The 140,764-nt window shown below is 43.6% G+C and overlaps 11 protein-coding genes and 1 pseudogene across 19 annotated transcripts in view; 2 read left to right on the plus strand and 10 right to left on the minus strand.

Annotated features, from left to right (window-relative positions):
* LOC311101807 (forkhead box protein D2-like) overlaps positions 1–519 on the plus strand; it is a gene marked incomplete at both ends in the record, with an annotated part of 963 nt that extends 444 nt beyond the window's left edge. Inside the window, one exon of the mRNA XM_084143006.1 lies at positions 1–519. This exon is cut by the window's left edge and continues 444 nt beyond it. Coding sequence (XP_083999132.1) covers positions 1–519 — 519 coding nt within the window.
* A 29,681-nt stretch (positions 520–30,200) lies between these two features.
* LOC311146451 (GTPase IMAP family member 9-like) lies at positions 30,201–33,313 on the minus strand. 2 transcript variants are annotated; one of them, XR_014614681.1, is made up of 4 exons: positions 32,949–33,313; positions 31,944–32,098; positions 30,863–31,834; positions 30,201–30,675 (listed from the first exon to the last, which is right to left on the minus strand). XR_014614681.1 is itself a non-coding variant. In XM_084182956.1 (3 exons), exons 1-3 carry the CDS (start codon positions 32,971–32,973, stop codon positions 30,950–30,952), a joined length of 1,065 nt encoding a protein of 354 aa, XP_084039082.1. In that variant the 5' UTR covers positions 32,974–33,130; the 3' UTR covers positions 30,201–30,949. The 2 variants fall into 2 exon arrangements, 1 of the variants encoding a protein (XP_084039082.1); XM_084182956.1 differs by having other exon boundaries at positions 30,201–31,834; positions 32,949–33,130.
* Positions 33,314–38,282: 4,969 nt separating this feature from the next.
* On the minus strand, positions 38,283–46,229 carry LOC311150447 (HMG domain-containing protein 4-like). The gene is made up of 13 exons (XM_084187946.1): positions 46,161–46,229; positions 45,356–45,445; positions 45,074–45,210; positions 44,910–44,985; positions 44,194–44,793; positions 43,843–44,046; positions 43,520–43,710; positions 40,678–40,759; positions 40,512–40,576; positions 40,269–40,368; positions 39,921–40,096; positions 39,218–39,340; positions 38,283–39,041 (listed from the first exon to the last, which is right to left on the minus strand). Exons 2-13 carry the CDS (start codon positions 45,390–45,392, stop codon positions 38,997–38,999), a joined length of 1,836 nt encoding a protein of 611 aa, XP_084044072.1. The 5' UTR covers positions 45,393–45,445; positions 46,161–46,229; the 3' UTR covers positions 38,283–38,996.
* Positions 46,230–46,498: 269 nt separating this feature from the next.
* LOC311137739 (ankyrin repeat domain-containing protein 54-like) lies at positions 46,499–50,073 on the minus strand. Its single transcript, XM_084172308.1, has 8 exons — positions 49,448–50,073; positions 49,095–49,142; positions 47,854–47,952; positions 47,644–47,715; positions 47,418–47,465; positions 47,202–47,326; positions 46,999–47,106; positions 46,499–46,838 (listed from the first exon to the last, which is right to left on the minus strand). The coding sequence occupies exons 1-8, from the start codon at positions 49,824–49,826 to the stop codon at positions 46,764–46,766; spliced, it is 954 nt and encodes a 317-aa protein (XP_084028434.1). The 5' UTR covers positions 49,827–50,073; the 3' UTR covers positions 46,499–46,763.
* Positions 50,074–50,437: 364 nt separating this feature from the next.
* On the minus strand, positions 50,438–58,109 carry LOC311142909 (FAD-dependent oxidoreductase domain-containing protein 2-like). The gene is made up of 10 exons (XM_084178648.1): positions 57,997–58,109; positions 57,354–57,571; positions 56,847–57,158; positions 54,928–55,179; positions 54,417–54,752; positions 54,081–54,247; positions 53,732–53,897; positions 53,143–53,369; positions 52,758–52,928; positions 50,438–52,508 (listed from the first exon to the last, which is right to left on the minus strand). Exons 2-10 carry the CDS (start codon positions 57,566–57,568, stop codon positions 52,276–52,278), a joined length of 2,079 nt encoding a protein of 692 aa, XP_084034774.1. The 5' UTR covers positions 57,569–57,571; positions 57,997–58,109; the 3' UTR covers positions 50,438–52,275.
* A 2,349-nt stretch (positions 58,110–60,458) lies between these two features.
* Positions 60,459–63,275, plus strand: LOC311102489 (heme oxygenase-like). The gene is made up of 7 exons (XM_084143847.1): positions 60,459–60,543; positions 60,650–60,701; positions 60,898–61,009; positions 61,178–61,393; positions 61,488–61,760; positions 62,806–62,854; positions 62,940–63,275. The coding sequence occupies exons 2-7, from the start codon at positions 60,652–60,654 to the stop codon at positions 63,053–63,055; spliced, it is 816 nt and encodes a 271-aa protein (XP_083999973.1). The 5' UTR covers positions 60,459–60,543; positions 60,650–60,651; the 3' UTR covers positions 63,056–63,275.
* An 11-nt stretch (positions 63,276–63,286) lies between these two features.
* Positions 63,287–71,237, minus strand: LOC311102496 (DNA replication licensing factor mcm5-like). The gene is made up of 14 exons (XM_084143856.1): positions 70,913–71,237; positions 70,426–70,552; positions 70,115–70,243; positions 69,799–69,971; positions 69,499–69,654; positions 69,193–69,362; positions 68,924–69,095; positions 68,706–68,817; positions 66,851–66,994; positions 66,516–66,758; positions 66,272–66,384; positions 65,987–66,115; positions 65,620–65,890; positions 63,287–63,805 (listed from the first exon to the last, which is right to left on the minus strand). The coding sequence occupies exons 1-14, from the start codon at positions 71,080–71,082 to the stop codon at positions 63,704–63,706; spliced, it is 2,211 nt and encodes a 736-aa protein (XP_083999982.1). The 5' UTR covers positions 71,083–71,237; the 3' UTR covers positions 63,287–63,703.
* Positions 71,238–71,494: 257 nt separating this feature from the next.
* LOC311102506 (2-amino-3-ketobutyrate coenzyme A ligase, mitochondrial-like) lies at positions 71,495–76,208 on the minus strand. Its single transcript, XM_084143867.1, has 9 exons — positions 75,927–76,208; positions 74,851–74,981; positions 74,667–74,768; positions 74,387–74,533; positions 73,877–74,031; positions 73,652–73,734; positions 73,237–73,408; positions 72,530–72,651; positions 71,495–71,993 (listed from the first exon to the last, which is right to left on the minus strand). The coding sequence occupies exons 1-9, from the start codon at positions 76,144–76,146 to the stop codon at positions 71,842–71,844; spliced, it is 1,284 nt and encodes a 427-aa protein (XP_083999993.1). The 5' UTR covers positions 76,147–76,208; the 3' UTR covers positions 71,495–71,841.
* A 1,936-nt stretch (positions 76,209–78,144) lies between these two features.
* LOC311104649 (target of Myb1 membrane trafficking protein-like) lies at positions 78,145–85,402 on the minus strand. Of its 7 annotated transcripts, none has more exons than XM_084146508.1 (17): positions 85,275–85,402; positions 83,793–83,877; positions 83,611–83,689; positions 83,321–83,470; positions 83,062–83,196; positions 82,778–82,909; positions 82,399–82,515; positions 82,123–82,256; positions 82,008–82,035; positions 81,775–81,898; positions 81,624–81,687; positions 81,000–81,069; positions 80,582–80,650; positions 79,584–79,643; positions 79,261–79,300; positions 78,687–79,085; positions 78,145–78,505 (listed from the first exon to the last, which is right to left on the minus strand). In XM_084146508.1, the coding sequence occupies exons 1-16, from the start codon at positions 85,324–85,326 to the stop codon at positions 79,000–79,002; spliced, it is 1,425 nt and encodes a 474-aa protein (XP_084002634.1). In that variant the 5' UTR covers positions 85,327–85,402; the 3' UTR covers positions 78,145–78,505; positions 78,687–78,999. The 7 variants fall into 7 exon arrangements, with proteins under 7 accessions (XP_084002634.1, XP_084002633.1, XP_084002631.1 ...); XM_084146507.1 differs by having other exon boundaries at positions 78,145–78,518; XM_084146505.1 differs by having other exon boundaries at positions 78,669–79,085.
* Positions 85,403–108,574: 23,172 nt separating this feature from the next.
* Positions 108,575–123,184, minus strand: LOC311150090 (bMERB domain-containing protein 1-like; the record flags this gene model as incomplete). Its single annotated transcript, XM_084187362.1, has 6 exons — positions 108,575–108,696; positions 108,874–108,944; positions 109,546–109,660; positions 110,415–110,488; positions 118,032–118,155; positions 123,106–123,184. 6 exons carry the CDS (start codon positions 123,182–123,184, stop codon positions 108,575–108,577), a joined length of 585 nt encoding a protein of 194 aa, XP_084043488.1.
* Positions 123,185–125,253: 2,069 nt separating this feature from the next.
* On the minus strand, positions 125,254–127,044 carry LOC311150081 (major facilitator superfamily domain-containing protein 6-like; annotated as a pseudogene). The gene has a single exon. The product of its transcript is annotated as a major facilitator superfamily domain-containing protein 6-like (transcript).
* A 4,317-nt stretch (positions 127,045–131,361) lies between these two features.
* The window catches only part of LOC311150073 (phosphoinositide 3-kinase regulatory subunit 6-like), a 14,274-nt gene continuing 4,871 nt past the window's right edge, over positions 131,362–140,764 (minus strand). The window contains exons 10-20 of the mRNA XM_084187340.1: positions 135,224–135,310; positions 134,743–135,109; positions 134,290–134,383; positions 134,039–134,158; positions 133,741–133,851; positions 132,998–133,103; positions 132,811–132,884; positions 132,482–132,572; positions 132,332–132,384; positions 131,925–132,025; positions 131,362–131,772 (exon numbers count right to left, since the gene is read on the minus strand). Coding sequence (XP_084043466.1) covers positions 131,616–131,772; positions 131,925–132,025; positions 132,332–132,384; positions 132,482–132,572; positions 132,811–132,884; positions 132,998–133,103; positions 133,741–133,851; positions 134,039–134,158; positions 134,290–134,383; positions 134,743–135,109; positions 135,224–135,310 — 1,361 coding nt within the window. The 3' untranslated portion in view covers positions 131,362–131,615. The remainder of the gene's footprint in view (positions 131,773–131,924; positions 132,026–132,331; positions 132,385–132,481; positions 132,573–132,810; positions 132,885–132,997; positions 133,104–133,740; positions 133,852–134,038; positions 134,159–134,289; positions 134,384–134,742; positions 135,110–135,223; positions 135,311–140,764) is intronic.

Genomic DNA, 140,764 nt, shown 5'->3' on the forward strand with positions numbered 1-140,764 from the left:
AACTACTGGACGCTGGACCCCAATTCTTCGGACATGTTTGAGAATGGGAGCTTTCTGCGTCGAAGGAAGAGGTTCAAACGCCAGCATTTTCGTTTCGGGGTGCTGAAGGAGCAACCCCTAGAGCCCAGTGTCTTTCACAACTTTTATGGTACTTATGGACTTGGCACAGCGGGTCTTCAGCTACCCAGTTTGGAGATATATCCGTTCGGCGTCCATCACCATGCATACTCGTCATGCGCGCCCACCATCCCACCTGTTAGCAGCCTCCTACCGGCTTTGTCGAGCCTGTTTACCCGGAACTCTTTCGCTGCCAAGGCTTTTCTTCAATCACAGCAGCCTGTCACTATCGGGTCCTTCAATCCGAGCCGCTGTGCCACCTTTTCTTCCGCTATGACCCCCAGCGCTCCATACGCGTCCCCTGCGCTGTTCCACTCCGCGGCGTCTCCACATCTCGTCAGTTTACATCAAGAATATCAGAAATTACAGACTCAGCGCAGCACCTCTGACCTGGCTAAATGAGCCGTGCTTGTGAATATTTGAGTTGTGTTTCAGACTTTAAATTGTTGATTTGTATCTCAGGGGATAGAGATTTTTGAAGCTCTTGTGGAAACACAGGTATTTTGCCAATGGTAATTGGATGGACTTTCTTGTTGATCTAGGCCTATTTGAAAAGTTCTTAAGTATGCTGTAGATTTATGCCTTGCATTGATTACATTTTTCATAGCATCTTGCGTTTTTCTTTCTAAAGTATGAAATTACATTTGTCCATTGAAATGCAAATATTTAACAGAAGAGTTTCCTTTTACATTCGGAAATAAATAAAGTGAATTATTTAAAACAACATATTTAACTCAGTCATATTTCTTATAGGCCTTTGTCTCACTGACCTGTCAATGTTGCGCAAATGAAGATCTGTCATTGATGCCTTTAACAACTGATGGAAATATAGCTGCACATTTTTTTTACCTATAGTAGGCCTAAATGCGCAGTGAACTTGATTGCATCTTTCAACAAGAAAACCATTCAATTCAGAATTTTGTTGAGTGTGTAGGTGATGCATGGGTTAAATTATGTTCAGAACTTTTTACAAAATTAGGGTAATTTTTGTTTGGCTGTTTAGCATTTCTCTAATAATAAAATATTATTTGATTCGATGATATGATGTTTAGGCCTATATGTAAAAAATTTAAGCCTATATTAAGTCAAATAAAATTATTAAAATAATTGTCCAATTTTGCCCGTATAGCTTTAAAATTGTCTGTCGAAACAGGGACTCGGGATCAAGTGATGTGCCGAATCAAATGATATAAAGATCACATGAACGAGATGCAATATTGTGTTTACTCTAATCTAGACTAAATCAAATATCCTGGAAAATATGTTAGGCCTACATGTTGATGATTTTCTGATACTGCAATTGAAACTTTTTTTATTTGTCGTTTTTTTATGACTACAATAAAGGCCCTACTGCAATTATTTATTTATTATGAAACTCTCTCAATGTGGTTGTTCTGCAGCATCTCGCTGTCGTTTGCCATTCATCCCCAAAAACTGATATATATACACATTATAAATTAATGCTCTTTCTAAATTTGAAGTCCAGCAGTAATGGTCTGTGCAGCTGCGCAGCTTTCAGATTGTCAGTTGAGTTACACCACATCCATCCATTAGTTCAACATCGTATTATAATTGCCTGATTTTGCGTCATGGGGCCACACACAGCCTGCTCGTTCTCAAACCAAAAATGGAAAAAATCTGTACAACACATTCAAAGACTTCATATTTTCATGTCAGATTATGAGGTCATTCCTAAACCCGCATTTGGTTGTCTCTCTCCAAAGCATTCCTTATAATATTTTTTTATTTAGAAATGTTTTAATATGTTTGTATAGGAAATGTAGCTTGAGCCTATAGCCTACTATTCAAAAAGGTATACCACAATCGAACCGTTGCCAGTTGAGGATTTATTCAAATATGTGTTTAAATAGACATCAACAAGACATGATTTAACTCTGTTTTGCTAGAACCAGATTCATGGAATATAGTTCTATTAGTCAGAAAATAAAAGCAATATTACATTGTAAGAAAATGTAAGCCCTATTGTTTATTGGTTGGGAATTATGGATGTTTTAAAATAATATTTTAAAGTAATTAATAACAAATAGCTTTATAACTTGAATGATATCACAAATCAAGTATATTTGTGATACTGTATGCTATATATTTGTAAACATAAAAGGAACAAAACATAACAGGAATATAAAGGTTTCCTTACCCTCTTAATATCATTTGAAATATCTGGAGCCACATTGGAGATGATTCTGGTACTGTTTGAACCCAAAGTAACAGGCATTTTTCATGGATTATAATGAAGATTGAGTATTTGAGACAGATTATTCATGTAAATGTTGAATTATATAATTAGCCATATTGGTTGTTTTCTTTTAATGTCCTTGTTTAGATTTATTGTGTGTTTTTCTTTTACTTCTATGCCAGACCGTGCTGTGTTACACTGAAAATGACAGGAAGAAAATAATGTAAGGTTTCATGGGAGGAAAGTATTTATTTAATTCTATTCTAAATTCAGATTGATGACTACTCTAAAGCTTTTGGAAAGGGCTGATGGATAGAAGTATAATATCAAATTCAGTCTAATGCCGTTTGGCACCCATTGAAGGAGTGAAATAAATAAAAAGATTGTTACCTGATGGCGAATTGTTAAATTGCTCGACTGAGCGAGAAATACACAATTATTTTCTTTGTGTGTGTATGTGTGTGTGTGTGTATGTGTGTGTGTCCCCCCTCCCCGAATACTGTGTATTTGATCCTTTTTGTGGTCATATATTTTTTGCATGTAAAACACTAGACGTTTATTATTGCTATTGATAATCTTAAATAGTGTGGTGGGAATTGTAGTGAAGTAACCTTAATAGATCCAGCATGAGATTCATATCATCTGACAGTAAATATTTAGTGTTTGAATGATACTTATCTGCTTGAAGGAAATCTGAAAATACCACTAATGTGTAATTTTAGCCCATGTATCGAACAGAGACAGTATGATAACAGTGTCAGAGCCGTAATGCCATCTTTTATTGTGTGGTCAGTCATGATTCATCTCAGAACTCTGGTCAATTAGAAAACAGATCAAGTGTAAACTCTGGGACAGCCAGTGCCTTCATTGATTACACTAGCGTCGTCAGGCCTCGGCACATATAGAAGCTGCAAATGTACGCCTTTGAAACGTCTACATTTTAACCAGGCGTTATGGTTGAGAGTCACCTTCCCTGGTCAGGTATGAGACAGATACACTGTCACCTCTGCCCTTTTGGATCAAAGTCAAGTGCTCCTCATGTGTCAGTCAATGGGTCTGTGTGAAAGCTTTGTAGATAATGCAGAAGTCAAACCTCTTATCAAGAAGAAATAGAGAAAGAAACAAACAAACAATCAGAAAAGCAGAGGAGTGCTTTTGATTGACAGAGAAAGGAGTGACATTTATCTGCGGGGAAAGTCACAGAACCTGACAAAATAAGCAAGACAGAAACTGTGCATGTATGTCCTCTTGTATGTGTGTTCAGCTGTCCTGTATCATACACCGACTTCTCCATCCGTGTTGGAAGAGAAGAAGAAGCCTGCTAATAATCAGTTGTTTGCCTTTATTACCTTTCCTTTCCGTCCTTCAAGATGGTGTCTAACAGGATGGGAGAGAATCTGTTACTACCTACTCTTTTTTATCAGTGGAGACCTGTTGCATTAACCACCTCTCTCCTACATTCTCTCTCTTATAGTCTCACCGTGGGTGTTTTTGTTCTTGTTAAATGGCATGTGAAAGAATGTTCCTTGAGACTGCCAATTCATTTGGAAATTAAATATGACGCTGGGCCTTAAATTGAATACGTCACTACCGAAGACTCCAGTCGATGTCACATTCTGGTTATTCCGAACACTATGAATTTGATGAATGTAGGTTTATGTGACTCCCATCAGTGGTGCGTGCCCTGTTACCGCTCCAGGTTTCTACTCAGTTGCACGTGGATGATCAGTTATGACTTATCATAACTCATATCTTCCCTCTGATGTAGAGGCCATTTCCTGGGAAAAGTCTGTCAATTTAGTCAGAAGTCCATTCATGCCTGACATGGTTGCTATGCCATGCTTTCATTCTAGCATCATTAAGGCCAAGCCAAACAGGCAAGGTAAACTCATTCCTCCAACACCCCTTTCTTCCTTTCCACAGCCACGATCCCAGATCACGGTGCAGAGAGTGGTGCATTGTGGGATAGCCTTAGCCAATTCAGTCATTAGAGGAAAAACAATGTTCCGATGTTATTCCTTCATGTTATTCCTACACGTTATTCCTTCATGTTATTCCTACACGTTATTCCTACATTTGAAATGCATCATTTGGAATGAGTTCCCTTGAATGTTTTTCTTTTCCTGAACTGTTGAGAGTGGTTTGTAAGTTATTTAAACTCTGATTGAAAGAGACCAAAGACAATGCAAGCATTTAAGTGCAGCACAATTTCAAAGGGATTATCTGTTGGCTACAGTGATCAGAATTGAGTGGGTGGTAGTATGTATAGAGGGGGAAGCTAAGTAAGTTGCATTTTGAGTTAGCCTTTGAAAAGCTAGCCCTGTGCTGTGGCTGATCAGAGCGGAGGTTTTCTCCTCTCACTTTAATGGCTGACTTCCACAGGCCCTGCTCGTTGGCGTTTGCTTTTCCTGGCAGGGCTGATCCCCGCTGCCCTGCTTTCGAGAGTTATTCAATTATAAATCTTCCACCCTCTCCCTCTCTCCCCTGCTTCATCGGTCTGTGCTTCACCCTGCCAGGCCCAGTAAAACAGGGTGCTGCGTTGGTGCACCGTTCTCCAGTCTCGTGCCCCCCCCCCCCAACCCTCGGTGCCAGCAGATGACAGTGACATATAGCAGGAAAGCCACCCAGAAGGAGAATGATCTCACACCTCAGCCACGCGCTGAGAGAGAGAGAGGGAGCAAGAAAAAGAGGGAGAGAAGGGTAGAGCGAGGGAGCGAGAAGGCTTTACGGAGATGGAGAGATTACACGACAGCAAAGGACAAGTAGGCAGGGGTTTGATAGGTGCCTGATAAGACAAGGGTGAAGTTCTCAGAGTTGGTGTGGAGACTTAGATTTCCTGGTGTTAATCATAGAACCCTAATGGACTCCGCCTCTATACCCATGAATTGACTAACCACACCCTCCACCCACTTACTCCCTCTATATTCCAGAAGAACTACCCAACTTCTCTCACGAAACACCAAGATCAAAAATACTCTCGCAAACAACATCAAAATATCCGCAGTTGCGCTCTGGGTTTTATTGTTAATCGAATCAGCCTCATTACAACATCTGTGAGACAAAAACACAGGCCCTGTAATGCAGCCATTATGCAGTTCAATGGGTGGCATTTGGTCATGACCCCCCTACTCTTCACAATGCCTCCCTTCAATCTTCCTGGCACCCTGCTGCGTCCCAGCTGGTGACCTCATGTCCTCGCCATTTTCCTGCAGCCTGGCACCCCTTAGGGCTGGTGGGTGAAGAGAGCTCTACCCAGTGTGCCCAATGATTGGGCAACAAGAATCGGGCAGTGCCATGTACTCTACCTTCTTGTCGTCATCAAGTCCAGACCCCCAGGTATGGACCAACAGCTCTAACCCTAGCACAACTGTGGCCAACAAGAAACGCTAGCTAGCGTATCCTCAGAGAGCTCAGATCAAAGGCACTGAGGGGTGATGTCACCCACTGCAGCCCCTCAACCGCTTATTGCACCAAATGAGAGCCATTAGCCATACAAACAAAGACTAAAACCTGCTGTCAGTTAATCAAAAAGAAGCAGGAAGCACAATTAACATCTGGTCCAAGACTTGTCAGAGTGGGGTCAGGCTAGCCGGGCTCTGATTACAGTTGTAGTAGGCCTATGGCTTAACGAGAATAACTCAGTAACCCCAACCTGGCCATAGTCTGCTCTGGCCAACTGATCTCTGAGCAAGACAGAGTGGCCTGCCTGCTCCACAAGACATCACCATGGAGACATGATGGAGTTTGGAAACTCTGAACTTAAAGGGTAACAGTAGGGGATAGGTCCCTCCTATAGCCCCCTTTGGTTTTCTTCCTTCTCTCAATAACATCTGCAGTGGCATATTACAACTTGGAAGTGGATTTTAAAAGGGCATTGAAAATGTTGCCAGAATGGGAAAAACATGGACTGGCTCAATCGAAGCAGATTAGGCGGGCGAGCCAAACCTCACGCTTTGTAAGAAACAAGAAAAAAAAAAAAAACTCTGCTCAGACTCAGAGTTAAGGACCAACCGCATAGTAGGGAAACCAAACCTAGCCCTCTCCCTTTCTACTGAAAAGAATGGCATCAATGAAATAAAGAGAGAACATCCATTGAATTTGCACCTCATATCTCTCACCCTTTGCCACACAATGTCAGCATAGTCACTGCATCCCTGGTATTGGAGCAAAAGCCTTATTTTATCAGTGCTGCAGGTCTGGGTTGGGGAAATTACAAAGCACATTCAAGGGCTTGTAAACATTGGAACAACAACATAAATACAGTAATTCTTACTGTATGTAATGAATGTTGTGTTATACTATGTAGCAGTGATGTGATAGAGCTGATTGCTGTGAAGATCAGAGAGTAGAGAATATGTGTAAAAGCACCGCCCTGCCACCCAATCTGTCGGCCAATGAGCTGTTCATCCCATGTTGCCTCCGTTGGTGGTCCCTGGTGTAAGCTACATTTCCCCCTCACTTCTCTCTCCCCCGTTTAAAAAAAAATAGCAAACACAAAATTGTTCCTAATTCACTGCTGCTAGAGGGGGGTAATTTGTGGCTTTTGGCTGAGTGTCGCAAGCCCCAAATTTGAAAAAGCTGCTCTGGGGAAGTCATTCTATAAGGCAGTAGGAGCTACAGTAGGGAGAATCACTGCAAAACATGATGATCTCCATACTCCAAACCTATTTATGTAGTAATACATTGGGAAACGGAAACCCTTCCTTCTGAGCTTCTGCCAACAATCAGAGCTCTTTTAATTCATGTGCTCACTCCAGGCAACTCTTATTTTTAAATTGCATACACAAATATTGGGTTTGAAATGCAGTATGGAATCACCATTGTATGTCTGTTACTTTAATGTTCATAGCAGACTCGTATTTTTGACAGTAGAGCAGCGGTATAGTTTGTAGAATTTAAAACCAACTGGCAAAACTTTAAAATGTTGGCTAAGATACATTTTATATGTGATCGTTCCAATATCCGGGAGGATCTATCAGATGCCAATTGAAGTCCACCCTCATTGTACTGACGAAAGTGAGAAAACAATTCTTCATCATAAATAGACTATTTAATCATTTCTAGAGGGATACACTGCAAGAGTTCTTATGACTCACTGACAAAATATGACATCAATATAAATATTCAACATGTTGGAAAAGTAAGCAAAGAAGAGAAAACAATTAATAAAACAGAAACCTACAATTGGTTGGGGTGATATCTTCTCTGTGTGTGAGAGAGAATCTGGATCTCTCTGCACACTCTGAGCAAGCAGTGACTCAGCCCAGGGGTTTATGAGTGCTCCTAGTTCAGTCAACACAAGGGCCCTAAGAGGTGCTCATTCATTTTGATTAACAGGGTCCTCCTCTCTCTCATCCTCTCCTCAGGGAAAGGCTGCAGGGATGTTTTTTTTCTTTTTTAATCCGGCATGGTTTTTCACTTCCTCAACAGTACGTCATTACCCAGAGTGTTTAAACACTTAAGTACGGTTTAAAGGAGAGAGAAAGATGAACTCTGCATCACTCAGGGGAGAAGTAAGACCTGCCCTCTGAGCAAAATGAAGTCAATAAATAAAAGTAGCGGTTGTCAGATGTCTGGAACAGCTTGAGAGGATTTGAACAACACCGTGTTGAAATGAGCGCTGCTAAGTTTGGGCCGTCTCTCCCCACTAACAGTTGTTAAGCGCTATTGACAAATGAGGTTCCCTGCAGGCTTTCCCTGAGATGCATGATAAGCTAGAGTTAGAGGAGCATTTGATCCATATAAAACACGGTCTGTTGAATGACACAAAGTCGCAGCAGTGCAGAAAGGGAAGAGAGAGCAACAGTTTAAAACAGATGGGGTAGGTAGAGCATGATTACTCCATTGCAAGAATATAAGAGGATCATAAAATGTGTTCCTGGGTTTAGTTTGATGGGAATAACACTTTGATAATTAAACTGTGCTCAGGATGTTGTTCATCCACAGGTTGCCTGGAACCACAGGCAGAACTCATAAAGCATGGGGCTGCAGCTGCTCTGCTACTATTTTCCCAAGTCAATGTGATTGATCATAGGTCTCAGGGTAGGTCCAGAGGAAGCTGCAGGTGTGGGGAAGGGAAAACACAATCACATCTCAAGTCAAACAAATGGTGTCTCCACTGATGGAGATGGATGGAGGAGCAGCATTCCAGTCGATGCTGGAGATCTCCACTCCTCAGCCCTGGGTGCACTCGGCTGCATGGGCCAAACATCTGGAGAGAGAAGGAGGGAAGGAGGGAGTGAGGGAGGTGAAAGCTGTTAACTGATCCGCTGTGTTTATCTAAAGAGGCACGGGACTCCTGCGGAGGAGGTAGCCCACATGAGTGAGCCTGTGTCAGGGAGGAGAGTTCACGCCCTCCTCCGCTTCCCTGTTCTCTCTCTTTTTCTCTGCATCTTCATCCCCCATTCCCTCCTGGTCAGCTGAATGGAGGGAATGCCAGTCGAAGAGGTGATGCTGGTCTGGTCTCTGGTGCTGACACTGGTGGCAGGCTGCTGGGAAACACAGCATGACCACTTCCTCAGCAAACTGCTCCTCTCTTCTCCGCAGTTCTTCCCTCTTCGTTCCCTCTTTCCCTCCCTCTATCACCCTCCCCTTGTCTCTCTGATGTCCAGGGAGCAGGAGACTAAACCAAGTGCTTCATATTTTATCTTTTTTTGGGCCTTTCCCCTGTCTTTTCCTCAGGAGCCCTATAAAAGGCTGCCCCAGTCTTGTTTTCTCTACAAGTCAAGGGATGAGCTGGGACTCATAAAGTGAGAGCTCAGAGGGCAAGCGGAGGTCTCGGCTCTGTAAAATTGTGCAGTGTAGTGGGGGGGGGGTCTGGCAGAGGGAAAATATAGAGTTATACGTAGGACACCATGGGAGCATTTGATCCCTGTGAACGTGCGCGGTCTGGGGAGGACACGCTCTGTAAATTTCCCTCCCATGTGCTGTGTTCTCAGTAACGGCAGCCCGCGCTCGTAAAAAACGCAACAAAAAAACACAGGGATGACAGGTGCCAAAAGCGGGAACGTGAAAAAAGTTAATGATGAAAAACTATCACTGTGTGTGTTTCTCTCTGTGTGTGTTTTTTGTGCATGTGTGTGTGTGTGTGTGTGTGTGTGTGTGTGTGTGTGTGTGTGTGTGTGTGTGTGTGTGTGCGTGTGTGTGTGTGTGTTTTTACTGCTGATGGCACCGTGGTGGATTTATTTAAACAGATGTGAACCCTCAGTGCCAGGTTGACCTCAGGTCCTACTTGGCTACACTGAGCCTGATCTATCTGCCCTGGAAAAATAACACTACATTTAACAGACTGACCTGTGGAAAAAGAGCTCGCAAATACACTGTAACAAGTCCAGAAATAAAAGACTACACTCGCTCAGTTTCACATTTTGCACATTCTACTTTTGTAATTGAATATTAATATGACCCAACATACAGTATACTGGATTGCAGACAGAAACAATATATGAGTCCGTCCTTGTCCTTGTCCTCTGTACAGGATTTGAGCAGAGTTACAGTAAACCTGGGAGGTATATATCCTTTCAGACTCAAATATATAACACTGGATTTATACTCTCATTGACCGATGATGAAGAACTTTATACCAAATGCACTGCACGTTAACCATACTGAGCATGAGAGTAGGTAGTGCAGGGGCTGCAGACAAGAGCCATAAAGAGAGGAAATTTATGTGGCGGCGCGGCAGAGGGGAGGTCAGAGCAAGAGTGAAGTGTGGAGGGGTCGAAAAGAATGGGGAGACAGCAATGTTTGGAGAGGAGATGGGAGAGAGCAATGCTAATTTATATCCTGCTAATTGGAAACAGCAAAGCTCTCCACCTGAACCGCATTCCGGGGCCCTATGGCCAGCCCAGCACTGGGCCCAGGCGGGCAACGTGGGAGGGTGATGAGGACCAGGAGGATGGAGGGATGGAGGAAGGAGGCTAGGGTTAGTGTCAATGGCGGCTTTGTTATTGGGGAGGATTGCTCCCTCACCCTACAGATGGGACAGGGGTGAGTGTGTGTTGGAAATGTTCAGGGGTCACGTTGTTGTGACAGTCCCACACACTAGGCTGTAGAGGGACCACCCTGCCTCAAATAAGGAAAAATCAACTCAATCTGTTACTTCTTCAATCTGAAACGATCTAACAATCTACACGGCACAGTGAGCGCACTGAACGACCGACATCAGCAGTCTAAAGATTACTAGGCAAATAAACATGACAGCCTTCATAGATAATTACTGTTGTACAGAGACCATGTTGAACCACGTTGAGTCATGGCAACCGTTAATTAATAGAGGTGAATACACAGATGAATTTTTCAAACTATGGCTGTGAGTTACTGAGCTTAGTGTCTGTAATATTTCAATGAATAATGAAGTGTTCAGATGTTGGCTGCGACTCTAGTCTGGCAGTGTGATGGAAATGAAGTAATCTTAGAATGTAGATTGAAAAAACATTGACGTTTCTTGATGTGCTTCATATCTGAACTGCAGTTGTACATGTACTGTTTACAGGGCTCTGTCTGTGTCTAGTGTAGGTCTATGGCCACATTTAGGCCCATTTTCCTAATACCGCTGTATGTGCTATTGATAAAGCAAACCATACAGTCACTGCTAAGTGATGGGCTGTCAGCGTCCACACAAAGACAGGCTTCACTTAATACGCTGGGTATATAAGAGCAAAGAATAGATAAATAGATATGTGCAGAAAAGCCAAATTCCTCCAAAACAAAAACATGACCGGAGTTGAAAGACAAAACGCTAAAGTCAGACATATGGGGAGCATATTGGTTGCAGATTTCTGATCACAGAAATACTACTTTTCCTCCTCCTTCTGGAGGGAACATAATACAACAAAGATTTTAATGTGGTGGAGGCTGTTTTGATTCCCTTTAAAGGCGTGTTGGTTGTCTGCCTCGCTTGAGGATATTTGGGAGAAAATGTTTTTTCTTCTTTTCTTTTTTTTCAGTTCACATGATTGACAACTTGAGTCTGCACACATGAGTGTGAGTCTCTTGTGAGTTATTGTGCGACACACACACAGTTATACTGTAGTGGTCTGTAGACAGACATTTGTCCATTGAATCTGCAATGTGTGGTTTTCTTCTTTCTAACAGCACCCAGCACCCAGCATCCAAGCACATCAAAGTAGCCACAATCTGTCTGTTTCTCTCAAGATTTGTCTCTCACACACTCTGATTTCTCTCTCAAGCCCATGCCTTTAAACAAACCATGCACAAACTGAAACACATTTGTGTAGGAATATGCTATGTGAGGGATTAAACATTTTCTTTAGATCATGTTTAGATTATATTTTCATGTTTTCATGGCAGTCTTGCAAACGTTTTCACTCAGACTGACATTGATTTAAATGTGACCAAAATGAATGTGCCAAAGCATGGACACCAGGGTAAAATTATATTTGACAAAATCAGGAATGACAGATTATTACCATATTGATTATCGCTAATAATGTCTTTAGAATGTTGACTTAAAGTGATGCTACAGAGGTTTTGTATAATTTCAGCCAGTAGATTTGAAAGTAGCGATCACGAGCCAAAACGTGTCCCTGAAAATTGTGCACAATTGTGTACAACCAGGACTCTAAAGTGCAACCATTTTGGTCGCAGATGCTCCTACATATTTTGTTGTGCAACCTGGAATTTTAATTTGGGAGCACCGGTGCGCATAAAAAGAATCACCCAGATAATAATTGTTGTAATGATTACGCTTTGCTCTACCATTTATTTCCGAGTGCCGTAGAGAGCCACGCTCCGGCACTTCTCAGAATGGTGCTTGTTTAATAAAGTTTAGATCAAAGCTGAATAATAATCAGTATCTCGCAAGATCACTTAATGATTCATTAGTATTCTACATATGCCTAACATACCGAAAATAATTGCATAGTACAAAGTTACTGTTAGACCAAAAACACAACTTAATTTATTTTGGGATGATTGTGATGAATAGGGTCACACTTTATTTGGATAGTCCGGATAGTCCATCTGTAGAGCATCTAAATAAAGTGTCACGTTTCTTTTCTCATGCAAGCCATAACTCAACAGTGTGCGCCACTAGGCTAAATATGTGTTTTGATTTAAACAAAATACAGGTAGGCTGTAGCTTGATAACACCATTTGCTCTAAAATTCGCTCAAATAGTAGTTACATCATTCAAGAAAATCTAAATGCATATTCCCATAGAAACTGATTGAGATCAAATGGTTGGCATGCAGCTTGGACGTTTCACCTGTAAAATGTCAAGAAGTATCATTCACTATAGACAGTGATGGCCTAATATGTTTATTATAAACTGCTGAAATGTTGATACAAATACCTGTCATTGAAATTACAAACTCATTTGTGGAATATTAGGTTTCTACATTGTGTAAAAAGCACTAGGCCCAATATAGGCTATATCTCAAATGATGTCCAAATATTTTCTGCTGTTTCTTAATTTTATGTTGTGCTACTAATTTTTTTGAAGTTAGGAGCACCAGTGCTACCAATGAATTGTTTTTATTTAGTGTACAACTTCATCCATTTCGCATGATATGTTCCCACTAAGCATTTACCTACACCTTATTTTTTTTATTTTTTTTTGGTCCGGTCTGGACTGGAATTTATTTGGCCCAAACATAGACGGCTATAATTGGTTCAGATTTGGTCCGGTCTGGACCATCCTTGATAAGTTTCACAAGTTTGGACAGCATAGCACAATACAGTACATTAGAGCACAGCAGAGCACATACAGTACGTTACAGTACAGTACAAAGTACAGTAAATAAAAGTAGAGTATAGTACAGTAGAGTACAATAGAGTACAATACAGTAGAGCACATTAGAGTACAGTAAAGTGTAGTGTACTGTATTGTACCCTACTGTACTTTACTCTAATGTAGGCTACTCTACTCTACTGAATTAAACTGTACTGTACTGTACTGTACTGTGTACTCTACTATACTGTGCTCTGCTGTACTAAACTGTGCCGTACTGTACTGTGATGTTCAAACCTGTGAAACATATCCTAGACGTCTATGATATGTTCAGATTTGGATCTGGTCATCACCGACCAAATGTGTACTTGTTTGGGGGTGGAGCTCATTAGATTAATACTGTTTGTTTTTGCATTTACATTTTGGTCATTCAGCAGACGCTATTATCCTGAGCGACTTACAGTTGAACTAAACATATTGTCACGGTTTCGGCCGAGGCTGCCTCTCTCCCTTGTTCGGGCAGGCTTCGGCGTTCGTTGTCTCCGGAATACTAGCTGCCACCGTTGTATGTTTCATGTTCGTTTGCTTTTGTCTGTTTGTTGTCACACCTGTTCTCGTTTAGCGTAATTAGTGTCCTATAAGTTTCTCGTTGTGTTTGTCTAGTGTTGTGTGTTATTGATTTTGGTCTGTCGTGTGTTGGGCTTATTTTCGCCCTTTCGCTCGGTTGAGCTTTCTTCCACTGCGTTGGAGCGTTACGCACCTGTTAGTGCGCTTTTTGCTTATTCGCCTTTGTGCGTAATTTTGCCTTCGGGCAAGTGTTGTCATTTTTCCTGTTTGGAGATTTACTAAAGTTGTTTGGACTATCCTTCGGTGTTCTGCGTTTGATTCCACCACTACACCCACCTACAGCACGCGTTGACAGAATAACACACCAATATGGAATCAGCAGGAGCCGCAGCAGCCCAGACGACGCTGGAGGACCAGGTCCGGGAACAACGGGACCAGATCCTGCAGATGGGGACCGCACTGCAGGAGGTGATCACCACCATCCGAGGCTGGGGAACGCCTCCACCGCCACCCTCCCTGCCAGCACCATCGGCCAGTCCGCCCATTCCCGCACCGGAACCCCGAGGAGTCCGACTCTCGCTCCCGAGGGCCTACGATGGAACCGCGGCCGGGTGTCAGGGATTCCTTCTCCAGGTGGAGCTGTACCTGGCCACCGTGCACCCGGCGCCCTCGGGACATGAGAGCGTGTCCGCCCTGATCTCCTGCCTTTCCGGGAAGGCATTGGAATGGGCCAACGCGGAGTGGAGGAGGATCGACGCGGACACCATCACGTACGACGAGTTCTCCCGCCGCTTCAGGGCGGTGTTTGACCATCCCCCGGAGGGGAAAGCGGCGGGGGAGCGTCTGGTCTTCCTCCGGCAGGGGAGGAGGAGTGCCCAAGAGTTCGCCCTCGAATTCCGTACTCTAGCGGCAGATGCAGGGTGGAATGATCGGGCTCTCGTCGATCACTACAGATGTAGTCTACGAGAGGACGTCCGTCGGGAGCTGGCTTGTAGGGACACCAGCCTCTCGTTCGACCAGTTGGTCGACATGTCCATCAGGCTGGATAACCTACTAGCTACCCGCGGACGTCCCGAGGGGGGTCCGTCCATTTCACCCTCCAGCGCCTCCGAGCCGTGTCCCATGGAGCTCGGGGGCGCTGGCGCTAGAGAGAGGAGGGGTCGGCTTACTAGGGGGTCCATCCCCTGCACCAACTGTGGTCGGGGAGGACACACCGCGGCTAGGTGCTGGGGATGGCCTCCTAGGGGAGAGGACGACAGGTCCCGCACTGGGGATTCCTTCCAGGTGAGTAGGCGCCCCACTCACCCAGAGCTCTCTGTTGCACATTTCTGTATGCCTGTGAGTTTTCCACAGGTAGCACCTCATTCCCAGCATAAGGCGCTGGTAGATTCAGGCGCGGCTGGGAATTTTATTGATAAGAAGTTTTGTTTAGCTTTAGGGATTCCCCTTTACATTTACATTTTTACATTTTAGTCATTTAGCAGACGCTCTTATCCAGAGCGACTTACAGGAGCAATTAGGGTTAAGTGCCTTGCTCAAGGGCACATTTACGTCATTTAGCAGACGCTCTTATCCAGAGCGACTACAAATTGGTGCATTCACCCTATAGCCAGTGGGATAACCACTTTACAATTATACTTATTATTTTTTTGGGGGGGGGGGGGTAGAAGGATTACTTTATCCTATCCCAGGTGTTCCTTAAAGAGGTGGGGTTTCAAATGTCTCCGGAAGGTGGTGAGTGACTCCGCTGTCCTGGCGTCGTGAGGGAGCTTGTTCCACCATTGGGGTGCCAGAGCAGCGAACAGCTTTGACTGGGCTGAGCGGGAACTATGCTTCCGCAGAGGAAGGGGAGCCAGCAGGCCAGAGGTGGATGAACGCAATGCCCTCGCCTGGGTGTAGGGACTGATCAGAGCCTGAAGGTACGGAGGTGCCGTTCCCCTCACTGCTCCATAGGCAAGCACCATGGTCTTGTAACGGATGCGAGCTTCAACTGGAAGCCAGTGGAGTGTGCGGAGGAGGGGGGTGACGTGAGAGAACTTGGGAAGGTTGAACACCAGACGGGCTGCGGCATTCTGGATGAGTTGTAGGGGTTTAATGGCACAGGCAGGGAGCCCAGCCAACAGCGAGTTGCAGTAATCCAGACGGGAGATGACAAGTGCCTGGATTAGGACCTGTGCCGCTTCCTGTGTAAGGCAGGGTCGTACTCTCCGAATGTTGTAGAGCATGAACCTGCAGGATCGGGTCACCGCCTTGATGTTGGCGGAGAACGACAGGGTGTTGTCCAGGGTCACGCCAAGGCTCTTCGCACTCTGGGAGGAGGACACAACGGAGTTGTCAACCGTGATGGCGAGATCATGGAACGGGCAGTCCTTCCCCGGGAGGAAGAGCAGCTCCGTCTTGCCAGGGTTCAGCTTGAGGTGGTGATCCGTCATCCATACTGATATGTCGGCCAGACATGCAGAGATGCGATTCGCCACCTGGTTATCAGAAGGGGGAAAGGAGAAGATTAGTTGTGTATCGTCAGCGTAGCAATGATAGGAGAGGCCATGTGAGGATATGACAGAGCCAAGTGACTTGGTGTATAGGGAGAAAAGGAGAGGGCCTAGAACTGAGCCCTGGGGGACACCAGTGGTGAGAGCACGTGGTGCGGAGACAGCTTCTCGCCACGCCACTTGGTAGGAGCGACCGGTCAGGTAGGACGCAATCCAGGAGTGAGCCGCGCCGGAGATGCCCAGCTCGGAGAGGGTGGAGAGGAGGATCTGATGGTTCACTGTATCAAAGGCAGCAGACAGGTCTAGAAGGACAAGAGCAGAGGAGAGAGAGTTAGCTTTAGCAGTGCGGAGAGCCTCCGTGACACAGAGAAGAGCAGTCTCAGTTGAATGACCAGTCCTGAAACCTGACTGGTTTGGATCAAGAAGGTCATTCTGAGAGAGATAGCAAGAGAGTTGGCTAAAGACGGCACGCTCAATAGTTTTGGAAAGAAAAGAAAGAAGGGATACTGGTCTGTAGTTGTTGACATCAGTGGGATCGAGTGTTGGTTTTTTGAGAAGGGGTGCAACTCTCGCTCTCTTGAAGACGGAAGGGACATGGCCAGCGGTCAAGGATGAGTTGATCAGCGAGGTGAGGTAGGGGAGAAGGTCACCGGAGATGGTCTGGAGAAGAGAGGAGGGGATGGGGTCAAGCGGGCAGGTTGTTGGGCGGCCTGCAGTCACTAGTCGCAAGATTTTATCTGGAGAGAGAGGGGAGAAAGAAGTCAAAGCATAGGGTAGGGCAGTGTGAGCAGGACCAGCAGTGTCATTAGACTTAACAAACGAGGATCGGATGTCGTCAACCTTCTTTTCAAAGTGGTTGACAAAGTCATCCACAGAGAGGGAGGAGGGGGGGGGGGGGGAGGATTCAGCAGTGAGGAGAATGTGGCAAAGAGCTTCCTAGGGTTAGAGGCAGATGCTTGGAATTTAGAGTGGTAGAAAGTGGCCTTAGCAGCAGAAACAGATGAAGAAAATGTAGAGAGGAGGGAGTGAAAAGATGCCAGGTCGGCAGGGAGTTTAGTTTTCTTCCATTTCCGCTCAGCTGCCCGGAGCTCTGTTCTGTGAGCTCGCAATGAGTCATCAAGCCACAGAGCTGGAGGGGAGGACCGAGCCGGCCGGGAGGATAGGGGACACAGGGAGTCAAAGGATGCAGAAAGGGAGGAGAGGAGGGTTGAGGAGGCAGAATCAGGAGATTGGAGGGAGAAGGATTGAGCAGAGGGAAGAGATGATAGGATGGAAGAGGAGAGAGTAGTGGGAGAGAGAGAGCGAAGGTTGCGGCGGCGCGTTACCATCTGTGTAGGGGCAGAGTGAGTAGTGTTGGAGGAGAGCGAGAGAGAAAAGGATACAAAGTAGTGGTCGGAGACATGGAGGGGAGTTGCAGTGAGATTAGTAGAAGAGCAACATCTAGTAAAGATGAAGTCAAGCGTATTGCCTGCCTTGTGGGGGGGGATGGTGAGAGGATGAGGTCAAAAGAGGAGAGGAGTGGAAAGAAGGAGGCAGAGAGAAATGAGTCAAATGTAGACGTGGGGAGGTTGAAATCCCCCAAGACTGTGAAGGGTGAGCCATCCTCAGGAAAGGAACTTATCAAGGCGTCAAGCTCATTGATGAACTCTCCAAGGGAACCTGGAGGGCGATAGATGACAAGGATATTAAGCTTAAATGGGCTAGTGACTGTGACAGCGTGGAATTCAAATGAGGAGATAGACAGATGGGTTAGGGGAAAAATTGAGAATGACCACTTGGGAGAGATGAGGATTCCTGTGCCACCACCCCTCTGACCAGATGCTCTCGGGGTATGCGAGAACACATGGTCAGACGAGGAGAGAGCAGTAGGAGTAGCAGTGTTTTCAGTGGTAATCCATGTTTCCGTCAGTGCCAGGAAGTCGAGGGACTGGAGGGTGGCATAGGCTGGGATGAAGTCAGCCTTGTTGGCGGCAGAACGGCAGTTCCAGAGGCTGCCTGAGACCTGGAACTCCAGGTGTGTGGTGCGTGCAGGGACCACCAGGTTAGAGAGGCAGCAGCCACGCGGTGTGAGGCGTTTGTGTAGCCTGTGCGGAGAGGAGAGAACAGGGATAGGCAGAGGCATAGTTGACAGGCTGCAGCAGATGGCTACAATAATGCAGAGGAGATCGGGATGAAATGAACTAAACATCAGGGAAAGGAGAGAGCAGGCCTCCCTCACCCAAAAAAATATATATATATAACTCTCCCAACTTCCACCTCAGAAACTATAATTGTTTCACTGAACCACCCGAGTAAAACTCTCCCAACTTCCACTTTAGAAATTAGAATTGTTGTAAACTACAGCAGACTGTTATCAGTAGCTGTAATTAAGTACAGCAGCTACCAACCACCTAACGTTAATGCCTCGGATGAGGTTAGAAAAACAGCTGAATGGTAGCAGCTAGCTGGCTCAATCACAGGTACTCTTAAGCATGAAATAACATTGGAAACAATTAACCATAGTTGCAAAAAGTTACCAGTAGCTACCCGCTAGCTAGCTAGCTTTGTTGGTCCAAGTAGTGGGTAGGCTAGCCTCGTGCTTCGCCGGAGTCCGCCGAATACAGTCCTTACCTACAATAATTACCTACAATAACCTTCAATAACTACCTGAGTAAGCTACCTATAATAGCAAACTACAATACCTACCTACAATCTAAATACATGGTTTAAGCTTAACTCAACACCATATAAGAAGCCAAGCTTACCTTTCATAACGCAGCAACGATTAAACGTTGGGTAGCTAGCACAAAGATATTGTATTTAGCTACCACCCTTCTTCCTGTTGATGTCCCTTTCCCCGTTCATGCCCTAGATAGCCGTCCGTTGGGTGCGGGCTTGATCAGGGAGGTCACTGCGCCACTTAGGATGTGTGCGCAGGGGGGTCATCAGGAGATGATTCAGCTATTTCTGATTGACTCTCCTGCGTATCCGGTGGTGCTGGGCATGCCCTGGTTGAGTACCCATAACCCATCTATTTCGTGGCAGGAGAGGGCTCTGATGGAGTGGTCTGCCCAGTGTGTGGGTAGATGTTTAGGCGTTTCCGTAGGGGCTACCTCGGTGGAGAGTCCAAACCAGGTGCCCGCATTGCACGTTCCCCCTGAGTATGGGGATTTGGCTATTGCGTTTAGTAAGTCGAGGGCGACGCAGTTGCCGCCCCATAGGCAGGGAGATTGTGCGATAGACCTCCAGGCAGGAGCTGCGCTCCCACGGAGCCATGTGTATCCTCTGTCTCAGGAGGAGAAGAAAGCTATGGAGACTTACATAGACGAATCTCTGAGACAAGGATACATACGGCCTTCCACTTCCCCTGCGTCCTCGAGTTTCTTTTTTGTGAAGAAGAAGGATGGTGGTTTACGCCCGTGCATCGATTACCGTGGTCTCAATCAGATCACGGTGAAGTACAGTTATCCACTCCCGCTGATTGCGACCATGACTGAGTCCTTGCATGGGGCGCGTTTCTTCACTAAATTAGATCTCAGGAGCGCGTACAACTTGGTACGCATCAGGGAGGGCGATGAATGGAAGACAGCCTTTAGTACCACCTCGGGCCATTACGAGTATCTTGTCATGCCATACGGGTTGATGAACGCTCCGTCAGTTTTCCAATCATTCGTGGATGAGATCTTCAGGGACATGCAGGGGCAGGGGGTTGTGGTGTACATAGATGACATTCTCGTGTACTCGCCTACCCGTGTCGAGCATGTGGCCCTGGTGCGCAGAGTGCTGCGGAGGCTGGTGGAGCACGACCTGTATGTTAAGGCAGAGAAGTGTCTGTTTTTCCAGGAGTCGGTCTCCTTTTTGGGGTATCAGTTGTCTGCATCAGGGGTGAAGATGGAGGTAGACCGGGTGTCAGCCGTGCGTAATTGGCAAACACCAACCACTGTGAAGGAGGTGCAGCAGTTTTTGGGGTTTGCGAATTACTACCGGAGGTTTATCCGGGGTTTTGGACAGGTGGCAGCTCCCATCACGTCTCTCTTGAAGGGGGGCCCGGTGCGTCTGCAGTGGTCTGCCGAGGCGGACAGGGCATTTGGGAGGCTGAAGGACCTGTTTACCTCGGCTCCAGTGCTGGCGCATCCGGATCCCTCTTTACCATTTCAGGTAGAGGTGGACGCGTCTGAGGCCGGTATTGGAGCCGTGCTTTCACAACGGTCAGGCGCGCCACCTAAACTCCGCCCCTGTGCCTTCTATTCCAAGAAGCTCAGTCCGGCGGAGCGAAACTATGACGTAGGGGACAGGGAGCTGTTAGCCGTGGTACAGGCCCTAAAGGTGTGGAGGCACTGGCTTGAGGGGGCTCAACACCCTTTCCTCATTTTGACGGACCACCGTAACCTGGAGTACATCCGGGCAGCGAGGAGGCTAGACCCTCGGCAGGCTAGATGGAATATGTTCTTGACCCGGTTTACATTTAAGATCACGTACATCCCTGGGTCACAGAACGGTAAGGCAGATGCGCTGTCTCGGTGGTATGACACGGAGGAGAGGTCCGTGGAGCCCACTCCCATACTGCCGGAGTCGTGTCTGGTGGCACCGGTAGTGTGGGAGGTCGATGCTGAGCTCGAGCGGGCGTTACGCACCGACCCTAGTCCACCACAATGCCCGCAGGGTCGGAAGTATGTTCCGCTCGAGGTTCGGGATCGATTGATCTATTGGGCTCACACGTCACCCTCCTCTGGACACCCGGGTATCGGCCGGTCAGTGCACTGTCTTAGTGCCAAGTACTGGTGGCCCACGTTGGCAAGGGATGTGAGGGTTTATGTTTCCTCCTGCTCGGTGTGCGCCCAGTGTAAGGCGCCTAGACATCTGCCTAGGGGTAAGTTACTACCCCTGCCCGTTCCACAACGACCATGGTCCCACCTCTCGGTGGATTTCCTTACTGACCTTCCTCCTTCACAGGGGAATACCACTATACTGGTCGTTGTGGACCGGTTTTCTAAGGCCTGTCGTTTGCTCCCCATGCCGGGCCTTCCCACCGCCCTGCAAACTGCCGAAGCCCTATTCACCCATGTGTTCCGGCACTACGGGGTACCCGAGGATATTGTGTCTGATCGAGGTCCCCAATTTACCTCCAGAGTCTGGAGAGCTTTTATGGAGCGGTTGGGGGTCTCGGTGAGCCTCACCTCGGGTTACCACCCGGAGAGTAATGGGCAGGTGGAACGTGTGAACCAGGATGTGGGTAGGTTTCTTAGAACATACTGCCAGGACCGGCCGGAGGAGTGGGCAAGGTACGTTCCCTGGGCCGAAATGGCCCAGAATTCCCTACGCCATTCCTCCACTAACCTAACCCCTTTCCAATGTGTGTTAGGGTACCAGCCGGTTCTGGCACCTTGGCAGCAGAGCCAGATCGAGGCTCCTGCGGTGGATGAGTGGGCGCGGCGCTCGGAGGAGACATGGAACGCTGCACACGTCCACCTGCAGCGGGCCCTCCGACGTCATAAGGCGAGCGCCGATCTCCACCGCAGTGAGGGACCGGTGTACGCACCTGGTGATCGAGTCTGGCTCTCTACCAGAAACCTGCCCCTCCGCCTGCCCTGTCGGAAACTGGGTCGGCGGTTTGTAGGGCCATTTAAAGTCCTGGGAAGGTTGAACGAGGTGTGTTATAAATTACAACTACCTGTTGAATATAAAAGTATTAACCTCTCGTTCCATGTGTCCCTTCTCAGGCCGGTGGTAGCTGGCCCACTCCAAGAAAGTGAGATCAGGGAGACTCCTCCGCCCCCATTGGACATCGAGGGGGCACCGGCGTACTCCGTGAGGTCCATCTTGGATTCGAGACGTCGGATGGGGGGTCTCCAGTATCTAGTGGAGTGGGAGGGTTACGGTCCGGAGGAGCGGTGCTGGGTGCCGAGGAGAGACATTTTGGACCCGTCTCTCCTGACGGAATTCCATCGTGGGCACCCGACGCACCCTGCTCCGCGTCCTCCGGGTCGTCCCCGAGGCCGGAGTCGGCGCACGTCTGGAGCCGCGCGTCAAGGGGGGGGTACTGTCACGGTTTCGGCCGAGGCTGCCTCTCTCCCTTGTTCGGGCAGGCTTCGGCGTTCGTTGTCTCCGGAATACTAGCTGCCACCGTTGTATGTTTCATGTTCGTTTGCTTTTGTCTGTTTGTTGTCACACCTGTTCTCGTTTAGCGTAATTAGTGTCCTATAAGTTTCTCGTTGTGTTTGTCTAGTGTTGTGTGTTATTGATTTTGGTCTGTCGTGTGTTGGGCTTATTTTCGCCCTTTCGCTCGGTTGAGCTTTCCTCCACTGCGTTGGAGCGTTACGCACCTGTTAGTGCGCTTTTTGCTTATTCGCCTTTGTGCGTAATTTTGCCTTCGGGCAAGTGTTGTCATTTTTCCTGTTTGGAGATTTACTAAAGTTGTTTGGACTATCCTTCGGTGTTCTGCGTTTGATTCCACCACTACACCCACCTACAGCACGCGTTGACACATATCACAGTTATAGCAAGAAAACAATTCTGTAACCGTTGCTGAGAATGTTATTGGAGTTGAAGTGGTCTGTTGGTTTATTTTGTTGGTTGGACTGTCAGTTTTAAAGATTTGGAAAAAGCTAACATATTATAAGTGTATGTGGCAAATGGGAGCAATACTAATTATTCTGTTGCAATCTTCAGCTGGCTACTCTTCCTATATTAAGAGGCTTGAAAAAGTATTATTGTGATATAATGCTTAATTCATTGAGAATGTATGTGCAGTTGAAATTTGACCATTGAATCAATGACAGAAAAATATGTATTTTCAACGTCTGTAAAATATGTATTTTCACCTTTCATTCAACACCTAAAATGCAGTTGATTTCAATGTCTGGAAAATATGCATTTTCAATGTCTGTAAAGTACGTATTTTCGATGTCTTGAAAATATGGATTTTTGACATCCAGAAAATACGTATTTTCACCTTTCATTCAGCACCTAAAATGCACCTGACGTCTGGAAAAGACGTCTAATGTCATTTTGCTTCCTGGGTTATGTCCTGCAAATAAATAAATAAAATATGTTACGAATTTGTAAGTGCTTAAGATCCACTTCAATCTCTTTAAAGAGAAAATTATTCCAAGTGCTGTCAGAAACGCTATTGTGTTTAATTGTATGTTGGCTTATCACTCTCAGCTTGGCTCCCTTGCCCTCTCTGGGGAGGCTGTGACTCTCAGCTTGACTCCCTTGCCCTCTCTGGGGAGGCTGTGACTCTCAGCTTGGCTCCCTTGCCCTCTCTGGGGAGGCTGTGACTCTCAGCTTGGCTCCCTTGCCCTCTCTGGGGAGGCTGTGACTCTCAGCTTGGCTCCCTTGCCCTCTCTGGGGAGGCTGTGACTCTCAGCTTGGCTCCCTTGCCCTCTCTGGGGAGGCTGTGACTCTCAGCTTGGCTCCCTTGCCATCTCTGGGGAGGCTGTGACTCTCAGCTTGGCTCCCTTGCCCTCTCTGGGGAGGCTGTGACTCTCAGCTTGGCTCCCTTGCCCTCTCTGGGGAGGCTGTGACTCTCAGCTTGGCTCCCTTGCCCTCTCTGGGGAGGCTGTGACTCTCAGCTTGGCTCCCTTGCCCTCTCTGAGGAGGCTGTGACTCTCAGCTTGGCTCCCTTGCCCTCTCTGGGGAGGCTGTGACTCTCAGCTTGGCTCCCTTGCCCTCTCTTGGGAGGCTGTGACTCTCGGCTTGGCTCCCTTGCCCTCTCTGGGGAGGCTGTGACTCTCAGCTTGGCTCCCTTGCCCTCTCTGGGGAGGCTGTGACTCTCAGCTTGGCTCCCTTGCCCTCTCTGGGGAGGCTGTGACTCTCAGCTTGGCTCCCTTTCCCTCTCTGGGTAGGCTGTGACTCTCAGCTTGGCTCCCTTGCCCTCTCTGGGGAGGCTGTGACTCTCAGCTTGGCTCCCTTGCCCTCTCTGGGGAGGCTGTGACTCTCAGCTTGGCTCCCATGCCCTCTCTGGGGAGGCTGTGACTCTCAGCTTGGCTCCCTTACCCTCTCTGGGGAGGCTGTGACTCTCAGCTTGACTCCCTTGCCCTCTCTGGGGAGGCAGTGACCGAAGCGCAGCCATTGCAGCTGCATGGATTAAAACCTGTTTTCCCCAAGACCTGTCTGTCTGTCATCTTTTTTTGTTTCCCTGTCTTCTGTAGGATGCATGCTATCAAAGGAACCACAGAACAAATCAGAGGGCCATCCCTGAGTGCTGGCGGCCTGTCTCTCATTTCAAACTCAGATTAAAGGGTGCCCCCCCCCCCGCCCGGCGTCTGCGAGGATCAGGGGCCTCAGTAGCACCCGCCGCTCCGTGTCCCGTGTTTCAACTACGTGGGAGCCGGACCGTGTCACACCCCAAACGGCAACCAACCACAACCGCCGCTATCCGCTGCCTGCTGCGCAGTCACTGGAAAAGCCTGCCTCGCCTGGGCCCCGTCCTCGTTAGCTAGCTCAAGGTTGAGTGTGAGTGTGTTTTGTGTTTGGCCCCTTTGAAATGATACTACAAGATAGGGCCTTTGAACAGGAGTTATTATGTGTTTTGGAGAAAGGCCTGTATTTCTGGGATGGAATTCGGATGTTTCGCAGAGTGCTCGGAGATGACTTGGTTTAGTCATAGCTCACAGTAAATGTCCTCATAAGTCTCTCCTGTTTAGGGACGGTTTGGCCCACTATTCCTGTGAAGTGGTGTGATGGGTCAGTCACTAGTTTATCTGGTGGAGTGTAGGCCTACAGTAGGCCTATGTTTGGTTGTGGCAACACAACCTCCAGAATTTCTCCAGAATAACAATCCCCCATTTCAAACTTCTAAAAAGACAAATACAAATCCCCATGTCGCAACACAACCTCCAGAATTTCTCCAGACTTATGATCTCCCATTTCGAACTTCTAAACAGTCAAATACGAATACTCACGTCAAACTGTAGCGCATGGTTTACTAGATGTTAACAGGCTCTCGCATTGCCCCTGGTGGACGAGTACTTGCCATATTAATACATCGACTTGCCACCAAGTAACTTCACCATTGTAAAAACACATGGACAGCACGTAATCCACTGGAGTTGGGGCTGGGTTGTGGATCTGTGCAAACAGCAGTGCCACAAAGCTCCAGGTTGATTCTGTGTCAATGTGGCGTGGCACCATTCGTTCTACTTGTCTGTCTTCTACTCTCGTCTCTGTAGATCTTTGTTAAGCTCCCTCAGCTTTCAGATGAAATGGTATCATCATGAGCCACATGACTTCCATGTGGACCAGAGTGACATTTGACGTATGCGGTAAGAACGAGTGCATCGCCCCTTTGTGTCTTATTCATGTGGTTGAGGCAGGATTATGACTTGATCCAATGAGTTGAACTGGAGAAGAGAGGCTGGGGTCAGATCTGCCTTGAATAAACCAGTGTTGCAGCAGAAATAATACCATCACCTCCCCCAAGCCCAGTAATACAGTTGGAGGAAAGTGTGTGCTTGTGTTGGCCTGCCGGAGCCCCTGATCAAACCACAGGTTGGTGTCCATTACAGAGAGCAGGGTCTCTGCTGATGGTTCAAACACAGCCCATGGCCCCAGCTTCAAAAGGCTCTGCTCACCGCACCCACTTACAGCCAACGGCGCATGTCAGTTAGTGTGGACCACACTATTCATCAATTATGGCCAGCTCTGGGGCCATCCAGTACCCACAGCCTGTAGTGAGTCATCATTAGTCCTGAGTTAGGCCCCTCCCCTCCTATAAGTTCTCAAGAACTGGCTTTTGTAGGAGGTGTGGTGTAGAACCACAAACCCTTAAGAACTGTCACACAAACAACTACCCAGCCCTCCCAGCCCTTTATCCCAACTTCTCAAACTTTCACCGCAACACAGATAACTCTTTTTAAAACTCTTTACAAAGCTGTTGGGAAATTTGGCCTGGACGTGTGTCTTTTTAAGATGGTTCAGTTCTGCCTCCTCCTCCTCCTCCTCCTCCTCCTCCTCCTCCTTATGTAATTGCCTCTTGTCCATCCACACCCCTCTTCCCTCCCGTGGTACCGCTCTCACACACATAAAACATCTCACACTAGGCCCAAATACTGTACACTCCTCCTGACAGAGATGCAGACCATCTCCTCTCTCTCTCTCTCTCTCTCTCTCTCTCTCTCTCTCTCTCTCTCTCTCTCTCTCTCTCTCTCTCTCTCTCTCTCAATTCAATTCAAGGGGCTTTATTTGCATGGGAAACATCTGTTTACATTGCCAAAGCAAGTGAAATAGATACTAAACAAAAGTGAAATAAACAATAAAAAATTAACAGTAAACATTACACTCGCAAAAGTTCAAAAATAATAAAGACATTTCAAATGACATATTATGTCTATATACAGTGTTGTAACGATGTGCAAATAGTTAAAGTAAATAAATAAACATAAATATGGTTTGTATTTACAATGGTGTTTGTTCTTCACTGGTTGCCCTTTTCTTGTGGCAACAGGTCACAAATCTTGCTGCTGTGATTGCACACTGTGGTATTTCACCCAATATATATGGTAGTTTATCAAAACTGGATTTGTTTTTGAATACTTTGTGGGTCTGTGTAATCTGAGGGAAATATGTGTTTCTAATATGGTCATACATTTGGCAGGAGGTTAAGAAGTGCAGCTCAGTTTCCACCTCATTTTGTGGGCAGTGTGCACATAGCCTGTCTTCTCTTGAGAGCCAGGTCTGCCTACAGCGGCCTTTCTCAATAGCAAGGCTATGCTCACTGAGTCTGTACATAGTCAAAATCTTTCCTTAATTTTGGGTCAGTCACAGTGGTCAGGTATTCTGCCGCTGTGTACTCTGTTTAGGGCCAAATAGCATTCTAGTTTGCTCTGTTTTTTTGTTAATTCTTTCCAATGTGTCAGGTAATTATCTTTTTGTTTTCTCATGATTTGGTTGGGTCTAATTCTGTTACTGTCCTGGGGCTCTGTGGGGTATGTTTGTGTTTGTGAACAGAGCCCCAGGACCAGCTTAGGGGACTCTTCTCCAGGTTCATCTCTCTGTAGGTGATGGCTTTGTTATGGAAGGTTTCTCTCTCTCTCTCTCTCTCTCTCTCTCTCTCTCTCTCTCTCTCTCTCTCTCTCTCTCTCTCTCTCTCTCTCTCTCTTTCTCGACTCAGATACACAGACATTTTTGGGGGGATTACTTTTGAGAGGGAAGAAAGAGCATAAAAACACTAGACCACACAACAACATCAATCTTCCTAATTCTCTCTGTCTTTATTTCTCTTTCGCTACTCTCCACATCTTCTCTCTCAATCTCCATCTCCGTCCCTCTCCGCTAGCTTCCTCTCCACATCTAGCTCGGGTCCAGGGCAGGCCAGCTATGTGTGAGGGGATGAAAGGTGACTCTCATATTGGCTGGCTGCACCAGTCCACTTCCACCCAGTCGTGCTTCTCCCATCCTAAACATCAGTCCAGCTGTTGATGCATGTGAGGCTGGCTGTGTGTGTATGTGTGTATCCGTCCACTGGATCGTGCTAGCTCCCCTAACCTCGGCAGATGTATGTGATTGTAGGCCTACAGTGATGTTGGCTGTGGTCTCTTCCTCTTTGTCCTGACACTTACCTTGATTTGCGTGAAAGCATGCAGTAATTGTACTCCTCTAAGGAAATTAGTGCTGTCCTTGATTTCAGTTGTGCATTATAATAAATGTTGTTTATAGCTACATAATATGTATTGCATGCTTTACCAATCATAGCAATGTCAAATAGTCTGGATAACTGAAATAAACAGATTAATTTTGAAGTTCTATGTTGACTGTCAAAAATGTCAAAAGCCATAATAGTAAATCATGCATCATGTGTTTGGCACGACATATCACCTCATGAAGCAATAAACTGACATTACCATTCAACGTCAACTACTTTAATATTGCCAGCCAGCCATAAACAGCTTCAAACCCCACAATGTGCCGTTACAATGGACACATCTTCCTTGCATTATTATTTGCTAACTTGGCCGAAGCTTTCATCTTGGCTTTATGAGTTGTTGCACTAACCCACACACGGACAGGGCAAATGTTAGCTCCTCACAGTGCTTCGTAAACAATTGCAGACACACACACGCTCACGCTACAGGGAGGAACATGAAAACAGCACTAATAGGAAAAAGATGAGTGGACTCAGAGCCTGTGACGGGGAGAACACTTGGTGAGGAGCGAGGAGAGCAGGCAGGCAGGCCGCTGGACCTAACATTTTAGGCCTTGCTCTGTTGGAAGGGGAACAGCATGGGCTGTGATATAATTATTACAGTACGCCTCGCTATATGCAAAGCAAAAATTCTAGGATGCAAAGTAACAAGCAACCTTGAATTTCCAAGTTGGCATACCACTTGCTACCCACCCAGTAGGCTAGCCATCATCAAAAGGCCTTTCTAATATCTAGACACACCATATCACCACATTATTAGCCCACATGTTTAATAAAAGTTTCTGTCTACCTTTCTCAAAACGTATTTTTGTAAATTCTGGTTGGCACATGTGTAGTATTTGTTATTTCCTCTGTGATTACCTCCAGGGATAAAACAGTCTATTTTTATATGGTCCAGATTAATTTAGCCAACTTCAATTTCCACAATGCCTTTGTAGCCCACTGTATTTTCATTCAGATGTTCTTCTCAACAAACCACAAAGAGACCATGCAGTGTTTGATGTGTATTAGAGGGTATACTGTGGTTGTAATCAGTCCTGACCTGTTGATATTTTGAGCATTTTACGGTGAGTGCTGTGTTGGCTAGTAAAGGGAGACGCCTTGTGTGCGGTGGAGGAAAAAGTGTGTAATCCTGTTTATTTTCCTTTGGTTTGCGTGATGATAACAAAAAAAATGTGTGGTGTCCACGAATCACAGCGAACTGCCCCCACTTCAATGGGGGACCACAAGGTCCTTAGAACAACATTTTTGCTCTGAGGGAGAGCTTCAGAAGTTACAGCCCTTGTGTTAATGATGGGTCACTAGTGTTTCAATGAGCTGTTTGTTCAGATTTTTGGCGTTGGTTATGCATACAGGTACAAATCAACTCTGCATTCTTTGTCGTCCTGACGAGGTTTCACCCTCTGAGGACCAACCCTGGGCCACAACTGTCTACACAGAAGAGATACAGCCTCCCTCTGATTTAGGCCTGACGGCATGGTTGCCTCTACTCACAGTGTCTGCCTATGGAAATCCATCTCACTACTTTACACCCCTCTCTCATCCCTTCTTATTCTTTGTATATCTCCCTCACTCTATCATCACTCACTCTATCCTCTCACTGATGCATATCCAATAAGACAGAACAATATTTGGACAGGTGTTCTTTTTTATATGCATTATCTTCATAAGGTCTAGTGGACGGGTGCACCACGTCATTTCATTGCAGTTTCATAAGAAATTAACTGGCAACATACCCTGGTTCACTGTAGACCGCTATACTGTAGTCTGTACTGTACTGTATGTGTAATCCTTAACAATCAAAAACTGTTTAGCACAAATTTTCCTTTACTTTTAAACGTTATTTTTTCCTGTTTCAGACAACTGTGGAGGCCACATCTGGAAGACAGATGTAATCCCTGAGCATGTTCTCTCGCTCTCTTTCTCTCACTTGCTCACACATATTCACTCTCTCCTCTTTCTCGCTCTCTCCCCACTCTCTCTTTCTCGTTCCTTCCTCCCCCTCTTTTTGGGAAACATGAGAGCTGGACTAATTCTCTCTCTCTCCCTCCCACCCCCGGCGGACCACCCACATTTGGAAACGCCTAGCTGTTCCACAGGCAGAGTCTCCGTCAGCTTAGAGAGAGAGCGAGGGAGAGAAAGTTAGAGAGATGTAAAGATGGGTTTTGACTGATGGTTTTAACAGAGTATCAATTACATCAATGTCAAAACCATAACCTGCCCTTGCATAAGGAGAAAAGAGAGAAAGCTTTTGAGAGCAGTGCGTCAGTGTTTTCCAAAGTCAGAGGCACTTTCACTTAGGACTCCACACTCATCACCACTATCTATTATTAACTCCCTCTACAAGCTCTAGCAATTGTCATCAGCTAACACACACTGCTGCAGATGGTCCGTCTATAGTTGAGGTCTCCGTTGTCTATCATGTATCATGTGAAGATCTTTTTTCTAAGTAACCTATGCTCAACTCCTGATATAGTGCTTGAAATTTTTAGCAAATAAATGACAAAATTCAGTCTGAGGGAAATGTGTAATTGTGTGCTTTAAAAGTATAAACTGTGTGACATATACAGGACACAACAAATTGCCTTAGAAATTGTATTTTATTTACTTTAGTTAGCAGTAAGGTATTTGTTTTCAGTTGAGCTCAAATATTTTATGTTCAACTTCAATGTTTTGGTCAATGTCTCCACCAAGTGGATCATGTATGTAACTTCCCCTCTATTTGAAGTCCTTAGTTGGCCCTACCATACCTTCTATAATACTTGGTTTTGAAAATATGACCAGTCAAAATAGGCATGCCAGCAGTGAAACAACAAATATATTATAACAAGTATTGTGAGGACTTTACGTTGGTCAAATACAAGCCAATCGCACAATAAAACATAAGTGCAGAGAAATGACAAAGGGAAACTTCACAATGTTTCTACTTAATATTCACAATCTCCAGCACCACCCCAACATCAACATATGTGAAAATGGTGCGTTTCTATGTTTTGTAGTAAGAAAGATAAGTTTTTCCAATGACATCAGCGGTGTGCATCGTGTGATTTTGACTAATTATGAGTAGGCATTATCTACTAATTGGTTGATGATGTCATTGGAAAAACGTCTTTCGCTGTCTTTTTTACTACAAAACATAGAAACGCGCCATTTTCACATATGTTGATGTTGGCGTGGTGCTGGAGATGGTGAATATGAAGTTGAACAATTGTGAAATGACCCTTTAAGGTTAATAACTGGAGATATGTATCCCATTGACATTATTTGTTTTTCTCCGTCTTCAGGGTCTTCCTTCTCCCCACTTCAGTGGCTACTGAGCCCACAGTGGCCCCCAGCATCCGCCCAACGGGCCCACCTACAAACAGGCCAACGAAAGCCCCCAGCAGAGACTCCATCCTCAGCATCTTGGGCAGCCTCCTCAGCCACCCTGTCAACCCCTGCCACAGGGACGAGAGAAAGGAAGGAGAGGGGGAGGCAGGAGAAAGAGAGGTGATACCGTCGGTGTCTATGTTCAGGTTGTGCACACTCCGCTCTGCCTCCTCCCTAACTCTTGCCATCTCTTCATCGTCTATCTCTTGCTCTGGAGGTGAGGCTGAGGAGGGCACCTCTTCATCTAGCTCCTCTCCCCCTCCACCTCCCTCTCTTCTCTGGCGCACTATCTCTGCCTGCTTCTCTCTCACCCTGGCCTCAGCCTCCTGGTAGAGGGGGCAGCTGTAGAACTCCACCCCACTCACTTTTACAGTCTGTTCAACCTTCTCCAGCAGCTCTTCCACACTCTTCCTCTCATCCCTCTCTCCTCTACACCTCCTCTCCAGAGAGTGATAGCGGTCTCCACACATCACCACCAGCTCCAGTAGGTCTTTGCGTCTGGTGGCGATGTACTCGTCCAGCTGTTGTCCCAGAACCATCTGGTCTGTGTGGGTGAAGAGGACCAGGGTGTGTCCACTGACTGCAGTGGAGCCAAAGACCTTCTCGAGGGACTCCAGGGCCCGCAGCTCCATGTCAGCCGGCCGGTCCACAGGGACACACAGCAGGAAGGCATGAGGCCCTGGGGCCGACAGGGCCACGCAAGAGGAGACATGGTGCCTCACCTCCTCCGGGGGGCGCTCTGAGCAGAACCAGTCTTGGGCGACTACCACTGTTACCTGCACGCAAAAACAGAGTGTGTGAGGTTAGAACCTCTTGTTGACATTTAAGTAATTTGATCAGTGTGTAGGCTACTGTCCTTTTTAAAGAATTAACAAAGTATCTTACCCATCTCCCTGCAACGGTTCCTCTGTGCTTCTCACATTCCTGAGTGACAGCTGGCTCACTGGCAGTCTGGGTAAGGAAAGCCTGGCGGCCCAGTATGGTGTTTCCAGCTGCACCCTGTCCTGCTCTTGTCCGGCCCAGCAGAACCAGCCTCAGCTCTGCATTGGGACAAGGCGAGGAGATGGAGGGAGTGTTCTTAGAAAGGGAGGATTCAGTAGCCTGCACACATCACAAGCTTCTGTCATCTGATCTCTGCTTTCTTTTTCCGTTTACATTAGTACTGTTCAATAAGCAATGCCATTTGTATCTCTGAAAGTTCTGCCAAAATATATATTGTAACAATGGAGGCATTGTACATATTTTCCTGTGAGACAAAAAAATGAATAATCATAGAATCAACTCAATCACGAAACCCCCTGGGTGCACGTTTTGTTTTTTGCCCTATCATTTAACCTTTAACTAGGCAAGTCAGTTAAGAACAAATTCTTATTTACAATGAAGGCCTACCCCGGACAAACCCTCCCCTAACCCGGACGACGCTGGGCCAATTGTGCGCCTCCCTATGGGACTCCCGATCACGGCCGATTGTGATACAGCCCGGGATCGGAACCCGGGTCTGTAGTGACGCCTCTAGCACTGCGATGCAGTGACTTAAACCGCTGCGCCACTCGGGAGAAATAACCATCACATCATCAAGCTTTGATTATTTGAATAATCTGTGTAGTGTTAGGGCAAAAACCCAAAACGTGCCCCATGACCGAGTTTGGGAAACCCTGAGCTATAAAATGTAGCATACAATGTAAACACGTGTCATCTAATTCCAAAAGACAGACATCCGCTCAAGCGTAATGCGGAGACCTCCCTCACGTTCTAAAAACGGACAGGTCGTAAAGTGCGTTTGTGGAGAGTTAACAGTGCACAAGCGAGTATGAAGCAGTCATAAACAAACGCGAAGTCAAAGCCTACACTTCCTGAAACCTGCGTGAATAACTGGTAGGCTACATGTACCTGTTTGTGGCGGACCTGATGCCATCTCTTGCTTGTGCGATATTGCCAGATATTATTGCCCTATTTAGTATGCACCCTAGTCAACTTCCTCGTTCCTACTTCCTGACTCACTAGAAGAGGGATCGATCTGTGCCGTGTGCTTCTGCAGTCGTCAGGGCGTAGCCGTACAGTCAATGCTCTTCAAGAGTTTTTGTAGGGTATTTTGATGCAGTGACAAAAAAAAAGTCAAGTAGGCTGACTTCTTCAAATGCCAACAACATTAGAATCAATATGGTCAAGGCATACTTGCTCAAACTTCCAAAAATCTAATCTCCCGTGGGCAGGCAGATTCTGTGTGTAGACCGAGAATCTGCCAGAACTGAAGGGATGTGCATTATATTATGTCATGGGATCAGTGGCGGCTCCTGAAAAAATTCTCAGGAGGGGCAATTTTTCTGATGATTTAGGTGACCTACACACATTTAAAAAAAAGATATGTCCAGCAACAACATGAAGACAGGGGCAGCATATAAGTCAATACCAGAAGCATTTATTGACTGATCTCAAAAGTGTTGGCTTACCAGGGTTGGTGGAGCCCTCAGTTTCATCTTTGCCTCGCAAAGCTAACTCAAACACTCCGCAAAACTTCACACACTGGATTAGCCGGCTGAGGATGTGGCGGTTCTTGCTAATGTCGTAGTAAATATATTTGTTATAGTGAATATGGAATATGATATGTTGAGTAAAATGTTGTGCTAAGATCTATTTAGGTCAGGAGCTGGTTATAAGTTCTGTTCCTATCCAATAACAATGGACAAAAGGGTCCTATCTTGTCAGCCTTGTCAGCAGGTGGCCAAGGACAACACCCACGCCATAGGCCTCTCAGTTCTTCCAACTCACGAGTTCTTGCTCTGAGGACACACACACACACAAACACACACACACACACACACACACACATCATCACTGTTAAACACACACACACACACACACACATCATCACTGTTAAACACACACACACACACACACACAAAAATCCCCTCTCTTAGGCTGAACATTTGAAGACAGAGAACCCGACTCAGAGCCAATGCAACAGTGACAGTAGCCTGGAGGTGACCTCGCCCAACTCATCAGGACCAATCAGAAGATCAGAACTACTAGATTGAACCTACTTCATTTATTGCATAAAATGTCTGCACACAATGTTTCGGGGCTCTCTTCAGATAATAATAATAATAATAATAATAATAATATGCCATTTAGCAGACGCTTTTATCCAAAGCGACTTACAGTCATGCGTGCATACATTTTTGTGTATGGGTGGTCCCGGGGATCGAACCCACTACCTTGGCGTTACAAGCACCATGCTCTACCAGCTGAGCTACAGAAAGTGGATACTCATGGATGCGCATTGCAATTGTAAAATGTCAACACAATTGGAGACACCACGTCATTTTTGGAGACATGTTATTGACAGTAAACTATTGTAGATGCGACTGCTAACTAAATAAAACATTTTAGCTGGCTAGCTAATCATCTTAGCTAAATGTGGGGCAAACAATTCAGTTATTTACCGTTAATTTGAGGGATTGGGGTGAAAGAAATCGAGTTACATAGTGATACTTTACGATATACTGTATTGACAATATCGCAATATTTTAGCGCTAGTTGGCTGTACCTGCACCAAAACACCATTATTGTTCCTTCATAGCTTGTTCTCAATCTTTTCACATTGGGAGCCAATTAGTTTTCAGCACTTTTATTTCCATGACTGATCAAAACTCGTTCTCATGGCTTTCTGATCCCTCTGCAACAGACATATGGTGCGCAATAAAATCACAGTATCGAATCGCAATACGTATAGAATCATGAGACTCGCAATGCTGATGCATATATCTTATCGTGAGGTTCCTGGCAATTCCCAGGCCAAGTTCATTTGCCACAACAAATCTCTTCGCTAGCAAACGCGATGTCTTCTCCAAAACGACAATGTGTCTCCAGCAATGTTTACTTTTTTGACGTTCTATGGCATCTCCACTTTCCAAGCATATATGACCACATGTAATATTTTGGTAAGTGATGCAAATAGTGAACTATGTAGGGCCAGGATGTAAAATATATGTAGCTGCAGCAATTTCTCTTATCTGATATGGTAAGTAATGGGGCTTAATGTATAGCTCCCTAAGAGTTTGACGAACGGGTCCGTGAACGCGATTCCAGATATATTTACCTCTGAATAAACTGCCTTTATTACACCATATCCACATCCAGTAAACTTGTGATTATCAACACTAACCTCATCGTTGTGGCGGCGGACAGCTAGCCTGTATCCCTCGTCATCCAGTTGAGTGAGTCGCAATGTCTTTTTTCGTTCGTACCAATTTTTGGAAAATCCTCGGGTGTAGGACTTTCCGCCTTTAGTAGAAACCTGTTGAATTATTAAATTTGGTCTGGGAGGTCCTAATTGTTTCGTTGCCAATTTATCTTAATTTGTTCGCCGACAAAAAGGAACTTCTTTCAAAGACACAATCGAGTTGGACTGAAGCCTAGCCATTTTGATAGTAGTAGTGAATTGATTGAGGCTGCTACCTGGTCTTTTCTTAGTTACGTTCATTCGTGGTTACGTTATGTATGACGAAAGCGCGTAAGTGCAAGCCCACAGACACCCATAGAGAATGTATTGAAAGCTTTGAAATGTGAAAAAAATAGATTTTACATGACAGGCTATGAGAGACTTCTGGGCGATTTTCAACCTGACTGAAATCGCCCAAAAAACGGGCGGGGCCATTTGAAGCACGACTTTAGCCTGATTTGACATTTAGTGGCTGTCAGATCAGACGTGAACACTGATAACTGATGTTGCCGTGATATAATTTTTTATAAATTTATAAAAAAAATATATATATATATATATATTTTTTTTTTTTTAATAATTGATTAGAAAAAAAATCCCTTCCTTTTCCCGTTTGGCAGTGCGTCGCCCATATCGCCCTATTGAACAAGCCGTCCCTGCATGGGATACAACCGGAGGTACGTGATACTGCAGGGATCCGCGAAAATATAAATATTTGTATTGAAATGTTTTTATGAATATTGCTAGCAACAACAGAATATTAGATTAGTTTATGAATCACAATGACAGGGTTGCAGATGTAATTGCAGGGTACAGTGAAATTCTTAAGCTCCAACAGTGCAGTACACTCACTGGAGTGTCTGACATAGGCCTTGAAAAAGCACCTGCAAATAGGCTACCAGTGTGGAAGTGCCGCTGGCTTCTGGTAAGCTTTTTTGATTTGGACATAAATGTTTGACAACACATGGCTAACCTTTGTTTAACCAGTTAAACAGCTGCTCTTAACGAAAACGTGTTTGGAGTTACCTTACCAGCTAATAGGCTATGCTAGAGTTTACACTTCCTCTTCCAGATTACATGGGGATGTCAAAATAATGAAAAACGATTAACCAAATCTATTCATTTTAAAATGTTGATTACTTCTCCTTGCCATCATTCACCTGATGATAAGACAAGACATGATCTTTTTTGGGGTCTAATGTAGGATGGGGTCCCTGGAACGCCGGTTTGCCTGGGAGGGGGTACCTGGGCAAGAACAGGTTGAAGACCCGGTGTAATTTCGATACTGATTATTTGTCGCCACCTTCATATATACATAGTCATTGGTCGCCACAAATGGTTTGTTTACGTTTCTACCGTTGTGGCTAGATGGAGTAGGGCTACAGCTCCATCTAGTGGTCGAGTCGGGGACTACTGTTGTCAACGTAGCGTTGTAACTGAGCCCTTTTCCTAACGACTGATCACACCAACAGAGTTTTAGCGCAATAGGGTACGCAGCATCATCTGGATATGTGTGCAACAAAAGTTCAACGTTCACTTTCTGCAACCGTTTCTGTCAAGCCGTCTACCCCTACAGTTTGACGCATACGTTCGATAAATCCAATGTATGCACCACACAGAATGCACTGCAACTGACTCTTCAACGCAATGCTAAAAGTCAAACGCATCGTTCTATCGGAAATGAATGTACTTATGGTGTACCAAAATGCAATGACACTGTCGGTGTGATCGAGGCGTAACCGTGACCTCACTCTCCTAACCTGCTACATTATTTCACCTAGCCTGCTGCGTTAGTTATCCTAACCTGACACGTTAATTATCCTAACCAGCTATGTTAGTTCACTTAACCTGCTATGTAAACAAACCATCTGTGGCGACAAATCATCAGTATCACCAAACTTTCTCTCAATTTCTAACACATATGAACACAAAGTTAATCACGCAGCTGACTAAATTACGCTAGATTTTACTTCTCGGTTAACAAATGCCACCAAAAACCCAAAGCACGTCATTAGGGAAGGTTTTGCATTCCTCCCTGGGTGGGGCATAGAGGCATGTGGAAGCACGGAAATAGTGTTCTAGTTCTACTGTATTTGTAGAGAATAGCATATCATCCTCAATCTGACAAGGATCCTGAGATAAATGGTGAGACATTGAGAGTTCTTCAAGAGCACCTGCTGCAGTTCATGTACAATTAACTTTACTCACTTAAAAATAGCCATTTCAGTTGTAGGTATTGTTGGGTTCTATTTTTCTCATAATTGGATCTGTATGTGATGAATAGCTTAGAAGGAATGCATTAATGAGGAGCATAGGTTTGAACTGTACTGATATAAATTGTTTCACATAACAAGCTGTGATTCATGTAAGGAACGTTAGGGGGTAGGTCAGATAAGACTTGTATTTCTCACAGATACGAACACTGCCTCTTTGTTGTCTGTGAAACCGTCCTTGAACGTAGTACAGTGTAATGGTGTCTTTTGGGTGCTGACTCCACAGGTTGTTATGATAAACTTGTGCCTGGCAACAGTGTGCAACAAATGGAGCGCCGAGGAGTTGGGACCAACCCCTGCGCCAACGGATTGGCTGAGTAAAGTCTAAACCACACTCAGTCCTTTACTCTGATTGGCCAACAGAAGAGGTGGGAACTCTCTGTCAGAGTATTTGAGAAAGAACCTGTAAACAATGTTTTAGTTCTCTGTCTGCCCTGCGTGGTATTTCAGTGGACCCGTATATACGAACCTTCATACTTATACATACATTTTGCATATAATAAATTAAGCTTGGATTGAAGATCTCTTGATTCTTATTCCAATACCAGATTTGAATTACGCAATTTCTAACAGTATAACTGGCCTTAAAGGGTAAATTAATTTGATACACCAACGGTTTGCTACAATAAATATAACCCTTATTAATTAATTGGTTTGGGTAGGTGTCAGAACAACAGCTGTAGTTGAAATAAGGTGGTGGTACATACCAGTCATGTAAGTCTGCTATGCTTAGTCTGCATGTTGACACTGTCATTTTTATTGTCAACATTTCCATACTGTATACTCAGAGGAATTAATGTATTAATGAAAATGTGGCTTACAGCTTTGTGCTTCAAAAGCTGCAAATACCACAACAGTAGTTTGATTGCAGTTGCCTGAAAATGTTTCTATCGTATACAAATTTCATTCTACAATCAAAATCTAAACCTTAATACACAGTAAAATAGCATATATACAAAAGAGCAAGTCATTATGTAATTAACTGGTAAAACAAACATGAGCAGTTGTCAAATATATTATTTTCATGGTATGTTGATGGAAGAGGAACAATGGTGGATTTGGGCCCCGGCTTGTCCTTTTGAGTAAAAACTAGCCTCTGGAGATACTGTATACACACAGAAAACACACACGCCCGCACACATTCACACACGCACAAGAACATACAGTTAAATCTGAAGACACTAACAGACATGCCAGAGGGAAAGATAAGAGTGGTCATTAAAATAGGCTTCAGTAAAAAAGAAAAAGAAAAGTAACAACAAATTTAAAAATACATTTAAAAAAACATGTTGAAACTATTAATGTCCACGTTTTCCAATGCCTTGCGGCATAAATAATAGTCTGCATCCCAAGCCAGGCTTCTATAATGGGCACTCTCACTCCAAACGTTTTACTTCATGGCGAGGACACTCAGTAGATGGGAAAGGAATGTTTCTGTGGTCTTCACAGCCCAGGCATGATGTAGGCAATGTTGTCCAAGGTGTTGGACTGAAAGAGACATAAAAGAAGGAGAGACATTTTACAGGCTGGCCTTATGCAACACACTTGCTGTCACACAAAGTGCTGTCACTACAGCCACATATTATTACTCTATACAGCCCAAGTGGGAGATTAAACCTTTCAGAACAACATTTCTGATAGATGGCAAGGTGTGAGTGATTTACCAAGACGTTGCGGGGACACCCGTTGAGCTGGGGGATCTGTGCTGTGAGGCAGGTCAGGGGTCCCAGGGCACACAAGATGGAGTCCAGCAGTACAGAGAGACTGCCTGACACCGCCACCATCCCCTGAGTGAGATGAGAGCAGAGGCAGTTAGTCTAGTGGTCACACACACAAATCTTTGTTCAGTCTTTACTCATATGAACGTGATAATGAGACATTTCTGTTGTAGGTGAAGAGAGTAAGGTTGGACACAACAGCTGGTCCCATGTAGCTCAGTTGGTAGAGCATGGCGCTTGCAACACCAGGGTTGTGGGTTCGCTTCCCACGGTGGGCCAGTATGAAAATGTATGCACTCACTAACTGTAAGTCGCTCTGGATAAGAGCGTTTGCTAAATGACAAAAACAAAACAAAAAACCCCCCAGCTAAGTTAAAAGATACAGGGAATAAGTGGTTGGTGTGTGTGTAACCGGTGTAAAATGGCTAGCTAGTTAGCGGTGCGCGCTAGTGGCATTTCAATCGGTGACGTCACTCGCTCTGAGACCTTGAAGTAGTTGTTTCCCTTGCTCTGCAAGGGCCGCGGCTTTTGTGGAGCGACGGGTAACGGTGCTTCGAGGGTGACTGTTGTCGATGTGTGCAGAGAGTCCCTGGTTCGAGCCCAGGTAGGGGCGAGGAGAGGGACGGAAGCAAAACTGTTACATGTGTACCTCTGTCTCCTGTAACCGGTGGCCGATGAGGGACAGGGACTCTCCCAATAGCTGCAGGTGGGCGGCCGCATCAATTGGGTCGACGTCAGGGACCCGTGCTGGTGACAGGGACACACCCACAGACGCCCGGCTGGGGGACACCAGCCCTGCTCCCAGCCCCATGCCCTTCATAGAGCCTGAGACACACACAAATACAACACACGCAGTGACCAACTGACCATGAGTGTCCAGTGGGCTACTGAGAGAGATAAAGCAGCATAGAGAAGGGACAGGACTACTGATTGACTTGTAATCACTGTCAAAGTTGATAGAGCTGCAAGGCCAATGTGGCTGCAGATGGGCTCTTACCTTTGCTTTTGACTCCATCTGTGGAGCTCTTGCGTTTGACTGTAGTGGCCTCAGCTTTGTTCTGCTTGTGCTGCAGGTACTGAGCTTTCTGCTTCCAAACCTGTGTGTATATAGAAGCAATTTAGGCCATTGACCATGACTCATAGCATAGTGCTGGCGCGCCATTCTTAAATTGATTTCAAATGTTTATCAGAATTATCAATCAAATCTCTTCTTAAATTGATAATTTCAAGTGAAACTTACCAGTTTATCTTTTTCTGGGAGCTGTTTCCACACCTCTGCCAACCTTTTGCTCAGCTCCCCAAACACTGCAAAAACATTAAAGTCTTTCTCTAGGTTTTGTATAACATATGTACCACAATTATTAATAGTTCCAATGTAATTATAAAAATGGAATAACTCTCCCCACCTAGTCCCGGCTGCTCTGCATTGATGTTGACCCTGTACTCTTTACAGAACACCTGGTACGCTGTTGTGTTCTTCTTCTTCGGCTGAGAGAGAAAGGACAAGCAGGAGATGAGCAGACTATATGCAGTTGAAGTCGGAAGTTTACATACACTTAGGTTGGAGTCATTAAAACTTGTTTTTCAACCACTCCATACATTTCTTGTTAACAAACTATAGCTTTGGCAAGTCATTTAGGACATCTACTTTGTGCATGTCACAAGTAATTTTTCCAACAATTGTTTACAGATAGATTATTTCACTTATAATTCACTGTATCACAATTCCAGTGGGTCAGAAGTTTACATACACTAAGTTGACTGTGCCTTTAAACAGCGTGGATAATTCCAGAAAATGATCTCACGGCTTTAGAAATGTCTGATAGGCTAATTGACATAATTTGAGTCAATTGGAGGTGTACCTGTGGATGTATTTCAAAGCCTACCTTCAAACTCAGTGCCTCTTTGTTTGACATCATGGGAAAATCAAAAGAAATCAGCCAAGACCTCAGAAAAATAATTGTAGACCTCCACAAGTCTGGTTCATCCTTGGGAGCAATTTCCAAACGCCTGAAGGTACCACGTTCATCTGTACAAACAATAGTACGCAAGTATAAACACCATGGGACCACGCAGCCGTCATACCGCTCAGGAAGGAGACGCGTTCTGTCTCCTAGAGATGAACGTACTTTGGTGCGAAAAGTGCAAATCAATCCCAGAACAACAGCAAAGGACCTTGTGAAGATGCTGGAGGAAACAGGTACAAAAGTATCTATATCCACAGTAAAAAGAGTCCTATATCGACGTAACCTGAAAGGCCGCTCAGCAAGGAAGAAGCAACTACTCCAAAACCGCCATAAAAAGCCAGACTACGGTTTGCAACTGCACATGGGGACAAAGATCGTACTTTTTGGAGAAATGTCCTCTGGTCTGATTAAACAAAAACATAACTTTTTGGCCATAACGACCATCGTTATGTTTGGAGGAAAAAGGGGGTACTTGCAAGCCGAAAAACACCATCCCAACCGTGAAGTACGGGGGTGGCAGCATCATGCTGTGGGGGTGTGTTGCTGCAGTGGGGGTGCTTTGCTGCAGGAGGGACTGGTGCGCTTCACAAAATAGATGGTATCAGGAGGAAGGAAAATTATGTGGATATATTGAAGCAACATCTCAAGACATCAGTCAGGAAGTTAAAGCTTGGTTGCAAATGGGTCTTCCAAATGGACAACGACCCCAAGCATACTTCCAAAGTTGTGGCAAAATGGCTTAAGGACAACAAAGTCAAGGTATTGGAGTGGCCATCACAAAGCCCTGACCCCAATCCTATAGAAAATGTGTGGGCAGAACTGAAAAAGCATGTGCGAGCAACGAGGCCTACAAACCTAACTCAGTTACACCAGCTCTGTCAGGAGGAATGGTCCAAAATTCACCCAACTTATTGTGGGAAGCTTGTGGAAGGCTACCCGAAACGTTTGACCCAAGTTAAACAATTTAAAGGCAATGCTACCAAATACTAATTGAGTGTATGTAAAGTTCTGACCCACTGGGAATGTGATGAAAGAAATAAAAGCTGAAATAAATCATTCTCTCTACACTCCAGCCACATGAGGTCTAGCATTGTCTTGCATTAGGAGGAACCCAGGGCCAACCGCACCAGCATATAGACTCACAAGGGGTCTGAGGATCTCATCTCGGTACCTAATGGCAGTCAGGCTACCTCTGGCGAGCACATGGAGGGCTGTGCAGCCCCCCAAAGAAATGCCACCCCACACCATGACTGACCCACCGCCAAACCGGTCATGCTGGAGGATGTTGCAGGCAGCAGAACGTTCTCCACGGCGTCTCCAGACTGTCACGTCTGTCACATGTGCTCAGTGTGAACCTGCTTTCATCTGTGAAGAGCACAGGGCGCCAGTGGCGAATTTGCCAATCTTGGTGTTCTCTGGCAAATGCCAAACGTCCTGCACGGTGTTGGGCTGTAAGCACAACCCCCACCTGTGGACGTCAGGCCCTCATACCACCCTCATGGAGTCTGTTTCTGACCGTTTGAGCAGACACATGCACATTTGTGGCCTGCTGGAGGTCATTTTGCAGGGCTCTGGCAGTGCTCCTCCTGCTCCTCCTTGCACAAAGGCGGAGGTAGCAGTCCTGCTGCTGGGTTGTTGCCCTCCTACGGCCTCCTCCACGTCTCCTGATGTACTGGCCTGTCTCCTGGTAGCGCCTCCATGCTCTGGACACTACGCTGACAGACACAGCAAACCTTCTTGCCACAGCTCGCATTGATGTGCCATCCTGGATGAGCTGCACTACCTGAGCCACTTGTGTGGGTTGTAGACTCCGTCTCCTGCTACCACTAGAGTGAAAGCACCGCCAGCATTCAAAAGTGACCAAAACATCAGCCAGGAAGCATAGGAACTGAGAAGTGGTCTGTGGTCACCACCTGCAAAACCAGTCCTTTATTGGGGGTGTCTTGCTAATTGCCTATAATTTCCAACTGTTGTCTATTCCATTTGCACAACAGCATGTGAAATTTATTGTCGATCAGTGTTGCTTCCTAAGTGGACAGTTTGATTTCACAGAAGTGTGATTGACTTGGAGTTACATTGTGTTGTTTATGTGTTCCCTTTATTTATTTGAGCAGTGTATATATATATATATATATATATATATAAGCATTTCGCTACACCCGCAATAACATCTGCTAAATATGTGTATGTGACCAATAACATTTGATTTGATATATACACTGTACAAAATGCAGGAAACACTGTCTAAAAGCCTAAACTACCAATCTGTTTTGGTTCTTACCTTCTCTTTCTCCTGCTTTTCCTTTTCCCTCTCCTCCTTCTTTTTCTTCTTCTCCATCATTGCTACTTCATTACTTTGATGATGGTGAGTAAGGATGGGAGTAGGGATGGGGGCCCCCATGGCATACATTCCACCAGCTGCAGTGTGATTGGCTGAGCCATGGGTATGGGTGTGGCTTCTCGATGAGTCTCCTGGAGAAAGCATCCAAGGAGCATGTATTAGAATGCATAATGAAAGTAACTGTTCAAGTAACCAATGTTAAACATCTTTCTGCAATAGGACTAAGGCAGACTAGAGGCAGCGTTCCAAAAGTTTCTCATCACCTCCTGATCCTTTGCTGTGCTTCTTCTCTCTCCCGCCTTTGTCTTTCTCCCTGTCCTTCTCTTTCTCCTTTTTCTTCTTGCTTTTCTTGCTCTTCTTCTTTTTCTTTGACAGATGCTTGTACGAGTCGTCTATCACCAGCTCTCCTGCCTCCAGTTCGCCCCCTGAGGAGGAGCTGTCTCCCCCCATACCCCCGCCGTAGTGCCCTGACACACAAGAGAGAGAGGACATAGGGTTCATGCAGGAATCAATACAAATACAGGAAAAGTGGTTAAGTGCACATGCAAATGTGTGTTTCTAATAATGTCTCATAGCGATAAATCTATGCCTAATGTTGCCAAAGGCACTCTTACCCTCCACCTCCACTTCTTTCCCCACAACAGGCAGTGGATCTCGGCTCTGCTGCATCTTCTTGGGGACTTTAGAGAGCTGCTTCCGGTCTCTGTCCTTCTCCTTTTTTATCCCTCCTTTTGAGGATGAGGAGGAGTGGGGAGGGAAGGGGAAGCCCTCTCCTTCGGCCTTCTCTTTAGGCGAGAGCATGAGCTTCATCCTCAGCCCATCCGGCTCGCGTAGGTTCAGGAGATCTCCTTTAGGGGTACCGGTACCGCCATGGAACAGAGACGACGACTTGGAGGAGGAGGAGGAGTGCTTTTTGGAAGAGGAGGATGAGGACATAGGGCGGGAATGAGAGGAGTGGCTGCCTTTGCTTCCTCCGGTGCTCCCATCACGTTTGCGGTCTTTGGAGGAGTGGGAGGAAGAGAAGGAGGGGTAGGAGGGCTTCTTGTGCAGGTGTGGACTCGGGTCTGAGCCGGTGGCCATAGGGGAGGTGATGGCCTGTAGGAGCCCCATGGCTGTGTCTGTGGGATGGGAGGAAGACGAGGAGGACAGGGAAGGGGAGTGGTCCGACGACTTTCGCTTCTTCTTGTGGGGAGGTGCACCTGAGCCTTGCTGGTCTGGTAAAGAACATAGTGAAGGGAGAGTGAGAACAGTAATGAATCTGTTCAGCGTAAAATTCACACAAATAATTCAATATTTTTTATTGACAGAGCAGAATTCCTTCCTCCCTTACCTCTGTAATAGTAGTCTTCACTGTGCTTTTTCTTCTTCTTGTGGGAGTCCCCTCCCAATAAGAAAAGTTCAGAGTCCTAAACAGAAAAATACAGGATTTGACTAAATTTACAACCAACAGAAACTACATGGCACTACATTTTGAAGCCAGTGTTCTGGTGTTACCTTGGGCCGTTTCTTGGAGGACTTGCGGACCTGCGCAGCAATCTCCTCCTCCTCTCTGAGCAGGTCCTTATATGACCTCCTCTTCTCTCTCTGACTGCGACCAGCCACAAGGCCCACTTCCCCTTCCATCCCTACCTCTGAGAAAGAGAGTTGTAATGCACAATGGGAACTTCAGGCATTGCACGACAATTGGAATGATGATGACTTTTAATAACTAAATTATTGACCAATTTCTTCAAAAGAACATAAGAGGCACAAGAGGAAAGAACTGGCACAAATTACCAACTACTCCTTTCTTCTTGATCTCCTCAAAAGCCATGATCTCTCTTTTCTTCTCAACCCGCTTGCTCGTCTCTCTGTGTCAGGGTGTCACTAACATTAGGAAGATATTAGAACACAGTCATAAGGATATGGAGGAAACATCAGCCACTGACTCAGCCAATATAACACGGACATGTGACTTGGAGCAGTTTCACTGCAAAATACAGGATATTTACATTTCACTGTGACTTAATAGATGTCATAAATAAGAGACTGAGACAACAATAAAGAAGTATTTGTACACCAAATTGATCAAACTGAGTAAGCCCCGTCAAAAAGCAAGAGCTGCCTTGTTACAACTCGCCACCATATATGGGTGATGAGATGGGACATTCAATTGCTGTAATTGCTGTCTCTCAAAGTTTGGATAACCGTCTACACTGATAAATGGCATGTTTGAGCCTATAGTAATAATAGATACATTACAAAACTGAAGTGTGTTTAGGTAATTGAAGGATACATTCCCGCCTACTTTCGAAAAAATACACAAACACACCCCCTTTCATTAGCTGAGAGTCCTTAACTCCCAACATTTGAAACCCCTTCTAACTCGTATTGCTGATTATGTGCTGGGTTATTCGGAAGGTACTGCAATAGCAGTCCGTGGCTTCTGGTGCAGCTAGGCCTATGTCGGTCTAAATCGAGAAAGAAAGTCATTTTCAAGCATCTGGTTCATACATTCTTTTTTAGCATGCTGAGGTGAGAACATGTGCATTTTACTGTCGCAAAGAGAGAAGAAATGTACAATTATATGTAATTTTACTACCTCTCCGGATTCACCAATTTACGCGGTTCCAGTCGCCATCTTTGATACCAGTCAACAACGACGCATGTCGGCAGAGGGAGGGACTTGACTGGGATGTAGCGAATCAGAACAATGAAATTGTGTACGTTATTGTAGTGCACAATGCCAATTGCCTGGAAATATACACTGCTTCTATTGATTTGAAGATATTGTAATGTGACCAATATGTAACAATTATTTTCCATTTACTAATTCTATGAATGGGATAATGACAAAACTGCATTAACTGACAATGCATATTGATGTTACACCAAGTCTACAAAGACACCCTCTTTTTCTTATAAAGCAGAGGCAACAAATATTTTCAAACATATTTTATTCATCCATTAACTCAGATTGTTACAACAATGACCATGATTAATTTTTTACAGTAAACATTAATGTACAACACATGCAAGGCAACATTTAAAAAAGGCAGTGACACAAATATGATGTTGAGAGGGAGACCAACACAACAGTCAAAGGTAATGAGTTCATAAATATATTTTTTATTTACTTTATCACAGTAGTATGCCCATTACCCCCGCGGTAAACAGGAGAATGTATCCACAAAGAGAGCACCCTCTACCTATCCCCCAAATTCTGCTTCTGTAGACTGAGTGACGTGAAGCTGGCCAGCAAGTCAGTTACCTCATCAACCTGAAACAGAAGAGAAGCCATAATTGTCACCTGTGAAGGCTCATTCATGCTTGTACCAAGTAATAAGAATGATACCAATTGGTTGTGTTACCATTTGGTTCAATGCCAAAAAATAGGTGTGTGTGAGAGGGAGAGCGAGTTAAACATAAATGTGTCTTACCTGTTCTTTGGTGCGTGTGTGCTGCAGCTGTGATGAGATATGGTCCAATCTCTCTCTGGCCTCACTCTGTCCCATCACATTCAGGTACTCCCTCAGCATCTGAATGATCTACAGAGCCATGGAGAGAGAGAATTTCAGACTGCACCAAATAAACGTTGGTATACTAATGTTTACATAGTGCTGTTGTAATAACCCCTTATTACCTGTGTGACCTCCCCTCTTAGAGTTTCTATACTCCTTGAGTCTCCTTCCTGCAGGATGTTGAGTTTGGAGCGTGCCAGGTGCAGGGGGGTCCTTCCTGCTCGGTCTAGGGCATCCACACGTGCTCCTGAACAGAAACACAACATTAACAAGTTACCCTCAGCTGGTGTACAGTATGTATGTCCATGTGTGTTCATACATACTGTATGGCTTCTCACCTCCTCTCAGCAATGTGGTGATTACAGGCACGTGGTTGGTACAGGCCGCTGCAGAGACAGGTGCAGAAGTGGAAAGATTGTGGAATATATACATTTTTCAGTCATGGAAAAGTAAAATCAAAATACATTTTTCATCTTTTACTTTTCTGCCATCGGGACCTAAAGTAGCAATGTTGTACACCACTGAACTAAATGCTATACTTTCTGTGCCATGTGTTGTTCTTACCCAGATGGAGAGGGGTGTTCCCAAGGCCATCCCGCTGGTTAGGGTCAGCACCGTAGCTCAGAAGAAGTTGCACTGCAAAGCCAGAAAGAAGGGGACGAGTTAATAATTTGTTCACAGTAATGCTAATGTGATTATTATCAGTTCATAACAATGTCATTACTATGTTGAGTAACAAATCATGAGTCCCTTGCACTTCTCACTTTGACTTACCGATGCTCTCGTTGCCGTTACAGGAGGAGAAGTGGAGGGCTGTTCTTCCTTTGTCATCTGCTGCACAAGGGTCTATGTCTTCTTGAAGAAGCCTGCGCACTGGATAAATAAGAGACAGAAACTTTAAACACCTGAAAGGGATGCCATATACAGTTGAAGTCGGAAGTTTACATACACTTAGGTTGGAGTCATTAAAACTTGTTTTTCAACCACTCCACACATTTCTTGTTAACAAACTATCGTTTTGGCAAGTCGGTTAGGACATCTACTTTGTGCATGACACAAGTAATTTTTCCAACAATTGTTTACAGATAGATTATTTCACTTATAATTCACTGTATCACAATTCCAGTGGGTCAGAAGTTTACATACACTAAGTTGACTGTGCCTTTAAACAGCTTGGAAAATTCCAGAAAATGATGTCATGGCTTTAGAAGCTTCTGATAGGCTAATTGACATAATTTTAGTCAATTGGAGGTATACCTGTGGCTGTATTTCGAGACCTACCTTCAAACTCAGTGCCTCTTTGCTTGACATCATGGGAAAAAATAAATCAGCCAAGCCCTCAGAAAAAAAATTATGTGGATATATTGAAGCAACATCTCAAGACATATGGTCAGGAAGTTAAAGCATGGTCGCAAATGGGTCTTCCAAATGGACAATGACCCCAAGCATACTTCCAAAGTTGTGGCAAAATGACTTAAGGACAATAAAGTCAAGGTATTGGAGTGGCCATCACAAAGCCCTGACCTCAATCCTATAGAACATTTGTGGGCAGAACTGAAAAAGCGTGTGCGAGCAAGGAGGCCTACAAACCTGACTAAGTTACACCAGCTCTGTCAGGAGGAATGGGCCAAAATTCACACAACTTATTGTGGGAAGCTTGTGGAAGGCTACCCGAAACGTTTGAGCCAAGTTAAACGATTTAAATGCAATGCTACCAAATACTAATTGAGTGTATTTAACCTTCTGACCCACTGGGAATGTGATGAAAGAAATAAAAGCTGAAATAAATCATTCTCTCTACTATTATTCTGACATTTCACATTCTTAAAAAAAAGTGGTGATCCTAACTGACCTAAGACAATGAATTTTTACTAGGATTAAATGCCAGGAATTGTGAAAAACTGAGTTTAAATGTATTTGGCTAAGGTGTATGTAAACTTCTGACTTCAACTGTATTACTTAGTCTTGTTGAGACTCACAATAGACATGTTCCAATAGTTATCTTCAGTGCCTACCTGTATCAATGTCGTTGCCATTGGCAGCCTCTCGAAACCTCTTCACCGCTAGAGAGAATGAACAAACATGCCAAAGGTGAGGTAAACAACAGGTATAATGCTAAACTCTAAGCGTTGAGTGTGGAAATGCCTATCACCGTCTGATGTATTAGGCTAGTATAATGCATACTGATGATACTGTTGTCAAAGTTCAGGAGCCATAGGCAAAAGCCTTGCATGACATCCCAGTCCCACCGCAACATTCAGACAGCTTTACACTATTCACACCTCATGATTGGGTTTGGAATTCACAGTCAACTCTCTCCATCAACACAAACACATTTTTCAATTTTGAGTGTGTGGAATTTCTGTACCATAAATATCTTTTCCAATGGGCCCCACATTTCGCCGGGCTCTCACTTGTCGCCTCGCTCTACACCCTGTCACCTTCCCGGGTTTGCTGCACGCGCCACCCGCCCCTGATCCAACTCGACTGGGTTCCCATAGCAAGTGGAGGTACCGAAGTTCTTGCTCAGCGGTCTGTCCTGTACGACTCAATCTCACGGTGTCCTCCCCAAATCCAGTTATCCCAAATCCCTCAGCAACACCTCCATCCATCCTCTCATCATTTCTCTTTAGTTCACCCTCTTTCTCCTCCGTTTCTCTTGGTCCAGTCTCCACCGTGTATTCACCCTCGGAGCTTGAACGTTCATCGTCAGAAGCTGTTGCAACAATTGGACTCCACCCGTCCATGTTCACCGACTCATATGGAAGATGTATTTTGCCGTTCTCTCTTCAAATTGATCCTCGTTCGCAAGCCAGTACTAGGAGCTACGAAAATAGTCATTTATGTTGATGAACTGCCTTAGAACTTTGAATACGTCGTTTAGTTCCTCCGTTGCCATCGCTGGCACCAGGACATCAATACAGAAACTATTCTACACACATTTACCATTGTGGCTCATATGTTCATGCCTTGAATTCAATATGCGCCCCTGTCACAAGAGCCAAAATGTCTCCTGTTTCATATTTTCAATTCTCATGGAGAACAAGCAGTAAAAGGCGCTCCTATTGTACAGAGGAAAGTTGAGAAGGGCTATGACCAATCAGAGACAACGTTGTTCGTTCACTCGAAACAAAGCACCCACCCCCGTGCAAAAGAAGCCAATGAGCAATCGGGACAGGCGGGATGTGTGCCTGCAGTATTGAATATCGCGTTAGTTCTATGTGAGATCCTTGGGACCCTAACGTAACCATTTAGCGTTTCAAGAAATCTTGAAAACAGATACGATTTAGAGTGAAGAAATTCAACAAATATTCTTTGCCCATACGCTATATACTACAAAAACATGTAAACATCAGAGCATTATGTTCTCTCTCTTTAATGTCTTACATCTGTTGCAACAGAAAATTAAGTAAGCAGATAAATATCAGTAGTAGGCCTACACAAACAGTATAAAAAATAAATAATGCATAGATCACCATGTAATGAAAACCCAACATCACCCATACTGTTTGTACACATTCAAATCTAAAGTTCTATCATATAAAACATGCCACAATTTAGTGTAATATATAAATATGCTTTAAGGACTAAAATGGGATAAGTGGTCAACTCTCAGAGGAGTCAGGATAGTTGTTCAACCAAAATATTTGATAAATACAGTACCAGTCAAAAGTTTGGACACATCTACTCATTCCAGGGTTTTTCTTTATTTTTACTATTTTCTACATTGTAGAATAAATGCTTCACAGAGTTCAAGTAACAGACACATCTCAACATCAACTGTTCAGAGGGGGCTATGTGAATCAGGCCTTCATGGTCGAATTGCTGCAAAGAAACCACTACGAAAGGACACCAATAAGAAGAAGAGACTTGCTTGGGCCAACAAACACGAGCAATGGACATTAGACCGGTGGAAATCTGAGATTTTTGGATCCAACCGCCGTGTCTTTTTGAGACGCTGAGTAGGTGAACGGATGATCTCCGCATGTGTGGTTCCCACCATGAAGCATGGAAGAGGTGGTGTGATGGTGTGGGGGTGCTTTGCTGGTGACACTGTCAGTGATTTATTTAGAATTCAAGGCACACATAACCAGCATGGCTACCACAGCATTCTGCAGCGATACGCCATCCCATCTGGTTTGCGCTTAGTGGGACTATCATGTTTTTCAACAGGACAATGACCCAAAACACACCTCCAGGCTGTGTAAGGGCTATTTGACCAAGAAGGAGAGTGATGGAATGCTGCATCAGATGATCTGGCCTCCACAATCACCCGACCTCAACCCAATTGAGATGGTTTGGGATGAGTTGGACCGCAGAGTGAAGGTAAAGCAGGCAACAAGTCATCAATGCAAAGGGTGGCTACTTTGAAGAATACAAAATATAACATATTTTGATTTGTTTAACACTTTTGGTTACTACATGATTCCATGTGTTATTTCATAGTTTTGATGTCTTCACTATTATTCTACAATGTAGAAAATAGTAAAAATAAAGAAAAACCCTTGAATGAGTAGGTGTGTCCAAACTTTTGATTGGTACTGCACACTGAGTGTACAAAACATTAAGAACATCTTTCCATGACAGACTGACTAGGTGAATCCAGGTGAAAGCTATGATCCCTTATTGGTGTCACTTGTTAAACCCACTTTAACTAGTGTAGATGATGAGGAAGAGTCAGGTTAAATAAGGATTTTTAAGCCTTGAGACAATTGAGACATGGTCATGGATTGTGTATGTGTGCCATTCAGAGGGTGAATGGGCAAGATAAAATATTTAAGTGCCTTTGAACGGGGTATGGTAGTAGGTGCCAGGCGCACCGGTTTGTGTCAAGAACTGCAACACTGCTGGGTTTTCCACACTCAACAGTTTCCTGTGTGTATCATGAACAGTCCACCACCCAAAGGACATCCAGCCAACTTGACACAACTGTTGGAAGCATTGTAGTCAACATGGGCCAGCATCCCTGTGGAACGCTTTCGACACCTTGTAGAGTCCATGCCCTGACAAATTGAGGCTGTTCTGAGGGCAAAAGGGGGAGGGGGCAGGGGGGTGCAACTCAATATTAGGAAGGTGTTCTTAATGTTTTGTACACTCAGTGTATATACTGTATATATTAATGGGACATTATAATGAGAGGTAGAGAATGTCTTCAAAACTGTCATAGGCTTAGTTTTGGAATCCTTGGGTAAACAATCAGAAGTCGAGGTTCATTGCAGAGGACACTGAGGCTCCAGCTCGGGTAAGGTAATCAGGGAACGATGGGTCTGTGTCTAGGGATGCAGAGTCCTGTTCTGTAGGCATTAGCCCAGCTTCATGGGCATGCTGCCTTAGCTGACTATTACTAACAACCCCATGCTTCCTCAGGTATCCCTGACGACAAAACAGGGGTGGCTTTCGATTGGTAAGGGAAAAGCGGAAACATGACTCTGTGGGGAAAATAAACAAGGTCAATTTTACACATTGTAAAACAGTAATCAAGTAATAAAATGTCTCAACTGAGTGGGCAGAACCGTAATAAAACAGTAATAACAGTTCATGTATGAAAGTATGTTTCAAGCGAACAAACAAATCGTGTGTGATACAAATAGATGAGTAGGAGGTACTGTATATGGAAATATAAAGGACATATCCTAAGGGCATGTTGTAATGAGGGATCAGGTGATGACATGCTCTACCTGCATAGAAGGCCCTGAGGTCAGTGTGGAGACAATGTTCCAGGAAGTGCCGCAGTGGCTGGCTGTGGGAGATGGGCCCATCCCACTCAGTCAAGAAGTCCTCGATCATGTGATGCACTGCCTTGGGCCGTGGCAGTGGCCAGCCAACAGGACGGTGTCTCATGTCCGTCTCTGTTTAGGGTGGCAGACAAATGTAAGAATAACATGTATTTGATTTTACATACAAATTTAGGTTTGAGTGCTGACGTCATACCACAAAGATGCCTTGTGCTATACACATACATACTCTTCATTTGAATGTCATTACTTAACTTAGTCTTCAACACAAGCATAAGGCCAAACTGTTTTGTCCTCTTCATAAGGTTTATAACATTCTCACACTCACCAGTAGGAAGTGTGTCGTAGTAGTATAGAACAGGGTGGAGGAAGTTGGACCTCCAGGCACGGGTCCACTCTGACTCTGCTCTGCCAGGGCCCAGTGAGTCTGTGCGGTTCATCCCGTACTGCAGGACCAGAACCAGCAGACCATGCTTGGAGAGCTGGTGGCCAGACAGAAATGAGAACTGGGGCAGGGCCTGGAGGGGAAACTCCTCCAGATACTCACAGTAAGAGCTGATGGGAAAGGAAAGGAGTAGATTATTCAAAATTAAATGGTTCGCAAATTGACGAATTTAGGCTGCGTATACATAAGCATCACAATTCTGACCTTTTTTACACTAATTGGTATTTTTACCAATGACATCAGATCTTTTCACATCAGATCTTTTTCAGAGCTGCTCGGATTGGTCAAAATACAGATGAGTGAAAAACATATCAGAATTTGGCTGCCTGTGTAAACGCAGCCTTAATTAACATAAATTGGGATATGTATAGGCAATCAATCAATGTGAGATTCATTGGTAGAGATAGGAAAATTACAATGAAGGACAATAAATCATGAAGACAAATGTGCACAGTGGTTCAGCGCTACTTACCCTCTTAGTAAAATTATGTCTCCAAGTACCCCAAACATTTGGTACGGTCCGGAGGCCTCATTGACCCTCCTCAACAGCCAGGACTGCAGCTGACTGATTGACAGTTTGGTTGCTGGCCAGGAGTTGCTATGGTAACGCAGCTCAAGGACTCTATGTACAGCACGCACTAGGGTGGAACAAAGTTACAACCATAAATAGTCAAATAACAAACATTTTGTCTATATAAACATTATTTTATAGACAAAATTGTCATTTCATAGCTTTTTCCCCCTTTACAGACAGTTACTAACTATACAGAAGTCAGATTTACTCTTGTCTGCGTTGTAATACCAGCAGTTTGAATGGTTACCTGTGTATCGGAAGCCATGAACAAACCCCCCTGCAGAAGAGCGATAGTCTCTTGAGTGGGCAGCCGTCCCCAAAACAAAAAGGCCTGGGGTTCCCCGCCCCTCGTACCAGGCTGTCACCCCTGGCAACCGCCCCCTGGCACCCTCACTGCTTGGTGGGCGGGCAGAGCTGGAGAGATTAACGGTATCATTAGGACAGACTGACATTATCTGACTGAAACATGGCTTTTCCAATGAAAATGATAAAATAGAAGAGCCACCACTTCCATAGAAAACAATAACAGAACTCTTTCTGCACTATGTAAAGACATGCCACTGTAAAATTATAATTGACATACCCATCAAAGATGCTGAAGTTGAACCGGAACCCCAAGCAGCGGATCACACGATCATATGGCTGGCGGAGAGAGAAGTTGTCATTGTGGTACACAGGCAGGTTTGTCGCTGTGACCTTTGAACTGTTCTTCCCATCCGGACTGTCCAGTAGCTCAGCTAGAGTAAGGAACAACTGGCCACGCTTTTCCTTCCCACTGGATCTACACTTCTTCTTTCTGCCTGAGCGCTTATTTTTATCCTCTCCATTTCTGACGATAGCAATGTCCTCAAGGCCTCCCTCCACCAGCCCATCAAGGGACTTTAGCTGGTACGTGTCTAGCAGCTCATTGTTCACAGCTCTGTGGAAGAGAGAAAATAGGTCACTTTGATATGTAAAGATTATGCTACGAGGATAGCAACATACTCCGATCTAAAACACTGCTGCAGGAGTACTAAAATCAGTGAAACAAAAGAAAGAACAATTGGTAGGAGAGGACAATATGGGAGTCAAAACCTAATCATGCCTCTCAGTACCTGAGGTCTCCGACGTAATGTGTCTGCCAGGCTAGGCGGACCGGGCTCGGGCTATAGAGATGGATCCGGCTGGCCCTACCCAGGATGCTCTGAGCTGTTTCAAATGCTGAGTTCCCCTTGCCCAGGATCAGCACGGCCTGGTCCTTATATTCCTCTGGGTCCACAGGGATGGACTCATAGCCCTCCACCAGGTCTGAGCCCTCAAACTGGACCTTCTGAGGATCCCACAGTCCTGTGGACACCAGGAGGACTCTGTGGGTAAGAGAGAAAGAGAGAGAATCATCTCTTGAATGGTATTCATAGCGGAGAATTGTTCCATATTTCCATCCTTTTACATTAGATACAGTGCATTCGGAAAGTATTCAGACCCCTTGACTTTTTCCACATTTTGTTACGTTACATCCTTATTCTAAAATGGATTCAATAAATTAAAATCCTCATCAATATACACACACAATACCCCATAATGACAAAGCAAAGACAGGTTCTGAATTTGTTTGCAAATTTATGAAAAAAATTAAAAACAGAAACACTTATTTATAGAAGTATTCAGACCCTTTGCTATGAGACTCGAAATTGAGCTCAGGTACATCCTATTTCCATTGATCATCCTTGAGATGTTTCTACAACTTTATTGGAGTCCACCTGTGGTAAATTCAATTGATTGGACATGATTTGGAAAGGCACACGGCCGTCTATATAAGGTCCCACAGCTGACAGTGCATGTCAGAGCAAAAACCAAGCCATGAGGTCAAAGGAATTGTCCGTAGAGCTCCAAGACAGGATTGTGTTGAGGCACAGATCTGGGGAAGGGTACCAAAAAATGTCTGCAGCAAAGTTACCCAAGAACACTGTGGCCTCCATCATTCTTAAATGGAAGAAGTTTGGAATCACCAAGACTCTTCCTAGAGCTGGCCGCCCGGCCAAACTGATCAATCGGGAGAGAGGGGCCTTGGTCAGGGAGGTGACCAAGTTCCTCTGTGGAGACGGGAGAACCTTCTAGAAGGACAACCATCTCTGCAGCACTCCACCAATCAGGCCTTTATGGTAGAGTGGCCAGACGGAAGCCACTCCTCAGTAAAAGGCACATGACAGCCCGCTTGGAGTTTGCCATTAGGCACCGAAAGACACTCAGACCATGAGAAACAAGATTCTCTGGTCTGATGAAACCAAGATTTAACTCTTTGGCTTGAATGCTAAGCGTCATGTCTGGAGGAAACCTGGCACCATCCCTAAGGTGAAGCATGGCGGTGGCAGCATCATGCTGTGGGGATGTTATTCAGCGGCAGGGACTGGGAGACTAGTCAGGATCGAGGGAAAGATGAACGGAGCAAAGTACAGAGAGATCCTTGATGAAAACCTGCTCCAGAGCCCTCAGGACCTCAGACTGGGGCGAAGGTTCACCTTCCAACAGGACAATGACCCTAAGCACACAGCCAAGACAACGCAGGAGTGGTTTCGGGACAAGTCTCTGAATGTCCTTGAGTGGCCCAGCCAGAACCCGGACTTGAACCCGATCGAACATCTCTGGAGAGACCTGAAAATAGCTGTGCAGCGACGCTCCCCATCCAACCTGACAGCGCTTGAGAGGATCTGCATAGAAGAATGGGAGAAACTCCCCAAATACAGGTGTGCAAAGCTTGTAGCGTCATACCCAAGAAGACTTGAGGCTGTAATCGCTGCCAAAGGTGCTTCAACAAAGTACTGAGTAAAGGGTCTAAATACTTATGTAAATGTGATATTTCCGTTTAAAAAAAAAATGTTTTTGCTTTGTCATTATGGGGTATTGTGTGTAGATTGTTGAGGAGAAAAACAATTTAATCCACTTTAGAATAAGGCTGTAACATAAAATGTGGAAAAGGTCAAGGTGTCTGAATACTTTCCGAATGCACTGTATTTGTATAGATATAACACAGTACCTGCATGTATAGTCCAGTCCACGCTGGTCAGTCAGTATGTATCCCTTGCCTCTAGGTGATTCAGACTCTGAGGCCCTGATCTTCCCGATGTCCACCCCATACTGGACCTTCAGCCCCAGCTCCTTCACATACATGGAGAGGTAGCGGGGGAATGAGTCTGCATCGGGGTAGAGCTCCCGGCTGACTCGCTGAAGCAGCAGGTCGGGCCTGTCACTCAGGAGGGAGTTCCAATCGTGGCGAAGGTTGAACTCGCGGTTCCGCCTCCCTGTGTAGATCTTGTTGATGCTGATGAGTTTCCTGTGTCGAGGGTATCTTTAAATGGAGAGAAAAAATATCCATGAGATACAACACGTTCATGTACATGGTGTAGGTCAGGACATATTTCTATGAGCAGGGCAATAGAGAAAGTTGCATCATTGTTTCACTGTCACAAAATACTGAGTTGGAAAATGTATTCAGCAAGTGCAACACCCGATATAGCCGACAACCATTACTAGTGGCACTCACATATTGAAGAAGCTCCCTGGCCCCGAGTTCCTCTCCAAGATGATGTAATCTCTCTGACTCTTGGAGAGAAAGTGACCCATCTGAAGGCCTGCGGGCCCGGCTCCAAGCACACAGTAGTCATGGTGACGGGTGCTGTTGTGACTGTGGTAGTCATCAGGAAAACATTGGACCAGGGTGACCAGGAGGGCAAGGAGAAGAAGGATAGGGGAATCCATGACCTATGAATGAGTAAAAGGCAATGAAGGCATTTATTGGTGGGAGAGTGGGTTTAGTGAAGGTCATTGCAATACCCTGGTGACAATAATCAATAGCAAATTTAAGCTTTGGAAGCTGCAGCCTGAAAATATCCACTGACAGCAGCAACCATATTATTGCCAAAGTCATGCAACTCTTTTCAGTGGCTTTACCAACATAAGAAGGTCATTTGAAATGAAATATCAGATAGCATTGTTCAAGTGAGTGGAAGAACAGAGAAAGTACGACAATAGCGGGCCTTCATGAGGTGTATCCCCGTGCTCGCCTTGAAACTCTGTCCCGACATCATAACTCGACATGAGGGGATGCAGCTGCACTAGACCGCTGTTTGAGAAGCACTCCACGAGCCCAAAAGACACAACAGATCAATTAAAGTAGGATGTCTTACCTTTCACTGCAGTGCTTCCCTCTCATCTAAACTCATATGATTTAGCATTTGGTCTGTAAATAAAACTCTCCAACAACCTACATTCTGGGATTTCATAACGGAGCCCTATCCCTTGATACGATACTCCAGCATGCCAAAGTATTCTGACCAATAAGAGCTTGTGTGTAAAATAGAGGGCGTGATAGAAAATTAAAGTGACGGACAAGAACTGCAGTGGTGTAAAGTACTTAAGTAAAAATACTTTAAATTACTACTTATGTAGTTTTTTGGGTTATCTGTACTTTACTTTACTATTTCTATGTTTGACTACTTTTACTTTTACTTCACTACATTCCTAAAGAAAATTATGTTATTTTTACTCCATACATTTCCCCTGACACCCAAAAGTACTCGTTACATTTTGAATGCTTAGCAGGACAGGAAAATATTCTAATTCACACACTTTTCAAGAGAACATACCTGGTCATCCCTACTGCCTCTGATCTGGTGGACTCACTAAACACATGCTTCGTTTGTAAATTATGTCTGAGTGTTGGAGTGTGCCCCTCGCTATCCATACATTTAAAATACAAGAAAATGGTGCCGTCTGGTTGGCTTAATATAAGGCATTTGAAATAATTTATACTTTTACTTTTACTTTTGATACTTAAGTATATTTGAGCAATTACATTTACTTTTGATACTTAAGTATATTTAAAATCAGATACTTTTAGACTTTTACTCAAGTAGGATTTTATTGGGTGACTTTCACTTTTACTTGAGTCATTTTCTATTAAGGTATCTTTATTTTTACTCAAGTATGACAATTGGGTACTTTTTCCACCACTGAAGAACTGTTGATACAAAAGTATCAAGTAGCTAAAGTAACAGTTTGACCTTCTTTATTACATTCTTTATTACAATGTAATAAACTTTGTAATGTTGCAATCTTTGAGATTTTGAGATAATTGTAGTAATTTGATTAATGTTTTGTGAAAGACATACTAATAATTATTAAATGTTAATTAAGTGAAACATAACATGCATATTATTATAATGTCATAAACATAATTAACTATTCATAATATTCTCATGCCTAGAAATTGCTCTTATATCATTTTTGCCTTCTGCAACTGCAACATACATTTCTGTTGAGTCATGTTATCCCCCTTCTCTATTTTGTTGAATCATGTTATTATGCTAGCTGGTGTCATATCAGGTTATCTAGAGATTGGTAATAGATCAATAGATGGATAATAGACAGATGTAGGGTAAATCATACTAATTGAATGTTGAGAGCAAGAGTTTACAATGTAATCCCCTGAAATGAATTTTGACCTGCAGTTAGTCATTTGTGGCTGCAACTTTGTACCAACACAAAGTGCAATGAACACAATGGGAGAGAGAATTGGGTTAAATTGGATTAACTAAACTATTGAGTCCTGCCTGCAGTTAAGTCAGCATATTGAATCACTCTTGTTATTCTGACTCATCTTCAGAAAAACTAATAGGTACATACACTGAGTGCACAAAACATTAGGAACAAGACATAGGCTGACCAGGTGAATCCAGGTGAAAGCTAAGATCGCTTATTGATATCACCTGTTAAATCCACTTCAATCAGTGTAGATGAAGGGGAGGAGACAGGTTAAAGAAGGATTTTCAAGCCTTGAGTCAATTGAGACATGGATTGTTTATGTATGCCATTCAGAGGGTGAATTGGCAAGACAAAAGTTTTAAGTGCCTTTGAACGGATATGGTAGTAGTCAAAAAGAAAGGAGGACCAAGGCACTCTTCATATAATTAATTAAAATGTCTTTATTTGTATGGCATGTTCAATAGAAACAAGGTTTTTAAAATATCCGACGCGGTTCGGCTGCATGGCCTTCGTCAGGGAGTACAAAGAAATAATACAATGTCCTCTTTGGATATGGTAGTAGGTTTGAGTGTGTCAAGAATTGCAACGCTGCTGGGTTTTTCACGCTCAACAGTTTCCTGTGCGCATCAAAAATGGTTCACCACCCAAAAGACATCCAGCCAACTTGACACAACTGTGAGAAGCATTAGAATCAACATGGGCCAGCATCCCTGTGGAACGCTTTCAACACCTTATAGTCGATTCCCCGATGAATTGAGGCTGTTCTGAGAGCAAAAGGGGGTGCAACTCAATATTAGGAAGGTGTTCCTAATGTTTTGTACACTCAGTGTATATAACTTTGTTCTCACCTGTAGTCAACATACTCTCCCTCAATAGCAGAAGGAACACATTCACTTCCTGTGGTTCATGTGACTGTCTTTAATGATTTCTACCATCCCATCTGCTCACTCATGCTCTCCCCTCACTGGTAAATCTGCCCTGTCATGTTAAGGTTCAGCATAAGGGAAATGAGTCAACAGTCTCACTTCCCATTTGATTTAGCTGACAAACACTGGGAGAGAAGGTGAGGAAGTCAAATATAAAGACAGGGGCACAGGACAAAGAGGACACAGCAACTCTAAACTTGTCTGAGGAGGCAGCTTTCATTTACCAGCTGTACAACAAGACATCAACAAGGAAATACCACACAGGTAAATTATCAACTCTTTCACTGACTTGTTTTTGAATAAACTGTAACAGTTGGTCACATTTGGGTGATAATGTTATAACCACCATATAAACAATTCTGGATTACAGACATGGAGACAGTCAACTCGGCACAGAAATATGAAATGCAGAGCCCTGGCAGGTACAGTAACTTTGTAATGAATGGTCGATATGTTTACTAGATTATTGTATTTCAGACCAGGTCAGGGCTGATATATGGTAAAGTAAAGGTATTGAAGATACAGAACACAATTACTAACTGCAAACACTGTGCTCACATTTACTGTACTCGGGTAAATCAGTATGTCCTCCTTCCAATGTTCGCCATCTCTCCTCAGTGATTTGTCAGAGCAGATAAAAGCAGCGACTAAAGACATCCATGTCAGGGCAGAAAACACCCAACTGATGCTGAGCTATCAGAAGGGACAGATAACTCTTCCGCAGTACAAGGTGAGAAAATCTGAGAGTGAATTAAAAACCACTTGCCAAAATAATTTACAGTGGTTTTCATATTATAAACTACCTAGAAGGCCTTTTGTTTAACTTTCTACATAGTCATGGAGAATGAGCACTCAATGTGTATTAAGTATTAATCTTTGCCCCTCTTTTCCATGGCAGCTTCTTCTGTGTTCCCTCTATGTGATCTACAAAGCACTGGAAGAGGAGATGGACAGAAATGCTTCCCACCCAGGAGTCGCACCGATATACTTCCCCCAGGAACTGGCCCGACTGGAGACACTAGAGAGAGATCTGGAACACTTCTTTGGAAAGGAGTGGCGAAAGAGAGTCATCACTCCTGCTGCAACACACAGATATACACAGAGACTTCGCAAGGTACAGGCTATATATATACCAACATGCAGGGTAGGCACACTATCTTAATTGTGTACCTGCTTAGTAATAACAATTTCTTTGTCTCCCTCTTCAGATTGGCGAAGGCAATCCTAAATTGCTGGTGGCCCACGCCTACACCCGTTACCTAGGTGACCTGTCAGGAGGACAAGTTTTGGGGAAGATTACCCAGAAGTCAATTGGGTTAAGCAGCGGAGAGGGACTGTCATTTTTCTCTTTCCCCGGAGTGTCAAGCCCTAACCGCTTCAAGCAGCTGTACAGGAGCAGAATGAACAGCATCGAGCTGACCAAGGAGGAGAGGGAGGGGGTGCTGGAGGAGGCTATCATGGCCTTCGAACTCAACATCAAGGTGAGTGAAAGGGAAGAGGGAGGAAGGGTGGCTGCAAACTGGGTAAGAATTTAGGTTATGGGAACTGATACAATAATGAAAAGTCACTATGAAAAGTTATACAGCTGTACCATTGAGAGCATCTTGACTGGCTGCATCACTGCTTGGTATGACAGTAGCACCGCCCTCGATCGAATGGTGCTACAGAAGGTGGTGCGGATAGCCCAGTACATCACTGGGGTTGAGTTCCCTGCCATCCAGGACCTCTATATCAGGCGGTGTGAAAGGAGGGCCCGGAAAATCATTAAAGACTCCAGCCACCCAAGCCATAGACTGTTCTCTCTACTTCTGCACGGCAAGTGACACTGGTGCATCAAGTCTGACACCAACAGGCTCCTGAACAGCTTCTATCCCCAAGCCATGAGACTGCTAAATAGCTAACAAAATGGCTAAACTGACTATCTGAGTTGACCCTTGTATTTCATTTTTGCACTCTCTATGCACACTCACACTCCAACACAGACACAAACCCTCACTCCAAAATTTGCTCACACACACATAATATGCACATACATTTATATTGACTCTACACACACGCACTCACATACAATCATCATATACACTGCTGCTACTCTGTTTATCATTTGTCCTGATGCCTAATCACCTTATCCCTATACATATCTACCTATATCACTCCATTACATTGTAAATATGGTACTGGAACTGACTGACCCTGTATATAGTATGCTTAATTTCTCATGTTCTTATTTCTTATTATTTTTCTCATGTGTTTTTGTTCTACACTATGTTATTTATAGTATGTTATTTTTAGTATGACATTCTTATTGATTACTGCATTGTTGGGTTTTTAGCTTACAAGAAAGGCATTTCACTGTACTTGTGCATGTGACATTAAAACTTGAAAAACAGAACTGTGCAAATTTAGTGAAACTGGAAGGTCTAGTGAATGATGCATTGTAAACTTGTTACTGGATTGCCATAGCATATTGCTGATGATTGTGTGTCTTGTTCAATAAAGACATCCTGTCTGTTATTTCTCATACAGGTCTTCGATGATCTACAGAAAATGTTGAGTGTCTCAGAGGAAGCTTATGGTAAGTCAAAGTTTATATGCTGAACGGAAAGATGTGATCTTTCACCTGACTTTTTTGTTATAAAGGTATTATTTTGCTTTTGCAGGGGACCAAGAAAAGACCAAGACGCCAGCTTTCATCCCCTCTTCGTCCATCCTGCAGTTCTCTCTGGGTATTTGTGTTGCTTTAGCAACAGTCGGAATAGGGATCTATGTATTCTAAAGCCTTGAAATAAGTCCTTAAACATGTATGTTTATGTAGTTGACAGAATCACTTCACCAATCATGACCACCTAAGGGTGTATGCACTTAGTCATGGCTGTACTTTTTTAAATGCTTAAGGCAATCTTATAGTAATGAAAATTGATATATGCTGTATTAATTGCAATATCTTTGTACATAGTATGTTTCATTAAAGATTATGTGCACCATTTCAACATAGCAAACTTCTTTTAGACATGTATTTATTTTCAGTACAAAACACCATGAACCTTACACAATTAATGATTTAACGTTAATCTTTAGGGCATTCTCATGTCACTCATTTCTTACCCCAAACAATACAGTTCATACAAAATAGCCTCCATAACATCATTTGCTTAGTCTTAAAAGAATAGATACCAAAAGACTTATGAGAGCAATAGAACTGTTAATAACTGTTGTTGGCTTAACTTGGCAAAGCAACACATGAAAAGGTAGACATCAGTGGCTCTGTAGGCGGACCATGGTCTAGGATGGAGAAGACATTGACGTGACTTCATGAAGATGTCCACCGGCTTGTGAGGAATGAATGGAGGAGACGCTTGTCCCAACTACTATTTACAAAGCCCATCATGACTTCATCTTTGTGCGTATGCATCTTTTTGTGAAACTACTTGACTCTGTAGAGCACCTTCCTCTGCATGCGGTGCTGCAGCTCTCCCCTCCTCATCATCAGGTGAAGGACCTTGTAGATGGCCTGCTCTGGATACTTCTGTATATGGGAGAGGGTAGAGATAGATTCTGGTCAGTGGACAGGTAAACAGGCTACAGGGTAACATGTAGGCCAACTGAGGACAGCACTCAATCATATAGACAAATGCCCAACATTCCATTGCACAAGGTACTTTTACGTGATTGACCAAGTGGTCCAGTCTCTGTTCAACACAGTATACAGTGGGGGAAAAAAGTATTTAGTCAGCCACCAATTGTGCAAGTTCTCCCACTTAAAAAGATGAGAGAGGCCTGTAATTTTCATCATAGGTACACGTCAACTATGACAGACAAATTGAGGAGAAAAAAAAAATCAAGAAAATCACATTGTAGGATTTGTAATGAATTTATTTGCAAATTATGGTGGAAAATAAGTATTTGGTCACCTACAAACAAGCAAGATTTCTGGCTCTCACAGACCTGTAACTTCTTCTTTAAGAGGCTCCTCTGTCCTCCACTCGTTACCTGTATTAATGGCACCTGTTTGAACTTGTTATCAGTATAAAAGACACCTGTCCACAACCTCAAACAGTCACACTCCAAACTCCACTATGGCCAAGACCAAAGAGCTGTCAAAGGACACCAGAAACAAAATTGTAGACCTGCACCAGGCTGGGAAGACTGAATCTGCAATAGGTAAGCAGCTTGGTTTGAAGAAATCAACTGTGGGAGCAATTATTAGGAAATGGAAGACATACAAGACCACTGATAATCTCCCTCGATCTGGGGCTCCACGCAAGATCTCACCCCGTGGGGTCAAAATGATCACAAGAACGGTGAGCAAAAATCCCAGAACCACACGGGGGGACCTAGTGAATGACCTGCAGAGAGCTGGGACCAAAGTAACAAAGCCTACCATCAGTAACACACTACGCCGCCAGGGACTCAAAACCTGCAGTGCCAGACGTGTCCCCCTGCTTAAGCCAGTACATGTTCAGGCCCGTCTGAAGTTTGCTAGAGTGCATTTGGATGATCCAGAAGAGGATTGGGAGAATGTCATATGGTCAGATGAAACCAAAATATAACTTTTTGGTAAAAACTCAACTCGTCGTGTTTGGAGGACAAAGAATGCTGAGTTGCATCCAAAGAACACCATACCTACTGTGAAGCATGGGGGTGGAAACATCATGCTTTGGGGCTGTTTTTCTGCAAAGGGACCAGGACGACTGATCCGTGTAAAGGAAAGAATGAATGGGGCCATGTATCATGAGATTTTGAGTGAAAACCTCCTTCCATCAGCAAGGGCATTGAAGATGAAACGTGGCTGGGTCTTTCAGCATGACAATGATCCCAAACACACCGCCCGGGCAACGAAGGAGTGGCTTCGTAAAAAGCATTTCAAGGTCCTGGAGTGGCCTAGCCAGTCTCCAGATCTCAACCCCATAGAAAATCTTTGGAGGGAGTTGAAAGTCCGTGTTGCCCAGCGACAGCCCCAAAACATCACTGCTCTAGAGGAGATCTGCATGGAGGAATGGGCCAAAATACCAGCAACAGTGTGTGAAAACCTTGTGAAGACTTACAGAAAACGTTTGACCTGTGTCATTGCCAACAAAGGGTATATAAAAGTATTGAGAAACTTTTGTTATTGACCAAATACTTATTTTCCACCATAATTTGCAAATAAATTCATTAAAAATCCTACAATGTGATTTTCTGGATTTCTTTTTCTAATTTTGTCGGTCATAGTTGACGTGTACCTATGATGAAAATGACAGGCCTCTCTCATCTTGTTAAGTGGGAGAACTTGCACAATTGGTGGCTGACTAAATACTTTTTTTCCCCACTGTATGTTCAAAGTAGACTAGTGTAACTGACCTGCTTGGTGAAGTCCTGGACGATGCTGTGCTCGGACACCTGGGAGCCAATGGCAAAGCGTCTCTTCAGCTGCTTCTCAACACGAGAGATCATCTCCTGGTCCTCCTGAGTGGTGAAGCCCTCCACACCCGAGAGACTGCCGGACAGCGCAGCGTCCAGTGTGGACACCTGGAAGAGCCGCAGGGCCTCGTCCACCTCCTCCTCTCCAGCCACGGCCTGCAGCTTCATCTTGGCCAGGGACTCAGAGATGCGCACCACCGCCTCCAGCTGCCTACAGGGGACCACAGAGAATCAAGCGTAATGACACTGAAGATAGACTGTATCCTGATTGGTAATGATGTTGTCAGGTGAAGCATCATATAGGTACCTGACAGTGATGGGGATGGAGGCTCTCCTGTCGCTCTCCCTCTCATGTTCCCTTGCTCCACTCCTCATCACCACGTATCTGTTCTTCAGCTTTTCAGCTGCCGACGCAGAGAGACGTGGGCCGCATTTCCTGTCAGGGCACATTTGACCGTTAAACACCAAATCCCTTCATGTGTATAGGCTAGTGTGTAGGATTGTTTCTCTGTGAGTAGAGTTCATGAATTCAATCTAAAACAGAATATAACATACACAGGATATATTATCTGCAGAATTTTTCAAGACTCACGTTCTGGCATAGGCAATGTACTTCTTCAGTGTGGCCAGTGTGATCTCTCCCTCTACACCCTCAGTCTGTGTATGAGCACTGAGATGGACGTTCATCACGTGGCGGGCCAGAGTCTGAGAGAGAAAAGAAGGTAAATAGTGTGGATTGTGTTCACACTGTGCTAGCCTGGGCCGTGTTCAGTATCCCTGTGCATAAACCTTCTCCCACACACACAAACCCAGAAGACTAAAGTGTGTTCCCTCACCATGTCTCTCTGATGGTCGTGGATGTCCTTGATGATAAAGATCATGTCGAAACGGGACAAGATGGTGGGCATGAAGTCGATGTTGTCCTCTCCCTTGGTGTCGTCCCAACGGCCAAACACAGAGTTAGCAGCGGCCAGCACCGAGCAGCGGGAGTTCAGGGTGGTGGTGATGCCAGCCTTGGCAATGGAGATGGTCTGTTGCTCCATGGCTTCATGGATGGCTACTCTGTCATCCTCTCTCATCTGAGAGGAAAGAGAGACACAGTTAAGAGTCTGCAAACAAACTTGTCAAGTATTCAGCAATTTATGTACTTCTCTTGTCCATGTTCCCTTACTTTGTCAAACTCATCAATGCACACCACCCCACCATCAGCCAGCACCATGGCTCCTCCCTCCATGATGAAGCCACGGGTGACGGGGTCCCTGAGGACAGAGGCCGTCAGACCAGCAGCACTGCTGCCTTTACCTGAGGTATACACCTGACAGAGGAAGAGAGAGAGGGGAGATATGGGTTAGCGCTTTAGATAGGGGTCACTAGCACACTGATAAATTGTCAAATTAAACTTCTGGAATCCATCTTTGTAATTCATATTCAAAACTATGTTGAGGGAGTGTCATAAGATAGTGCTGAAAAATATAGATATATATACACACACACACAGTGCTTTCAGAAAGTATTCATACCCCTTGACTTCTTCACATTATGTTGTGTTACAGCCTGGATTCAAAATGGATTAAATATATATTTTTCCCCCCCTCACCCATCTACACACAATATCCCATAATCTAATTTTCATATTTATAATCTAATTTACATAAGTATTCACACCCGTGAGTCAATACTTCTTAAAAGCACCGTTGACAGCGATAACAGCTGTGAGTCTTTCTGGGTAAGTCTCTAAGAGCTTTCCACACCTGGATTGTGCAACTTGCCCATTATTATTTTCTGTCAAATTGGTTGTTGATCATTGCTAGACAACCATTTTCAGGTCTTGCCATAGATTAAGTAAATTTAAGTCAAAACTGTAACTCAGCCACTCAGGAACATTCACTGTCTTCTTGGTAAGCAACTCCAGTATAGATTTGGCCTTGTATTTTAGGTTATTGTAATGCTGAAAGGTGAATTCAGCTCCCAGTGTCTGGTGGAAAGCAGACTGAACCAGGTAGTTCTTCCTCTAGGATTTTGCCTGTGCTTAGCTCCATTCCGTGTATTTGTTATCCTGAAAAACTTCCCAGTCCTTAATGATTACAAGCATACCCATAGCATGATGCAGCCCCCACTACGCTTGAAAATATGGAGAGTGGTACTCAGTAATGTGTTGTACTGGATTTGCCCCAAACATAACACTTTGTATTCAGTCAGGACAAATAGTTCATTGCTTTGCCACATTTTTTGTAGTATTACTTTAGTCCCTTGTTGCAAACAGGATGCATGTTTTGGAATATTTGTATTCTCTACAGGCTTCCTCCTTTTCACTCTGTCAATTAGGTTAGTATTGTGGAGTAACTACAATGTTGTTGATCCATCCTCAGTTTTCTCCCATCACAGCCATTAAACTCTGTAACTGTTTTAAAGTCACCATTGGCCTCATGTTGAAATCTCTGAGCGGTTTCCTTCCTCTCCTGAGTTAGGAAAAACGCATGTATCTTTGTAGTGACTGGGTGTATTGATATACCATCCAAAGTGTAATTCAAAACTTAATCATGCTCTAAGGGATATATATTTTTTCAGTCTACCAATAAGTGCCCTTCTTTGCGAGGCATTGGAAAACCTCCCTGGTCTTTGTGGTTGAAATTCACTGCTCGACCTTACAGATAATTGTATGTGTGGGGTACAGAGATTAGGTATTCTTTCAAAAACCATGTTAAACACTATTATTGCACACAGAGTGAGTCCATGCAACTTATGTGACTTGTTAAGCACATTTTTACTGCTGAACTTATGTAGGCTTGCCATAACAGAGGGGTTGAATACTTACTGACTCAAGACATTTCAGCTTTTTATTTTTAATTAATTTGTAAAAATGTCAAAACTAAATTCCACTTTGACGTTATGGGGTATTGCGTGCAGTCCAGTGACAAAAAAATCTCAATTTTATCCATTTTAAATTCTGGCTGTAACGCAACAAAATGTGGAAAAAGTCAAGGGGTGAGAATACATACACACTGTACATTAAAGCCCATCCTTACCCCAATGGGAGAGCACCTCTCCACAAACTTGAGCAGCTGAGACTTGGCAGTACCGGGGTCTCCCAGCATCAGCAAGTTGATGTCTCCTCTACGGGTCAGCCCGTCAGGCAGCCTGAGACAGGAAAGGTCATTATTACCATACATACATACTGGAGAGAAATGTGAGCATATCAAAAATCTTACAATTCTACATGCAATTTCCAATGTCTATGACTCACCTCTTCCTGGAGCCGCCGAACAGCAGGCAGGCGATGGCCTTTTTCAGGTCATCACTGCCGTAGATGGAAGGAGCGATGGAACGTGCGAGGGAGCCGTAGACGTCGGGGGATGAGGCCAATGCTCTCAGCTCCTCCTCTTCCTGAGGGGAGACTGACCCTGTGGCCCCGCGACCTGAGAGACAAAGATAGCATTATAACTATGACACTATCCCACATTGGATATAATGTTGGATAAGTAATCTAACCTCTAGTAGCCTTATCATGCCTACCTGCTCCCTCTGTGTCCTGCTGAATGCCCACCACACGGAGGTAGGAGGAGCGGATGCCCACGCCTGCACTTTTATCTCTGCCCCTGCCCTTAGCATGGGCCACCTTCTTGATGGAGTAGATCCCCATGATGGTCACTCTGTTCCCAGGGACCACACGGTCACACAGGTACCTGAGGGGATGCAGAACATGAGCTGTAACGTGGTATGTACTCTTCGGTCTCACTTTGCACTGTGTGTATATTGGGCATGTGTTAATTGTTTTTAATTGAGAATATTGTGGTACACAGATGCTGCTGTGTGTGTTACCTGTCACAGTAGAGCTGCAGGTGGCGGGGCATCTCTCCGTGTGGCACAGCATCTGGAGACTCCTGCAGACGGAGGGTCTGGAAGTCCACACAGACACAACGGTCTGGAATGATGAAGTAGGGATCTATAGGACACCTCACCCTGCCAGCCTGCTCACTGAGAGACAGAGAAGAGATGTTTAAGAATGGAATCACACACACTATGATAAAGCAGATGATTTTACACACACAAGATGACTTTATGCACTTTTCATGTACTGGAGTGTGCACACAAACACTCAACTCAGAGGGTCGCACTCACGTGTTGCACTTTCGGGGAAGAGCGTAGCCCTGCAGGCCTGGGGGCAGGGAGATGTTACTGATGACAGAGCGACAGCCACGACACTGCAGACACACCCTGGTGGCCTTGGCCCTCACAGCCGTGGCAGAGATGACGATCCCAGGGACCTTCACCAGCCTGGACACCTGCTCAGACTACCAGAGAGAAAGAGATGGAGAGTTCAGAGTCATGGCATGTTACATGGATGGGAAATTGAGGGACATCTTTCATGCCACCCTCTACATGAGCCAACTGAAATGTGAAAGGCCCAGCATTGCATCCTCAGAGGGTCTCTTACCTTGAGGTTGCGGATGGAGGCAGGATGGGCATCACTCTTCAGCATGACCTGGATTTCCTGCACTGTCTCCTCTCCCAGGGGCCTGGGACGGGTCACCTCATCAGCCACCTCCTGGGCGGCCTCCTCCAGCTGTCAATCATAATGTCAGGGCTCAGTTTAAAAGGGATCATTTTCAAAAAATAGTAGATCAGTATGATACGATCAGCAAAATATAGGAACCCATCTAACCCATGAATTATTCTGCCTGCAATTGGGCCAATTAAAAACACTTCAAATTCTTAGTCTATTATTATTCTATTCAATCGTCTCACCAGCGGCAGGTTCTCAGAGGGCAGCTTGTACAGGCAGTCTGACAGGTCCTCGTCAAAGCTGGCCAGGTCCTCCATCTCCACCTCCACCCAGTACTCACCCAGGGTGTAGTGTCTCTTCAGGTCATCTCTACAGACCAGAACACATGTCAACAATCCAACATGAACAATATAAGACATATAGCTATCTTACACAGAATGTGAACGTAACAATATGGCAAACAAAACGATTCGACATAGCTAAATACAAACTCAATCACAGGACCTTGAATAGAGTCAAACTTGATTCCTTCAAGACCATTGTGGTGATCAGTGGTAGTTAGTTAGCTAACGTTACAGTAACTGGCTACCTAACTAACTGTTAGCTAACCGGCTAACTACCTAGCTAAATAACTAACAACGTCAGCCATCTGTGGAACATCGTCATCACACAAACCGGCGGTAGCCATCGACAATGACTTCGAGGCACTTCATACAATCTTGATCTTACCTGTATTTATAGGTGAAACCGGTGCGATCGGTCCCAACTCTGAACTGCCGAAGAAATTCACGGAATCGTTTCTTGATCTGGCTCCGTTTCACACCACTTTCATCCCCGGGTCCATCTCCACCGCCGAAGCTGTCACTGTAATACACTCCCGGGTCGTCGAAACCAGACATAATGCACGGATTATATCTACAAAGTGATGAAAATACAGTGCAATAATTCTAAACGCAAAACACTTTTTGGTGATTGACTCCAATGAGTTTCTGTGGACAATCAATTCCACGCTGACTCTTTCGCGGCAAAATGTTGCGTCACTTTCCCGCGAGGTCCAACATCAACGCCCTCCCTCGCTTTGCCATTGGGAGATAGGCTCGACTGGTGATAATGATTGGCTGAATACATTGCAGGAGGCCTGTCCTGATTGTAGAACAGTGGGACTTGCAAGAGTTGGTGGCGGGAAAATAACGAAAATAAAGATATATGCCGATATGAGCAAGCCAGGGACATTATGTGGTGGCGCTACAACAAACTGAAACAACAACCCGTTGTTTCTCTTCTGTGTTCACAAAATTACTAGCTATTGTTGATGCAAGCACACGTTTATTTTCCCTGAATAAAAACAATACTTTAAAGTATATTATTCTAGCTTGCCCAGTATTGCAACCATATCTAGCCAACATAGCTAGCTAGCTACATAGAAAAATACCAACGTTTTGTTAACGTATTTTATTCATTCAACTGAGAAAAGCAACAAATAGCATTGACCACAATTGACCTTAGTCTGTAATACATTATCCTGTATGTAATACATTCTCTTTGTCGCACTGTCATTCATAGGCCTCCTCTAACCTGTATCCGCAGTCCAAGCTCTGCAAGCTGTTTGTCTTTTTAACTTGCTTATTGGCAGAAAAATGATTCACCAGTTCTTCTATTTAAGACACGACTCCATGCCTCCTGCCTGTCTGTATGAAAGCATCCACAGCGCGGTCAATGTCCTGGTCAGTGTGGGCCGCTGAGATCTGGACCCGGATTCTGGCTTTGCCCTTTGGTACCACTGGGTAGGAGAACCCAATCACATACACTCCTGTGGGAATCAGAAGAATGAGTACTTGTAGTAGATAGACATAACACTGAAGACTATGGTTCTTCAAGAAAGGGCAGATTGGAGGCCCGATTCAAATGAATATTTTTTCCCCCAGCCCTTGTATTCAAGCAGTGTAGTTTGCAGCTAATAATCTATTAGGTCTATGGTGGCCAAAGCGCCCCTATGTCAACTCTGATTGTTGCCAGCTCCCATTTTGTGACACAGAATTGTTGAATACAAACCATTAATGAGTATATCTCTGTCTCCCTCTACAGGTTGATATGTGTCCATTCATTTGTAATTCCACACCACTCTGTTAGCCAGAAATATTTTTGATCAAGCTTTTCAAAAATAGTTAAATTCTATAAAATGAGTGGACAAAAAACCCATTGAGTATTTCAAACAAATATACAGCTTGTTTTGTAATGTTTGATAATGCTTGAAATGTGCTTGTGCTCCATTCATATTCAGCCTGAACTGTTGTAAGTCGCTCTGGATAAGAGTGTCTGCTAAATGACAAATGTAAAATGTCTCACCTAGTTTCAGCATGTCATCAGCCATCAGAGAGGCTAGTCTGGCGTCCCCCAGCATCACAGGACAGATAGGGTGGTCAGAGCCTGAGATGGTGAACCCAGCCTCAGTCATTTTGTTTCTGAACCTACGAGAGGGGGAGAGAATAATGACAACATGACAGAAATGACACTCGTTCCTCATACAGTATCAATGCCTTCAACTTTCATTGTTGCTAACTGGGTTCTCTGGAAAACATGTTGTGCTCTTGAAACTGTAAACATGTGTGGAAGGATCCACTGGAGGCTGCTGAGGGGAGGACAGCTCATAATAATGGCGCAAATTGAATGGCATCAAACACATGGAAACCATGTGTTTGATACCATTCCACTTATTCCGCTCCAGCCATTATCACAAGCCCGTCCTCCCCAATTAAGGTGCCACCAACCTTTTGTGAAGGACACAGTACAGATAAGAGACGAAACAAGCAAGTGTTGAATGCAGAATAAACACAGATCTTGTCACTTTTTCAGCACAAGGGATTAGTCAATCTCAAGGTCAATCAATTGCTCTTTTCAAACATGTCCCTTTCATGATTTTGCTCATACTTTTCACAAAGACCAACACAAAAGGCTTATCTGTTTTTGTCCGTGCTCCTATGTTAACCGTTGCATAAGCTTAGAGGGTGTCTACCACATTCACCAAAAAAGAGGGCCCCTCCCCGGATTCCCACCTCATGGTTTTGTCCCCGACACTCTGAGCAATCTCATTGGACGCGAGGAGCAGCTCGACAGCCCGGGTAGCGCAGCCCACGACAGGAGGAGGGAGGGAGTTGGAGAAGAGGTAGGGACGAGAGCGCTGCCTCAGCAGGTCAATCAGAGGTTTAGGACCCACTGTGTACCCACCTGAGAGAAAATAGAAAGAAAAGCATATCCACCTTTTATATTGAGATAAACCTGACCTGAAGGTCCAGGTGGAAAGAAAAGGCTGACGCCATAACGATGTATATTTTCAAGTTTATTTTTGTCATCCATTTATGGAGTTCAATTACAGAGCCTACATTGTCAATAGTGACATTTCATAAGCATTGAGAACATACAGTACCATTATGCGACTCCATATATGGGTCTAAACCGAGGGAAACCTACCAGCTGCACCTCCCAGTGCTTTTCCCAGAGTAGAGTTGACAATGTGAACCCTGTCCATCACTCCCAGTAGCTCATCTGTGCCTCTGCAAACAAAATTGAATAACACTATTAGTCGGCATAATTGGCTACAAAACCATCATCCTTTCTAGTATTCCTAGGCATAATTAGAGTTCTATCATAATTTCTCCATCTCTCCTTTTTATCTCCACCCGGACCTTCACTAACCTGCCTCGTGGGCCCATGAAGCCTGTAGCATGGCATTCGTCAATGAAGACCAAGGCTCCATACTGCTCTGCCAGGTCACAGATCCCCTTTAATGGAGCCATGTCACCATCCATGGAGAACACACCATCCGTGACAACGAGGCGTAGACGAGAAGACTGAGAGGGACAGGGCGCCATGATGACCAGTGATGCAAACACAGCCCATTAACACTAAAATCAATTCAGCAACCTTCATCTACCCATCACTATGGTTTCAAGCTTCATGGATTTCAAGAGGATTCTGTATGATAAGCTTTATGAAAGTTACAGCCCTTAATTTCAAAAAGATGCTGTGCAATCATATGAAGGTAGTCCAGGTATTAGGATGGGGAAGACGGGGTTAAGAAATCCTCTAGCTCGAAGATGGACAGCAGATGACGGCAGTCTTACTTCTTACCCCTCCGTCATTATCCCACATAACAATCACCACAAGGAGATTATTATTTAAATGCATGTATAGCACCCTCTTTACCTGGGACTCTTTCAGCTGGGTCTCCAAGTCATTCAGGTCCATGTGTTTGTATCTGAACCTCTTGGCCCGACACAATCTGATCCCATCAATAATAGAGGCATGGTTCAGCTCATCAGACAGAACTGCATCGTTGGGGCCCAACAGAACCTGATGTAGAACAGAGTGCATTACTACTTTAGGCCGTTTAATACAGTGGCATAGATACTGTAAAGACAGACCATGCAACAGAATGTTATAAAACAGTTATAATCACATGTTAATGTATTCAAGAATCACAAACCTCAAATAGCCCTGCGTTGGCGTCAAAACAGCTGGCATATAGGATGCAGTCCTCCCGCTCATGGAACTGAGCCAGCTTCTGCTCCAGATCTTTGTGAATGTCCTGTGGATCATATGGTAAGGAGACACAATCACAGAGTAATGTGAACCACCAGAAACACTTGTGCAAGCAGTCTTTAGGTTACCTGTGTGCCACAGATGAATCTCACTGAGCTCAGCCCGGCACCATACTTCTTCAAGGCCTCTATCCCTGCCTCCACTACCTGGGGATGGCTGGAGAGGCCCAGATAGTTGTTTGCACAGAAATTCAATATGTCTGTATGGGGAGAGAGTGTGAAACAATAGGTAAGCATATATAAACCAGGTCTTAGAGGACATACACATCATAACAATACTGACTCAACTCCCAGAGAAAGCTTGATTTACCAGTGGCAATTACCACAGTGACCTTGCATGCCTGCTGCGAGTGGCGCAGTGGTCTAAGGCACTGCATCGCAGTGCTAGCTGTGCCACTAGAGATCCTGGTTCGCAACCGGGAGACCAATGGGGCGGCGCACAATTGGCCCAGCGTCGTCCAGGGTAGGGGAGGGAATGGCCGGCAGGGAGGTAGCTCAGTTGGTAGAGCATGGCGTTTGCAACGCCATGGTTGTGGGTTCGATTCCCATGGGGTATGAAAATTAAAAAGAATGTATGCACTAACTGTAAGTCGCTCTGGATAAGAGCGTCTGTTAAATGACGAAAATGTAAATGATATGTTATCTATATTGGGATTTCTGCCATTGTGTACTTACTGGCAAATACAACAGAGTGCCAGCTGTACACACGAGAGGACGTGCAGTCAATAAGCCATTCATAAATCAGCACTAGGGTCAGTCATTCTCTGGTACACAAAGGTGAACAGTGACAACATCAGCAGCCACCACAAATCACGATAACACTAAGCACATGCATAACTTCCAGTTGCCAAGTAGGGCAAGTTTCGGTCATGTAGCTAGCTACCCCAACACCATCAGGTTGAGATGAATTTCAGCGAAGTTCAGATGGGGGCAGAAAAGACTAAGCTAGTAGGTAAACTAGCTAGCTTGCTACAACTCCTGGTTGTTTGCAACAAGTTTGACAACGTGGGTAGACTAGAGCTAAATTCCTCGGTGCCAACTTTTGCCACACGTTTTTCATGTCCCTGAGGGCAGCAATAGGTAGGCAAATCAATATAATTGAAAGCTGGTGTGCTGACCTTTAACTATAACGTTCGGCTACTCACCGCCACGACTGCCGTCCACGTAGATATGAGGACCCTGCTTAGACGTGATTATTCTTTCTCCTTTCCAAGTTCCACCGGTTCGGATCGCTTCAAGTTCATGCTCCAGCAGCGATCTAGCCTCGGCGACAGCTGCATTACCCCGGTTTGAGGTGGTAGTTGAGGGTCTCAAAATACCCCTTATTGGGGTACTAAGACAACGGACAGCTGTTCGAAGAGGCATGGTGAATTTCTGTCAAAATCTTTCCAAGCAGTTGACAGGTTGACTAGACAGGATAACAACGTAAGGCGTGGCCAAAAATAATGTAAGTGACGTCAGAGTAAAATGTAACTCACGTGGGCGTATCATTGAGCACCAATCAGAAGCTATGGGAGTGTAGAGGTGTTTTCTGAATCCAACCACGTCTCAAAACATGTGGCCAAAGGCAGTACAGTATGAAGATAGTTTTATCCTATCCCCGATCACACTTGTAAGCGATGTCATTGCGACGTTGGCTAGCTAAGCTCATGCGTAGAAACACGTCATCGGGTCTAATGGTCGTCTGGCGCCGAACTACCCATGTGCAGGCAGTCAAATCAAAGGCACTCCTTTGATATAAAATAGTTTTTGACGAAAATAAAAACGTTTCAGTTTGTCACTTTCACGAGGTTGGAGTAATAACATGTTAAACTACTTAAGACATTGGCTCGAATCTAGGTTGTGCCTTTAGATTTCGGCCTGGTCTGTTTGGTCTGTTTCGCAAGCGTTCCCGGAGGTCTCGCGATGTTTGCGCCTCTGGGTTTAGAAACTCCGTGGTAAAGCGACACTATGGGCGAGTTCATTTCACATGGCCCGGTGTCCCGTAAGCTGGGTTCGCAAATTGTATACTATTGTATTGGTCTTTACATCGCCAATATGCCGGGTCACTGGTCCATGCAAAACGAACTCGCCCTATTTATTTTGCATGTAGCAACAAAGTAGCCAAATTCAAATAAAACGCTTTACTTTTCAATTAAACCTATAGAAAACCAAAACCACTGATAGAACAAAGAATAGCAACCAAAGAAACAAAGCAGTCTGTCCTTATACTTGTACACAGGATACAGAGGAGATAAAGGTAAACAGCTTAATCTGAAAAATGCCAATCTTGATTTATACAGAACAAAAAGATAAAACGCAACATGTAAAGTGTTTGTGCCATGTTTCATGAGCAGAAATAAAAGATCCCAGAAAGTCTCTCAAATTTTGTGTAGAAATTTGTTCACATCCCTGTTAGTGAGCATTTCTCCTTTGCCAAGATAATCCATCCACTGACAGGTGTGGCATATCAAGAAGCTGATTAAACAGCATGATCATTACACCTTGTGCTGGGAACAATAAAAGGCCACTATAAAATGTGCATTTTTTTTTACACAATACAATGCCACAGATGTCTCAAGTTAGGGAGTGTGCAATTGGCATGCTGACTGCAGGAATGTCCACCGGCGCTGTTGCCAGAGAATTTAATGTTCATTTCTCTACCATAAGCCACTTTCAATGTCATTTTAGAGAATTTGGCAGTACGTCGAACCGTCCTCACAACTGCAGACCACGTGTAACCACACCCGCCCGGGACCTCAAGATCCGCCTTCTTCACCTGCGGGATCATCTGAGACCAGCCACCTGGACAGCTGATGAAACGGAGGAGTATTTCTGTCTGTAATAAAGCCCTTTTGTTGGGAAAAACTCATTCTGATTGGCTGTGCCTGGCTTCCAAGTGGGTGGACCTATGCCCTCCCAGGCCCACCCATGGTTGCGCCCCTGCCCAGTCATGTGAAATCCATAGATTAGGGTCTAATGCATTTATTTCAATTGACTGATTTCCATATGAACTGTAACTCAGTAAAATCGTTTAAATTGTTGTTTATATTTTTGTTCAGTATAGTTTAGAAACCATTTAGATACCATGCAGAATAAAGATTTCCAGATCAAAATGCTATATTTCAGAGATCCAAACATAGGCCTGCTTTATGCTTCACAATGCATTTCTAAATTCCCTCTTCCATACTTTGGTTTTAGGCACAATGTTAGTTTTTAAATGTTGAACTTGGAATATCAATTCCTTGTATCAAGAAAAAAACAAAAAAAACTGAGTTAAACTTGCCCTTGCCACGGCTGTATGGAACTCCTCTCAGCCCTTCGGTGTTCCACACGCTGAGCACCCCATCTCCCAACCCTCAGAGTGAATAAAAACAAACTCTCTTTAAGACATCATCTGTGTTTAATATTACAGTATTTCTTCATGACATTGTGTAACATTTGATAAACTTCAAGTACTTCAGAAACAATTAGGTTTTGTATTGCTCTTCCTAAAAGTGTTCTGTATTACAAATGGGATTCATCATGAGCATCACATAATTAATTTCCTAACCATTTCCCCTAATTATAGCTTATTACAATCTACTAACATTGTGTTTACCATGTCTGCATTTTCTGTAACGCACACCATTCAATGTTTATCTGAAAATATTGGGCATTTCCATTCTCTAAGAAATGTAACAGGAATTACACTCAATCATTGTGCAAATGTTTGCATCCGTATACATATGCATACCAGAGGAGGCTGGTGGGAGGAGCTATGGAGGACGGGCTCATTATAATGTCTGGAATGGAATAAATGGAACAGTACCAAACATAAGGAAACCACGTTTGATTGCGTTCCATTTATTCTATTCCAGCAATTATAATGAGCCCATCCTCCTATAGCTCCTCCCACCAGCCTCCGCTGATGGATATCCATATACAGTGGCATGGGACGATTTAAGTTCTTATCATAAAGCACTCTTTTAGAGTAAGTTAAAAACACTTGGTCCATGTTAATTTAGCCTTAACATAAAAAATATACATTAAACATATTAGATAGACCTTAACCCAGGAGAGTTGAACATAAAGTAGTACTGTAGTGTACCTGAGTGTCAGTAGCACACCCCGATTTTCAGGAGTTCTTGTTCCCACCAGTCATTTGCTCACTGTATGTGCCAATCATACATTCAGTTCTCTCACACTATTTGGGAAAATGGCATTGGTTATGTGGCAGGTTGCGGCTTGACCTATGACTCAGTGGTTGTTGTCACGAGAAGAAGCTTTCAGGGATGGGAGTCGCTCTGCTGCTCTCGCTCTTTCTGCCAGAAACTTGTCAAATTCTGAAAGGAGGGAGAAGGAGAAGTTGCCTTAGAAGGGCTTTGTTGGGTCTCAAAAAGGGATTCCTCAGGACTTTGTAACAGTACAAGAAAGCAAACAAAATTGTTGTTGGATCTACATAGTGATACCCAGGGAGTGGATGAGAGATGGATGAGGAACTAAGAAATATAAGCTCACCCTCACTTGTCACACCCTCTGAATCAGCCATGTCGTCCTCCTGTGACACACATAACACACATGAAAGCCTTGTCTGTTGTGTTCACGTCAAGTCATTTGTCCAAACGAATCTACTTGCTCATGCAAGTAGATTGAATATGTTCAAGAATCCAGGAATGCTACATTTGCTGGGGTAAAGTACAAAGCAGGCATTTACTGTACACTATAGTCCATAAAACCAAATGAGAAAGGGGGTGCAAGGACAGACACTGGTATAACATGGAACCAAGTTGGACTCCGCTTGTATACCATGACATTTTGAGTGAATGCCAATAGTGACCCACCTCATCCACATCCAGCCACTTCTCAAGGTCATCCATCACAGACGTCTGACTCACAGGGATCTGGGGGAGTCGGGTGAGAGGTTACTGTCAGGATTTACTGTAAGCCACTGTTTGGTCATCACAAGAACACCATTACCCCTAGATTTTTCTTGGGCAATCTACAAATAACCACCACTCAAGCATGCGGACCCCTAGTATTCTGATTGAAACAAACCGAAACCCCTTTATTTTAGACAGGGGGAAACAAGGGATCCACCACCCTCAAGTTATGACAGGGAAAACAGAACAGAGAGTGGGAGTAAATTAGCAAACCTAGTAATGATTCCGAAGAGTCATGATTTAAAGGGATACTTCAGGATTTTGGCAATGAGGCCATTTGTCTACTTCACCTGAGTCAGATGAACTTGTGGATACCCTTTTTATGTCTCTGCGAGCCGTTTCAAATAAGTTTCTAACTCTAGCACAATCGCTAACTAGCGTTAGCGCAATGACTGGAAGTCTATGGGTATCGATCTACTAGCATGCTAGCAGATACCTATAGACTTCCAGTCATTGCGCTAACACTAGTTAGCATTGGCTCACGAAACTACCTCCAACTTCCTTCATACTGGACACATAGACATAAAAATGGCATTCACAAGTTCATCTGACTCTGGGGAAGTAGATAAAGGGCCTCATTGCCAAAATCCAGAAGTATCCCTTTAAGATGTGCCAATACACACCATCTATCAGCTTCAGAAATGAACACTTATAAACACCCAACCCATGAATGCAAAAAAAAAAGTTTAAAAAAAAGTATTGTTTGACAAGCTAAAAATAACCAGATCAGGCACACAGGAAAGAAGAGCATGCAACCATCTCAGTACAAAGATGGAGAGGAAACAATAATTCATTAAAATACACACTAAACATGATTGAATGCAAAATATCCCAGCATGAGCCCCAAACACAGGCTAGAACGCAAACGGAATGGCACTGTGCCAGCCAATCAGACCCACCATTCCCTTTTCCATCATCCAATCAAACTGTGGTGAGGAGTTGAGGTGGGTGGGGTCTGGGCTGTCATCCTTTACACAGATAGACATTTTTATTTACGAACAAACATACCGGTAGACATGCATGCCATAACACAAAACCATTGGGTTATGAACAAGCAGACAGACAATTTTATAGCACTGACAAAATTGCCAACTTTGCACGTGAAATTGTATCAGGTTAACAGACAGAGAACATTGTTTACGCATACAGAGGCAGGGCAGACCTACACATTAACTAAGACACAGGGATATTGTACACATTAGTGACACTTAGTAACACTCCACAGGGCACAAGGACTCTATGGACACAATCATTGCCCTTCCTAACCAGACATCCTTTCAAATCTGTCCTGGGTTAAATCATTCTGGGGTTACTGACCGTTCCAGTGTTCTGTAATCTGGTGTTCTGAGCTTGAGCCAGACTGTCGGCAGCACCTTCATTCCGCTCACTGAAACACAAATTTCACTGCTTAGAAAATGATGCAATTTACAGTGTACGTACAGTAGTAGAATAATAGCCATCTCCACAAGTAACCATTGGCCATAGTATGAACCACTTCTACTGGAAAACCAAATACAGCGGAGGAACGCATTCCTTCAACATTTGTCCTGCAAATGTTTGTACAGTTTTCTCACTAGCCATGTACGCTTGCAGTTCATGTCAGACTCCGTTCATAATCCTTATTGACAGAATGAATGGCACAGATATCTTGAGAGAGATAAGCAGCCACCCTGAGCCAGTCAGGTTCACCTCAATAGGCCTACATTCATTTCCTGTTTAGATTAGAGCACCACCTTAGCTGGAGCAGGACTGTTATAACCTAAACAAGCCACGGAGTGACAAGACTGAACCATAGCACTAGTCTATTTGTTATACAGTACTAAGCCAGGAGAAAGTCTGAGACCTGCTTTTGTAAGCTCCCTCTCACACTCTCGCTATCAGTCTGAACAATCCGTTCTACGATGAAAGCAAAACATGGATTTTGTTGGAGCTGCCTATTACCTCGGTCTCTGTTGTGTCTGTGAGATGCTCCTGTTCTGTGCAAATTCATCAAATTCCCTCATACCTATGTGGAAAACAGGGAAAGATAATGAATTGTACTATAGGGACAGTGAGAACCTCTATCAGATGGAGGAACACTGTAGTTACTTACTGAGTCCTGTCATCTGACTAGACACAGTGTCAACTGTTGATCGGCTGAGATGGCAGTGGGTGGGAGCTGTAGCAACAGGCTTGATTGCAGCACTGAGGTCAATAAGGTTGACGTAGGTCGGGCTCTGGGCGATTGAGAAAAAATGTGAAGAAGTTGAACAGTACATATCACAAATGCATGTCTGGATGAGAAATGAGGGTAAAGGACCACAGATCCTTAAGAAAAACACTTACCTGCTGTGTAGCTCTTTGTCTCTGAAACCTGGAAAGGAAATAATGAAAATCACACTGTTATCATAGCAGGAATTATTGACTGTATCTGATGTTGATCATTTAGCTGGGACAATACCTCTGGTAGCGAGTGAAGGTGGCATTGATTTCATCATTGGCAACCAGCAGCTCCTCGGTCAGCTTCTCCTCACTGAGTCTTGGGACCAGCTCCATTATCTTATCCTGCATGTCCTTACATGCTGCATACAACTCCTACTGACAGAGAGAGCAGGAGATACAGAGAGTCAGCGAAAAGACAGCAATGGACAAAAGAGAGATGGATACAAACAGATGACATGTGTCACAGCCATGGATGGACAGCCATAGAGCGTGCCCAGAGAGTGAACCAACTAACCTGAAGCAGCTCTGTGTCTGAATGCTTGGCTGTTGCTGGATCCAGTTGAGACATCATATCTGACATCACTGTCAGGTTACCTCGAACCACTCCCAGGTCTGTCTTCAACTTTTTAACCTGGAATAGGAGTCAATGGCATCGGCACTCATATGCTAAATTGTGTGGGTTGGGGTTGGCATAATACTGCAAAGCATAAACTTTTATCATAAACTCTGGATGTGAAACAAGTAACTGTGAAACATCCACAGTGCACAAGGTAATTTGATTTTAAAGTAATGCCCTGGAGTGAATTCAGCCTCCATGCAAAATATTGTTGTGTTACTAAAATAAAAGCCATGCCATTTTAGAGGCCCCTGTATGACATGAGCATTCTAATCACCTGATAAGGTGTGAAGGTGAGGGGTCCCTGCTCGCTCTGTTGGTATGCAGGAAGCTGGGGTGATATGGGTACATGCCTGGGAGATGAGGGTGTAGCAGATACAGTGACAGTAGGCCCGTTATCAGGCATAGTCTGGTGGACAGAGCACAGGGACCAATTGAGTTAGAGAATAGTGTTAGGGAGTAAAAACGGCTTTAGAGAGGTTTAGCAGAAAGTTGTACTCTGTATTTGTCAGTGAGGAAATGCATGCATGCATTTTCACCAGTCATTGTTTGAAGGTATACCCTATTTGGAGTGTGAATGGGGGAGTATCCATCCAGTTCAGTCATGGGGAACTCCAGTCCTTTCCGCCTCAGGTCCTCGTACACAAAAACCACGCCCGTCAGAGCTGGTGAGCTGCGGAATGCGTCTGCCCACGCCTGAACAATAGACAAACACAGATCATAAACAGCACAGCCCGACAATAGCTAGCTGTCAATTCCAACACAGTGTTAGTGAGCTCTGTGACTTACTGAAGGTATGAGTAACAATGCCATCGCTCACCTGTATAAGGCTGAGCACTCTGTCATGCAGGACCAGAGGGGGATTGTTCTTAGGTAAGATGGCCCTGACCAGAACCCCCTCAACAAACTCCCTGGTTGAGACTAACACATGGAACCTGTGGCCACAGTTCTTCACACACGCTTCCAGTACCTGAGAACCAACAGGACATAAGAGAGAGGGCGAGAGAGAAAGTTTAGATTGAGTTTCTTCATAAACTTGTAACACAGGTTACATGTTTATGAAGAAAAGGCAAAAGTATGGTGAATGAGAGAGGCAAATGTTACACTCACAGTCAATGCCAGCATGACCTCTCTGAAGTTCTTGTTTCCCACAATCCTCTTCTTTATTGCTTTGTATGCATCTCTAGGCCTGTAATCGTTGTAGGTAAACAATCAATTTCAAACAACAAGAGCACAATATAGTAAGCTGCCAAAGGAAAAACCAGTCCATTATGTCAACAGAGGATACACACCCCTCCTCTGTCTCGTTGATGATGTCACAGATCTCCATGTTGAGGGCCCAGTCCTCCGACTGCAGACTGGAGCTGGTTGCATATTCTGAGAACAAAAACAATTAAGACATTGCACTTTATTTTGCATTTATTTATCTGGACGACATAATAGTCACTGTGAAACGGTCTCTGCCTCATCATTCTAATACACAACTCTCAATAGTTGTGTATTAGCCTACTTTGCTGATCCCTCTACTCATCCATGTGAGTTAAATCCCTGTTTGTTTGTCAAACTCATTCTTTCTCCGTCTAACTGACTGGTTCATGTGACCAGCATCAGGTGCCTTGGCAGACGTTTATTGAAACAAATTAAATGTTCTGTCTTCATTCCTCTGAAAGGGAGGGGATAGAAACAGGATTTAGCTCAGTTGAGAAAGTAGAACAACCTCTCCTACTTTTACTGTCACATTGTGGTCATATACATTAAAATAGGCAGACAGTATTCCCATCTATAATTATGTCACAGGGAGGAGCTTTCAAGCTTATAAGATAAAATAAAATAGTAGGCCACTTGTAGTCTACATAAAAACAAGTTTGCAAGCAGATTAATTATTAGTCAGCAACGTTATTCACTCTGAAACATCTAAAGTATATGTTATTCAATTATTTCTTAATAGGCCCAGTGCAGTCAAAAATGTGATTTTCGTGTGTTTGATATATATTTTCACACTATTAGATGGTAATAATACTGTGAAAATGATGATAATTCGCTTTTAGTGTAAGAGATGTTTGAAAAGTCTACCTGAAATGTTTTGGCCTACCTGGTGATATCACCATGTGGTAAATTAGTTAACAGACCAATAAGAAAGAGTTCCAAACCTCTGCCAATAACAGCTAGTTTTCCTCTCCCACTCACAGTCCTAGCAAAATTATTGCTTGAGAAATTGCTCTTTGCTAAGAAGTTGTTTATTTTTGACCATTTTAATTGAAAACATTCACAGTAAGGTACTTCAATGTTACCCAGAAATGATTTGATATTGCGATAAAACGGCTGCATAGGACCTTTAATAAATCCCCCCCCCCTTAAAATTAGGTCACGAAGGAAGGAAACAACTTTTCACCGCCCCACCCAGAACTTGCCAAACAATTGGTCTATAGAACACCAACAACACCCTAACTGGCCAATGAAATTGAGGATTAAAACACTGTAAACCCGCCTCTAGGGTATTATTGTGCGGTGTAAGTGTCAGTCAAGTAATAGCATAATCTGTTCTTGTACTGTCAATCTTCATCAATTAACTAACTATAAGTAAGCAATTGTCACAGTTTTGTTTCTTATTAAATACATAACCAATAACGCCAACTTCCTTTTGTGGCATTTTATGGAGTCTGTTTTCCAACCATAGCCTACCAATGTCTTGTAGCGAATCATGTCTGATGCAACAATGTAAACTAGCTACAAACCGCTATAAACCTACTTTATTAGTTAAAATGTAACATTACCTATTCGCTGGCCAACCGGTGTAGTAAACGGGTTCCCTGTCAGAAACTCCATCCTTCTTTCTGCCAGTCAAACCAAAATCCAGAACTGCGCGTCCTTCTTTTCCACAGCAGAGAGGAGTTCTCGCAACAAACTGGAGCAGCACAAATTGAATTAAATTAAGTTACGTCATCTGTTAAAGTGAAAGTTACATTCACTGAACTTTATAGTCTACTAATTGGGAATTTATACATTGCATAAAATGAGACCATATTAATACATTCAGAATGATAGGGTAGCCTACAATAGGGCCACCAGAACATTTGCACAGAGAGGAACAAAAAAACACTATTTGCCTAAAGGCTATATTTTCAATATTGAACAATGATAAACCATCTTCACATTCTACCCCAGCCATCAAAATACGTGGACTATGAAGCTACACTACATGACCAAAAGTATGTGGACACCTGCTCGTTGAACATCTCGTTCCAATATCATGGGCATTAATATGGAGTTGGTCCCCCCTTTGCTGCTATAACAGCCTCCACTCTTCTGGGAAGGCTTTCCTCTAGATGTTGGAACATTGCTGCTGGGACTTGCTTCCATTCAGCCACAAGAGTATTAGTGAGGTCGGGCACTGATGTTGGGCGATTAGGCCTGGCTCACAGTCGGCGTTCCAATTCATTCCAAAGGTGAGGTCAGGGCTCTGTGCAGGCCAGTCAAGTTCTTCCACACCAACCTTGACAAACCATTTCTGTATGGACCTCGCTTTGTGCATGGGGGCATTGTCATGCTGAAACAGGAAAGGGCCTTCCTCAAATTGTTGCCACAAAGTTGGAAGCACAGAATTGTCTAGGATGTCATTGTATCCTGTAGCGTTAAGATATCCCTTCACTGGATCTAAGGGGCATAGCCCGATCCATGAAAAACAGCCCCAGACCATTATTCCTCCTCCACCAAACGTTATAGTTGGCACTATGCATTGGGGCAGGTAACTTTCTCCTGGCATCCGCCAAACCCAGATTCGTCCGTCGGACTGCCAGATGGTGAAGCGTGATTCATCACTCCAGAAAACTCCTGAGTCCAATGGCGGCGAGCTTTACACTACTCCAGCCGACGCTTGGCATTGCGCATGATGATTTTAGGCATGTGTGCTGCTGCTCGGCCATGGAAACCCATTTAATGAAGCTCCTGACGAACAGTTATTGTGCTGACATTGCTTCCGGAGGCAGTTTGGAACTCGGTAGTGAGTGTTGCAACCGAGGACAGTCGATTTCTACGCACTACAAGCAGTCCTGTTCGTTGAGTTTGTGTGGCCTACCACTTCGCGGCTGAGCTGTTGTTGCTCCTAGACATTTCCACTTCACAATAACAGCACTTACAGTTGACCGGGGCAGCTCTAGCAGGGCAGAAATTTGACAAACTGACTTGTTGGAAAGGTGGCAATCTATGACGGTGCCACGTTGAAAGTCACTGAGCTCTTCAGTAAGGCCATTCTACTGCCAATGTTTATGTATGGAAATTGCATGGCTGTGTGCTCAATTCTATACACCTGTCAGCAGTGGGTTTGGCTAAAATAGCCGAATCCACTAATTGTGTAATCGTTTTCTTGAGTCATGTAAACTTTTAAGTAACAATATTGTCGGCTCTGTCCTATACAGCAATGTCAACTGATTCAGCTTTCTTCCACAAGGTCGCACTGTTTCATTAAAGATCATGTAAATGTTAGGGTTATGGCAGAGATCGTAGATTTACTACAGTCAGTCAGTCACTAGTTCTGTTATGGTATGGTATGGTTTCTATTTCACATAGGCTATTCCACTTCATTTACTGTGCACTAGGAGTCAAATTTGGAGACACCTCTATACAATTATTTTATTTCAGTATTTTTAGATAGTAATGAAAATATAATAATTAAAAAAATATGTGCAACAAAATAACAAATAATATGTACTGTAGATGCTATGACATTGTAATAGCATGTATTTATTGCAAAATTCCTAAAATATTGAATAGTTTGTGCATTTAAAATAAATAACCTGCAAATTACATTCCTTAAATGTTGTTTTCTTCCTCAAATAGGGTGAGATATGCAGGAGAAAAGCCCAATAATTGACTTGTTATGCCGCAAAGTTGCTAGGGGTGACTCAGAATGACTCACGTGAGACGAAAATGAAAACACTTTAGAGGTGTTACTCTCACCGTCTCTGCCTTTACTGTTCTGTACCTCACAGTTATGATGCCATAATATCACTAATAAAAATGTAATAACTTCCTGTGTGTAAGTGATTTGGTTGCAGGTGCTTTGATGTTGCCAGATTGTTTGAGAGATGGTCACTGTCTGTGGTCATCAGATGTGAGTTGCTGTGTTGCACCTGGAATAGTTGTTTTCTTCATTAATGGTCTCATGAGTCTGGGAGTAAAGAGAAAATTGGGGTAACCATCACTGTGCTCTTCTCTGCTGCTGACCTGTCTCACCCAGGGGCTTTCTGACATCACTGGGTTCCACAGCACAGAGACTGAAAAGGCACTGGCCATTCACTGTGACATTTTGCTCCACATATGTGTATTTCAATGGCATTCAATTGTCCATCAAATCCAAGTGTTTTTCAACTGTACCAAAGGAGGTTGGTGGCACCTTAATTGGGGCGGACAGGCTCGTGGTAATGACTGGAGCGGAATGGGTGGAATGGTATCAAATACATTAAACACATGGTTTCCATGTGTTTGATGCCATTCCATTTGCTCTGTCCAGCCATTATTATGAGCCATCCTCCCCTCAGCAGCCTCCACTGAACTGTACCCATGAAATTAACACTAACAAAAACTATCTGGATGATTACAGAGAGAACTAACCATTATGGCCTATGTATATCATAATCATAATGCAGTGGGGAATTCTTATTAGGACATGTTGGTATAAAAATGTTTAGGGAGTGATAAGCCCTTGAATCATGGTGGCCCATGTTATCTTATCTCGAACAATGGGTGTGAGAAATTGTATTTCTTGTAAGGAAGGGTACCAGTGTGTTCCAATGCAAAGTCTTGGTGACCACTGCAGTGAACCAATAGCCAGCCTACATGGACCTGTCCAATCCACAGCTGAAAGACAGTTGCTGGCATAGGGTGATTTCTTCTCTCAGAGGAAGCTCATGGGTTCAATATGGGGACTGCAAAATGCCAGTGGTCAGCCAATACTGAGCCCAGCTCTGAGCCAATAGGAAGAAATGTCACATATATTATGTCGCATCATCGCTGTCAATGTGATAAAGATTAATAGAAAAAAATATAAACAGATTCCATGCAATTTGTAATTTGCAATTTGTAATTTCTCCTATATCCGGTTATTGAGCCAATGGTTTACAATATCTTGCACATCCCATATTGAACTGAGAACTGAGACATAATTGACAGGAACTTGATACATTGAAGATCAGTATTTAGCTGTTGTACACTAGATCATCCAGATGTGAGATTATTTTCTGAATACATTTTGTTATAAATGTAAATACTGTTCCAGTCGATCAAGAAAAGGTTGCAGAAATGCATAGAATGTGATGGAGGAAAGGGTCTCAACTCTCATCAACTCTTCCTCAACCCTGAGTCAGATAATACAATTCCACAGAAGTGTTTTTCTTTTACAGCTCTAACAACCAGTATTGATTCAATCTCTCATTGTCACACTTCAACAGTTTTCTAATCCTCCACTAATGAATTCAATTAGGCCAGTCACAGTCACAGGGCACAGGTCAGTGGAGATACAGTAGAAAGACAGGCATATTAGCGAAACCACATGATTCAAATGCCCTTTATACTGTATATAATTGAGATGCCATTATGAACATACTGTATACTTAGTTTCTTTAATGTCACTAAGCGCACAGTGCTTAAGTTATTAATGAATTCATGTTATAAAGCATATGAATTTGATATGATGTTGACTTAGATTCTAACACCTCTATTGTTAACTTAAACCACCTCACCTCAGCATGCTATCTCTAACACCATGCTTTCAATTATAAAAAATAATAATCTCACAGCCTTTATATCTATATTTATCAATAACAACAACATTACATTGAAAGTTAATATGACATGTTGCTAGGGAACAAAACTGTGAAGAGTGACTGCATCCAGTTGGAGCTGCAAACATGTTATTAAGGCATGCTGGGTTATTCTTCTGGCCCTTTGTGAGAGGCCTGATATATTCCTCCACTCCACCAACAGCTTCCAGTGGGCAGCCTCCTGATCCCTCCCAATGTGCCACCTCTCTCCATATCTGACATGACCACTGAGATCTCTTATTTAGTTTCACTGGTGTAAATGTCAAAATCATTTGTCAAGGGAACAAAATACATACAGCAGGGGAGCATACAGCCCTGACCATGGGGTTGTATTTACAAGGAATTTATTTGTCTGGCGCTGCTTTGAGCTTTTCGATCATAACAACTCACAACAAGAGGGGAACTTCAGCTGGGGAAAGGAGAGCAGGAGAGGAGGACAGGAGAGAAGGGCAGGAGAGGAGGGCAGGAGGGCTGGAGGGCTGGAGAGGAGGGCAGGAGAGAAAGGCAGGAGAGGAAGGCAGGAGAGGAGGGCAGGAGAGGAAGGCAGGAGAGGAAGGCAGGAGAGGAGGGCAGGAGAGGAGGACAGGAGGGCGGGAGAGGAGGGGAGGAGAGGAGGGCAGGAGAGAAGGGCAGGAGAGGAGAGCAGGAGAGGAGGGCAGGAGAGTAGGGCAGGAGGGCAGGAGAGGAGAGCAGGAGAGAAGGGCAGGAGTGAAGGGCAGGAAGAAGAAAGAAGAAAGAGAAAAATGTGTTTGCCAGAAATTGTCCCTAATTGGTGAGCCGTGTTATCTTCTGTGCAGGGATTGTTTAATGTCTCGGCCCACGTCGCATATGAGAACGAGCTTGCTGAGACTCAGCAGCTTCCAATTAGGGTGGGTTGGAAGTAATGTGTCTGAATTCTCTCTGTGCAGCTGCTTGATTATATGTTTTTTTGGCCTGCAAATTAAATGTAGTGAAGTGTCTTCACTGACGCAGAGTCTGGTAATTTGCAACCGGCTGTGCCTCTCTCTCAGCTGTCAGGTAAATGCCACAGAAATGATTGAGTCTTCAAGTATCTTCAATAGACAACATCTTTCAAAACAACAATTACATCTAAAACACCCATATCATCAGGTCCAGTAAAACCAAACCAATCTCGTTCTATCTTGAACAGGGTATAGGCTACTGTATTGTCAATTGACAGTCTTCCATTCTGAAGCAGTGTGTATTATTATTTGTTAGGATCAGCTTTCCTTTGCAGATGGTCCCCCAGTGGTGGACTTGCTATGGAGTGAAGGATTTCAGGGAAAGAAAAAGCCACAGTGGATCCTTCTCCCCCTGAGTCCCTTGGATGAGTCATCTGTGTGCGCAGTGCGCGGGGGCTGAGGTGAGGAGGAACGTGCTCTGGGGCGAAAATACAAACAGCTGGTTCTCACTATTGTAGAGCAACACCATCGCTCCCATCATGGGCCGTTGTCATGACAGTTACACACGCATGTGGCAGAATGCTCTTTGTAATAGTTCAGATGTTAAAGCCCAAACCCCACGCATTACATTTGCTTTGTGGTGACAGTTTAATAACGCTCCTATCACAGGAGGTTGGTGTCACCTTAATTGGGGAGAACGGGCTCGTGGAAATGACTGGAGGAATCAGTGGAATAGTATCAAATACATCAAACACATGGTCATTCCATTTGCTCCGTTCCAGCCATTATTGAGCCGTTCTCCCCTCAGCAGCCTCCACTGGCTCCTGTGGCTTTGTTTCCAATGCTCTCAACGCCCACCCATGTCTCTGAGATGTGAGCGCGGAAGATAAGCAAAAAAACTGCCTAATTGTCACAATCCCTTAATAACACAAAGCATTTGTTAGTATAGTGATTCACAGAGATGAGAGTAAAGAAAGTACGAGATTCAATTAAGGTAAAGATGTACGTGATCTTGAAATAACTCAATTTAGCTCCTTATAACCAGCTTACAATATCCTTGCAAGAGCTTTTACCTGGCTTGTTGGTAATACAGTACAGATTTAAACAATGATTTAATAATAATGGATAAATCATGGAGAATAAACCTACATTACAACTCTTTAATTAGACAAGCACTCTAAACCAGTACAATATTTACAACCAGAAGTTCTGACATTCTAAGCCACAAAACATTATAACAATTAGGCTAATCACAAACAACTCCCATAGCCATTAGGATCATAAATGTGAATATACATTTTCAGTTTTCCACCCAGATAATGTGCTACTACCAGACAGTTTGGATTAAACCATTGTAGAGAATTCGACATAAATATACAGAGCATTGTGAATGAGCTGTTACATTGAGCAGACTGTGCTCATTGATAGATGTCAGGTTACAGAGTGTTATGTAATAGAATTATCAGCAGACAGTTGATTTCAAGGCATATTATCTAATTCAAAGGGGATAAATTCTGATCTCCATTATGCTTGGAAAGTTGTCCTTGATACTCTTAGATATTTGTCATTGCCACATTCACAGTACATGGTTTTCACTATCACACATTTACCTCTACTGTCACAAAAAATGACAAGTATCGCAAATTAGCAACAACAGCAATTCCCTTCGGACCAATCAGCATAATAGAAGGTAAGGGGAAACAAAAAAAGCAAAACATGGCATTTTAAACTGAAATGAAAACAATGTTACCATTTTGAAAGCAGAGGGCTTTCCAGTGTAGTGTATTAGGATTATGTCTTTGTTAATGTTTTTACGTGGAACTGAAAGGATGTTTATTTTAGTTCAAAAGTAGCCATTTGTAGGGTGACGCCCCAGGGGAGACAGGTGATTGGACAGCAGAGGGAGCAACCCATATTTTTGCATTCCTTATAAGTATGGGCTAGACAAAGAGGGGGTTAGAAACAGACAGATTATTTTGGGACACTGTTTCTCCAGACACTGCAGGTCTGTAAAACTCATGCTGAAAGCTTGTGATATGAATAAAACTTATGATCAAAGGTTCAGTATGAGCGGACTCCTTTGTTTATCAGCAATAAGTACCAGCATCGACGCGATACGACAAATGGGGGCTCGTCCGGGATTGGTCTGCATCTTCCCTTTGTTTCATTCATGAGCAGCGAGGTGACTACCGCTCAAGCCGGCTATAAGGTGAGATTCCTCACAAATTATTGGGCGTTAGTTGTTTGGCTGGCTTATGGATGTGCGCTGGTGAAGGTGTACCATGTAAAATTACTTGGGTGTGTGCTGATGTGGTGTTATTGCTGTCGACTAGGGGTCTGTCATAATTATTCAAAAATTTTAGAGCAATCGATGGTAGTGAATGAGGCAGATATTGAAGGCAGATATAAAAAGGCAGATATAATACAAGGCAGATGTACAAGGCAGATATACGTATACAAAATTAGGGCATTGTGAATCTGAAAAGACCTCGAAACGAGGCCATCCAGGATGGGCCGAAAATCCTTTTGCGCGTTAGATGTGTTTTTAGGTCAGTCTGGGACTGGGGTTTTTGGAATATATTCTATTGCATGTTACCGCTCAGCGGGTGGTTGACGAAGCATTTTGTTTGATGTAACCTCTCATAGGATATCCATGAACTCACGGCAGCATAAAGTTAGTGGTAAAGGAAAAATAATTTAGGCACAATGCAGGTTACATTGTCACATGCCACAGGGTAGACATGCTAAGGCTAAATGCTAATGCTAAATGCTAATTGTGTTGCATGCTAACGTGTGACCTTAGAGGGCCATTGCGATGGAATAAAGCCTCTTAAATTATGTTTGTGTGTGTAGAATTCAGGTTCTATGCGTTGTGAGCTCTGTTAAGTGTTATTGTTTGACTATAAGGGGTAAAAGAGAGGAGCTGTGGCAGAATGCTAACGTTCTGTTGTCTGGAAATCGTATCGTTAAATGTATTTGCGCATGCGTTTAATTTTACGGCACTACACTACAACACGGGGGAGTTTACGGCACGAGATTATGACACGTTTGATTTTACGGTACTAAACTACAACACGGGGGATTTTACTAAAACTACAACGCGGGGGATTTTGGGTAAATGGGTCAGACTTCTGTTACACTGGGGTGCAAGGGGGAGAGATGGACACAGGCGAACGTAGAGATTTGAACACGAATGGAATCTTCTAGTTGTTAAAGCGGCTGTTGTTTGAAAATGAAACTATTTGTTGAGATCTATTAAATTTATAAATTAGATATATGTTGACGGATTAAAATAAATAAAATAAAATGACGGATTAAAATAAATTAAAATGTTATTGAGCTATTTAGTCCTGAGTTGATTCTTAGAGTGAATGGGAGTGGAGGAATATTGAATGGTTGAAGTGACTCAGTGACTGCATAGACTGCTAAATTCTTTTTCTGTGTCTCTGTTCTTTTGTCATATGAGAGGAACGATGGGGCGAGAGCAGAGAGAGAGGGAGAAAGAGAGGAGGTGCTGATGTATACATCACGTGACGCGACAGAGGATCGAGTCAGATATCAGGCTGGTTCTGTTTACAAAATCTTCCCCTACAGGATATTTGATGTTATGACAATTTCACAGAGGCTTGGCAACATACTGATCAATTTGAATAAAATTTGCATTTTTGAGTTTCTGTGCATCACTTGGGTTGATTAGGGTTGTGTTGGAAATCGAGTACTGACATTATTCTGTAAAATTAAGATAATTAGGTGCTTATAAAGCAAGGGGGTTTATGGGTATTGTAGTCTGAGGTTGACTACTTGCATTTGCTTTCCGGATGGGTTGTGGTAAGATAGCCACTAATTGATAAATTAATAGAATAGGATATGGAAATAAAAAATTGTTTTAAATATTCATAATTTTTAATAGATTTTTTATTTTAATTAGAAATATTAAATTTTGTTTAGTTTATATTAATAATTAAAGGGGGGAAGCCATAGGCTATATAGTCTAAAATAAAATAATTCACAATAAAGGAATATAAAAGGGTTGGTACAATGGGGAAAAACGACATCAAGGCTATGAAGGTAATTACACCTGTTGATATAGTACAAAATAGTAATCCTTTAACTAAAGTATTGCTAGGTTATCCGGCAAATGAAACAAAAGTTGGCCTGACATTGAACAAACCATAGCTAGTAGAGGGAATCTTAACCCTGACGTCATCAACATAATGAAAGTGCTTCTGTCAATTCATAAAGCAGCTCAAAAGAAGGGAAAAAAGGGAACAACGTAAAGAAAAGAGACAGGGAGCTGGGTGTTCTTAAGTTGTCCTTCATTCTCAAACAAAAACTGATAAAAGATTCCAGCGATAAGATAAACAAAGGTATAGAGAAAAGGCTAAAGGAAGAGAAGGCGACAGAAAAACTAATGGCAGAAGTTAGTACACCTTTCTCACATACGGATTCAGCAAAAAGACCCCCACCTTATGAGAAGGAAGTAGAGCTTAGGGATGTTTATCCTCAGCTTCCAGGGATCATCCAGGAGGGTGATTATTGCATCAGAGATGAAGATGAACGAATAATAGATAGAGGACAAGCAGAAACGACAATGAAAATGAATCCAAAACTCCAGAAGTAAGAAAAAAACGAGATGTCTGGAAACTAAGAGAAGAATACAGTGAGGCCAAGGAAAAAGGCCACTAGTAAGAAGATGATGGAAGATGATATTTCGAGGACAGAACTTAGAATATAAGCTGTTGAAGAATCCTGATATGTCAACAACAAGAAAGAACAGGATGAAGAAACTCTCAGAAAACTCAATCAAATACAACTGGTGGAGAAGAAGAAGAAGACAAGCTTTGGTTATGAAGAATCAGAGTGAACCAAATCAACAATCACTGCTACAGCTTCAACTGAACAATGTCAAATGCAATTGTACCAGCCACCAAGGAGGGTACCAGTTGTTTCATATCCACAGCCAGGTTCTGGACAGACACAGAATTGGAGAGGAAGAGGACGAGAAGGCTTAGAAGGAGGAGGAAGATTTCAGCCACACTTCCAGCAACTTTCAGAAGAGTGTTATAATTATGGACAGGTTGGTCACTTTACCTGTTAATGCAATGCGCCAGGAGGAAACAACAGAGGACATTTCTAAGGAAGATAAAGGAGCAAGTGAAGATCACCTGTTCTCTAGGTGAACCCTTCAAGGATTCTAGAGTGCCGAGAAGATACGAAGGGGGGTGTCAGCTGATAGCACCGATTAGAGAAGAAGAGAAAATATCTAACAATTGAAGTAAAAACAAAGGACTAGGAGAGGTGAATAGTGGAAAAGCTTTTATCTGTGTTCAGCCTAAAGAGGTTAAACATCTCACTATGTAAAATTAACTAATTAGGATAGGGATTTGAGGTAGTAAAACAGCTAATTACTCTTAAGGAACCAATTGAGCTCTGCTATAAAAAATCAAAGAGAAATTAAAATAGACATACTAATATTAGAACATATACCTATTGCATTGTTGGGAAGAGATGCATGGTGTAAATTGAACTGTACAATAAGATGTACACTAGACGGCTGTCTGGTAGAAGATCTTAAAAAGTAGGGTTTTTGGGAATCATATTTGCTTAAAAAGATAATATCATAGGAAGGATGATAATCTATTAGACTGCCTATTAGACAATCTGTCTGGAAAATAAAGTTAAAAGGGTGACTGTTATTCTTGGTTACATTCCTACACCAAGAGGGGAAAGAGATTTCAAACTAGGCTAAAAGAGGTTTGATCGTTTGCCAAGTCTGTGTGTGAAGAAGTCAGAAGCAGGTGGGGACTTCCCAATCACATATTCTAAAAACTGGGGGTAAAGGGATTTTGTGAATAAATCAGTGGAAAAGGTTTTTAAAGGTTAGGAGAAAAGATTAGATTAAAAAAGTTAGGAGAACTAGGGTTGAAGGAACTCTAAGACAGTAAGCTAAGTTTCAAAGTTAGTAGTAAGAGAGAGAGAACAGTGGTGAAGGACATTTTAGAGTTTAGTGGGAAGATAGATATGGTAGGAGTTTAGATCTGTTAGGAGCAGATGCATTGAGAAAGTATGCGTTGCTGAATGATAAGAGAAGATTAGGGAGAATATATGTGTACTTATCTAGTGCAAGCATTAAAATTTGTTCCGGTTAAGAATTATTGGTTAAAAGGCTATGTAATTCGTAAAGTGACGCGTATAATGGAAGAGTTGAAGTCTGTTGAAGCTTCCACAGTCACCAAAGGAGTTCAGGAGAAGTATATTACAGTAGCCACTCCAACAGTAAATAATACACAGAGGATATTGGTAGCTTTCCCACTAGAAGTAGTTAAGGGTGTTAATACATCAACTAAATCAACTACTTTAATGGTAACTTTGGAAGGGATTAATGATGCGACGGCAATGACAAATGTAGGAAGTATGACACCGGCACCGACAACAACTTTTCTGAAATTAAAGGGGGTAGCTCAGGGGTTTATGGTACGGATGGAGAGTGCTGTCAATGATAGTAAGGATAGGGTTAAAATAGGAGAGCAGATAGTGGTAGAGAACAATATAGATTCATCTGAAATAGTGAAGGATACTATCATGGAGGTACAGGATGAGGTCTTTGATTTTAATGACAGACAAGGAGAGGTATCTGATCAGTACCGCTCGTTAGGGAAGAGAGAAACTAAATGGAAGGCATATGGGTTTGATTCTTCTGTTGTGAAAATTAAAGATGGATGGGCAGGTAGGAATCTTTGGTTCCAGCAGCTAGCTCATTCTGTAAGATCAGTGAGGAATCTTGAGGGTTCATGTCTGTTGAGAATTCCAGCACCAGACACGCGGTGAGACGGTCGCTCGACCTCTATCGAGTATGTGTCAGTCTTATGCTTTGTCATGGCTATTGTATCAGCAACAATCAGTAACAGATAAAATAATGTCGTTGTCAAAACATTTGTTTAAGCCTAGGTTTAAGTGTTCTTGGTTAAATGAATTACCCTATGTGAATTTGTTAGATGGGAAGGAAAATCAGGTAACAGCGAACCCTGAAGCATTGGAGGTGAAACCAGTGAGGCCTAAAAGTTGTTTTTGTTCTAATAAAACATATGATGTAAGGGGTATGTTTATGGGAATATCAGATTGTGATGATTATATGATGACTTTGGGTAAGCATGACCTTAAGGGTAGTAATGAGAAATATAATGTTACTTTTTACGTTCCAGTTAGTAAGAACAGCAAGACTTTGATGGTGGAAGATCAGATTTTGCCTGACAATGTGACTATTGAGAATTTTAGAGATATTTGGAGGGTTTGTGGTGATAAAGCGTATATATTCTTACCCTATGGATGGACAGGATGTTGTTACATTTCAACGTTGAAGCTTCCATATGAGGTTTCTACCATTAAAAGAGGGGTAGCACCGGACACAGATAAATCTGAATCTAGGTTTGGAAATAGGGTGAAAAGAGACATGGCGACATTTCATAGTCTTGAAGCCTATCATTGGAGGATAAGTCTAAGAGAGAAGGGGGGACTTTTTCCATGGTATGGTGTAACATTTTTGGCAGATCATATTGATAATATTACCTATACTTTGATTCCAGATAGTTATAGATGCCTTGAAGAATATAAGGGATGCGTTTGGTAGATCTGAAGAAGCTGGATGGTCAGCGAAGTCTTGGTTGCAAGATCAGTTAGGCCCAGTGGGAGCAGTGATGGTTTACGATTTAATAGCAGTTTTTATAGCACTGTATGTGATGTTTTTCTTTTGTAATTTGTTACTGACCTTTGAGAAAGCTATGATATTGAGATAGGTTGGAGTTGTGATGCCTGGAGACAATGCTCAGATGCCGTTGTTGACTGTTCCTGATCTGGATGAAGATGGACAAGTGGGACTGGATGGAGAATTGATGGATAAATATCCTTTTTGATTATTTGATCATTTTTCATTATTATTATTATTTTTTCAATATTAGTGTGATTTTAGTATGATGTTATGAATCAAAGGGGGGAAATAGGATGATGTGATTCATACATCATTTATATATAATTTTTATATTCTTAGTTGATATTGATGTTTTAATTTGAAAGTGTTGTTTTGCAAAAGATACTGTTTGGTCTTTTCTTTTCTTCCAGAAGCATTTGGGGGAAAATGTAGAGATTGAAATACGCAAACAAGGACAATATGAAGGGACAATATGAAAGGAGAATGACTGGAGGAGATGGAACAAGGAAGGGGTGGAAAGGTTCCGATTCCATCATCAACAATGCATTGGAAGTCGAGACTACGGAGGAGATAAAGTGTAGTGGACTACATTCCAGTGTCTGCAATGAAATATAGACATATTTGCATGTGTAATACATAATTTGTGTCATATTCTTAGGTATTACTTTTTGTAGAATGATATTTGATGTTATTGGATACATGTGGGGATCTTAGATGTTTTTGTTTATTTCGTGAATGCTTAGGGACAGGGAGTCTAGGCAGGGATAGAGGTCCACGGTAGGGTCCGATGGGTTGACCAGCCTTAGAGTGGACATTTTGGATAGTATTTTGTTTGCTGGGGCTTTCATGTGTATTTAATTGCATCATAGTTTCAAATGCATTGATAAAGATTTATGAATTCATCGGGAGTACCTAGGTGGTTGCCTGGGGCAGAGGGACCGTGAGAGAATTTTACTGTCTTGATTGAAGGCTGCCAGACAGTTTTTCGCTCTCACACTCCATAAAGATTTGTTCATATTTCATAGTAATGTATTCACACTCCATAAAGATTTGTTCATATTTCATAGTAATGTATTCACACTTCATAAACATTTATTCATATTTCATAGAAAGGTATTTACACTCTAGAGGAAAATGTTTTTGGTTTAATGTTAAAGATACTCAATAAGATAAATTGTTACGTGTCATAATCCTATTCTGTTTGTTTTCGAGACTTTTAGTTCGTCTCGAAGGGGGGAATGTAGTGTATTAGGATTATGTCTTTGTTAATGTTTTTACGTGGAACTGAAAGGATGTTTATTTTAGTTCAAAAGTAGCCATTTGTAGGGTGACGCCCCAGGGGAGACAGGTGATTGGACAGCAGAGGGAGCAACCCATATTTTTGCATTCCTTATAAGTATGGGCTAGACAAAGAGGGGGTTAGAAACAGACAGATTATTTTGGGACACTGTTTCTCCAGACACTGCAGGTCTGTAAAACTCATGCTGAAAGCTTGTGATATGAATAAAACTTATGATCAAAGGTTCAGTATGAGCGGACTCCTTTGTTTATCAGCAATAAGTACCAGCATCGACGCGATACGACAAATGGGGGCTCGTCCGGGATTGGTCTGCATCTTCCCTTTGTTTCATTCATGAGCAGCGAGGTGACTACCGCTCAAGCCGGCTATAAGGTGAGATTCCTCACAAATTATTGGGCGTTAGTTGTTTGGCTGGCTTATGGATGTGCGCTGGTGAAGGTGTACCATGTAAAATTACTTGGGTGTGTGCTGATGTGGTGTTATTGCTGTCGACTAGGGGTCTGTCATAATTATTCAAAAATTTTAGAGCAATCGATGGTAGTGAATGAGGCAGATATTGAAGGCAGATATAAAAAGGCAGATATAATACAAGGCAGATGTACAAGGCAGATATACGTATACAAAATTAGGGCATTGTGAATCTGAAAAGACCTCGAAACGAGGCCATCCAGGATGGGCCGAAAATCCTTTTGCGCGTTAGATGTGTTTTTAGGTCAGTCTGGGACTGGGGTTTTTGGAATATATTCTATTGCATGTTACCGCTCAGCGGGTGGTTGACGAAGCATTTTGTTTGATGTAACCTCTCATAGGATATCCATGAACTCACGGCAGCATAAAGTTAGTGGTAAAGGAAAAATAATTTAGGCACAATGCAGGTTACATTGTCACATGCCACAGGGTAGACATGCTAAGGCTAAATGCTAATGCTAAATGCTAATTGTGTTGCATGCTAACGTGTGACCTTAGAGGGCCATTGCGATGGAATAAAGCCTCTTAAATTATGTTTGTGTGTGTAGAATTCAGGTTCTATGCGTTGTGAGCTCTGTTAAGTGTTATTGTTTGACTATAAGGGGTAAAAGAGAGGAGCTGTGGCAGAATGCTAACGTTCTGTTGTCTGGAAATCGTATCGTTAAATGTATTTGCGCATGCGTTTAATTTTACGGCACTACACTACAACACGGGGGAGTTTACGGCACGAGATTATGACACGTTTGATTTTACGGTACTAAACTACAACACGGGGGATTTTACTAAAACTACAACGCGGGGGATTTTGGGTAAATGGGTCAGACTTCTGTTACACTGGGGTGCAAGGGGGAGAGATGGACACAGGCGAACGTAGAGATTTGAACACGAATGGAATCTTCTAGTTGTTAAAGCGGCTGTTGTTTGAAAATGAAACTATTTGTTGAGATCTATTAAATTTATAAATTAGATATATGTTGACGGATTAAAATAAATAAAATAAAATGACGGATTAAAATAAATTAAAATGTTATTGAGCTATTTAGTCCTGAGTTGATTCTTAGAGTGAATGGGAGTGGAGGAATATTGAATGGTTGAAGTGACTCAGTGACTGCATAGACTGCTAAATTCTTTTTCTGTGTCTCTGTTCTTTTGTCATATGAGAGGAACGATGGGGCGAGAGCAGAGAGAGAGGGAGAAAGAGAGGAGGTGCTGATGTATACATCACGTGACGCGACAGAGGATCGAGTCAGATATCAGGCTGGTTCTGTTTACAAAATCTTCCCCTACAGGATATTTGATGTTATGACAATTTCACAGAGGCTTGGCAACATACTGATCAATTTGAATAAAATTTGCATTTTTGAGTTTCTGTGCATCACTTGGGTTGATTAGGGTTGTGTTGGAAATCGAGTACTGACATTATTCTGTAAAATTAAGATAATTAGGTGCTTATAAAGCAAGGGGGTTTATGGGTATTGTAGTCTGAGGTTGACTACTTGCATTTGCTTTCCGGATGGGTTGTGGTAAGATAGCCACTAATTGATAAATTAATAGAATAGGATATGGAAATAAAAAATTGTTTTAAATATTCATAATTTTTAATAGATTTTTTATTTTAATTAGAAATATTAAATTTTGTTTAGTTTATATTAATAATTAAAGGGGGGAAGCCATAGGCTATATAGTCTAAAATAAAATAATTCACAATAAAGGAATATAAAAGGGTTGGTACAATGGGGAAAAACGACATCAAGGCTATGAAGGTAATTACACCTGTTGATATAGTACAAAATAGTAATCCTTTAACTAAAGTATTGCTAGGTTATCCGGCAAATGAAACAAAAGTTGGCCTGACATTGAACAAACCATAGCTAGTAGAGGGAATCTTAACCCTGACGTCATCAACATAATGAAAGTGCTTCTGTCAATTCATAAAGCAGCTCAAAAGAAGGGAAAAAAGGGAACAACGTAAAGAAAAGAGACAGGGAGCTGGGTGTTCTTAAGTTGTCCTTCATTCTCAAACAAAAACTGATAAAAGATTCCAGCGATAAGATAAACAAAGGTATAGAGAAAAGGCTAAAGGAAGAGAAGGCGACAGAAAAACTAATGGCAGAAGTTAGTACACCTTTCTCACATACGGATTCAGCAAAAAGACCCCCACCTTATGAGAAGGAAGTAGAGCTTAGGGATGTTTATCCTCAGCTTCCAGGGATCATCCAGGAGGGTGATTATTGCATCAGAGATGAAGATGAACGAATAATAGATAGAGGACAAGCAGAAACGACAATGAAAATGAATCCAAAACTCCAGAAGTAAGAAAAAAACGAGATGTCTGGAAACTAAGAGAAGAATACAGTGAGGCCAAGGAAAAAGGCCACTAGTAAGAAGATGATGGAAGATGATATTTCGAGGACAGAACTTAGAATATAAGCTGTTGAAGAATCCTGATATGTCAACAACAAGAAAGAACAGGACGAAGAAACTCTCAGAAAACTCAATCAAATACAACTGGTGGAGAAGAAGAAGAAGACAAGCTTTGGTTATGAAGAATCAGAGTGAACCAAATCAACAATCACTGCTACAGCTTCAACTGAACAATGTCAAATGCAATTGTACCAGCCACCAAGGAGGGTACCAGTTGTTTCATATCCACAGCCAGGTTCTGGACAGACACAGAATTGGAGAGGAAGAGGACGAGAAGGCTTAGAAGGAGGAGGAAGATTTCAGCCACACTTCCAGCAACTTTCAGAAGAGTGTTATAATTATGGACAGGTTGGTCACTTTACCTGTTAATGCAATGCGCCAGGAGGAAACAACAGAGGACATTTCTAAGGAAGATAAAGGAGCAAGTGAAGATCACCTGTTCTCTAGGTGAACCCTTCAAGGATTCTAGAGTGCCGAGAAGATACGAAGGGGGGTGTCAGCTGATAGCACCGATTAGAGAAGAAGAGAAAATATCTAACAATTGAAGTAAAAACAAAGGACTAGGAGAGGTGAATAGTGGAAAAGCTTTTATCTGTGTTCAGCCTAAAGAGGTTAAACATCTCACTATGTAAAATTAACTAATTAGGATAGGGATTTGAGGTAGTAAAACAGCTAATTACTCTTAAGGAACCAATTGAGCTCTGCTATAAAAAATCAAAGAGAAATTAAAATAGACATACTAATATTAGAACATATACCTATTGCATTGTTGGGAAGAGATGCATGGTGTAAATTGAACTGTACAATAAGATGTACACTAGACGGCTGTCTGGTAGAAGATCTTAAAAAGTAGGGTTTTTGGGAATCATATTTGCTTAAAAAGATAATATCATAGGAAGGATGATAATCTATTAGACTGCCTATTAGACAATCTGTCTGGAAAATAAAGTTAAAAGGGTGACTGTTATTCTTGGTTACATTCCTACACCAAGAGGGGAAAGAGATTTCAAACTAGGCTAAAAGAGGTTTGATCGTTTGCCAAGTCTGTGTGTGAAGAAGTCAGAAGCAGGTGGGGACTTCCCAATCACATATTCTAAAAACTGGGGGTAAAGGGATTTTGTGAATAAATCAGTGGAAAAGGTTTTTAAAGGTTAGGATAAAAGATTAGATTAAAAAAGTTAGGAGAACTAGGGTTGAAGGAACTCTAAGACAGTAAGCTAAGTTTCAAAGTTAGTAGTAAGAGAGAGAGAACAGTGGTGAAGGACATTTTAGAGTTTAGTGGGAAGATAGATATGGTAGGAGTTTAGATCTGTTAGGAGCAGATGCATTGAGAAAGTATGCGTTGCTGAATGATAAGAGAAGATTAGGGAGAATATATGTGTACTTATCTAGTGCAAGCATTAAAATTTGTTCCGGTTAAGAATTATTGGTTAAAAGGCTATGTAATTCGTAAAGTGACGCGTATAATGGAAGAGTTGAAGTCTGTTGAAGCTTCCACAGTCACCAAAGGAGTTCAGGAGAAGTATATTACAGTAGCCACTCCAACAGTAAATAATACACAGAGGATATTGGTAGCTTTCCCACTAGAAGTAGTTAAGGGTGTTAATACATCAACTAAATCAACTACTTTAATGGTAACTTTGGAAGGGATTAATGATGCGACGGCAATGACAAATGTAGGAAGTATGACACCGGCACCGACAACAACTTTTCTGAAATTAAAGGGGGTAGCTCAGGGGTTTATGGTACGGATGGAGAGTGCTGTCAATGATAGTAAGGATAGGGTTAAAATAGGAGAGCAGATAGTGGTAGAGAACAATATAGATTCATCTGAAATAGTGAAGGATACTATCATGGAGGTACAGGATGAGGTCTTTGATTTTAATGACAGACAAGGAGAGGTATCTGATCAGTACCGCTCGTTAGGGAAGAGAGAAACTAAATGGAAGGCATATGGGTTTGATTCTTCTGTTGTGAAAATTAAAGATGGATGGGCAGGTAGGAATCTTTGGTTCCAGCAGCTAGCTCATTCTGTAAGATCAGTGAGGAATCTTGAGGGTTCATGTCTGTTGAGAATTCCAGCACCAGACACGCGGTGAGACGGTCGCTCGACCTCTATCGAGTATGTGTCAGTCTTATGCTTTGTCATGGCTATTGTATCAGCAACAATCAGTAACAGATAAAATAATGTCGTTGTCAAAACATTTGTTTAAGCCTAGGTTTAAGTGTTCTTGGTTAAATGAATTACCCTATGTGAATTTGTTAGATGGGAAGGAAAATCAGGTAACAGCGAACCCTGAAGCATTGGAGGTGAAACCAGTGAGGCCTAAAAGTTGTTTTTGTTCTAATAAAACATATGATGTAAGGGGTATGTTTATGGGAATATCAGATTGTGATGATTATATGATGACTTTGGGTAAGCATGACCTTAAGGGTAGTAATGAGAAATATAATGTTACTTTTTACGTTCCAGTTAGTAAGAACAGCAAGACTTTGATGGTGGAAGATCAGATTTTGCCTGACAATGTGACTATTGAGAATTTTAGAGATATTTGGAGGGTTTGTGGTGATAAAGCGTATATATTCTTACCCTATGGATGGACAGGATGTTGTTACATTTCAACGTTGAAGCTTCCATATGAGGTTTCTACCATTAAAAGAGGGGTAGCACCGGACACAGATAAATCTGAATCTAGGTTTGGAAATAGGGTGAAAAGAGACATGGCGACATTTCATAGTCTTGAAGCCTATCATTGGAGGATAAGTCTAAGAGAGAAGGGGGGACTTTTTCCATGGTATGGTGTAACATTTTTGGCAGATCATATTGATAATATTACCTATACTTTGATTCCAGATAGTTATAGATGCCTTGAAGAATATAAGGGATGCGTTTGGTAGATCTGAAGAAGCTGGATGGTCAGCGAAGTCTTGGTTGCAAGATCAGTTAGGCCCAGTGGGAGCAGTGATGGTTTACGATTTAATAGCAGTTTTTATAGCACTGTATGTGATGTTTTTCTTTTGTAATTTGTTACTGACCTTTGAGAAAGCTATGATATTGAGATAGGTTGGAGTTGTGATGCCTGGAGACAATGCTCAGATGCCGTTGTTGACTGTTCCTGATCTGGATGAAGATGGACAAGTGGGACTGGATGGAGAATTGATGGATAAATATCCTTTTTGATTATTTGATCATTTTTCATTATTATTATTATTTTTTCAATATTAGTGTGATTTTAGTATGATGTTATGAATCAAAGGGGGGAAATAGGATGATGTGATTCATACATCATTTATATATAATTTTTATATTCTTAGTTGATATTGATGTTTTAATTTGAAAGTGTTGTTTTGCAAAAGATACTGTTTGGTCTTTTCTTTTCTTCCAGAAGCATTTGGGGGAAAATGTAGAGATTGAAATACGCAAACAAGGACAATATGAAGGGACAATATGAAAGGAGAATGACTGGAGGAGATGGAACAAGGAAGGGGTGGAAAGGTTCCGATTCCATCATCAACAATGCATTGGAAGTCGAGACTACGGAGGAGATAAAGTGTAGTGGACTACATTCCAGTGTCTGCAATGAAATATAGACATATTTGCATGTGTAATACATAATTTGTGTCATATTCTTAGGTATTACTTTTTGTAGAATGATATTTGATGTTATTGGATACATGTGGGGATCTTAGATGTTTTTGTTTATTTCGTGAATGCTTAGGGACAGGGAGTCTAGGCAGGGATAGAGGTCCACGGTAGGGTCCGATGGGTTGACCAGCCTTAGAGTGGACATTTTGGATAGTATTTTGTTTGCTGGGGCTTTCATGTGTATTTAATTGCATCATAGTTTCAAATGCATTGATAAAGATTTATGAATTCATCGGGAGTACCTAGGTGGTTGCCTGGGGCAGAGGGACCGTGAGAGAATTTTACTGTCTTGATTGAAGGCTGCCAGACAGTTTTTCGCTCTCACACTCCATAAAGATTTGTTCATATTTCATAGTAATGTATTCACACTCCATAAAGATTTGTTCATATTTCATAGTAATGTATTCACACTTCATAAACATTTATTCATATTTCATAGAAAGGTATTTACACTCTAGAGGAAAATGTTTTTGGTTTAATGTTAAAGATACTCAATAAGATAAATTGTTACGTGTCATAATCCTATTCTGTTTGTTTTCGAGACTTTTAGTTCGTCTCGAAGGGGGGAATGTAGTGTATTAGGATTATGTCTTTGTTAATGTTTTTACGTGGAACTGAAAGGATGTTTATTTTAGTTCAAAAGTAGCCATTTGTAGGGTGACGCCCCAGGGGAGACAGGTGATTGGACAGCAGAGGGAGCAACCCATATTTTTGCATTCCTTATAAGTATGGGCTAGACAAAGAGGGGGTTAGAAACAGACAGATTATTTTGGGACACTGTTTCTCCAGACACTGCAGGTCTGTAAAACTCATGCTGAAAGCTTGTGATATGAATAAAACTTATGATCAAAGGTTCAGTATGAGCGGACTCCTTTGTTTATCAGCAATAAGTACCAGCATCGACGCGATACGACACCAGCAATCAGGCACAGCTACTGACAGGGTAGCTACCACAGTGAAGCAGCTAGTCCAGAGGGGAGATACCAAGGGGCCAAATGACTGAGAGAGGGGGATCTATTTTAGCTCCTTTTTTCACCTGGCATGGAAGCCAAGCAAGCAGTGGCCTTTAACAAGGTTAAGCAGTGTCATAGTTAGCCGTGACCATGTAAAATGTCACCAAAAGACAGAGTGAGGTTTGCTAGTCATAGCAGTCTAGACAATGCTCAGGGGAATGAAGTGTCAAGCTCTAATGCATTGGAGAGGGATAATTGCACAGTCATATCAACACATAATAGTGTTTAATTACTTTAATTGGACAGGGTCCATTTGAATAAGATAATTGCCAATAACCTGGTGCTCAACGACTCTCCTGCTGCAGAGCTTTTAAACGTAGTCACTCACCGTGTCAAATCACACTATAGGTTTTACAGACAGCTTTCCTTAGATTATCTGTACATCCGCAAATATACACCAACCATCTAAGGGTTGCCAGATAGTCATTTCCAGGACCTGACCCACATTTGCTAGAGATAAAAATAATGTATCAGACTGGAAACGTTCTGTTGTAATTTTCACTCTGTCCAAAGGATAGTACCGCTGTTCGTTACTTGAAACATGGTTACAGACCAGAATACTTATTTTGACCATGGTGATGAGGAAGATATGTGTTGATGTATGGACTGGGCTGAGTCAAGTAGGCTATATACTTTATCAGGAAATGATCAGCAGGGTCGTTCCACAAAAATAGTGCCTTTTGCGTCCCTTTGATATTTTAAGTAGAAATTGTTTACCAATGTTGAATTTTAAAAGCCTGTTATATTAAATGAAGTGTCATTTGATATAGACCAGATGGAGAATTCAAAAATGAAGATTTTTTTATATAAATAAAGACTTACTAAAGTGCAAAAAATCTGCATTTTGACATGTCCCTCCCTGCACCGTCTGTGACTTCTAGGAAGATTTTAACCCACTTAACCCTTACATTTCACCATCATTGTAAAGCCCTAGTTATTTTGTTGCTTTGACAAAGTCATTTCTGAAGATTATTATTTATTTCATGTGATTAGTGATTAATTTACGTCTGTCCCTCATTTTAAGGTCAACCCTGTTACGTGAACTGAACTCTGGTTTTAATATGGTGAAACTATTACTTTTTAAATATTTTTTTTCAAAAGAAACATCTAATAGTCAAATCATAGTGTAAAAGTAGGTGAGCTGGTTCTACTTTTTTGGCAATTTCCTGGTGTTCTGTGGTGGAAAACTGAGCAGGTCAAGCATAACAGGTCAACCTTGTTACCCATAGATAGACAGGCTAGACATTGTTGAATTATATATATATTTTTTGTGAAGCTTGAATTAAATTGCCACTCCCTGTTGCACACAACAAACTTCTATTCCCCGTGACAAGCGGATTTGGCACTTAACCCTAATTGCTCCTGTAAGTCGCTCTGGATAAAAGCGTCTGCTAAATGACTAAAATGTAAAATGTAAATGTAATTTAAGATTAAATCGTCAACCCTGTTGCGGTCAACCCTGTTACTTTATTTGGAACTTGATAGGCACTTATTATAGTAATTTTTGTATTTAACCTCTTGAGATGGGAAAACGTTTTTATTTTTTAATGAAGTTGAACATGTGCTCTTTATGACAGAATGTAAAAATGAGTTGAAATCTACACTTCTCAAAATGCACTGAATTGGTGCAACGACCCAGCAATATATTCACTGATGGAACACAGTCCTAACCCTACCTGTCACTGTACATATGTTTATGGTCATAGTCTAAGTATGAAAGCTCTGTCTGCCCGCTCCACACAAATAACCCCATCCAGACACCAACAAAGTGTCTCTGTCTCTCCACAGGGCAGGGAGTCTACATGACAGAGCATGTGAAGCCGCAGCACTCCTTCAGAAGGGTGAGGCCGGTTTTTGTGACGAAGGGAGTGGACGAAGTCTGCTGGGCTTTGGAGGTCATCCTTCGGTCCTCTGTGACATCTGGGAAAAAAAGAGACATCATTATCATCATCATCGTCATCGGCACCATCAGCATTGTTAATGTTGTTATCATATTTTAACTTGGTTCAATCAATGCGACTTGGACTAATTGCACAAAAGGAAGCTTCATATTTGAGCCTTGACTACACAGCACTATGGTAACACATATGCACATACTTTTTTTCTTTGAGGTCTTGGGAAATTTAGACTGTAAGAAATCAGCCATTTCTTTGTCCTCCTCTCTCTCCCTGTTGAAGGAGATTGAGTGGTGTATGCACAGTTAACAACAGGGAAAATCTTCCCACTATATCTTTCACAGCCACTGTTGACATAAAACACAGTCATACACAAGAATGCACGCACACACACACACACACAAAATTAACAAATAACCAACCAAACAACTGGATAGAGACAAAGAGGCTCACATGAACACTTCCAACATTTGTTCATATGTATGGATGGTGTGAATTCACTTAAAAAATTAATCATTTTCTCTTTATGGTTTTCTACTGTTAACATCACTTTACTGTAAATTATTAAGTATCTGCTTCCCACGTATCACCCACCTTTCTGAGAGCTGTCAAAAGTGTCACTCAGACTTGTAGTCATAGAAGCAGGGCTGCCTGACATGCAAGACAGCTAAACAAATGCAAGGGGTTGCACAGCGACATGGAGGAATGGTCACAAACTGGTTCCGATACAGTATGACTCAGAGGTGACAACTGAGTCACCGATATTAATGGTCACTAGATGCTACTTCGGCAACATGTTTAGTTATAGTATCCCTTGCCTTTAAGAACATGATGGCCCACACTTCCTTGACTTTAAGATCATGGCAGCCCTCACCTGAGCCTCTCAAACTCCACGTCATCCACCAGGAAGTCCCTGGTCTCCACCAGCTTGTGGATCTGCTGCAGCAGCTCCTCCTCCCTCTGCCGGTCCTCGTTGGATTTGTCTGTGTCTGGAGTCATACAGACAGTATAGTCATGGAGTGGTCATACAGCAGTCATAAACGGTTCATATAGTAACCATAGATGCTAGGAATCATTAAGCATTCACACAGCTCCAGTTCAAGATTAAGCACCAGGCAAATTAAGCTTAGGCTGATGGATCTGTAACCACCAGATGACTGTGCATGGTGTTGCTGTTACAATACTGAGAAAGGGGTGTGGATAGCATTACCACTGGATCTAACCTACAAAATGTGAGATAATACAGAAAGAGCTAGAGCTGAAATGTTGAAATGATAAGCTGAGATAATGAGGATGTTGTGCTCCAAATCTTCTGCTTTTCTGTACTGCAAATGTTTTATTATTGTATTTCCTAGAGAACTACCTGGACTATAAGCCCTTTTAATGGAGATATTCCCTCATTTTCTGCCACAGCAAGTGTGTGTGCGCTCTATAATGTGAATTGAACACCTCACCTCACCTCACACAGAGAGAGTCACTCTTTGAAAAAAGGTGCTATCTAGAAACGAAAATGGTTCTTCGGCTGTCCCCATAGGAGAACCCTTTGAATAACCCTTTTTGGTTCAGATAGAACCCTTTTGGGTTCCATGTAAAACCCTTTCCACAGAGGGTTCTACATGGAACCCTAAAAGGTTCTACCAGGAACAAAAAAGGGTTCTACATTGAACCAAAAAGGATTCTACTATGGGGACAGCCAAAGAACCCTTTTGGAACCCTTTTTTCTAAGAGTGTATGGTAGCCTACCTGAAACAGACACCAGCTTCTGAAGTTCTTTTTTCAGCCGTGTGATTTCCTTGCAAAGCTGAATGTCGTCCATCCTGAGGGGAAAAAATTGAGGAATCCATTTCATTCTCAATCATAAACCACATTGATATACTTCAAAGGAAATCTATATTCACAGCTGTTTCGTATGAGCCAGGGGAAGAGAACCCAGGACAAGGTGAGAATCGGATCCTGTCACGTATCGACTGTCAGTACAGTGGCTGTTCTTCTCCCTGTACCACACTTAGTCTGACAGTCAGGAATCAATCCTAATTGCTCTTATTGACAGAACAATTGAAACCCATACAAAATGCTTCAATACAGAGGATGGAGAGATTGTAGTCTTAAAGATACAATCATGCAGGCTCCAGTGTTGAGTGGACTCTCTGAAGGCACTGTGGCTTGCATGTATAGCCCCACATTAGGGTTAACACTGAAGAACACAGTCACTACAGTCAGACAGGTCCTGCTGGACAGTAATAAGGATTGTGACAGAGGACCTTCTGATGTGATCACCCTTCCCTTGGGACCACAATTGTCACGGCCGTCTACGGAAGGAGTGGACCAAAACGCAGCGTTTGTAGCGAACATGACTTTATTAAAGTTAAAGTGCACGAACGAGAAAACAATAAACAATGACGGATAGTGAAGTCCTCAGTACACAGACTGAAACATGGAACAAAAACCCACAACCCTAAGGTGAACACTGACAGTATAAATATGGCTCCCAATCAGAGATAACGAGCCGACAGCTGACACTCGTTACCTCCGATTGGGAGTCACATGACGAGACAAGACACTACAACCAAAACCAAACACAACCAAATGAACACACCCTATACCCAACACAACCAAATGAATACACCCTGGCTCAAACTACACAGTCCCGGAGCCAGAGCGTGACAGTACCCCCCCCTAAAGGCGCGGACTGCGACCGCGCCTCAATACGGGCTAAACAAGGGAGGGCTGGGCGGGCATACCTCCTCGGCGGTGGCTCTGGCTCCGGCCTTGATCCCCACCTCCTCTCCAACCCCCCAAAGTACCCCTGGTCCTGTCTAGCCCCGCTGGTCGGAGCCGGACTGACGACACGCGCCCCTGGCTTGGTGCGTGGAGGACGAACGGGCCTTACCAGGCTGACGACGCGCACCACTGCCTTGGCGCGGGGAGCAGGAATGGGCCGGACCGGGCTGACGAAGCGCACCCTTGACTTGGTGCGGAGAGCGGGACCGGGCCGGACAGGGCTGACGAAACGCACCACAGACTTGGTGCGGGGAGCAGGAACGGGCCGGACAGGGCTGACGACACGCACCACAGACCTGGTGCGGGGAGCAGGAACGGGCCGGACAGGGCCGACGAAACGCACCCTAGGCTTGATGCGTGGAGCCGGAACGGGCCTCCCCAGGCTGACGACTCGCATCCCTGGCTTGGTGCGAGTAGCAGGAGTGGGCTGGATCAGGCTGACGGCTCGCACCCTTGGCTTGGTGCGAGTAGCAGGGACGAGCTGAACCAGGCTGACGACTCGCACCCTTGGCTTGGTGCGAGTAGCAGGAACGGGCTGGACTAGGCCGACGACTCGTACCCCTGGCTTGGTGCGAGTAGCAGGAACGGGCTGGACCAGGCTGACGACTCGCACCCTTGGCTTGGTGCGAGTGGCAGGAACAGGCCGGACCGGGCTGGCGACGCGCACCGTAGGTTTGGTGCGAGTGGCAGGAACAGGCCGGGTCGGGCTGGCGACGCGCACCGTAGACTTGGTGCGGGTGGCAGGAACAGGCCGGACCGGGCTGGCGACGCGCACCGTACACTTGGTGCGGGTGGCAGGAACAGGCCGGACCGGGCTGGCGACGCGCACCGTAGGTTTGGTGCGAGTGGCAGGAACAGGCCGGGTCGGGCTGGCGACGCGCACCGTAGACTTGGTGCGGGTGGCAGGAACAGGCCGGGCTGGGCTGGCGACGCACACCGTTGGTTTAGTGCGTGGAGCAGGAACAGGCCGGGCTGGGCTGGCGACGCACACCGTTGGTTTAGTGCGTGGAGCAGGAACAGGCCGGGCTGGGCTGGCGACGCACACCGTAGGCTTTGTGCGTTGAGCAGGAACAGGCCGGGCTGGGCTGGCGACGCACCCCGTAGGCTTTGTGCGTAGAGCAGGAACAGGCCGGGCTGGGCTGACGACGCACCCCGTGGGCTTGGTGCGTGGAGTAGGAACAGGCCGGTCCGTACTGGGAACACACACCACTGGCCTTAACCGAGGATCAGGAACGGGCCGGACCGGACTGGTAACACACCTCAGTCTCTCACGCCGTGCCTCCACTACTTCCCTCCCTCTACTCGCCAATGGCTCCCGTAATCCGGTAGCCTTCTCTCCACGTCTCCCTGTGGCAGCCTCCTGCTGCCCAGCCGCCCAAGCCATGTGCCCCCCCCCAAAAACTTTTTGGGGTTGCCTCTCGTCCCTCCGACGATGGCCCTGCTGACGCCGTTGCTCCTCTCTCGCCAGGGCCTTGATCCTCCCCCAAGGTCCCTTGCCCCCGAGCATGTCCTCCCAGGACCACGATTTGCCCACCTGGGCCATCGCCAGCCTCTCGATCTCCTTACCCGGCGCTTCCTCCCATGTCCAGTCTCCTTGCTCCTGGACACGCTGCTTGGTCCTTTTCAGGTGGGTTTTTCTGTCACGGCCGTCTACGGAAGGAGTGGACCAAAACGCAGCGTTTGTAGCGAACATGACTTTATTAAAGTTAAAGTGCACGAACGAGAAAACAATAAACAATGACGGATAGTGAAGTCCTCAGTACACAGACTGAAACATGGAACAAAAACCCACAACCCTAAGGTGAACACTGACAGTATAAATATGGCTCCCAATCAGAGATAACGAGCCGACAGCTGACACTCGTTACCTCCGATTGGGAGTCACATGACGAGACAAGACACTACAACCAAAACCAAACACAACCAAATGAACACACCCTATACCCAACACAACCAAATGAATACACCCTGGCTCAAACTACACAGTCCCGGAGCCAGAGCGTGACAACAATGTGCCAGACAACCCTGCAGTTGTCCTGTCTTCTAAGGCAAAACTTCCCATCAAGCCCTCAGCTTCTGCAATAACTCCTCTATTACAACAGTAGTCAATATAACAACAGCAAATTATAGCAATTTTCAAAAGATTGCTGCTGAGTGAAAAAACTGCCTGACAGGCAGGCAGAGCTAGGAGACAGGGAGAGATACTCTAGATGAGTGTAGAGATAATGGCTTCTATAAAAAAAAAAAAAAAAAAGTGACTCCTCAAGCGATTCGAACACAGTACATTTACATGGCCAAATACATAGTAAAATGTAATGCTATAGAATTGAAGAGATTTCCCTTTCAGCTTTGTAAACATAGACATAATAACAAGAACCATATTAGCCTATCCTACAGACAGAAACCACTTCAGTGCAAATGGTGAACAAAATTAGCTTTCTCCTCTTCTCAGGTGGACTGAAATGATTGTTGGCTGAGGGTTTATTAGCTGAAACAACTCTGATGCCACAGGGCCTCTGAGAATGAGTCACTCCCCATCTCTCTGAGCTGCAGCTGCATCATATCTCATTTCACTGATTGACTCAGGTAGGGAGGTTTAAGTAAACAATACTGGTCAGACACTCTTACAGATGTGGCTATTCCCACTGGAATTCTAATGAGGCTCTGGATAACTGGGCTTTTCCATCGGAGGATAAGAGGAAAATGACCTCCTAGATAAACATGCCCTCAGGCCTTTAAGCACAGGAAATGTGTTATTATTTTCAAGCCACTTCATAGGAGTGACCAATGCAGTAGCTGCATCACAGCTTATTTGCATGGAAATTGTGTATGTGCTTTAATATGGATTCCCTTTCTATTGCCCTGTCATTGTGTCTGAAGCTGCACCCCGACATTACAATAAATCTGCCTTTCACAATAAATCACCTTGCAGTGCCTACAGCATTAAAAAGAATACACACTGAACTGCATACACCTAATGCACTGCATGCAAATGAGAGTTATCATTTAATTCCATAAGCAAACCATGTCATGTTATTCATTTTTAATTTAACTTCCACCTAAGTAGATAAGAAAACAAGCTACTTTACACATCAGAAACCTAACAGTAATTACTTTTCCACATGAACAAAGGTACATTGCTTGTTATTATGCTATCACTGTTCAGTTTCTCTCTGTTAGAGCTGTGGTCAGCCTTGAAAAGACCTTGAGCTCTGCAGCGACTGGTGTCAATATGCTCCTGTCCCTGGAGATGAAAGAGAAGGAATCACAGATACAGTAGTGAGAAAGTGAGAAAAGCTCTCTCTGTGCCGCTGTGCTCATCTACTTAACGGTGAGCAGAAGTACGGCTGTTTACCAGGCCAATAGTGATTACTGTTAGTGTAGTGTAGGGCAGGGGCGGCCTGTTCAATAGGGCGATATGGGCGACGCACTGCCAAACGGGAAAAGGAAGGGATTTTTTTTCTAATCAATTATATCACGGCAACAGTAGTTATCAGTGTTGTAATCTATACGTCTGATCTGCCACAGTGCCACACTGCCACTAAATGTCGAATCAGGCTAAAGTCGTGCTTCAAATGGCTCCCCCCCCTTTTGGGGCGATTTCAGTCAGGTTGAAAATCGCCCAGAAGTCTGTAATAGACTCCCATGTAAAATCTATTTTTTTCAAATTTCAGAGCCTTCAATACAATCTCAATGGGTGTCTGTGGGCTTGCACTTACGCGCTTTCGTCATACGTTACGTAACCATGAACGTAACTGAGAAAAGAGTGGATTGTTTGAAAGAAGTTCCTTTTTGTCGGCGACGGCGAACAAATGAAGATAAATTGGCAACGAAACAATTAGGACCTCCCAGACCAAATTTAATAATTCAACAGGTTTCTACTAAAGGCGGAAAGTCCTACACCCGAGGATTTTCCAAAAATTGGTACGAACGAAAAAAGACATTGCCACTCACTCAACTGGATGACGAGGGATACAGGCTAGCTGTCCGCCGCCACAACGATGAGGTTAGTGTTGATAATCACAAGTTTACTGGATGTGGATATGGTGTAATAAAGGCAGTTTATTCAGAGGTAAATATATCTGGAATCGCGTTCACGGACCCGTTCGTCAAACTCTTAGGGAGCTATAAATTAAGCCCCATTACTTACCATATCAGATAAGAGAAATTGCTGCAGCTACATATATTTTACATCCTGGCCCTACATAGTTCACTATTTGCATCACTTACCAAAATATTACATGTGGTCATATATGCTTGGAAAGTGGAGATGCCATAGAACGTCAAAAAAGTAAACATTGCTGGAGACACATTGCCGTTTTGGAGAAGACATCGCGTTTGCTAGCGAAGAGATTTGTTGTGGCAAATGAACTTGGGCTGGGAATTGCCAGGAACCTCACGATAAGATATATGCATCAGCATTGCGAGTCTCATGATTCTATACGTATTGCGATTCGATACTGTGATTTTATTGCGCACCATATGTCTGTTGCAGAGGGATCAGAAAGCCATGAGAACGAGTTTTGATCAGTCATGGAAATAAAAGTGCTGAAAACAAATTTGCTCCCAATGTGAAAAGATTGAGAACAAGCTATGAAGGAACAATAATGGTGTTTTGGTGCAGGTACAGCCAACTAGCGCTAAAATATTGCGATATTGTCAATACAGTATATCGTAAAGTATCACTATGTAACTCGATTTCTTTCACCCCAATCCCTCAAATTAACGGTAAATAACTGAATTGTTTGCCCCACATTTAGCTAAGATGATTAGCTAGCCAGCTAAAATGTTTTATTTAGTTAGCAGTCGCATCTACAATAGTTTACTGTCAATAACATGTCTCCAAAAATGACGTGGTGTCTCCAATTGTGTTGACATTTTACAATTGCAATGCGCATCCATGAGTATCCACTTTCTGTAGCTCAGCTGGTAGAGCATGGTGCTTGTAACGCCAAGGTAGTGGGTTCGATCCCCGGGACCACCCATACACAAAAATGTATGCACGCATGACTGTAAGTCGCTTTGGATAAAAGCGTCTGCTAAATGGCATATTATTATTATTATTAATTATTATTATTATCTGAAGAGAGCCCCGAAACATTGTGTGCAGACATTTTATGCAATAAATGAAGTAGGTTCAATCTAGTAGTTCTGATCTTCTGATTGGTCCTGATGAGTTGGGCGAGGTCCCCTGCAGGCTACTGTCACTGTTGCATTGGCTCTGAGTCGGGTTCTCTGTCTTCAAATGTTCAGCCTAAGAGAGGGGATTTTTGTGTGTGTGTGTGTGTGTGTGTGTTTAACAGTGATGATGTGTGTGTGTGTGTGTGTGTGTTTAACAGTGATGATGTGTGTGTGTGTGTGTGTTTGTGTGTGTGTGTGTCCTCAGAGCAAGAACTCGTGAGTTGGAAGAACTGAGAGGCCTATGGCGTGGGTGTTGTCCTTGGCCACCTGCTGACAAGGCTGACAAGATAGGACCCTTTTGTCCATTGTTATTGGATAGGAACAGAACTTATAACCAGCTCCTGACCTAAATAGATCTTAGCACAACATTTTACTCAACATATCATATTCCATATTCACTATAACAAATATATTTACTACGACATTAGCAAGAACCGCCACATCCTCAGCCGGCTAATCCAGTGTGTGAAGTTTTGCGGAGTGTTTGAGTTAGCTTTGCGAGGCAAAGATGAAACTGAGGGCTCCACCAACCCTGGTAAGCCAACACTTTTGAGATCAGTCAATAAATGCTTCTGGTATTGACTTATATGCTGCCCCTGTCTTCATGTTGTTGCTGGACATATCTTTTTTTAAATGTGTGTAGGTCACCTAAATCATCAGAAAAATTGCCCCTCCTGAGAATTTTTTCAGGAGCCGCCACTGGTGTAGGGTTAGTGTTCAGTAATCATACTGAATCTCACAGAAATCCCATTTACTTTGTTTAAAGTGTTGCTTATATGTAAGCTCCAACCCAGAAAGGTGAGGTCTTGAGGAGGAACAGTGAGAATATAGCCTACTGTATGCTTCAGTGCACATCTCCCCAGCAACTGGACCTCCCCATACCCAGCATCATTATCCTTTCTCTGAGTCTCTCCCCGCTCTCTCCTACACATGTCACAATAATGAAGAAGAAACATTACAGCCAAGGGGATCAGACAGAGAAAAGTATAAAACCGTTTCTTTTCAGAACAAAGTCCATGTGCAGTGTCGAGACAAAAGTGTGTAGGAGCTGAGCTGGTAGACTAATAGGAGAGCAGACAATGTGCTGCTGTCCTCTCTACACAGTATTCGCCTTCATGCACTTGGTCGCTCCCATCGCTAGATGCTGTCATATGTGGAGCATCACCAAGTCCGAGGGGAATACTGTGGAACTCTAATGAGCCCTGTAAAAACCTACTACAGTACAACCACAACCCATTCCACAAGGAGCCAGGGAATGGATGTTATGTGTGAGACTGAAAAGGCCCAAAATGTGTATCCTGTTCTTCTACCTCATACTAGAGGGCTCTGATAAATCACCAAAAGATGTCAGAAACTGAGTGTTGGTGTGGTTGGATAGTTATTTAAAAAAATGCTCACATGTATCTTAGTTCTGATTCCCTCCGTACCAGAACATCACGTATCCGCTCGATTCTGAAAAGCTCCCCTTCGATGTCATCTATTGTGATGGTGGAGTCCGCCATTGACACAATGTCTTCCTCTGCTGGAAGGGAAACAAGAAAACAAAAGTATGTGGACACCCCTTAAAATTAATGGATTCGGCTATTTCAGCCACACCCACTGCTGACAGGTGTATAAAATCGAGCACACAGCCATACAATCTCCATAGACAAACATTTGCAGTAGAATGGCCCGTACTGAAGAGCTCAGTGACTTTCAACGTGGCACCATCATAGGATGCCACCTTTCCAACAAGTCAGTTCGTCAAATGTCTGCCCTGCTAGAGCTGCCCACGTCAAGTGGCGCAGCGCAGTGGTCTAAGGCACTGCATCGCAGTGCTAACTGTGCCACTAGAGATCCTGGTTCGAATCCAGGCTCTGTCGCAGCCGGCCGCGACCGGGAGGCTCATGGGCGGCGCACAATTGGCCCAGCGTCGTCCAGGGTAGGGGAGGGAATGGCCGGCAGGGATGTAGCTCAGTTGATAGAGCATGGTGTTTGCAACGCCAGGGTTGTGGGTTCGATTCCCACGGGGGGCCAGTATAAAAAAAAAAAAATATTCACTAACTGTAAGTCGCTCTGGATAAGAGCGTCTGCTAAATGACTAAAAATGTAAATGTAAAAAAACTGTAAGTGCTGTTATTGTGAAGCGCGTAGCGCATAAAAATTGTCTCTCCTCGGTTGCACACTAACTACTGAGTTCCAAACTGCCTCTGGAAGCAACGTCAGCACAAGAACTGTTTGGCCGGTGTAGGCCGTCATTGTAAATAAGAATTTGTTCTTAACTGACTTGCCTAGTTAAATAAAGGTTAAATAAAAAATACATAAAAATAAAAACTGTTCGTTAGGATCTTCATGAAATGGGTTTCCATGTCCGAGCAGCCGCACACAAGCCTAAGATCACCATGTGCAATGCCAAGCGTCGGCTGGAGTGGTGTAAAGCTCACCGCCATTGGACTCTGGAGCAGTGGAAATGAGTTATCTGGAGTGATGAATCACGCTTCACCATCTTGTCTAAGGCACTGCATCGCAGTGTTGCGGCGTCACTACAGCCTGGGGTTCGATCCCAGGCTGTGTCATTACTGTCCGTGACCGGGAATCCCATAGGGCGGTGCACAATTGGCCCAGCGTCGTCCGGGTTAGGGGAGGGTTTGGCCGGGTGGGCTTTACTTGGCTCATCGCGCTCTAGCGACTCCTTGTGGCGGGCCGGGCACCTGCAGGCTGACTTCGATCGTCAGTTGAACAGGGTTTCCTCTGACACATTGGTGCAGCTGGCTTCCAGGTTAAGAGGGCGGGTGTTAAGAAGCACAGTTTGGCGGGTCATGTTTCGGAGGACGCATGACTCGACCTTCGCCTCTCCCGAGCCCGTTGAGGAGTTGCAGCGATGAGACAAGATCGTAATCACGAAATTGGGCAGAAAAAGGGGGTAAAAATTACAAAAATAAATACATAAATAAAAATATGGTTTGTCGAGATCGGTGTGGAAGAACTTGACTGGCCTGCACAGAGCCCTGACCTCAACTCCACCAAACACCTTTGGGATGAATTGGAACGTCGACTGTCACCCAACCTCACTAATGCTCTTGTGGCTGAATGGAAGCAAGTCCCCGCAGCAATGTTCCAACATCTAGTGGAAAGCCTTCCCAGAAGAGTGGAGGCTGTTGTAGCAGCAAGGGGGGACCAACTCCATATTAATGCCCATGATTTTGGAATGAGATGTTCGACGAGCAGGTGTCCACATACCTTTGGTCATGTAGTGTATTAGCAAGTTATTCTACTGCTACATTGGCATAGTACTGTGCATCAGCACGGAAACAGGAACAAATGACTGTTTATTCTGCTCGCGCCACCTATGCCAGCACAACATGATCGTGTCTTAGAAGAGAGAGGGAGGCCAGAGCACTTTCTCCTGTCTTTTCAAGTTTCAAGTTTATTTGTCTCATGCCAAGTACAGTGAAATGCTGAACTTGCAAGCCCTACCCAACAGTGAAGTATTTAATATCAAAATAGTATAACTAATAAAAAACAAAAACAAAACATGAGAAAAAGATTATAAGAGAGGAAGCTATATACAGGGTCAGTGCCAGCACCAAATGTACAATGTACAGGGATACTGGAGTATTGAGGAAGATATGTACACGTAGGCAGGGATTAGGAGAAAGTGACTGGTAGCAGGATAAATAAAAATAACAATAGTAAACAGTATGGCAGCAGCATAAGTGGTGGGTGGGTGTGTGCGTGGTGGTGAGTGTGTGTCTCTTCAGCCTGCCTTAATTATGGCATGTGTGCAGCATGCTTCCTGGGTTTCCTCCCCCAGTGGGACAGCATGGAGGGAACATGCCTCTGAGTGGCACACTGCCAGGCTGGACAGAGACTCAGTGGTGCTGAGACTGGGATGGCATGACGGCAGCTCTCTCTGAACAGTTGACATCAGGATATTGATACATGCCTGAGTTTAATGAACAATGACAAAGAATCTCAGACAATGAGATAGAAGACTGAGAATCAGTGACAATTAAAGTAGGAAATAGATGCTGAGCACCCACGGGCTAGTACATTTCTAGAATCTATAATGAACTGGTTAAGGTTTATCAATTAAGTAGACTTGTGCAGTCTCATTAACATTTCCTCTTTTGGCCCATCTCCAGCAGTGGTGCCAGGAGGGGGCCGGTCTGTTTCATTGGTCATAGTCTGTGAAGCGCTGTGATTGCTATCCATGATGAGATCCTAGTTTCCCAAGATTATATGAAACACTGAATATAATCATCTCCATTATAGTCATCTCAACCTGCAATGGCTTAGAACTGTCAAACACTATACATACATAAACAACATATACACTAAACTGGTGCATGAAGGTATATTGGGGAACTACAAATAAATAATTTGAAATTAGGACTAGTGATTTGCAATCAGTGATAATCATGTAGATTCCCCTTCATTTTGTCTAGAAATGCTCTATCCTACAACAGACAATGGGCTGGATAATTGGAATAAACCTTTCATTGCTCAGTGTAACGTTCTACGGACTTGCTTAGCAAGGCTGGGGATGAGTGAGAAAATTGAACATGATGGTGAGTGGAATTTGAGGCAGCTTGATGATGACAAATGACTCGGATCTCAGCAGGGGATTAAAGGCTGAGATGTCCTTCTTCAGTCTATTGGCTTTTCTTATCCAATGCTATTGTGTTCTTAGTCAACATTAGTTTAATGAGACAACTCAAAACACCTCCCAGAGTGAACTGCCCTTAAGAGTCAACAACTCCCTCTGACCTCTCAGACCTCCAGGTTGACTCCTCACCACTATGTAATCCTGCAGCCCACTGAAAGCCCAGTAATGCACCACTTACTGCTCAGCCTGCAGCTTCCTCACAGACCAGCTATGACTCATCCAACAGTGCTGCAATTGGCTCTTAATTACTTGACCTTGTCAGAAAAGACAACATTAGCTACAAACGGAGGCCAAATCACCAGGGATAACAAGGCTAACGCCATCAAAAACACACACATCATCATTAGCGTTTTAGAAGCTCCATCTAGTTTTTTCAATGGATCTTCAATAATTACGCATTCTGACAAAACCCTCAGAGCAAGCTTGGGGTCTGTGTTTTGATCGTGAGTTGCCTGCTGTATGTGCCTTCCTCCGGAGGCAATTTTCTGCCCCTATTGTGAAAATTGCTCCTGACAATTGGATTTCCAAATGTCACTTTGGATTACCAGAGCTTTACCAGGGCTCTGTGTGTGGCTGGCTATACTCCATTCCTTTTCACCTTTGTGGAGACTCATCACTGTCTCTTCCTGTGTCACCTATGAAGAGTCACTGCTAGAGGCAAAGGTGAGTGATATCCTCACACTGCATCTGTACAGACAGAATAACACAATGAGTCAGGACAGCAGCATTTCAGGGCTTCTTTTAGGATACCAGTCCACTCTACTGAGCCCCTCTGCATACCAAAAACATTAAGAGGAAGTAAAAAAAAAAAAAAAAAAACTCCTCTTCTTCAACCTCAGCTCAAACACCCCCGATTTCCATCATTTTGTCCCTCATTCTCTTTTGCCTACTAATTCCAAGCAAAGTCGCTCTTTAGGTCGCCTTGCCACCCCCAGCCTTCAGATGTCATTTGAAAGTGTACTCCCCTGCAGTCTGCACTGCACAACCAGATTACATAAAGATCCTGGGAACATTTGCTCTGTTCTATGCCTTGTTGCATTAAGTTCTATTTTCAGAAAATAAATGTCTCACTCTTAAGATCTATCGATCTATCTTTCATCACGTGTCTCTCTGTCCTGGCTATTACTTCTAAATGCAGTAACATTATCCATGGTCCATGTTCATGAAATTATTCTACTAGTACAGAAGAAGAAAAAACAGACATTACACAACAATATCAGATCACTACTCCATTCCACTCACCAATGAGTGTCCTTAACCCAGTCAAGTGTTGTTCATTTTATGATTAGCACATGGACCAGAGTAACATTTTGAGCCTTATAGCCATGAGGAATATGACAATGATACATCTGACAGTGGCTGTAAGTTAGAAATTACCTTTGTGAATTCAGTATTTTGGTCACTGGTTGACATTTCTATACATAGCATGCAGATACATACAAAGAATGTTAACATGTCCATAGAGGGGTTCAGTGAATAACCTTTTGTTCACATAGTCAAGGTTCTGGTGATAATAGGCAAATAGCCGAAGTTGTGAAACACTTTGATCTAATCTGAATTACTGCAAGTATTTCTATGTATAGGTGTATAGCTCAATTTGAGTATCATATAATCTTCATAAAAAGTCTCTAAATCACAAAACATTTTGGATTTTTGTAAAGAAAATAGTCTAAAACTGAAAGATTTCAGCACCAAGTCCTATCAAACTGAACTTATCCTCATGCAAAAAAACACAAGTAGAATAGATAATAAAAAGGTAGCCCGTATATCTACAACTTTCCATGCTATGCACTGTACATAATTAATCATTTTGCAAAGGCTCACCCTTCTTATCGGCTTTTCCATCCAATTTGGTTCGATCCAAAGACCCATATTGTTTGGAGGATTTTCGCTCCTTTTCCATTTCTTCGGTCTGAACGACTTCAGGCTTGATAATAATAAATCAGTAGCAGATAAATACCCTTAGCCTAATAGAAAATGGAATTACACGGCGCAGCCTATTTATGTGGCCATATCGAAACACCATCACCACGTGGAGAATACATGTTGAACGCTGGCTATGTATTTGCAGAACACAGTGCAATTTCAGCACCACGGACACAGCTCGAGTCGGATGACTGAAGTATAACGTGAAGCGCCACCTTGTGACTTGCAAAGGGGGGGGGGGGAATCAATATTCCCCCACCTCAAAAAATGAAACAATTAATAACATTCACATGTGATATCAGCTTTCACCATTCATTTTTCATCATGCCTGATTGAGTTGTTAATGCTGGAGCTGACATGATTTCATCCTGCAGGGCCCTTGAGGACTGACTGGTGAGGAGGGAGCAGATGGTGCTGCTGTATAGGAGGCATCATCTATGTTCACTGACTGGGGCTGTCAGCCAGCTCTGTCTGGTCTGGAAAGACTGGTCTGGCAGCAGGTGCTGCCTCTGGCCAGTAGGAGGCAGCACTACAAGCCCAGGTCACTGTCACTTACCCTTTGAGCTGATCCAGCAGCTGTGTACACAAAGGGACTTCAGACTAAAGTCATCAGTAGAGAGCAGTAGCCTATAAGTCTACAGTACACAGACAGATAAAAGAGTTCAATCAATTTCATGAGGTGACAATTCACCCCCCAAAAAATCACTGGCTGACAAGGTCAGGATAGTGCGTGAATAAGTCAACAGTATAAGGTGGAAGTGAACAGAAGGACACCCGTCTGGGATCGACTGTTCCAAAACAAATATTTTACTTATGGCGCCTGCTCAGGCTGTTAGCTCCTTATCATTCAACTGACTGTTCTCTACAGTCATGAGTCATGACAGACCAGGCCAAATACAAAGATTCAAGAGGACTGCCACATACTACTGACCTTTGCTTTGTTACATTAAGAGGTGTATTGATATTCACACAATACATTTTCTGATGTTTGACACTACCCTGTTGTGAGGTATTGACATATCCTGTCCACTGCATTGACTTACAATGTATCAATAAACATACTATAAACATTAGATAAACAAAAGGTATTGTAATGCCAGTCTTCAATTTTTGAGAATGTCTTCAAGGCACAATAATGGAATTTTATTTTTTTAATTGGACATGTATATCAACCACTGTATGTAATGTATTGCTATATCCACTCCAAGCATTATAAATTAAACAAAGCTTTCAGGGAGAGGTGCATATCTATGTTGACTGAAATAGCATTCAGGTCAAAATGGGCAATGTCACCTGTGGCAAGTTTGGCAAACATCCTTTGAAATACTGGTTCAGCAACCAACCACAGATAGCTTCTAATACTTCCTCGTACTTCCCCCACACAAGAGCCACTTAATGTTTAGTTAGTAGACATCACCCCTTGGGTCAATTTCCTACAGCTGAACGTTGAACAATACATAACATTTTCACAGTGGACTCAAGAGAGTAAGTATCTTTGTCATATGTGAGCAGGCTAAACCACACATTCAGGATGAGTCTGTTAGTCCAGGGTTTTGTCTCGCCCAAAGACCACACCTGAACTCAAGTGGCCTTATGTTACAGACAGTAAAGCTGCCTAACGTGGACTGTACTAACACTCATAAGCACTCGCACAGTTACTCAGTCACCTGCCCACACCTAATTCTTCTCCGTTATTTGCTATCCAGAGTTTCTTTATAGCTTATGCAAATTACAGTTTATCATCACTCTGCATTCACAGTGGCTCAACCTCCAGTGTAATAGTGAGGCTTGCAGTCCATGTGCTTAGTTTAACTGAAGAATGTTAAACGTCTTCTGGGCAGGTGGGGAATGCCAGAGCATTAGCACTAAATGAATAAAGCTGCAGTAATGAGAATTAAAAAGCAATACTTGGTTTTCAATTAAACCAGCCAAGGACGGATTCACTTAGCAGTTTGTAGAGCAGCAAGAAGGCAGACTAAATGAAGAGCGACATGTCAGTAAGTGGTGGTGTCCTGCTCCCATTGTGTTGCATATTGTACTGTAGGGCTAATGAGTTATTCTTCTGCCCGTGTTATTATTGCTCTTGTCATCCTCCATGGCTTTCTCCAGCCAGTCTCTCTCCTGCTCCACTTCACTGGTGTCAGCAGTGAGGAGGCGGGAGTAGCTTTCCACTGGAGCAGTGGCAGAAACAGGCACCACAGGAGCAGAATCACCACCACCCCTCTGAATAGCACAGATACCCCAAACCTGTGGACAACAAACCCCCCGGCCAAGCTGCCCAGCCCTGCCCCCAGGTCCAGAGAGAGGGCCTGGTAGACCCTCCTCAAGCTCCTCTCCATGCCCGGCGTGGCCACGTCCTCGCACTTCATCTGCACTGCCCACCAGAGGGCGCCACTGCTGAAGCAGCTCAGCACCTGGGCAGGTAGTGCAGCCCAGGGGCCCCACAGGAAGGAGTAGTAGAGGCACTGCAGGGCCAGGCAGGCCGTCCCCACCAGCAGCACCCTGCCTGGGCTCAGGAGCTTTGACACCTGGCCACTCAGCAGAGGGAAGGCAGCCCGGGAGAGCACCGCTAAGGCTAAAGAGAGGCCCATGTGCAGCTCGCTGCTCCCATGGTCCTGCATCTGCCCCAGCAGGAAGTCATCCACCGCAGACCCCGCCAACCCCATTAGGAAGGCAGTGACAGCACACAGCAGGGCCCGGAGGTCCCCTCGCACCAGCTGTAAGGCTTTGAAGAGCCCAGTGGAGCGACTACGCTTCTTGTTTAGGTAGAGGGGCAGGAAGGATACCACAGGCACGGCCAGGGTTGTCAGAGCTGCATAGGAGTAGAAGTGGACAGCGCTCCTGGGTGTGTGTGAGCCAATGAGGCAGTCCAGGTGGCTCACCAGCAGTCCTGCACCACCCACCCCACACGCTGCCCCAAGAAGCCCCCACACCCCTGTGCTACCATAGCGATCAGAGGCATCCACAAAATCCAAGTACTCATACAGCCAATCGTCCACAGTCCATTCCAGCGGGGCGGCCATCAGCTCCCATAGCGACACCACGATGAGGAGCATGAAGAAGAGCTGGTGCTGGACGTCCATAACTTGGAGGCTGCCCAGGAACTGGAAGCGGGCCTCGTCCTTCTCCCTCTGCTGCTGCTTCTCCTGACCTCCTGACCTCCTAACCCTCCTCACTGTGGGTGAAGTGTTGGAGGCACTGTGGTGGGACTCTGAGCCATTGCTCTCCCCTCCTTTACTGCGGTTGGCCACAGATACATTCACTTGTGACCATTGAGAAGTCACATTGTTGGAACGTTGCTGCTGGAGTGTGTAGGTTGTGGCTTCGCTCACTGAAACAGGGGAAGACACAGTGTCACCGGTTGTCTCTGTAGGTGAAGATTCATGTGCTGCTGACTGGGATACAGAGGTAGTGTGTGTGGTAGGCATTACACTGCCAAAAACAGGCACATCATCACTCAGCTCTTCAGTGGGGCTCACACTGAGGTGAGAGATGTTGCAGTGACTGGTCAGCATCTCGACGCCTGTGGATGGGATGAGCAGGAGGACGAGGGCTGCCCGTGCTGAACAGACCAGAGACCCCGTAATCACTGCCCTCCTCTTGTTGTAGTGTCTGGCCAGAAAGCTGTCCAGAGGGCTCCAGACCAGGGAGATGAGATGCTTGGTGCTCATGAGAAGGCCTGTCATGGAGGGAGTGAGGCCCAGGTATCTGAGGTACAGGGTGAGGAAGGGGAGGATGCAGGCTCTGGCACAAGAATACAGGAAGTGGAAGGTGCTGGCGAGGGCTAGAGCACCCTTAATGTCTATCTGCTTGTTCCTCTTCATGGCTGCCAGCCAAGTGAACTTGCTGACTCACAGAATATCTTCATACAGAGCACGCACTGTGAATACATACGAATAATATGTAGAGAAATAATTATAAACATATTTCAAACAGTAGCTAACATTTTACATTTTAGTCATTTAGCAGACGCTCTTATCCAGAGCGACTTACAGTTAGTGAGTGCTTACATTTTTCATAAATGTACATTTACTATTTGGTTAATGTTTGAATACCTGGAAAATAATGCAATATAGCTTAAAATCAAGTATAGATACATAGCAATCATATTTAACATTGAGGATGTGATCATATTTGTTTTTATTTATCTTTAACAAATGCCTATATTATAAGAATGACAAATCACTGAAAATAAAGATATACTCGGCCATATATGCACCTAATCAAAACTTCAATAAAAAACTGTAACCTAATTCAATAGAGCCAAAAACATCAACCACTAACATCAGTAGGCTACAATGGCTTAACGTCTAAACGATTAATTCCATTTTCAGCGCAGCTGGCGTGTTTGAGGCTAGTCGATGCACCCGTTTCAACAGAGGCATGTCCACTCCGTCCATGTCCACGTCATTTTTTACAGTAAACTGTTTTACACAACTTATCCGTAGACTTTAATTAACGTATGGTTATACTTTGTGCTCGGTCATTTTGGCTCTGACCTTTTACGTCTCTTATATCGTTCTTGACAGTTGTCACGAGAGCATAACCACCTGTTATCACCTCTCTGTAAATGGAAAAAGCAAAGTTGTGGTACACACCTTGCACGTATTAATCTGTTTGTCTGCAGCGCCCTCAGGGCATGAGGATGACAACTGCACGAGACAGGGAAAAAAAACACCCAGCTCAGGTGGTGAGTTTGTCCAGTGCTACATGATTCAATGAACTCATAGTTTATTCATACAAAAAAGTCACACAGTCAAAAATATGTTCTTCATTCTAAACATTTGAATCGGGTAAGATGTAAGAAGTAATTTCCTCTGTGATTAATAACACAGTGCCTTCCTTTAATAGCATAGTGTAAACAGTACATTTATTGCAAACAAGCACTGTAGAAAGTAGTCCAGATTAAATACATTCAAAACATCAACAATTCACTGGACTGTCCATCTGGAATTTGCAAGGAAATATACAACTGCTGAACATGTCTTTTATACAGTCAATCTGCTGTGTTACAGAAAATTACAAAAGTTAGTTGTGTTTCAAGAATATAGCTGCACTTTTGTAGACAGGAGTGACAGCTCTAAAAATGTTACTGTGCCTGTTGAACCCCACCCACACTACTAGGCATTGGCATCGATTAAGCTGGACCACGGTGCACCGGTCTATGGCCCATGACGTGAATGGGCAAAAGTGGTGAGCGAGGAGCGCAATTCTCAACTCGAACAGTAATCTGCCCTGCTCTGTCATGTTGTCTACTAGACAGCATGTTGCATCATTCAGAAACAAACAACCAGGGTGTTTACAAACACTACAGGAACAAGATCATCCACATGTATTGATCACATTTTTACTAATACTGTAGAACTTTGTTCTAAAGCTGTATCCGTACCCATTGGATGCAGTGATCACAATATAGGGGCTATATCCAGGAAAGCCAAAGTTCCAAAAGCTGGGCCTAAAATAGTGGATAAGAGATCATACAAAATATTTTGCTGTGACTCTTATGTGGATGATGTTCAAAATATTTGTTGGTCTGATATGATTAATAAGGAGCATCCAGACACTGCACTTTATGAAATTGCTTCTTCCAATTATTGATAAACAACCACCTGTTAAGAAACTGACTGTTAGAACTGTTAAGGCTCCACGGATTGATGAGGAAAAATGTATGGTTGTAAGAGATGGGGCAAAAGGAGTGGCTAATAAATCTGGCTGCACATCTGACTGGTTGACTTACTGCACATTGAGAAATGATGTGACTAAACAAACAAAAAATAAGAAGAAACTGTATTATGAAGCCAAGATTAATGATATAAAGAATGATGCAAAAACACTTTGGAATAATTTAAATGAAATTATGGGCAGAAAGACAAATTCAACTCATCAAATCAGATGGCTTATTCAGCACAAAACCATTTGATGTTGCCAATTATTTTAATGATTACTTCATTGGCAAAGTGGGCAAACTTAGGCTGACTAGTCTCTCAGTTCCTGCCGCTGAAAAACATCCCCACAGCATGATGCTGCCACCACCATGCTTCACCGTAGAGATGGTGTCAGGTTTCCTCCAGACGTGATGCTTGGCATTCAGGCCAAAGAGTTCAATCTTGGTTTCATCAGACCAGAAAATCTTGTTTCTCATGGTCTGAGAGTTCTTTAGGTGCCTTTTAGCAAACTCCAAGTGGGCTGTCATGTGCCTTTTACTGAGGAGTGGCTTTCGTCTGATTGGTGGAGTGCTGCAGAGATGGTTGTCCTTCTGGAAGGTTCTCCCATCTCCACAGAGGAACTCTGGAGCTCTGACAGAGTGACCACCGGGTTCTTGGTTACCTCCCTGACCAAGACCCTTCTCCCCCGATTGCTCAGTTGGGCCGGGCAGCCAGCTCTAGGAAGAGTCTTGGTGGTTCCAAACTTCTTCCATTTAAGAATGATGGAGGCCACGGTGTTCTTGGGGACCTTCAATGCTGCAGACATTTTTGGTACCCTTCCCCAGATCTGTGCCTTGGTACAATCCTGTCTCGGAGCTCTGCAGACAATTCCTTCGATCTCATGGCTTGGTTTTTGCTCTGACATGCACTGTCAACTGTGGGACCTTATATAGACAGGTGTGTGCTTTTCCAAATCATGTCCAATCAATTGAATTTACCACAGGTGGACTCCAATCAAGTTGTAGAAACATCTCAAGGATGATGAATGGAAACAGTATGCACTTGAGCTTAATTTCGAGTCTCATAGTAAAGGGTCTGAATACATATGTAAATAAGGTATTTCTGTTTTTTATTTGTAATACATTTGCTAATATTTTGTAAAAACCTGTTTTAGCTTTGGCATTATGGGGTATTGTGTGTAGATTGATGAGGATTTTTATTTATTTAATCCATTTTAGAATAAGGCTGTAACGTAACAAAATGTGGAAAAAGGGAAGGGGTCTGAATACTTTCCGAACGCACTGTATCTAATAGAACTCAAAGGGTTTTCCTTAATGGAAGCTCCTCTAATGTCAAACATGTAAAGTGTGGTGTACCACAGGGTAGCTCTCTAGGCCCTCTACTATTTTTACCAATGACCTGCCACTGGCATTAAACAAAGCATGTGTGTCCATGTATGCTGATGATTCAACCATATACCCATCAGCAACTACAGCTAATGAAGTCACTAAAACCCTTAACAAAGTTGCAGTCTGTTTTGTAATGGGTGGCCAGTAATAAACTGGTCCTGAACATCTTTAAAACTAAGAGCATTGTATTTGGTACAAATAATTCCCCAAGTTCTAGAACTCAGCTGAATCTGGTAATGAATGGTGTGGCTGTTGAACAAGTTGAGGAGCCTAAATTACTTGGCATTACCTTAGATTGTAAAAACTGTCATGGTCAAAACATATAGATTAAATGGTTGTAAAGATGGGGAGAGGTCTGTCCGTAATAAAGAGATGCTCTGCTTTTTTGACACCACACTCCAAAAAGCAAGTTCTGCAGGCTCTAGTTTAGTTTTATCTTCATTATTGTCCAGTTGTGTGGTCGAGTGCTGCAAGGAAAGACCTAGTTAAGCTGCAGCTGGCCCAGAACAGAGTGGCACGTCTTGTTCTTCATTGTAGTCAGAGGGCTGATATAAATACTATGCATGCCAGTCTCTCCTGGCTAAGAGTTGAGGAGAGACTGACTGCATCACTTCTTCTTTTCATAAGAAACATTAATGTGTTGAAAATCCCAAATTGTTTGCATAGTCAACTTACACACAGCTCTTACATACACACTTACCCCACCAGACATGCCACCAGGGGTCTTTTTACAGTCCCCAAATCCAGAACAAATTCAAGAAAGCATACAGTATTATATAGAGCCATTATTGCATGGAACTCCGTTCCATCTTATATTGCTCAAATGAACAGCAAACCTGGTTTAAAGAAAACAGATAAAGCAACACCTCACGGCACAACGCCTCTCCCCTATTTGACCTAGATAGTTTGTGTGTATGTACTGATATGTAGGCTACGTGTGCCTTAAAAAAAAAAGAATTTGACGTAGTTCTGTGCTTGACTTGTTCTTGTCTATTCATGTTCTGTATTATGCCATGTTTCATGTTTTGTGTGGACCCCAGGAAGAGTAGCTGCTGCTTTTGCAACAGCTAATGGGGATCCTAATAAAATACCCCCAAAAATACAAACAACATCTCTTTTTCATAAAATATATGTTAGAATTTTCAAACTAGTTTTCATTGGGAAGATAAAGTGTTTTTTTTATCAAAATAAATCCCTTTTGCATGTGAAAACACAGAATCCTACTCATTACTCCACATGTTTAACCTGCGTCACTTTTGTTTTTAGCTTCCTTCGCCGTTGGCCAGAGCGGGGCACCTGGCTCACGCCCGGGAGGGAGCCCGGGCCGGAGCCCAGGCCAAATAATCAAATCCCCTCAGTGGTTGATGCCAGTGAAGGTGTTGATTGGCAGAGGCAGGATCTTGCACAAGTACCTGCTCAGCCCCGCCTCCCACTCCTCTCCCACACTGAAATTGGACTTGTTACTTGTCTGGAGGCAATACCCTGGATCCAAGCATGGAGAGATCTCAATGCTGTAAAAGAGTGTTAGTTACTTAGTTATTACAGTTTGAGCACAGGGAAATTCTCTGTAAAAGACAACCAAATAACTACTGTATAGTATTGATCAATAGTAGAGATGGTAGAGCATCATGGCATTATATTGCTGATGAGTGTTATCGCTGACCTTTGGACATGTGTGTATTTCCTGCGACAGTCTTTGTCCAGACAGACAGTGAAGGTCTTATCCTCCAGGATTCTGATTTTAATGTTTTGGGTTCTGATCTCCTGTCAACACAGCAGGGTAAAATTACATATCCTGATAGGTTGGGAGCAAAAATCATTGTGGGATGTAACTCCAAATTCCAGTACATACTGTATGCCTACCCTCTTTGCATTTATGGGCTCAAATCAAACCTCTACCATTATATATAATTGCATTAATCAATAATCTACTTTGGAGGTGAGACATGAGGATAAGATCAAGAAACCACATCAGGCAGTGTGTTGCCTGACTGACAGTTTTAGTACTTTTCAATATGGTGTTACTGGGGTCTCAATTATTTATTATCACACATTCAGAATTATCCTTACCGCGCAGCATCTTGGATTTGTGCTGTCAAAATTGACAGTGAGGAAATCAAGACCTAGGGAAAGTAGGGATGACAAATTGTTGATTTGAGGTAATGAAACCAAGTTGCCATTGAGAACAGCTAGGTAGTTACTATATGTTTTAATGCAAACCTTCTGTTTCATTGGGTGATATTGCACTGATGACCACTCCACATGTCATCACTGACATTCCCTTAACAACCTCTTGTTTGCTCAAGGAGACCTGCAGAAAGTATATGAGACACAAACACATTTGGTACTGTAGTTAAGACATTATGCCATACGGACTTAAAGGATATCTAGATATTTCCATAGTTGTTACTTTTCATTTAAAAGTGTACCACTTGTTCCTAAATGATTACAGTGATACTGTGACTACACTCAACAAGCAGGAACACATTCACTAACCACTAACCACATATTGTATAACACAAATAGGGAAGAAAGCCTTCAGAAAGTACCTTACTGTAATTCACAGAAACCATCGCTCCACAGGTTCCAAGTGGCTTCCTTGTTCGTCGCCTACTAGATCTCTCTGCACAGAGACATTATGACAATCACCAACAGAAGCAATAACAGGACCAGATAGTTTCTGTCCCTGTCCTTACAACACGGTTCAGGCTGCATTCACAGTTTTGACAACAGTACCTTGTCTCAGATTTTCTCTGAGGGTTTTAAACTCTGGGAACTCTGCTTCCAGGTGGGACACAAACACCTCCTCCACAGGGCTGCCAGTCTGGCCAGAGACAGATATCTAAAAACACAACAGGGCAACAAGAACAAGCTGAAATTAGGGAGAAATTGTGTTCTGTTTTTTTCTTAATGATAAAAAGTGGTTAAATTGAGCCGGAGCTACTCGAAGCAGGGCTCCTGCACCTTGGGTCAAATGATTAATGTCCACATCCTGGTTAAACCCTTAACCTAGCCTCAACCACAACCACAACCCTAACTCTAGATTCATGTCCACATCTCAGTTCAAGCCTAAACCTCAACCCTAACCATAATGCTAGCTTCATGTCCACATCCCAGTTCAACCCTAAGCCTAGCTTTACGTCCACATTCTGGTTCAACCCTAAACCTTGCCTCAACCACAAACTTAATCCTAACTTTAGCTCCAGCCCTAACCATAACTTAAACTCCAACCTTAATCCCCCCCATCCATCAAATAGGGCTTCCCAACCTCCGAATTCCCAATTTAACCCCTGATGAAAACCGTAATAATTATGTTATTCTGGGCTATGAACTCTTAAGTATGAACTATTCATGGGCAGCCATATGTTTGTGTATCATCCTGCTGCTAACACACACACACACACACACACACACACACACACACACACACACACACACACGTGTGACTATAACATGTGGATGTATCTCAGGGGCCTGACCTTGACGGAGTAGAGTGTGAAGTGGACAGGCTGTAGGCCACAGCGAAGGTAGTAGGAGAGGACATCCACAAGGAATCGGTTGGGTTCTGATGACCTGCTGTGACTGGACTGCTGCAATGGCACATAGTAGACACAGTATTAGGTCTCACTGTGACATGACTGGATGTCTATTTCTCTCTTAAAACCCCTTTCCATTTAGGTATCCTATCACTATTTGATGGATCTTTCTGGATAATCATGATCAGAATTAGACCATGTGATTACTTTATGAAACAATGCATGTAGTAGTAATCATCACCGTTTCCGCCAGCTTTGGAATCATGGCTCCCAAACTGTTGATGTTGCTCTCGTACCAGGGATCAACCCTTCCTAAGAACGAGGCTAGAGACAACCTGTCTCCAACTTGTGATGTGCTTCCCTGAAAAACAGAAAAAGACTGTGGTTCCTTAACCTATCAAATCATACCGGTTACTGTACATGTGCAGCATGAGATGGATGTTTATTTTACATTATTGGTATTATTTGATTTTGGACTGGATTATTGCTCACAGGTGAATTGACGATGGGCTCATCAGTGACAGGGATGTAGTATATCTGTAGGTTCACTCTCTTGGTCAAGATGAGATGTTTTGCCTCCTTTTTTCTGTACACAAAAGCAATGCACATTGTAAAACAGTTCACACACATTCCTAAATGACAAAATTATAGTGTATTACAGTGTAGACCTCTGTATCGCAGTTGGTAGAGCATTGTGTTTGCAACGCCAGGATAGTGGGTTCAATTCCCAGCACTACCCATACATAAAATGTATGTACGCATGACTTTAAGTCGCTTTGGATAAAAATTGTATGAGGAAAAAAAAAATTTAATCTTTTTTTTTTCCACCTTTATTTAACCAGGTAAGCCAGTTGAGAACAAGTTCTCATTTACAACTGCGACCTGGCCAAGATAAAGCTAACTATGTATTAAGGGACATTAAGGGACAGTAGAAGTACTTCCTACCGGATGGAGTGATACGCCTTGGCCAGTCTCCCCAGCACCCTGTCGTCTCCCATCACCACTATGCGTGCTGTATGGTTCCCCTCCTCTTTAGGGAGAGGGGTGCTACTGGTGGGCCCCTTGATGTTTTCCTGCACCAGCGCCATTTTGTCTTCCGGCTTCATTCTCCCTCTGAAACCCGGTGACCGTGACCGGGTGAATAGCTTGCTCTGTTCCCGCTCCTCCATGTCAGACAGGTCCTTCTCTATTCCACTGTCAACAGACAGGAGGGAACCCCTCTTGGACACATCCTTCTCCTCTTCCTCCTCCTGGTACATAGAGTTCCGCTCAGAAGGGGAAACGTTTAGGGTGAAGTTCACCAGCTCATTCCCTATATAAAAATATGAAAGATTCAAGATTGCCAAACTATCTATTAGTCTGATTTGACAGTATTCTCAAGTCTTTATAATGGCCTAGAGACTAAGGTTCTCTAATGTTGACTCACACAGCTCCTCTTCGTTTGTCCACAGGTGGAGGTGAATCTTTGGAGAGGGCAATGGAGTGTTAGAAAGAGAGCCCCGGGCCTTTGGGTCTGAACAGAGAGAGAGTGAACATAACACAATAAACAGTGAATATCCTGTTTGTCACAGTCAGCAAATCTCTTTCATTATTCTCCTCTAGGCTTGGGTGGTATACCGTATATACCGTATGCTGGGGTATTTGGAAATAGCCACGGGATCGTTTTTTCAATACAGTCAATAACGTTTAAACTATTTCTTTGAAGTTTTTCACAAATAAATAATATTTGTAGCTACTCTTTAAGTAAATACCTGCAGTCAACTTGTGCAATACATTAAGAGATAAAGCAGATTGCGTATTTCATTTCAGCTGTCACACTATTTTACATTATGAAGCTTACCGTAGTTCCCCAGAACAGTTAAGCCAGTCACGTGTTTATTTGTAAATAGCATAATGGGAGAAAGCGGGAGCAGGTCAGTCCAGCTGAGTACTCACAGGGGTATTATATTTTATATTGAAAGTCAACAGTGTTTTTTTGCTTCAATAGAGTGATCAGGGGCGTGTAACTATAGTTTTCCTTCACAGAAAATACATTAGTGTAACACATTCGGCAGAAAATAGCTTAATTTTTTATCAAATGACAACAGAAGTGAAACGCTATTTGGCTGGCAGCCACACAAGTAAATGAGCTTAATATGAAAAAGCAAGGTATTTTTTTCAAAAATGATGCATGGCCATCATATTTCTAATGTTTATCATAGAAAGAATGTAGCCAGCTACATTTCCTAATGTTTTGCTTAAAGTTAATCTAGCATTTTACAGGAGAAAAGTAGTCTGGCTACACTAAAAAGTACCGGAGAAAAGTAGCTCCACATTAGTCAGAGCGCTGTCTGCTGATAGAATGCCCGTTGGTGAATTCTCATCCGAGTGGAGTGCAACTGAAGCACAGAATTAGTCTGATGCCGAGCAGAAATTACAATAAGAAGCATTTTAGATCTGCGTTTATAAAACGCAGCAAGGTGTTTCTTATACGTTTTATATTTTTTTCGTGAAAAATGCAGAATTCTTCTTTAACGCGACCCCTAAGTTTAACTTGCTAGTTATTACATTTACATTTTAGTCATTTAGCAGACGCTCTTATCCAGAGCGACTTACAGTTAGTGAGTGCATACATTATTTATTTTTCATACTGGCCCCCCATGGGAATCGAACCCACAACCCTGGCATTGCAAACGCCATCCCTGCCGGCCAAACCCTCCCCTACCTTTGGACGACGCTGGGCCAATTGTGCGCCGCCCCATGTCTAAGTAAGTTATCTAAGTAAGTGGCTGAATTAATAAGGTGACAGGGCATCATATGATAGCTTTCTGCCGTGTCTGAGAAATCTGTACAGCTGCCAATGTTATCTTGATTTCCTTGCGTTTTTTCTCCTCTACATTCTTGGCTGTCTGCTACTCCTTCCCTCTTCTCCGAGCAGAACAGGCAGGCCCGTTGCCCTAGAGACTCCAGACTCCACACAGAAACAGTGTGTACACATGCTGCTCCAGAGCCAGTGCTGTTCTTCCTTCAGACAAGCACGCATCAAAACTTTGCTCATTTGCACAATGTCTCTCGTTCACATTCGCTTGTAAATGTCCAAACTCACCAAAAATGACATTCGGTAGCTCCTACCTATATATGTATACCTTTATGAGCTGGATTGCCTGTCTTTGCAATTTGTTTATTTTCGTTTGCGCTCGTTAGCATATTTAGCTAGCAGCCTTCATGGAAATTCGCTATTAATTGTGCTTTGCTAGCATTATGGTAATACAGTGGGGGAAAAAAGTCTTTAGTCAGCCACCAATTGTGCAAGTTCTCCCACTTAAAAGATGAGAGAGGCCTGTAATTTTCATCATAGCTACACGTCAACTATAACAGACAAATTGAGGGAAAAAAATCCAGAATATCACATTGTAGGATTTTTTATGAATTTATTTGCAAATTATGGTGGAAAGTAAGTATTTGGTCACCTACAAACAAGCAAGATTTCTGGCTCTCACAGACCTGTAACTTCTTCTTTAAGAGGCTCCTCTGTCCTCCACTAGTTACCTGTATTAATGGCACCTGTTTGAACTTGTTATCAGTATAAAAGACACCTGTCCACAACCTCAAACAGTCACACTCCAAACTCCACTATGGCCAAGACCAAAGAGCTGTCAAAGGACACCAGAAACAAAATTGTAGACCTGCACCAGGCTGGGGAGACTGAATCTGCAATAGGTAAGCAGCTTGGTTTGAAGAAATCAACTGTGGGAGCAATTATTAGGAAATGGAAGACATACAAGACCACTGATAATCTCCCTCGATCTGGGGCTCCACGCAAGATCTCACCCTGTGGGGTCAAAATGATCACAAGAACGGTGAGCAAAAATCCCAGAACCACACGGGGGGACCTAGTGAATGACCTGCAGAGAGCTGGGACCAAAGTAACAAAGCCTACCATCAGTAACACACTACGCCGCCAGGGACTCAAAACCTGCAGTGCCAGACGTGTCCCCCTGCTTAAGCCAGTACATGTCCAGGCCCGTCTGAAGTTTGCTAGAGTGCATTTGGATGATCCAGAAGAGGATTGGGAGAATGTCATATGGTCAGATGAAACCAAAATATAACTTTTTGGTAAAAACTCAACTCGTTGTGTTTGGAGGACAAAGAATGCTGAGTTGCATCCAAAGAACACCATACCTACTGTGAAGCATGGGGGTGGAAACATCATGCTTTGGGGCTGTTTTTCTGCAAAGGAACCAGGACGACTGATCCGTGTAAAGGAAAGAATGAATGGGGCCATGTATCGTGAGATTTTGAGTGAAAACCTCCTTCCATCAGCAAGGGCATTGAAGATGAAACGTGGCTGGGTCTTTCAGCATGACAATGATCCCAAACACACCGCCCGGGCAACGAAGGAGTGGCTTCGTAAGAAGCATTTCAAGGTCCTGGAGTGGCCTAGCCAGTCTCCAGATCTCAACCCCATAGAAAATATTTGGAGGGAGTTGAAAGTCCGTGTTGCCCAGCGACAGCCCCAAAACATCACTGCTCTAGAGGAGATCTGCATGGAGGAAAGGGCCAAAATACCAGCAACAGTGTGTGAAAACCTTGTGAAGACTTACAGAAAACGTTTGACCTGTGTCATTGCCAACAAAGGGTATATAACAAAGTATTGAGAAACTTTTGTTATTGACCAAATACTTATTTTCCACCATAATTTGCAAATAAATTCATAAAAAATCCTACAATGTGATTTTCGGGAGAAAAAAAATCTCATTTTGTCTGTCATAGTTGACGTGTACCTATGATGAAAATGACAGGCCTCTCTCATCTTTTTAAGTGGGAGAACTTGCACAATTGGTGGCTAACTCCAAAAAGTTTTGGGACACTGTAAAGTCCATGGAGAATAAGAGCACTTCCTCCCAGCTGCCCACTGCACTGAGGCTAGGAAACACTATCACCACCGATAAATCTACAATAATCGAGAATTTCAACAAGCATTTTGCTACGGCTGGCCATGCTTTCCACCTGGCTACCATTACCCCGGCCACCAACTCTGCACCCTCCGCTGCAATTTGCCCATGCCCCCCCCCCCCCCGCTTCTCCTTCACACAAATTCAGACAGCTGATGTTCTGAAAGAGCTGCAAAATCTGGACCCCTACAAATCAGCTGGGCTAGACAATCTGGACCCTTTCTTTCTAAAACTAGCCGCCGAAATTGTCGCAACCCCTATTACTAGTCTGTTCAACCTCTCTTTCGTAACGTCTGAGATCCCCAGAGATTGGAAAGCTGCCGCGGTCATCCCCCTCTTCAAAGGGGGTGACACTCTAGATCCAAACTGTTACAGACCTATATCCATCCTGCCCTGCCTTTCGAAAGTATTTGAAAGCCAAGTTAACAAACAGATCACCGACCATTTCGAATCCCACCGTACCTTCTCTGCTATGCAATCCGGTTTCCGAGCTGGTCATGGGTGCACTTCAGCCACGCTCAAGGTCCTAAACGATATTATAACCGCGATCGATAATAGACAGTACTGTGCAGCCGTCTTCATCGACCTGGCCAAGGCTTTCGACTCTGTCAACCACCGCATTCTTATTGGCAGACTAAATAGCCTTGGTTTCTCAAATGACTGCCTCGCCTGGTTCACCAACTACTTCTCAGATAGAGTTCAGTGTGTCAAATCGGAGGGCCTGTTGTCTGGACCTATGGCAGTCTCTATGGGGTTGCCACAGGGTTCAATTCTTGGGCCGACTCTTTTCTCTGTGTATATCAATGATGTCGCTCTTGCTGCTGGTGACTCTCAGATCCACCTCTACGCAGATGACACCATTTTGTATACATCTGGCCCTTCATTGGACACTGTGTTAACAAACCTCCAAACGAGCTTCAATGCCATACAACACTCCTTCAGTAGCCTCCAACTGCTCTTAAACACTAGTAAAACTAAATGCATGCTCTTCAATCGAACGCTGCTGGCACCCGCCCACCCGACTAGAATCACCACTCTCGACGGGTCTGACCTAGAGTATGTGGACAACTACAAATACCTAGGTGTCTGGTTAGACTGTAAACTCTCCTTCCAGACTCACATTAAGAATCTCCAATCCAAAGTTAAATCTAGAATCGGCTTCCTATTTCGCAACAAAGCCTCCTTCACTCATGCTGCCAAACATGCCCTCGTAAAACTGACTATCATACCGATCCTTGACTTCGGCGATGTCATTTACAAAATAGCCTCCAACACTCTACTCAGCAAATTGGATGTAGTCTATCACAGTGCCATCCGTTTTGTCTCCAAAGCCCCATACACTACCCACCACTGTGACCTGTACGCTCTTGTTGGCTGGTCCTCACTACATGTTCGTCGTCAAACCCACTGGCTCCAGGCTATCTATAAATCACTGCTAGGCAAATCCCCGCCTTATCTTAGCTCATTGGTCACCATAGCAGCACCCACCCGTAGTCTGTGCTCCAGCAGGTATATCTCACTGGTCATTCCCAAAGCCAACACCTCCTTTGGCCGCCATTCCTTCCAGTTCTCTGCTGCCAATGACTGGAACGAATTGCAAAAATCTCTGAAGCTGGAGACTCTTATCTCCCTCACTAACTTTAAGCATCAGTTGTCAGAGCACCTTACCGATCACTGCACCTGTACACAGCCCATCTGAAATTAGCCCACCCAACTACCTCATCCCTATATTGTTATTTATTTTGCTCTTTTGCACCCCAGTATCTCTATTTGCACATAATCTCTTGCACATCTAGCATTCCAGTGTTAATACTAATTGTAATTATTTTGCACTATAGCCTATTTATTGCCTTACCTCCATAACTTGCTACATTTGCACACACTGTATATATATTTTCTGTTGTATTTTTTGACTTTATGTTTTTTTACCCCATATGTAACTCTGTGTTGTTGTTTTTATCGCACTACTATGCTTTATCTTGGCCAGGTCGCAGTTGTAAATGAGAACTTGTTCTCAACTGGCTTACCTGGTT

This window comes from Coregonus lavaretus, assembly GCF_964263955.1.
Source record: "Coregonus lavaretus genome assembly, chromosome: 2".
NCBI lineage: Eukaryota > Metazoa > Chordata > Actinopteri > Salmoniformes > Salmonidae > Coregonus > Coregonus lavaretus.

Coding starts and splice junctions, on each gene's coding strand:
- LOC311137739 (XM_084172308.1), bottom strand. CDS start 49,826: ATGGACGGGTGGAGTCCAATTGTTGCAACAGCTTCTGACGATGAACGT. Junction 47,953..49,094: donor TGGCAACGACATTGATACAG/GTAGGCACTGAA, acceptor TTATTTATCCAG/TGCGCAGGCTTCTTCAAGAA. Junction 47,327..47,417: donor CACCACATTGCTGAGAGGAG/GTGAGAAGCCAT, acceptor GTTTCTGTTCAG/GAGCACGTGTGGATGCCCTA.
- LOC311102506 (XM_084143867.1), bottom strand. CDS start 76,146: ATGCCTCTTCGAACAGCTGTCCGTTGTCTTAGTACCCCAATAAGGGGT. Junction 74,982..75,926: donor CGTGGACGGCAGTCGTGGCG/GTGAGTAGCCGA, acceptor CTCCCCATACAG/ACATATTGAATTTCTGTGCA. Junction 71,994..72,529: donor TGATGACATGCTGAAACTAG/GTGAGACATTTT, acceptor TGATTCCCACAG/GAGTGTATGTGATTGGGTTC.
- LOC311102489 (XM_084143847.1), top strand. CDS start 60,652: ATGGAGACAGTCAACTCGGCACAGAAATATGAAATGCAGAGCCCTGGC. Junction 61,394..61,487: donor ATACACAGAGACTTCGCAAG/GTACAGGCTATA, acceptor CTCCCTCTTCAG/ATTGGCGAAGGCAATCCTAA. Junction 62,855..62,939: donor TGTCTCAGAGGAAGCTTATG/GTAAGTCAAAGT, acceptor TTGCTTTTGCAG/GGGACCAAGAAAAGACCAAG.
- LOC311150447 (XM_084187946.1), bottom strand. CDS start 45,392: ATGGCTTTTGAGGAGATCAAGAAGAAAGGAGTAGTTG. Junction 45,211..45,355: donor CAAGAAGAAAGGAGTAGTTG/GTAATTTGTGCC, acceptor TCTCTTTCTCAG/AGGTAGGGATGGAAGGGGAA. Junction 39,341..39,920: donor ACCGGTTACAGGAGACAGAG/GTACACATGTAA, acceptor CATCTCACTCAG/GGGATGGTGGCGGTGTCAGG.
- LOC311102496 (XM_084143856.1), bottom strand. CDS start 71,082: ATGTCTGGTTTCGACGACCCGGGAGTGTATTACAGTGACAGCTTCGGC. Junction 70,244..70,425: donor CCTCTGAGAACCTGCCGCTG/GTGAGACGATTG, acceptor TATGATTGACAG/CTGGAGGAGGCCGCCCAGGA. Junction 66,759..66,850: donor GCATTGATGAGTTTGACAAA/GTAAGGGAACAT, acceptor CTTTCCTCTCAG/ATGAGAGAGGATGACAGAGT.
- LOC311146451 (XM_084182956.1), bottom strand. CDS start 32,973: ATGGCATCAGGTCCGCCACAAACAG. Junction 32,099..32,948: donor ATCAGGTCCGCCACAAACAG/GTACATGTAGCC, acceptor GTCCCAATGCAG/AGCTGAGGCTGGTTCTGCTG. Junction 31,835..31,943: donor GAACCGTTGCAGGGAGATGG/GTAAGATACTTT, acceptor TTTTGCGTGCAG/GTAACAGTGGTAGTCGCCCA.
- LOC311104649 (XM_084146508.1), bottom strand. CDS start 85,326: ATGGAGTTTCTGACAGGGAACCCGTTTACTACACCGGTTGGCCAGCGA. Junction 82,036..82,122: donor ACCTTCACTCGCTACCAGAG/GTATTGTCCCAG, acceptor TTTCCTTTCCAG/GTTTCAGAGACAAAGAGCTA. Junction 80,651..80,999: donor GATTACAGAACACTGGAACG/GTCAGTAACCCC, acceptor ATCTGTGTAAAG/GATGACAGCCCAGACCCCAC.
- LOC311142909 (XM_084178648.1), bottom strand. CDS start 57,568: ATGGATTCCCCTATCCTTCTTCTCCTTGCCCTCCTGGTCACCCTGGTC. Junction 54,248..54,416: donor AACTTCAGCATCTTTGATGG/GTATGTCAATTA, acceptor TAATCTCTCCAG/CTCTGCCCGCCCACCAAGCA. Junction 52,929..53,142: donor CTACGACACACTTCCTACTG/GTGAGTGTGAGA, acceptor CACCCTAAACAG/AGACGGACATGAGACACCGT.